Source organism: Lepisma saccharinum, chromosome 1 (assembly GCF_977018435.1).
Source record: "Lepisma saccharinum chromosome 1, izLepSacc3.1, whole genome shotgun sequence".
NCBI classification, from domain to species: Eukaryota; Metazoa; Arthropoda; class Insecta; order Zygentoma; family Lepismatidae; genus Lepisma; species Lepisma saccharinum.
Window position 1 is genome coordinate 105,673,593 of NC_139229.1, and position 144,179 is coordinate 105,817,771.

Consider the following 144,179-nt stretch of genomic DNA (forward strand, 5'->3'; position numbering starts at 1 on the left):
ATCGATATATCGGATCGGTAAAATAATTGTAATTTTACCAATACACCGATATGCCTATATCGGCAAATACCGATAGAATACCGATTAATCGGTCCCATCCCTAATATAAAATATATATTATTGTAAGTAAAATTCCATATTGATCAATCTGTTAAAATAGAAAGTGATAATCTTTCTCTCTTTTTTTGTCAACATGCCTGAGTTTTATGTACTGTTACATTTCCCTTCTTTATTAAAACAGAGAGAAGAGAACAAAGAGGCACCCAAGGACACCACCTAAGAATATAAAGTACAGTCGGCGGGCGTGGGATGGTTTGATTAAAATATGGAGACAGCAGCTGCATTTTTGGGACCCACCTCAGGACGATTCAGTTGAAAGGTAGGTGTTCTATAAGTGTTAGTAATTGACTTTTATTCAAACTTACGAATTGAATGAAACAAAGTGCAACCAAAAATCATTTGAGAAATGTCCACCACTAGTAGAGTACTGCATGGGACCACTTTCACTTGCTTGTAGTAGTCATTGGAGTCTCCATACTCGAGCATTTACAATGGAACATCATTTTAATGTGACAATAATCATAGACATGTACACGTAAAATATCCACAATCATCTATTTCATTTCTGTATATCACTGTATTGGTAAGATAGACTAAACATTGAGATAATTACTATGTTAACTTCAGTTTCAATTTCACTGCTTTTTCACCTCACGATCCAATTTATTGGCCCACTACCACAGACAAATTTCGGTTATACAGGTACTACTGCGCTTCGAGCGTATACCACTCGTTTTGCCTGTTGGAGGGTTATTCACTCAGGCAAAGAAGCTCTCAATTCCGTATGCTATCTAGCTTCATGCGTGTGAACTATTTTGCACTCAAGCAAAATGCTCTCCTGCAGCACTCTAACCAGTAGAATATGGTGGTGGATCATTTTAGTGCTTCATGTGTAAAAATAATTACTTTTACTGGATGGGTTTCATGCTTTTTTGTGTGTAGTTTCTTTTGCTTAAACAGTCAGATAAATATAAATCAGCCTTTCCCTGATTTAGATTGTGTATGCTATGCAGTTTTTAGATTTCAGTTGCTGTCAGGCGCTAGCACCAATATAGAATTTATAGAGTTCAAAACATTACCTGCATATTGACTAGTGTGTGTTCCACTCGCAATTGTTCACTTATTGCTGATATAAATTATTTTGTAAAAGCTGTTCTTTTTTTTAGGAGAAAATTCAAAATTCCTATATATATATATGTGTTTTTTAATAATTCAGAAATTATGAATTCTAGGTTTAAAAATTATATCTAGTTTTCCTCAGTACAGTGTAGCCTATAATGTAAGCCTATGGTTGAGAACCTAATTTTCATTTATCAAGTAGAAGAAGACTAAAGTTAAAAAATTTATAGATGAGATTCAATGGGCCATCCAATGGAAAAGCAGCATGTCTTGGCCCTCAGAGGGCTGAAGGACTGTTTCACCATTGTGCTCTTTCCTTTTTTAACAGGCAGACTGGCCTGTGTGTATTGACTTTAAAAGAAGTGCCCACAGAGGGTATGAGACATACATGGCTGTGTGTTTGTGTAGGCAGTTTTGTAAATATTGTGCGTACTGAAAGTCGTGATCAACATGTTACAAGAAGGAAGTAAACTGTACAAAAAAGAATCTAATATATGCCTGTTAAAGTACATACCTTTATTAGTCTTCAACATAATCACCATCTAAATCGGCACATTTTTGCCAACATTCTGGAAGTTTGAAAATTCCTCTGTTGTAGAACTCCGTTCGGGCACGTCTGAGTATTCTCCTAACGGCAAGTTCCACTTTCTTGTTGGTGTCATATCTGTTTTCCCGCATGTGTTCTTTCAGAAAAGAAAACAAGTGAAAGTCAGAAGGAGCCAGATCTGGACTGTAGGGAGGATGTCGAATGAGTTCCCACCCAAATCTGGCAACTTCATCCCTCGTTAGCTGTGCTGTGTGTGGCTTGGCATTGTCGTGTTGGAGGATAACACTATCCCTGCCAGGACGTTTTTCACGAATAGCACGACGAAGTTTTCTCAAAGTGCACACATAGTGAGCAGCATTGATTGTTTCCCCTGGAGTGAGAAAGTCCACGAGAAGAACACCCTCCGAATCCCAGAAGACGGTTCCCATTACTTTGCCAGCTGATGACATTGTCCTCGGTTTCTTCTTTCTTGGTGATGTTTGATGTCGCCACTCCAGGCTTTGACGTTTACTCTCAGGCTCGTAGAGGTGGAAAATGGTTTCGTCTCCAGTAACCAAACACTTCAAGAAACCCTCGCCTCCATCCTCTGCTCGGTACCGTGCCAAAAGTTCCGTGCAAACATCTTTTCTGTTTCGTTTTTGTGCCGCATTCAAATCCCTTGGCATCCATCTGCAACACACTTTCCAGTAACCCAGTACACCAATCATCTCCTGGATAGCACTGTGCCCTACTCCAACAATGTGTGAAAGTTCCCTAACCGAAACACGCCTGTTCCCCTGGATGATTTCCTGGATGCGAGCCACGTTCCTGTTGTTCGAGGCAGTTCTCGGGCGGCCTGTGCGAGGGAGATTACTGATGTCTGTGTTTCCACCTCTAAAATGTTTTATCCATCGCCTGATGCTACTGGCAGCCATACACTGATCACCATACACTTCCTGCAATCGGTGGTGGATATCTGATGCCGATGCACCTTCCTTCAACAGAAATTCAATTACTGCACGCTGGCGAAACGACGTGTCAAACGGAGCCATTACTCACTACTCGCTAATGCGCATACGTACTGCGCCGATCACCCCACTTTCAAGTGTATGTTGTCACAATAGATGGTTCTAACTGTCTTATACAGCGCATCGCTCTACGTGAACATTTACGTCTGAAATAAAAAGTTGTTCACGACTTTCAGTACGCACCAAGTACATATTGTTTTCCCTGTAATGCCTTAGTTCTTTGTTATATTTGATTACTATGGTATTTTTATTGCTCACATCTTTTTTCAGTGTGTGTGTTTCAGATGCTCCAGATTTAAGGATAGAAGTAAGCAGCACGAAGAGTGAATATAGTGGAGAATTATCTACTGGAGAAAGTTGTAGGAGAGTTTATGTTGGTGATGAGACTAATTCAAGTGAAGATATTTTATCTTCACAGAGTTCAGTTTTAAATGTTTAACTCAGTGAAGAAACGCCTGTATTTTCTAGATTTTTTTCTTATAAGAAACATGCAGATTCACATTTGTACATACAATCATCAAAGCATTGTACATTTTAATCAAACTGTGTTTCGTAAGATACCACAAAGAAAATATATTTTTTTAAGTGGTGAGACGTAATTAAGTATAGTAGAACTAAAAAAAAAGGATCTAAAAGTGTGCATATGTAGTTGATGTTTCACGAACTTTTACCTCAGTTAACTAGCACTACAGTTTCTTATATTCTGAGTCATGGAACATTGATTTTTGATTTACTGTGCGAGTTGCATCATTGTTTCAGAACTTAAAGGAAGCAAATTTGTCTTTCCTGCATTTTTTCACAATGCAATAATATTTGTGTTTGCAATTCAAAACACTACATTACTAATTTCTTCCAGTGAAAATCTTTTCCAACATCCTTCATGAAAACTTCTCTGTTTACCGGAAATTTGAGTGTGTATTTTTTTGCATTCTCCAGATGACAAGTGTAAGGTTCAAAAGTTCAAAGTAAACAATATGCAAGCTGAAAATGGTCCAACATACATTAAGAATGGACATGGTAGTGATATGCAGAACACACAGATCTGAAAAACGTTGATGCCCATTCATTCATTTATATACAGTATACCTATGTACCAAAGTTGTCGACATTATTTTGAAGGTACATGAAAACCTTGTACTGTACAGTTTCTACATACATATTTTTGTGCAATCTCTGACAAATGTTAAATGTACAGCTAAATAGTGCTTACTAATAAGACATAAATTGTGACAGTCACATTTTTACTTGTGACTTCGGTTTAACTGGAATGTGCAGAGACCATTGTGCTGGTTCATTGATTCATTGGATTTTGAACTTTTGTTGAAGATTGAAAATGAGAAGGAGAATTTGTAATGTGTTTCTCAATGAAAGAGGTAGATATGCACTTACAACCCATGAATGATCATATTTTTATCAGTCACATAGTAGGACATGCTTGTAAAAATCCAGGAGCATGATGCCATTCAGCTTTCTTGTGAATGATTTTATCAAATACTTTTTTTTTTTACCTTATTTCACTAGTAACATTTTTTTATGTAATAATATTCCCACATTTTCTTGTGTGGAAAGTGGGTGTTATTTTGAGTGCTTATTATTTTATTATATTCTAGTGAGTACGCTAAAGCATTTTTATGTGACCAAAAAAAGTTTATTGATAAGAGCATTTTCTAGTTTTTTATGTACTGTAAGTAAAGGAGTTCCTCTTACTCCCGAACAAATATATGTATTATTGTACATATGCATCTTCCATAAATGCCTCTTACTATATAAACAAACTTTAGAAATTATATATTCGTAGCAACAAATATATATAAACATATTTTATAGACTTGAAAAAATAAATATATGGGTTTTCTTTAAGTATTAATTAGTTAAATGTAATTAAGTTCAGTTACTGTTCAACAATAAACTACAATTAAGCTACAATGTTTTTCTCTTTTAATTGGAGCTGCTCTTCAGTCAAATGCTGGATTTATTTCTTATCAACTTCTTGGAGAACACATTGTGGTTCTGATTAAACTTGTTATAGATGAACCAAGATTGCAAGCCACTTCAGTCTGTATACAAGCATATGCCGTGAATGTGTGAACAGTAGGCCATGGCGACACGATCAACCATGTGGGTTTATCAGAAAAAAACAGTCAAAAAGGAGCACCAAATGGTTTGCCCGGACAAATTGAGAGGAGGTTCTTCGCTCGAGTGAATAATGCTCAAACAGGCAAAACGAGCAGTATATGCTCGAAGCCCAGTAGTACACGTATAACCATAATGTGTCTGTGGTAGTGGGCTTTCAAACATGGATTATGAGGTGAAAGATGCAGTGAAATTGAAACTTAAGTAAACATAGACATCATCTCCATGTTAAAATGTAGTTTAGACTCTTACAAATACAGTGATATATGAAAATGAAATACGTAGATGATTGTGGGCTGAAACTGCCAGGATGGATATTTTACGTACATGTGTGTACGATTATTGTTACATTAAAATTATATTCCATTGTAAACACTTGAGGGTGGAAGACTCGAACAAGTATGAGCGAGCAAAAGTGGTTCCATGCAGTACTCTACTGTATACTGGTGCATTCCATGACCCTGCCAAGTAGTATCAAGTATACATCATCCCTGCCAAAATTCTCTCAAAATCACCCGATGTCTACGAAGGTTAATCGGAATATATAATCCTCGAAATCAGTATCTGTCAACAAAAACTCCTCCTGGCGGTAGTCTATCGCCCACCTTGCACTCGCCTTGATAACTTCGAGAACGACGTTGCAAACTTTCTACCAAAATATTCAGACACGATCGTTCTGGGAGATATGAATACAGACTTATGTAGCAAAAAAGAAAAGGTTATAGAATTCCGTGATACGTTCTCTGCTTTAAATCTTTCCATATGCCATTAAATCCAACTACCACAAGTACCCACCACACAGCCACTTCCGACTCATGGCTTGATGTCATCTTGGTTTTTGAAGAAAATCGTGTAACGTGCCATGGCCAAATACCAGTACCTGGAATTTCCTACCACGATTTAATTTACATGTCCTATTATCTTCACATTCCTAAATATAAAGCAAAACAAGTTTCATATAGACACTTCAAAAACATTAAAGAAGACTGCCTAAATGAAGATGCTGCCCTTGTACCATGGCATTTAATTAGTACGTTACCTACAGTGGATGAGCAAGTTTTATTGTTAAATACCTTTATTCTCCAATTGTACGATAAACATGCTCCAGTTAGGAAGAAGCGAGTTTCGCGTCCCTCTGCCCCCTGGATGATGGACGAGTTGCACCGGCTTATGGCGATGCATGACAAATATAGGAAAGCGATCAAGGTCGGTGATCATAACACATCCATCTTTGAAAATTACAGAATCCTGAGGAACCGTCAGGGTGGTATTTGTAGGGGGGATGGGAGGGATTTCCACCCTCTGGGTACTTCCCCCCCTTTTTGCTTGATAAATTTTATCCATGAGGGGAAATGTTATATGCCATAAATTCATTATCCCATGCTGTCCGTAGACAGTCAGTAGAATTCCCCCACCCCCACTGGGAACCGTTGCACCCAGGAAGTACGAAAAGTAAAGTGCTGATTCACGTCTGAACTACTAACCTACGAAAGCAAACCTGATATCCTCTGGAAAAAAATGAAAATACTGGGAGTGGGGAAGCGGAGAAACCACGAATCGATTAATAAATTTCCACCGGAAGTATTGAACGATCACTTTTGTGATCTTCCGATCGTCGATGATAGTGTGAAACACGAAACTATTCGTAACATTGAAACACGCTCCACAACTGCTCCCAAAATTTTGTTTTTCTTATTTTTCGCCAGAACAAGTAAAAAAATCATTACAGAAGATAGTCATCGACCTAGGAGTAGATGAAATTTCTATCCTCATGATTAAAAAAAATCTCTACCACATATTTGCTCCTATCACTCTTATTTTTAATTTTTCTTTAATTACCGGCACATTTCCCTCGTCTTGGAAACTCGCCCTGGTACGCCCTATATCTAAAACAAACAACATAATAAACGTCAACGATTACCGACCAATCAGCATCCTCCCAGCCTTGTCTAAAGCCCTAGAGGATCTTGTTAGCAATCAAACCCATGACCTTCTAACACGAAATAACTTAATAGATCCTTTTCAGTCTGGCTTTAGAAGTAACCACAGCACTTGCACTGCACGAGTCTTGTCAACATAACGGATGACATGAGGCTAGCCATGCACCATAAACAACTTACGATTCTGGTACTTCTACACTTTACAAAAACTTTTCAAACCACTGATCATGAAATTCTACTCGCTAAATTATCATCGTTATTCAATTTTTCCGACTCCGTGGTTAATTGGTTCTGCTCCTATCTACAAGAATGTCAACAATGTGTCGTTGACCTATATGGAAAATCTTCGTGGAAAAACATTCCTTGTGGTGTCCCTCAAGGCACTGTACTCGGCCCCCTCCTATTTGCTCTGTATATAAACGACCTCCCGACGGTGCTTAACTGCTTTAAGTACCATATGTAAGCCGACGATTTTCAGTTATATTTCTCTCTCCCTCCGCACAAAATACTGCATGCACTAGAAATTGTGAACAGTGACCTTAAACAAATAAGCACTTGGTCTGCACACCATGGCTTACAACTAAACCCGACTAAAACCCAGTGTATTCGTGTAGGTTCCCCTAGAATTTTGAGCAAAATAGATAAATCTAGCCTCCCTAAACTCAACGTAAATGATACGCATCTGCTCTTCTCCACTACTGTTAAGAATCTGGGTGTGATACTCAACCACCATCTCACCTGGGCAGAGTATCTAGAAGAGCTTTCGGTGCATTGCATTCACTCTATCGGCTCAAAAACTTCCTCCCTGAACACACAAAAATTAAACTGGTCCAGTATCTTGCCTTTCCCATTGTTGACTATTGCAATATTTCTTTGTTGGGTGTCAATTACGAACAAGCTAAACGACTGCAGTGAATCCAAAATGCCTGCATTAGTTTCGTGTTCGATCTAAAATATTCAGAGCATTTGACACCGTACTTTGGGAAGGTCGAGTGGCTTAAATTAAACTAAAAAAGACCCGCAATATCTCTATAACAGATTTCAACATCTTTCAGACTTTCACAGCCGCAACACCAGATCGCGCGAAAGGTCTCTGTTCTCCATTCCACTCCACAAATCCAACTTTTATGCAAATTCTTTTACTGTTACCTCAGCAGGTCTTTGGAACAAGTTGCCACCTGAAATTCATATCTCTTCCTCAATTGTGACGTTCAAAAAATTGTTAAAGTTACACATATTATATAACGAAAATTAAATGTTTGACTTCCCTAATAAAGTGGCTGGTGCAGAGAATGATAGAAGGACGTAAGGCACAAAAATGATTTAACGTAATAGTTAAGATGAATTATTGTCAAAGTATACCGGTTTGGACTGTGTTTAAGTAAGTGTAATGTTATGTATCTGCTTCTATGTGTGTGTATGTGTAAGGGCAAAAATATGTATGTGCAAGTGTGAGTGCCCGTATCTATAGGTAATATTACCATTCTTCTATGTATTTTTTTTATTCCTCTGTAATTTTTATATTTTTTTCTTTTTTCAATATTTCAATATCGCACATTCAAAACTTTTTGTAAACATGGTCAAGTGGAAGAAATGGCCTTAACTTCGCCATGTAAAAGAAGACGAAATAAATAAATCTGCAAATTTTAGCTGGCAGCAAATCTTGTAAATTAATCGTATAAGTTGAAGTTCTGTCAACCATGTTCAATTTTCTACATTTTCTCTTTTGTATTCCAATTTCTGAAGTTTCTATTAATTGCTGCAAACATTTAAATGCTCAACAGTGCATTTTTCTAATATATTTTCCTAAAAAAACATCTTGAATAGCTCAAAACCACTTTTCATCATGATTTTTTTCTGTTTTCTGCATTACCACATAGTCATATATGTGGTTCAAATACTATATTTGAATTGTGTAAAATACGTATGCAGTCTGGCAAAAATATAATTAAAAAACTTATACGAGGGTCACTATTTATATTTTGAGCCTAACAATGAAAAAACAGGAATTTGGCATTGAAAACTGCTTTATTGTTTTTCGAAGTATTCTCCTTTATGGTCAATACACTTTTGCATTCGTTCGAACCATTTGTCAAAGCAGTTTTTCCAATCTTCTTGAGACACCTCCATAATATGGTTTTTGAACGCATCAACGTCTTCCACCGATGATAATTGTTGTCCATGCAATTTATTCTTGACATTCGGGAACAAGAAGTCATTAGGTGCCAAATCAGGACTGTACGGCGGATGACCCATCAATTCGATTTTTTGACTGTTCATAAAGTTGGTTGTTAGACGAGATGTGTGACAGCTGGCATTGTCTTGATGAAGAATGATCGACGGCGTTTGTTTGTTTTCCGTATTTGACCGAAGACCTCTGGCAAACAAATTATTGTGGGGCTTGAATGGATAAATCTTGCATGAAGCAACAAGTGCATTTCTGAAATTGAATATGGGAGAATCCGTAATGTTTAATGGTGTAGGATATGTAGGATGTTCTGAATTGATGATATTCAGCGAACAACTTCCCCCACAATTCATTGCACTAAATCACGCTCCGCCACCATATTTTGGGCAAACAGATCAGATCCTGCATTGATAACATGCTGTGTAAGCATTGTTCATATGATCTTTGCCGAAGGTAGGATTATCATGATCATGTGAGGAATGTGTAAGCATGAAATACCGCAAATTTCTCACTGTAAGAAGTCTTCTCATACACTTTCCTGAACAGGTGCAAATCTGTTTGCCTCTCATCATACCTGTTCTTCCCATCACCGCGTGATGACACTTTTTTAATGGTTAGTGTTAGTGGGGCTTGAATGGATAAAGGATATAATGTAACATACATATTAATCATGGGCGTATATTCTAGGCTATTTGTGAATCCTGAGGCTCCAAGACTAAATACAGAAGAAATATCAATTAGAAAATCTGCACAAATAAAATTAATCAATAAGATGATTTTGCTTTAGGAGTTGGCAACTTTTTTCATAGGAGTAGATAATATTGCATGCTTTCTTTGATGAACTTGTTAGGTGAGGTAATGCAGTTAAGGTGCATGCATTGCATGCAGCCAGCCATCAATCCCAATCAGTGTTGCAAACCCATTGTTCCCAGCATGGAATTTTTGGAGCCAAAAAATTACAAAAGGGGGCATATGACATTTTCCTCTGGGCCAAGAACACTTGTAGATGAGTAGAGAATGCAGATGCATTAACCATGGTGGCAAGAAATATTCGTTTTGAAGTTTGGGAGAGACTTTGGCTGATGTGGGATAGTTTGTAACATTGTTTTTAACAATTCTATTCAGTCCACATTTCTTGATGTCCAGTCTCTTCCAAATTTTTCTGATGGTCAATTGGGGATATTTTACTCTTCAGTTCTAGTCCGTCAGTGCCACTTTTCTGCAGTGAAAGTTCTTCCCACAGCTTCCTCTCATTGAAGTAACCTGGCGCTTCTGCGAACTCTACCAGAAGACCTGTAAAATAAAGGTATAACAATGACATAAAAATCAAATTATTGATATGTATTCTATACATACAGCAACAATAAGCTTTATTACATAGCTCTTTATGCAGGGTAAATAACGTATGTTACTTTCTGGCTATCATAGCTGTTACTAGTTGCTGCCCCAAAAACTGGCACTATGAAAAGTAAGGGAAGACTGCAGTTCATAAAAGAACATTAGGGGACAAATATATTATTTTCAAATTGTTATTTTTGCAGGTGATAATAACTAATAGTTCCAGATCAGATGATATGTGGGTGATAATGGTGCAAGTCAACACCATTACTAAAAAACAAAAATGAAGAGTCTAGTATGGTGGTAGTATTTTATTTATTTGGAGATGCACGACATCAGCTTGAGTTGGGAAAATTTATTTTGTAGTAAACACTATGAACAAGGAACAATATCTGGCAATTTTGAAGAGATACGCACAGCAGTGCTGAAAAACTACAGATAGGGGATAATTTCAAATTTTATCAATACAATGAGAAGCACAAATTGATTGATTTGCTTTATTTTACTTCACTTTTCTGCCACTTTGGCTAATTGCAAAGATGAGAATGGGTGACGCGATGAAATTAATGAAGGGACACTTACAAAGAACAACCATGTCCAGGACAGGATTTGAACCTGGGGCCACATTGTATTATATCTCAATAATATTGAAGATAATAAATATTTTGCTTACCATGTTTAATGTTTGTTCCATTTGAAATGTGTGTAACATGCTTGAAAATGAAAGTTTCATATTTGAATATTTACGAGGTCACTTTCATAACATGAAGCTTAAATGTTCATTGCCACTTTACAACAGAACTAGATATTGAAACAATCCATTTTTAGTTGCAAAGCTTGTACAAGTTTCCCAATTTCAAAAATTTAGGGATAGATTGAAATGGATTTTTTTGTACATAAACCTAAACAATAATGTACGAAGTCACTATCAATTATTGCCTAATACCAATTCTACAAATTTATTATCCATTTGCAAGTCCTACATCATGGCAAGTGCTAAGAAAGCATCAGGCTTTGGGCTCGGGCTACGGGACAATGCATTCTGTTTTGAAGCAAATCTCCTGGGGGAACTGTAACATATCTTTTCTCCTGAGATTTGGCCAGTATATAGGGCAGGTGGCCATCCACCATCATGAGGAAATTGGGGAGCTATGAATGAGTAGTGTAACCCAGTCATGGAAAATCTATGACGACGTCTGGGGGTTCACAGTGCTGACCACATGTCACCCCATAACATGTTGGATGATTGCCCACCTCTACTGACACTGAGGCATGTGGGAATGATATGTATGTAGGTAAGATGGTATGTAGGCCCTGGTCCTTATGGGCTGTTGCATCATGGGTTCTATCATTAAATCCGAATATGCAAATTGTCTTGAGTAGTTTTTGATAATCTCTAAATGTATGGTGTGGATTTTCAACTGTCCGAAATACCTTTTTATGGACCCTCTGCATATTCTATATATTCGTCATGCAAGTTGATAAAAAATAAACAGACACATTTGTTGAAAAATAAATAACTGGCTCGTTGGCCAAACATGTTAGTGGTCGACTAGTGGTGCATTCTCCATGTCTATGCGTTTACCGCCGGTAAATCAATTTTTTCATATATTGTTATACATTTAGATTAATATCAGGTGTTTCAGAAATAATTGAGGGGTTACAAAAATTTATTGCAAGTAAATTATTGAACCAGTCCAGAATGATCGAGGAATGCAGTTTGTGCGTATATGCTTTGTTAAGCTGAGTGTTCACATCCCTGCCGCTAGGCCTACATCACTCACAGTGTTTTGTTCAATGTTTTGGTCCGCAAGATTATTGTGACCTTACACCGTGCGACTTCTCTTTGTGGGGTTTCATCAAAGACAGGGTATTCGTCCCACGGATGCCACATGATATGGCAGACCTAAGGGAGCATATCATCGCAGCGATAGACAGTATCAACAGGCCCATGTTCATTCGAGTGTGACAAGAAGTAGACTGCCGTGTCGTGTCACCCATGGTGCACATATTAAACATTTGTTTGTCTAAAAAAAAACAAACAAACCTGCGTTCATTTTGTACTGGATTCATTAACGTAAGTTCAATACTTTATTTCTGAAACACACGGTATATGGGTAATTGCTCATTATATGCTATGCAAACTATTAACACAAGCTTCTAAACAAGAATTTAAGTAAACTATTTAAACAACTAAAAGACTGGCTTCTGTACACCACTGATCGTTCTCTATCGCACCTTTCTGAGGATGTATGATGGGAGGACGATGGAGCCGAACGCAGCAGCCTCGGGTGTCAGTTCCACTGCTGCAAACAGCGCTGACAGGAGAAATCTGCTTGTTCCTTCCTCTTTTCTGTGCCGCGCTTGACCGAGGCATGTTCCTACACGATGCAAGGAAATCTAGGTCCAATTTTAGGTAAAAAGGGATATTTATGAAAAATATAGAAATTGCCACAAAAGTTGAGGTTATGAGATTTTTGTTTTTGGTTTACTTGCATGACTGCATTGGTGTTTTATTTCTGTTATATCTAATTAATCTAGATGTTTGTATAATAAGTAAGAATTGTGGTAAACCAGGTCAAATTTTCAGTATACGTCTGCCACTCGTCGACTTTCGATCTCGCCAACAGAAGTTACCGGATTCTAATCCCGGCATTGGTGTTCGTGGCTGTACCTTCAAGAATTTCATCTAATTTATCGTTGTGATTAGCCACTAGTGGCAAAAAAGCGACACCATATAAGAAAAATATATACGGTACAAACACCCACACGACGGATAAAGAATTTGTGGATAATCCGAATGCCTGTCATCCTGTTTTTGTGGCCGCCCCTGGTTTATGGAGACTGAACTGTAACTAGGCCGAGTTGCTCGACTTCCTTCTCTTCTCCTGCGAGTGACTTTCAACACACATTTTCCTCGTTTGCAATTAAACGGGATGAACCACTTTTGTGGTCACTGACGTCGAGATCGTGTAGAAAAATATATTGAACGGCTATGAATTCTTTTCTGAATGAATTGAATGCAATTAAGTAACCTTTCATCTCCTACAATGTCCTTAAGTGTACACATTAACGTAAGTAGATGCATGAGCTGTATATTTTTTTAACCCTTTGCTTTATTTCAACCCTGATGCACCTTGTTTCACCTATTTATTTCTCTAACGTGGCTTCCATTCAGACTCGCGTCCTTTACGCAACAACAAACTTTATGATGCTGATTCTGAGGATGCTCCGATTCATATAACAGGCGTTTGTACAAGTGTACTCGCGAAGCCGTTGCTATTGGTCAAGTGGGCAGTAGAGTCCCCGAACGAGTGAGAAAAAAACAATGGGGGAGGGAGGTACTAAGACCGCCTCCCCCCTTCACCGAAATGCACAGAGTAATTTTTTTCGAAAAAATATGCGAAATACAAAAGGCACCTTGGGAAATACGAAATTTATAATTGCACTGATTTTCTAGAGCAGGAACCTTTTTTCAATTAACCATTCACTAAAACAATGCTTTGGTTTAAAGTCCATTATATGCTCGGGACTAGACCTACAGTTTAAAGTGGGATCTGAATCCCTGTACAGACATTCAGAGAACATTGTATTATATTTTGTGGCGCGTTACTGTTTCTTTTAAATCGCGACGATGAGGATGAATTATGAACTAACATAATGGCATATCCATACCTTACCAATTCGAACATAGGACTTCAGTAACATCCGCATTACTCTAACTCACCTGTAGTCTTTCCACACGTACCTAACATATTCATTTTGATTATGTATTTATTTATAACACTAACTGCCAATCAAATTGATACACAGGGTATCTCTTGTTACAGGCCATATGTATCAGATTGGTACACAACTTGCAAGCAGTGTGTACCCTTGTTATACACGAGCTCCCTTGAAAACAAATGTGTGTGTTTCCCTGGCTCCCTGGAAAGGCCGTGCAGTCTTGGCTTCTGAGTTTTCTCACAGCACTGTGGGCACTCTGCTATGGGGGTCAAGTTTTGAAAGCAACTAAAAAGTACATACAGGCAGTGTGGTATTTAAGAAATTTCCAGTGGGGGGGAGGGGATTCTACTGACTGTCTAGGGACATCATGAGATAATGACTTTATGCCATATAATATTTCCCACCCCAAGGATAAAATTTCTCAAGCACAAGTACCCAGAAAGGGGGGGGGGATCCCTTCATCTCCCCTACAAATACCACCTTGAATACAGGCCTTGTGATCCTACGAGGGGAAGTCAGTAAATAGGTCACAAACTGATGTGGGATAGCTGAAAATAGTAGTGAGTAGTTTCTTTGGCGGCAGCACAATCCAGCCTGACGATATTCAGTTACCAGTCGCGAGATAGCAGAAGCACGCATGGGCAGCTCAATTTTTAAATGGAGACCGTGCTCGAGAGTAGCGTACTGTTGTGTGTTTTGTGTGGGCAAAAGGATGCTTCCAAGGATATTCATGAGGAAACATTTCCTGTTTACCGTGAGAAGTGTTTGTTGCGTAAAGCGGTGCGCAACTGGGTCGATGAATTCTCGCAAAGACGGCCACAAGTTGCTGATGAAGACCGACCTGGTCGTCTTGTTCAGATTGCGACAGAACCCACAGTGCGGATGTAGGTGAAGATTTGTGCTGACGGGCGATAGCCCAGTCCATAAAGGACAAAAAAAGGCCATTGTCGGGGATAATTCCATAAAAGCTGAATTTTGGTCAGTTGTTAGAACACTACTAGTAGTGCAAAATTCCCCGCCCCTCCTCGCGGTGCTTCACCCCAGCGCTCCCCCCCCTAAACATCAATTTGGAAGACTCTCTGTTATTGCCCTATATCACCGTAACCAATCGTCGTAGGCAGAAAATATTTGTTTCAGTCTTAAGCCTCATTAGGTGGGCTACAGAAAAAAATATGTTTAATTTTTCGATAATGTCGGTGGTTTGACTTAATTTAAAAAATAATCTTCAAAAAGTGAAATTTTTCTAGTACTTCTTAAAGTTTATGCCTTTTAACTTTTGAACAAATTAAATAACAAGAAATTGTTTGGAATAAAAGTTGTAGCCTATTTTATAAGACTTAAAACTATATAAGTTTTAATGTATTTTAATGAAGGGTACACCATAAAATATGTGTCCAAATGGAGGATAGTACCAAAAAAGTCTCTCTTTTTCACAGTCCGGCGGTTAAGTCCGAAATTATTAACTTTTTAATAAAAGCAAGAGACTTGGTAGAATTAATTGTTGTACCACTTAAAGTGTTCTGACGGCCGCCATCTTGAAAATGGTCCACCATTTTGGATATTTTTGATTTGATATAAGTATCTCGGGAACGGTGGCACCTACCAACTTCCGTTTCTTTTTTCAGAAATGTTACAAATAGTGCAAAACTTCAATAATATATTAAAAAATGTATTTTTAAAAAATAAAAAAAAATAAAAGTTTTGTAACTATTTATAATACTTTATGTGAATAACAGCAAGTTGAAAGTCTTAATAATTCTCGAACTAAACAATAGTATTTTATATCTTGTATGAGATGTTTGTTAGAAGACTTTAGACGAACTGAACCCTTAATATACGATTTTTTTATTTTATAAATTTATATTTAACAACATTTTAAAGAGAAATACAATTTAAATACAATCCAATTTGATTTCTGAAAATGGATTGAAAGAAAAACACATATTCATTGTAATTAATGACACGAAGATAATGAAAATTATTTAGAAAATATTTTGTTTATGAATAAGATCACTTCCCTTCTTTAATCAGGTCTGAAAATCGTATCCCTCACATTCGCATAATGTAGTGGAGGCAAGGTCTTCTTCCATTCAGCACTTGAAACGTCCAGCGTACTGTTTACTTGCGCCGTATTTTATAATTTTTCTTTAGTTATGACCAGCAAGTACATAGTGTTGTCAGCTATTGATGTATCCAAGAACCACTGTTGCTCTGTACTTCTCCATTAGAAATCAGCAGATCTGGGTTGACGCCAAGGCCACTTACAACAAAGATAAGAACCCTATGACTATAAGTGCTGGAGGTTCCTTCATGAGACAGACATTTTGACAAAAAAGTGGATCAAAATAGCCCATTCTAACCACGTCAAAACAACTATACTAGAGTGGGATGTTTTCCAATAACTATACATTTCCGGAAAGCCTTAAGCTCAGAACACTATTTTCTTCATAAACTTTATTCTCTCGTATAATATCTAAGATAGTAAAAGTTCAAATATACAAAACAGTAATTTTGACTGTAGTGTTATATGGATGTGAAACTTGGTCCCTTACATTAAAATAGGAACATAAATTAAGAGTATTTGAAAATAAAATCCTTGGAAAAATATTTGGACCTAACAGGGATGAGGAGACAGGTGAGTGGAGAAGGTTACATAATTTAGAACGGCATAATATGCATTCATGTCCAGATATTATTAGAATAATTAAATCAAGAAAACTTAGATAGGCAGGCCATGTGGCACGAATGGGAGAGGAAAGAAGAGTTTACAGGATTCTGGTTGGGAAATCTGATGGTAAGAAGAGGCCTGTAGGAAGGCCAAGACGAAGATGGAGGGATAACGTTGAGATGGATCTAAAGGAAATCGGTAAGGATGGAAAAGGATTGATCTTGGCCAGGATAGGGACAGATGAAACGCTTGTGTTGCCGCAGCCATAAACTTTCTGGTTTAAGAATGCGTGAGTGAGTGACTTAAGCTCAGAACCTTTTAGCCTTCAAGATCGGATGAGTTCAGAAATTGCAAGTAAAGAAACCACCTGGTGTTGACATGTTATGTACTGCATTAGCTCAGATGAGTTGATAGCAATCACACTGTGCAACATAATAGTTTAGATAGCACTTCAAACTTCAACCCATCCAAGTAATGCAACATCACTGCTGCATTTGTTTCCTGATATCTAAATAAGTAGCAATGCTATGACATGGGTTTGAAGTCACTCAAAAAGCCGTAAATCTTCTGAAACCAGGACAGTTCCAATTATTGCATGCAAGCAACAAATATTCAAAACACCTAACTGGATTCAGTGGTTCTGGGCTGGCCACAACTATATGGAGACGATAACTGAGTCATCATGTTGGGAGGCTCCACGTTAAAATAACCGTCTTAAAATGCATGATGGTGTTTTTACTGGAAGAAGCTAGATATAAACTCTGGAGCAAACCAGAAGTACTTCTTACTTGGTACAAGGGATTCATTTCATAAAGTTTGACATGTGAGGAAAATAGCAAGTGCTCATCAGATTACAACGTGTGTACTCTACAAACTGCATAAGTATGTGTACCTTGTCAATTGTAATGCAGAAGCTGACTCAAGCTAGTGCAAGTAAGGAATTAAGAAGCCCAAAACTCAGTGTGACAACTTAAATGAGAGAGAACTTCATACTGTTCACCTGGGAAAGAGCCTTCATGAAATAATCTTCTCTTCGTACCTAAAATCTCTGCGCAATCTGCAGTGGGGTTTTCACGCTCAAGACCGAGGTACTATACTCTGTCGCTGGAATCTATAGAGCAAGCGAACGGAAATAAGTCTCTGCGCAAGTAGTAACTCGAGCGGGTTTGACCAATGAAAATGAAAATTTGCGAGAAAACGGGATTGCGTGGAGAGAGAAAAGGGACTGCAGTTACCAGCTGTTTGTATCAGCGTGTACTGCTTTGCTCCGCCCTTTCGCTTTCTCCACTTGTCTACCGTTATGCGTGGTCTTGCTCCAGAGATTACCGGCATAGAGTATAGGGTTTGGTGTTGAGTGTTGAATGGGAAATATTGCCTGTACTACTACATTATCAAAATGTAGGATTTGATTGAAGACCTGATCAAAAAGGGAACCGCTACAATGAAAAATTCATATCAAAATATTTTGCAAAATACATTTCTGTATTTTCGTATCATCAATTACAATGAATATGAGTTTTTCTTTCAAATATTAAAACAATTTAATACTGTATACATGTCAATAACTCTTACTTTCATAAATCAAATTAGGTGGTATATAAATTGTATTTCCTTTAAAAATATTATTTAAGGTAAATTTATAGGATATAAAAAATCGTATATTAAGGGTTCAGTTCGTCTAGTCTTCTAATAAACATCTCGTAACCTTACAAGATATAAAATACTATTGTTTAGTTCGAGAATTATTAAGACTTTCAACTTGCCGTTATTCACATAAAGTATTATAAATAGTTATAAAACTTCTATTTCTTATTTTTTTAAAATACACTTTTAATATATGATTAAAGTTTGCACTATTTGTAACATTTCCGAAAAAAGAAACGGAAGTTGATAGGTGAGATACTTATATCAAATCAAAAATATCCACAATGGTGGACCATTTTCAAGATGGCGGCCGTCAGAACGCAGATGGTGATTGGCTACTCGACTGAACATATTTTAAGTGGTACAACAATTAGTTCTACCAAGTCTCTTGCTTTTATTAAAAAGTTAATGATTTCCGACTTAACAGCCGGTATGTGATAAAGAGAGACTTTTTTGGTACTATCCTCCATTTGGAGACACATTTTATGGTGTACCCTTCATTAAAATACATTAAAACTTATATAGTTTTAAATCTTATAAAATAGGCTACAATTTTTATTCGAAATAAGTTTTGGTCATTTAATTTGTTCAAAAGTTTAGAGGCAAAAATTGAAAAAGAACGAGAAAATTTCACTTTTTGAAGATTATTTTTTAAATTACGGCAAAACCACCGACATTAACGAAAAATTAAACAATCTTGTTTGTAGCCCATCTAATGAGGATTAAGACAGAGAAAATATTTCCCACCTACGACGATTGGTTACCGAGTTAGAGGTCAATAACAGATAGTCTGCGAAATTGATGGGGGGGGGGGGGGGCGCTAGGTAGTGCAGTACCAGTAGTGTTCTAACAAGTGACCAAAATTCAGCTTTTACGAAATTATTCCCGACATGAAACCTATATTGACTGGGCTACGAGTAACGATAGACAGCATAAATACCGCAATAGAGTGTTCTCATGGTTTAACCTACAGCATAATGCACGATCGTTTAAATTTCTGAAAAGTGAGGTCACGGTGGGTGCTCAGTCAACTGACTGATTTTTGGTTTTGAGTTGGTGTTTTAAGTTCACTTTATGCACTGTAAGGCTAATTGGGACTGGACCTACAGTTTAAAGTGGAATCCCAACCACTATGTGCCTCCACCGGGTATCGAACCCGGGACCCCTTGATTACAAGGCGACTACGCTACCACTGCGCCATCGGAGAGGCCTCAACTGACTGATGAACGAGTGAGATGCGACTGTGGCTGGGACAGCAGCCCAAAGACTTATGCAGCAGATTTTGTGGCAATGAAGGCGATGGGATAAGTGTATGTCAATGTTGGTGGAGAAAAATGCAAATTAAAGAACGACGCGCAGAATTCTTAAAATTCCATTAGACTATCTCAGACGGTTACCACTTACCTTGAAGCATTGTCACGCAACGCCAGCTTGAATGCTTCCCGTCAGAAATCCTTCAGGAACGATTAGGTTCCTTAACGCGCCCTGGTGTTCCATGTTATCTTTCGGATGAGAACTGTTTCTTAAAGAAATCGTACGTGGTGTGCTTTGAGGCAGTGCAGTAATTGGAAACTTCTAGGTGAGAAAAAGGTTACCAGATCACTATAAGCAAAAGTTAGGACACATTGTCCCAAAGTGTGGAGCACGATAATTCATAACACACACGCAGGGTTATTCAAAAACATTTCCCTAGTTTTGTAATTTCATTCTTAGGAACATGTGGAACATATCGTCATTTTATGGGTGTACATCTGTGCCTGATATCCACAAGTTTTTATTCGAATAGTCCCGCACACTGCTGCTTCTTCTCTTCAGATGCCACCATGATGCATTTACGCTCCTAGCGACGAAATGTGGAATTATACCCCATATAGTGACAATATGTTTGACAAGTTTTCCACGATAAGGTCACGGAACCAGGGAGTTCTTTTTTATAACCCTGTATACACCCATGCTCGTGTGAAAATAAAGTTATGACACATGCCTTTTTTACTGACTGACCCAAGAACAGTTTTCTGTTGGTGGTCGAACGAACTTCAAATATCACAAAATACTGCTCTCTCTTACATGTTTTTTCTTGCAAACAGAAATTTCATGGCGCAGAACAGACTTTCATCCAACATCGGTTGCATAAGTTCCACGAAACCTTTTTATATCCAGATAATACAGATGGATATGGTAATATATATAAATCCGAAATGGCAGGCATATGGATAATTAGCGGTAGGTATATGTATAAACAATCTCTGATATCCACATTACTTATATCCGTAAACTGAATTTCCACCAATCAACTTATGAGATTACAAAATATTTATGTTGGGTATCCAACCAATTCAGATATCAGTTATTGACAATAGTTATTGATAGTCGTCGCCTTTCTGCCACTTTTGGATAATAGTGACAAGGGATAGAAAGATACAGGGCGCCCGGTCATCATGGCGCCTGAAAATTTTCACTTGGCACCATAGTTTTCAAATTGAATGCTACACACACAATATATGTATATATATATATATATATATATATATATATATATATATATATATATATATATATATATACGAGGGGCGTATCATAAAGAATTACACTTTATTGTTTTAATGCAAAATGAAATGGCGTAATTCCACGCACTGCGCAGGATGGGCGCATAGGTACTTTGTCTACCGCCAGGTGGCAGCACCGTGTGACAGTGCGTAGTCTGTGGCCTGTGCAGCAGTCGAAGCAGAACGTCACGAGTGCTGTTGCGGACAACATGGAACAAGATGAACGTGGTCAACGAAGGACGAGTTGGTTTTTGTGGAAGGAAGGGGAAACAACGGCACGTATCCATAGACGGTTAGTGGCTGTGTGTGGCGAGTATGCAGTGTCACGGAAAACGGTGTATAATTGGGTAACTGGCTGGAAAAACGGTCAAACGTCGACGGAGAAGGGAAAGAGTCCAGGGCGACATGTGAGTGTGAAAACAGACGCAAGCATCGCGCGTGTGGAAAATGTCATACTGGAGAACAGGCGTGTGACGTTTACGGAACTGGAGAGGATTACGGGATTAAGCAGACGAACCCTGCAACGCATTGTGCACAGTGACTTGAAAATGGGTAAAGTGTCAGCTCGGTGGGTACCGAAATGTCTTAACGCATGCCACAAACAACAACGCGTAGACATTTCCTGGGAGCTTTTGGAACTTTACGACCAGAATCCAGCTGGTTTCATGGGGAAGCTTGTGACAGGTGATGAAGTGTGGCTGCATTACCACGAACCGGAAACCAAATCCCAATCCATGCAGTGGAAACATAAGGGTAGCCCCCCACCCAAGAAATTCAAAACAGCGCCCACAGCTGGGAAACAAATGGCCACTGTGTTTTGGGATAGTGATGGCATCATCCTCATTGATTGGCTACCGAGGGGAACCACCGTTAACAGTGCAGTCTACATGGCAACACTGACGCGGTTGATTCGTGCAATTCAAAAGAAGAGGCAAGGCAAATGGGGCAAAGGTGTGCTTCTCCAACATGACAATGCCCGGCCGCATACCAGTCGTGAAACAACAGCTGCTATTGACCGACTGGGTTTCAAGGTGTTACCACATCCAGCATACTCTCCCGATTTGGCACCGTCCGATTTTCACTTGTTTGGCGCCATGAAGAAGCCCCTGCGTGGTCACCATTTCAACAATTGTGAGGAACTCCATGAGGCTGTCCAGCGATGGGTGCACACAACTCCAAAGAACTGGTTTCAAAATGGTCTCGAACGACTTCCACACCGCTGGCGTAAGTGTCTACAGCTCCAGGGGGACTATGTTGAGAAAGTGCATATAGCCGATTAAATGTATCTATGTCTGTATGTATCGAATACAATAAAGTGTAATTCTTTATGATACGCCCCTCGTATATATGGACATTTCTATTACCTTTTTTTAAATAGTGAGTACAGCATGTGTTTATGTGTTTTTTAATGTATGTGCTTTCTGTATCAGGTGTATCATTAAATCAGAATAATAAACGTGCCATCATTGGTAGCCAAATTTTAAAATCTGCGGCGATATGATAGGGTTGGCCATATATTAGAATGGATTGCATAGTTATTCATGTTGTTACCAGTTGAGCCTTCTCTAGGAAGGCCATACCGGTGCAATAATTAATTACCTTTAATCCAATCTTGCATTAATTAATAAATTAAATGTTTTGAGGCCACAGTTCAAAATGTACAGCTTTATCTTAGTTGGATTCACGGCTTTCTTAGACCATATTTGGCTCCTGAGGAAAGGGGCTGGCACATGATTTAGTTTTATTTTTTCTACCCCTGATCGCGACGATGAGGATGAGTGTTCATGTGATAAAATTGACGAAGGGACACTTACAAACTCCCATGCCCAAGCTGGAATTCGAACCCTGGACCACCGGCTTCTAAGTGCGCTGTGATACTACCTCCGCCAAGCAGCTTGGCTTCCTGATATTCGCAGCAGTAGGACATCTATCATGCGAACGATATATACGTACATTCCTCCAAGAAAATATCACGGAGAAAAGTCGTGTGACGACGAGTTTGAAATAACCTTGCCATTCGTCTACTAAGAAAAATAAAATAACAATTAGTACTTAGTACAGTATATAGACAAACAAATTTACCAGATTATGTATATTTGTAAACCCTTGTTTAGGTAATAACATATTGTAATTTTAAGGTATCAAATATTTACTGATAAGCTTCAAATAAAAGGGCATCTTCACATTTTGAAAAATTAGTAAAAATATTTCTGAGATGGCAACACTGCCAGCCAAAAATTACTAAGAGTGTACTTTTGATAATAAATATTTAGTAATTGCATTGTGTGCAAAAATAATTGGTAATAAGGCTCCCCTCCCCGACGGCGTAGTGGTAACGTCCTCGCCTTGTAATCAAGGCGTGTAGGTTCGATGGAGGCACATTGCGTAGTAGTTTGGATCTCATTTTAAACTGTAAGTCTAGTCCTGAATGACCTACCTATATGTGTTTAAAGTGGACTTAAAACAACAATTCAAACAAACATTGATAATACCGTATACTATATCACACACTCTCATAGAGAAAGTATGAAAATTCTGTGCAGTTAATTCTTGATGCAACTATTTATACCATATGCATGCACCCTGTCAGACTATCATGGGCTGTGAATCATAGCATAGTCTGTGATCACGGGGAGAAGAATAAAAATCAAACATCCCTGTCTTGAAGTTTGGGCAAACAATGGCGCCTGGATGTTATGCAACCCACAATACACTACTGTATTGGTGGTTGCTGGAACATTAGGATACTTAATTAAATAAATATCGTCTTCAGTTCTACAGTACTGGACTACCAAATCGATGTCGAGCGGTTCTACAGGGTGTCTCAATAAGTCACTTAACACCCTCAGTACAAGGCCACTGCGGCATGGAATGTGAAAATGGCGATGACCAATCATTGCCTGGCCAAGGGGGAACCACATCAAGATGGCCGCCGACCGTGTGGGTGGCGTCAATGTGGTTCCCCCTTGGCCTGATAACGATTGGTCATCACCATTTCCATGTTGCGCGCTGCAGTGGCCTTGTACTGGGGGTGTTAAGTGACTTATTGAGCCACCCTGTATTTAGTGTAAGTTATCTGTGTGCAGGAACTACACATTGAACTGAAACCTAACCTTGAACGTGTTACAATTTTGATCATAAATATTTTGTGTTTGGATTCTGGAAGATTCTTGCAGAACAGCTTTATGTGTCATTCGAGAAAGATTTCTAAGTTCGAGGGCCATGTAAAGGAACCAGGTAACGGAAGTAACAAATTTAGAGAAAAGGTTTTGTTTTCTTTGGACATATTTCATCTCAAAACTCGAGGAAACGAGGAAGATTTGTTTGTAGATAATTATTTTTTTCTGTTCTCCAGCTTGAAAACGTAACGAATACTGACATTTATTCAGTTCAGAGACAACACTACCCAACTTAAAAAGTAGTAAGGTCATTGTAGTGAATTTACCAACTCGACATGACTTAATACCGGAATCGTGTGTCAATAAAAGCATAGAAGTGACAAACAAGAAGATGAAACTCTTGTGCAAAATGTTTCATAACGTTCACAATTTAGATGTAAGCAACTTAGATAGAAATGCTTTCACTAGACATGGTTTGCACCTAAATGAGCTAGGCAAAGAAAAGGTATCAAACAAAATATGTGAGGTAGTTAAAGAATATTTGATGTGCATTAATACCAAAACAAATCCCATTATGTTGAAGTGGATAACTACACAGGAAAACCCATAACTCCACCTGACCACTTAAGAAAATTGAGGTGTGATTTAGGTCAGGTGGACCATTCTGTACCTGGTACAGAATCTGTACCCTACTTCACTGCATTTTAATAGAATGAATGATTTGGTAACTATCATGCACAATAATGTGCAAACAATCACAAATAAAATAGACCAAATTGAGATTTTATTAAATGAATGTAAACCAGATATTTTTAGTAACTGAATATGGACTCAATTCTGACAACTATACTCTATTGAATATTACTGGATATTTGCTAATTTCCTTGTATACAAGGCCTAACCACAAAAGTGGAGGTACTGGCATCTTTGTAAAAAATGACATACAAAACAATAAAAGGGTATTAAATATGGATAAATATTGCATAGAAAATGTTTTGGAGGTTAGCGGTCTGCAGTTAAAATTAGTAAGCAATACTGTGAACATAATAGTTGTCTACAGGTCCCCAAGCAGTAATCCAAAATTATTTTTAAATAAATTTGAAACTATGCTAGACAATTTAACCAAATCCATGAATGAACTAATTATACTAGGTGATATGAATATTGATCTTCTGAAAAGGGAATGCAACAGTCAAACATACCTAGAAATATATTCAAATCAAAGAAATTAGAACAGCTAGTAAACGAACCCACAAGAATTACAGAAACTACCGAGTCTTTAATTGATCATGTTATAACCAATATTCCCAGAAACTGTGTAACTGTCCATGTTGTTCACACCCTAATCTCCGATCATACTGCTCAGCTTGTACATTTAAATGGCAAAAACCTTACGTACATGCCAACACTATCAATGGAGTATAGACAAAAAAACATGGAAAATATAGAATATCTCAAACTACTATTGAGCAATGAAACGTGGGACGACATTTTCAATCTTACTGATACCAATGAAATATGGGACTATTTTATTAGTAACTTAATTTATTACTTAAATTTAACATGTCCCAAAAAAACTAAGAAAGTAACCCTTAGTTCTACTAAAATCTCACTCACTAATGATATAGTACTTCTCAAAGAAAAAATGAATGATGAATATACTAAGTTCGTAACCCACAAAGATATCAAGTATCAAAATAAATATAAAGAACTAAGGAAATTACACAGAAAATCCATTAAAAAAACTAAGAAAGTAACCCTTAGTTCTACTAAAATCCCACTTACTAATGATATAATACTTCTCAAAGAAAAAATGAATGATGAATATACTAAGTTCGTAACCCACAAAGATATCAAGTATCAAAATAAATATAAAGAACTAAGGAAATTATACAGAAAATCCATTAAGGAACATAATTCAAAGATAATATGTAATGAAATTGTGAATGCTACTAATAAACAAAAAACAATTTGGAGTATTATATTATAAACGGAGAAAATCAACCATAAAATATGAGGATAACATAAAAATTATAATTAATGATGAAGAAATAACCGAACCAGAACTAATATGCAACACATTCAACAAATATTTTGCCGATTTGCCTAATACAAATCACAATATTGTTAATGATAATGACACAACTCGGAATCCAACACATAAACATGTTATAAATAGTTTAATTATTTCTGAGTTAACAATAAGCGAACTTAATGAAGTCATAAGAGGAATAAAAAATAAGAGGACTTATGGTCCAGATGAATGGTCACATGATTTAGTAAAGACCTGTTCACAATTTTTTAAGAAACCATTGCTTCACGCAGTGAATTCCTCAATCAGAACTGGAATCTTTCCTAGAATATTGAAAACTAACAAAGTTGTACCTATTCATAAAAAGGGAAATAAAAATAATATTGAGAACTACAGACCTATTTCACTTACTTCTACATTCTCAAAGATTCTTGAAAAAATTATATCTAAAAATATACTCAATTTTTGCAACAAATTCAATGTATTAAATAAATGTCAGCATGCATTTCTCTCAGGTAAATCTATAAATACAGCTCTTGTTCAAATGATTAATTACATATCTGAATCGTTGGAAGATCATGAAATTGGTAATGCAGTATTCCTTGACCTCTCTAAGGCATTTGAAAGAGTAAACCATAAAATTATGAGGGACAAACTCTATAGCTATGGAATAAGAGGGATTCCACATTTATTAATACAAACATATCTACAGGAAAGAATGCAATATACAAATACGTTTTAATATACGTGGAACTCTCACTGATTTCACCTCTAACACGAGAAGTATTATTAGTGGTGTTCCTCAGGGATCAATTTTAGGACCATTGCTATTTATCGTATACATTAATGACATCCCTGAATATCAAGATACGAGAGTAATTACTTATGCAGATGATACAACAGTTTTTATTAATGACAAAGATATTGCCAATCTTGAAATTAATACTTTTGTAAATAAAAATTAACCAAATATTTCAATATCTAAAACTAAATAAACTAACTATTAACAATAATAAAACTAAATTTATGACCTTTAATCCAAGTAAAAACAACAAAAATGTCCCACAAACTACTTTCATTGACAACATAGAAATAGAAGGAGAATATTCTACCAAATTATTGGGTGTTATCATAGACAATGATTTAACATGGGACGAGCAGATTAACAATATATGTAGTAAACTAGCCACAAATCTTTATCTTTTGAAACAGCTAGCACATTATAACGTAACTGAAATCAATAAAACTATCTATTATGGACTTATTTACCCTCATATTGAATATTGTATTGTAGCATGAGGTAGAGCTTCTCATATTAAAATCTCCAGAATACTAAGACTTCAAAAAAGGGCATTGAGAATTATGTTTAAATTAGGTTAAAGAACTTCCTGTAAAGAAATTTTAAAGAGCAACGAATAATGACTGTTTTCTCTCTATACATATACAAAGTCATCTTATTTGTTTTAAATACTGGTCTAGTGACCAAAAATTACGAAATACATGACCACAACACTAGAAGCAAAAATGACTATCACCTAAAACAAAACAGACTGCAGTTATCAAAAACACACCATTGAATTCTGGAATATGGTTCTATAATAATCTCCCAAACAATATTAAAATACTCACACCCCAAATTAAACAGACATTAACTATAAAAGACTATTTACTAAACAAAGCACTGTATAGTCTAACTGAATTTTTGGAAAATCCAGGTCTAGAAATTAACTAATGATAGGCTACCTCTAATTTTTATCATATGTAATTACACCATATTTACTCATTTTATATATATATACTTTATTTTGTATTAGTTGTAAAATATATGCCCTCATGTATGAAATTCTGTCCAGTAATATCTCCTTTTGTGTATGATAATTTTTATGTAACTTTTTAAGGAAATACCATATTCTTAACAATCATGTATCTTAAACTATTTGTAGAAAAACGCAATAATACACATGTAATCCTTGACGTTTTCCATACCTATGTATTGCAGGTTTACGGAAATAAATTATTATTATTATTATTCTTTGTAATGTTATTCCTTAAATTTATATATTTTTATTATAGCTTCACTTGAAGAAGTAAGGTAGTAATTGTGTTCGTTTTGCTCACCTCCGTGGCGAAGTGGTTAGCAAAGCGCGCAATGACGCCATGGGTTCCGGGTTCGAATCTATGCCTGGGCATATATGTTATTTGTGAGTGCCCCTTTCCTTCATCATAGTATTTACTCATCCTCATCTTCGCGGAAAACTTAACAGAAAAGCGAAGTTAAAATCACCAAATGAATCAAGGAGTCGTTTTGTTCGTTTTCTGAACAGTGGACATAGTTTCTTTATAAATAAATAATTCATTTAGACTCTAATGAAGTCAAGTCTGACATTGACGTTTAGGAAAGAGGGAGGGGGAGAATCAGCCTTTGAATTCACTTCAAGCATGTGTAAAGTTACACTGAGAACATGCATTAAAGGGAACGAATGTTATACTTATGTGAACAATCAAATATGCTTATTGCATAACAAAGTAATGCGTTACTTTCTGAGCAAAGTAAAAGTAAAGTGCTACTTCCGGGAGCAGAATAACGACAAAGACTTTCTTTCTTTAGTAACTTACCCAATGCTGATAGGAACAAGGAAGCAATATGGTCACTACGTAGTAGGCAGAAAGAAGAAGAAAAATTTCATTAGATGAGTCAAACAAGATTACAGTTAAGTCAGAGAAGTCGAACTTGCCTTCACTTTCTGCTACAAGGTATCTACGCCTGTGGCATGGGTGCTTTGCTCCAATTGTATGGGTGTATTTCCTTCAGTTCCTACAAGAGCTTGTGTAGAGATTTGGGGTCCCTCGACAGTGCGCGAGGCAGGAGGTGAACAATGGAAATACTTTTGCTCTCTCTCAGTTTTCGCCGTTACCGTGGGTTGTTTTACAGCTCGAAATAACCTTCTACTCCCCCACTCGTGCTGAAAGCGCAGTCACGTATAAACGACATAATTATCTGGCAGGCTGCTGCGTCAACAGTTTCGCTTTCGTCGTAAGCAGGTCGCACATCCAAGCAATCTCGTTCTGGTACGGCTCAGTTAAGCTGCGAGTGTGTGAGAGAGGCAGCAATTAGGAAGACAAAGTGCCAGATAAGTAAACCAAGTTGCGTCTGACAACAGACGCCATGTCATTCTTTGTGCAAAGGTACAGAAGAATAACGGCGGACCAGAAAAATGGAGTACATTGTGTTATTCCGTGCGACCGAAAAAGTAAGAGAGGACGTGACGGCAAGGTTTGCTCTTGAACAAACACGAATACCTCATCTTAACCGCATGTTATATTCAAGGGTCAACCTGCCCTTTGTCCTTCGCCTGGGCGGCGCGGCATCCCGGCCCTTTGTGGCGGAGGCATTATTCACGCGCGCCGCTCTAATCCCCTTCGGCGTGCTAACATCGATCTGCCAGTGCGCAGGGACGAGCACGTGGGAGACCGGTGGTTCCCTCCAGCGGCAGATTCACGCAAGCACTTCGGTTTACCTCAGTGTTATCTTTCCGCGGGAAATTTCAGGCTTTGGCGGCGGAGGGAAATTGCAGCGACAACGAGTGAATTCAAAATGCGAATAATACAACAAAGCAGGAGAACGTAACGCAAATTAAATAATGAACGAGTGTTTTGTATGCTGGCCCGTAACCAGAATTTTATTTCGGTGGGTAGGGGCTCATCCCTTATCAGCTGTCGCCATCTAAAGGCGAAAAAGTGGGGGAGGGGATAGAAGACCTGAACATGAATTTCTCAGTATATTACAACTTATTATACAAAATATTTAATTCCGCTAAGGAAGTAAAATTAATTTCCACTATACACTATTTGAATTAAATATTTGTAGGATTTCGGAGGGGGGGGGGGGCGAGCACCCTCCTGGCTATGTGCCTGTTCTTGTGAGTATATAATCCAATCTTGAATATTAATCGCACCCTCTATTACAGATATAAACTGTTGTCAATCCGGCGATTGTGTAAATAAGAGTACTTTATGATCATGTATACCTCGCTTGGATATATAGTCGCAGGACGTCTGACTCTGCTTCGATTCCCCTGGGTGGATGAACTCAGGTGAGAATTGTAACGACAATGTCCTTTCTCAAAGCGGCTATGTGAATCCCTCCGTTTCTAATCAATGGATATCTGAGGGGGGGGAGTAAGGCTACTGGAGCACGGCGCTGTCCTCCACATTACCATCAGCCCACGTGGTTCAGTGGCACGGTGCAATGGACAGGGAGGGTCTCCCCGATAGCGTAATGGTAACGTCGTCGACTTATCCCGGGTTCGATACCTGGTGGAGGCATGTAGTGGTTCGTATCCCACATTAAACTGTAGGTCAAGACCCGATTAGCCTGTGTGTGCGTCAAGTGAAAACAAAAACTCAAACAATGGACAGGGATAAATAACTCTGTGGGACATCACGCATTACTTAAGAACTTTTAAGAACTTAATTTAACTCCAGCTGTGTGCTTGTTTCCGTGTAGCCCTGACGATAGATTAAGACAACAATTTTTACGTTATAGCGATTCTGTCATATTGCCAACAGATCAGAATCGATTGGTGATATAATGACAGAAACTCTTTGACAGCATGTCTCACTTGACATTGGAAACCAAGGTGTTTCGTTTCTCAGCTTGTTACCTTACGGTCATCAATAACTGTACTAAATATAATAGACTATGATTTTTGAAAATAGAAAATTAGAAACAAATCAAAGTGTAGCAAATAGTTTTGCGTCTTTTTTCAAATCTGTATATGCGAAAGGTATAAGCTCATTTGATATTCATGATGATGTTAAAATGAATGTATCATATTCTATATCAAATCATATAATTACTGATCAAGAATATTTTGATGCTGTAAAGAAATTGAAACCTAAGAGAGCTAGTGGTCCTGATAAAATTCCACCCTATTTATTAAAGGCATGTGCAGAGATACTAAAGAAGCCACTCTGTTTTATATACAATTTAGTTCTAAAATATCAAACTTTTCCGAATATCTGGAAAACAACTCGAGTTTGCCCAATTTTTAAGTCAGGAGACAACTGTAAAGTAGAAAATTATAGACCTGTAGTAATTCTCTGTGCGCCTGCCAAAATATTAGAGCAAGTATTGTACACAAGAATTTGGAATCACAGTAAATGTTACATAAATGAAAATCAACATGGTTTTATTCCTGGAAGGTCAACAACAACAAATTTAATTAATTTTGTTCAAGATGTTCATGCAGTATTTCAAAATCGATTACCTATACATACGACCTATCTTGATTTTGCAACGGCTTTTGATTCAATTAATCACATTATTTTATTACGCAAACTTTCAAGTTTCGGGTTGACTAGTGATTTTCTTGCTCTCATGGCCTCATATCTTAATGGTCGAAAACAATATGTAACCTATAGACAATCGAAGTCGTTTGAATATATTGTGAAGTCAGGTGTACCACAAGGATCGAATCTTGGACCACTACTTTTTGTATTGTTTATAAATGATCTACCATTACAAATTGAATATTCTAAATGTCTCATGTATGCTGATGATATAAAGATTTATAAACAAATTAATAATGATGGAGACATTAGGAAACTTCAAAGAGATTTAGATATGATGTATGAGTGGAGTATAAACAATGACCTTAATTTTAATATTAAAAAGTGTTCTTTTATGGAGTTATCAAGTAAAATAAATACCTCTAAAATATCCTATTTTATGTGTGGAGAAGAGCTTGAAAGAATACATTTTATTAAGGACCGTAATATGATGTTTAACAAACATGTATCATACATGGTAAACAATGCATTTAGATCATTAGGTTTTCTTATAAGAAATACGAGGAATCTAACTAATGTAGACAGTATTTCTCTCTTGTATAATTCATTAGTTAGAAGTAAGCTTGAATATGGTTCTAATGTTTGGTTTACATATTATAAATCCCAGGAGTTGGTAATTGAAAGAATTCAAAAACGATTTTTAAGATATTTGTATTACAAAAAGTATAATGTACCATCATACTATAATAACTTATCATACAATGACCTACTTAATGAGTTTAATTATGAAAGTCTTATTAATAGAAGGGAAATAACACAACAAATATTTCTGTACAAAACAATGACTGGCATCATAGATAACCCTACTTTTCTCCAAAATATATGTTTCAATGCAAAGAAATGTGGCTTAAGGCTGCGGCAATTGATGTCTTATGATATTCCTAAAACAGAAAGATTCAAGATTTCGCCATTATTTAGAATGTCCTTTGCGTGCAACAAAATATCTATATTGCAATCTAATCTTGATTTTAGTATCTCAATCAATGAGTACAAAAAATATTAAGACAAGTGTTTACAACATAAATTATAAGATTTAGTGTTATACTTAACAATATATCACTGCATATGAATAAAAATGAGTTTTTTTGTTTTTTTGGTCTTGTTCTGTATTGTTTTGGGTGAAGCGCTTCTAAATTGCTAATTGGGTGTTATATGATTCTATAGTATAGTTTAGTAATTTATATTACATTATATTTGTGTGTGTGTTCTACCTGTGTTATGTCTCACTGTATTATATTATGTGTTTCTCTTGTTTTTGTTTTCTTATTGGCTACCTTCTGTAAAAGGAAATAATTTCTCTGTTGAAGGAAATAAATAAATAAGCCATGGATATTACTACCCACCTCTATTAAGAGAGGTGTATGCGTATAAGCTTAAACAACGGTTGACTACATTCTGCGTGTAGATAATGATAACAACATGCCGACGATCGTGAGCTGAAGAAATGAAATAAAATTATCCTGCGTTTAAGTTGTTAGAGAAGTGCGAAAACTACCTTGTACTCTTCTGTACAATTACATACTACAAGGCCCGCCCATAAAGAAACCAAACTGCAAAAAAAAAGAAAAAAAAAAAGAACCAAACCAAATAAAAAGGTACCGTATTCTGGCAACACTGCAAAGAGCTATATCTAAACTTCCCGTCAGTTCATATTTCAACCTGTTACAGGCAGTCGGTATCGGAGCAAGCGTGCGTCAGATGCAGGTCATGTGCAGGCGGCGTACAAAATACGCGCACCAAGATGGAACAACGTTACAGCATAAAGTTTTGTTACAAATTGGGTAAATCTTTTACCGAAACGTTACAGATGATACGGGCAGTTTATGATGATGCAGCATTATCAAGAACCCAGGTGTATGACTGGTACAATCATTTCAAAGGTGGACGTGAAAGTGTCGAGGATGAACCAAGATCAGGACGTCCTTCAACGTCAAGGAATGACGACAATGTGGAGAAAGTTCGCAAGGACTGATCCACCATGAATTTGTCCCTGAAAAGCAAACAATCAATCAGTGGTATTACAAGGAAGTGCTTGGTCGACTCAGAAACAGGATGATGCAGGTTAGGAAGGACCTCTGTGATTCTGGCCAATGGTTTCTGTTACACGATAATGCTCGGCCTCATACCGCATTGTCTGTACAACAATACCTTGCTAAGCATTCAGTGACAGTGATCAATCACCCTCCACATTCTCCGGACTTATCGCCTGCTGATTTTTTTCCTTTTTCCGAAGCTTAAGATGGATATGAAAGGGCGAAGATTTAACGACGTCGCGGACATTAAATTAAATGTTACGCGTATTTTGCGAACACTTACTGTCAATGACTATCAACAGTGTTTCCAAGACCTGTACAAACGCTGGTCAAAGTATATTGCCTCCTCTGGTGATTATTTTGAAGGTGATAGTCATTTGAAAGTAATTAACTTACTTGTTTTCTACCTAAAATAAGGGGTCCCGGGTTCGATACCCGGAGGAGGCACATAGTGGTTCGGATTTCACTTTAAACTGTAGGTCCAGTCCAGATTAGCATTACTGTGCACAAAGTGGACTTAAAACATCAACTCAAACCAAACTCTTTCCTAAAAATAAAAAAGTTCGGTTTTTTTATGGGCGAACCTTGTATTTTTCTACTGAAAAGTGTAGGACTTCTTCTCACGATTTCCGCGTGTCTATTGTCTACATTTTACTTTTTACCAACAGTCGACGCTTTGAAGAGAACGCTAGAAGTCGTAAATAGGATTGTTTTCATACAGGTATGAACCAACCCGATTGAAAAGTGGCATTTTCTTTCAAAACAGTGTCATAAATTATTTTTAGTGTAGTGTAATAGTGTCTTACGAGTAGCTTTTAAGCGAAGTATCCTAGGCTTACACTACATGTAGTCAGCGCATGTACTGTAGATGTAGGGTATGGGAGAATTCACACCGAAGCGACAAGCGACAGGCGAAACATTTAGCTTGAGGATTTCACCAATCGAAAGCAGTCTTGTGCGGCTTGTCATGTTGCTACGGTGTGAAATGTTGCCGCTGATTGGCTCGTTCCCAAGCGACACGTGTCACCTGTCGCTTGTCATTTCGGTGTGAATTCTACCTTAAAGTCTACGGCATATCACAGATGAGAATACACATCTTTCATTAACTTTCCCACAACTGGTTGGTTAAATTTCGTAGTGCCATTTTAAAGTTATTTTTAAATACATTTCAAAACCTTCAATAATATTACACTAAATATATTTTCCTAAATAAACTGATGTGAGTCCCATTTGCAAAATTGGGTTTTGTAGGCTTTCGTGTAAAAATTTCGTTCTTAGAATTTTACACACTATTGAATCTGGAATGCCGAGCTCGAAGGCAAACAATTTTATCAATTTCCGCTCATGTTCATTAAAGGAAAAAAGGATAATGCATACGTTATATGGGTAAATTGTAAATGTGAATTTAAAGTAATTAACAAATGAATGGATTAATTAACAATTCTTAAACAATTTATCATGTGGTGGAGCTCGCAGTAGGACGGGAAACCAGACAACAGCGCACAGCGTAATGATGGGAAGCGGAGCAGAACCGTCGCTGTAGGAACAAACCAGTTTCAATTTCAGAAGCGAATAGAGCTGTGGGCAACATGGATAATGAGAAAATGCGGCTGAATTAAAAGTTCTGCATCACAAGCATCTCTAATTCTCTCTAGAATATAGTTAAACGTTTGTAGTTACATTCTGGTTTACTTAAAATTGATTGATTCTGTTTATTTCACCGCTTTTCTGCCACTCTTGACTAATCGCGAAGATGAGGATGAGTGATGATATGATGAAATTGATGAAGGGACAATTACAAAGAACACCCATGCCCAGGCAGAGATTCAAACCCGAGACTGGCCTACTTAAAATAACCTATCAGGAAGTCATTGCAGTACAGGATAGAGACAATGGTTTTCTCCATCCATACTTCTGTCTAGTCACAGATTTCAGAATCCATCCCCGTGTTTTTCCCACAAGAGTCCATACTTTAGAAATGCATACTCGTAGAGAGAGGAGAGAGAGAGAGAGAGAGAGAGAGAGAGAGAGAGAGAGAAAGAAAGAAAAGACACTGCGCTGAATAAAATAGGTTGCAGGGGGGAACGCTTCGCTCTTTATCAATCGATATGTATCGATTCAGATGAATTTTAGACTAAAATACAAAAACGAACAGATACGAGCGACACTTGGGACACCTAGATTTTTTTATATTTTATAAAATAAAATGGGACACCTAGATCCTGAAATACTCGCTTCCTTGCATGGTGTTATGTATGTTGCCTAACTGTACGGCGGTGGCAGAACCTGTTATTGAAGTTCACTCATAGCCGTAGAGCTAGGCAACACACATACCGGATCTAGGTGTCCCATTTTTTGCTGGCGACTATACACAACATAAGTTGATAACAAAATTCAAAATATTTCATACTTGAGCTTGAATTTATCGCAAGATCAATTATATTGAATTGCTGATTTCCGATTTGTTACTGTCATTTTCGACCATTTTACTACAATAGGGAAATGGAATAAATTTAAATCGCGTTAAATTTCGATTTCTGTTATTTTTCTTCGCTTTTCTACCTCTGGGTTAATCGGCACGATGAGTTTATGCTGGGCAAACACAATTATACATCCAAAACTTATCCAAGGTTCACAATGGAATGTCTGGTTTCGTAGTTATGCTACAATCCGCTAATATTTGGTAGGTTAATCAGCTCAGCACAAATATGGTGTTTAGAAATCTGATTCCGTCCGAGTGCTTCTTTCAGATTTTTTTAACTAAATAAGTAATATGCAGTGATAAGCGACTAGTGACAATGTGGAACAATTTTGCGATTCTCCATCAACATTCGAAAGATAGAAATATTTTGCGATATTAACCATTTATAATTTTTCTGACAAATTCCCTCCACAATATGCGACTTCATATTGACATACAACAAGAACACCTATGTACTGCAAAATTATTTTTTTCTTGTTAAGTCAGCGAATATTTCATTTATTACTATTCTTCCCCCATCAGAACACTCTCGACAGTCTACGATCTCATGTCGATATGTAAGCTTTGGCAGTCTATGCATTGGCATGGATATACAACAGTGTCGTTTACATGCTGACGTGGTTAACTTCCATGGAACAATGTGCAGTTTGTTCGAATTTCCATTACAAAATATCCCTCTTCTCCCAACAAGCTTCGCAACGAAAGAACAACTCCATGGGCACCTTTATTATATAGTGAGTCGTTAGCCAAGAAATCTCCACCCTGCGTTATATTCATCAAACTAATCCCACCGTTACTGTACCACTCTGGAAGGGAAATTTAAGGAACCTATTTTCGACCCGAGAGGGAATTTTGTGCGAGGCAAGCTGACAACACTGCGGCGACGAGTGGAAACCACCAGTAGAGAAATAGGAATCGTGGCAAGAGGATGAGCGAATAGGATCAGCAATAAATGTGGCACCAGTGTGGAAAATGACATGCAGGCGTAATGTGGAACTCACTTGCTGTGTGGTCTTCCTGTGCGTTGCGTACGTAGCAGACACTGGCGATTCGCAACTTCTGATCAACATCAAGAACCAGGTAGGGAAATTTCATTTTCTCCAAATTCCGAACTCCCTTGCTCGCGCAATCCAACGATTAATATCGTGGCATAGGGGAAAGATAATTGATCTGGAATACGTTGCGTGAGGAGTGAAGGTATGCGTGCGTGCGTGTAAGACAGTGGGCGTTCCTGTGATAAACATTACAAAGTGCAGTTGTATCAAGGGTCGGTACGGGATGTCCAGGTGGACGTATGGAATTAATACGACTTGAAATTTCCTCTTTGTCTCCACAATGTAGCAGCGTCTGTTGTTGATAGAGACCCTGTGGCTCGTAGGCGCATCACGCACGGCAAATGTGCAGGGAATTCCGAACCCCGCTCCCCAGGCGCTCACCCTTATGGATAGACGGGGGATGAATGCCAAGTGGACGCCGTGCCATGAGCTCCTAACTTCATCGCAAACGACTCGGGCAGCATGATACTTTCACACGCCGTACCTTTTTGTGTGTTTTTATCCCATCTTTTACCGAAACCATATAAATTTAGTTGACGTCACGAAGTTTTACGACGACAAAAACTGAAGTTTAATAACACTGTAATGTATGTACAAATATTTATCCTAGCCGATTCTCGAACCAGAAACCCTTTGCTTCAGAGTTCTGAACTGTCAATTCTGACGATGTTAATAGCTTTGACCATACTGACAACGCAAATAGTTTGTTTAGCGTGCACCGTGTTTACGTATGAAATAACCTGTTGAAGGAAAGAGGTAACGACACAGTAATAAGAGGAGAAACAGAATAAAAGGTAACATTGTTAAAAGGTGAAGCCCGATAAAAATAGAAAATATATCTACAATTGTAGTTTTTTTTTTTTAAAAAAGGTAGAGTAACTAATGAATCTACTTCATCGGTCTAAAGAGTCCCGTACAGTGCTTTGTTAAATCGTGAATCATTAACGGGAAGAAGTAATATAAGTGGAGACAATACATCGGAGAGTCGTTGACCTTACGTTAGTTGACTGCTACGAGAAGGTGAACGTTCTATTGCAAATGTCTTAGTCTTCTGTGTCTTGTTTCAATTTTTCCTTCATCTCTAACGCTTAACACCTTATTTACTGCTCTTCCTAATGGCTTGACAGAAAAGAGTAAATATGTGGTTATGCCAGTATAGTGTCTATAAAGCCGAAAACTGAATATCAGGAGATTTCCAAGGGATTTGTATATCAACTTTGATTATAGACCTTTTCTTTATTTTATGCAAAAAAAATAAAACGTTAATTACTTGGTACTCTAGGATCGTATATCCATATAAGCGACACTCGTAACTTAAATAAAACAAAACAAAACTACAGTTTTAGATATATTTGTAATTTTTGAAGACTTCTTCTTTTAGCAATGAGTGATGGAAATCTTTACACACATGCACACAGACACAAGCGCGCGTATGTAACCTAATCAACTCCCGTTTATCATCTGTTTTGAGAAATTTTCAAACTCTTAAATGAGACGTTTTCGTTGAATGTTATTAATCTTTCATCAAGAAGCCAATTAACGCATACTTGTTAGAAATGTAGACCAGTTCACGGATGTTGAATGTAGATTAATTGTGTAATCGCACCAACAACGAAGCGTATCGACTTTTCACGAGATTTTTTGTTATTATGAAAGCATAGACCGAATTGTCGTTGCCAACAATCTAAGGAAATCAATGTCAGGTTATGTGTATGATTAAATATTTACAAAATTGCATCTCCGCTTTTCCAAAGGGCCATTATTGATTTAATTATTCAACGAAATGTTTACATGTATCGAGTAGATATTTTACGATCATTTGCATTTGTTAACAAACAAAAAAAATAAAATTGGTGTGTCGATACGCCTCGTAAAGATCAATCAAAAGTTGTTTATATCACGTATTTAGACTGTCATTATCCCGACCTACAGCGGACATTCCATGTAATTTATATCTATCGGGAAACGTGGAGGGAACCGATGTCTGCCAACATTCCAAATAAATCAAAAGGCGACATAAACCAACGTTAATTTATGTGCGGGAATATTTATCTAAACTTGTCGATAATTTCGGATAAAAGAGGTGCCTCTCTCTTCAATAACGCCTATCAATTCCAGAATAAATCAGAAAAGACAAACTTGACAAATTTGACTTTTGATCATTAAAAGCACTTACGAAACTGACATAGTTTTATCATTTTTAGCAAGCTAAAGGTCTAGTGAATATTAATATTATCTATTCAAAGTTGATGTATTTGTAGGCCTTTGAAATTATTATTAATGTGCATAAATAAATAGTGCACCAATGCTAATTTTCCTCTTAAGTTTCATAATTCCTTTACTGATCCTAGAAAATTATGAAATTCAGTTTCATCAATGTCAGTATGCTGTTAAGAGTCAGGTGAATTCCTGGGTTATTTGTGAAGCAATACTGTTATCATTAGAGGATTCGAAATTTATATCTTAGATTAGATAACTACAAGAAGGAAAAGTAAGTTGGCTTGATCAATAGAAGAGCGTACTCTCTCAGTATAGAAAATATGAATGCTTTGTGTAAAATTACAATTCGCATAAGCCTTCGAAATTATTGAACTTTAATAGAGTCAGTACTACTTCTGATGTTACTTTCAGTATAGGAACGAGCTACCATTACTCATTCTGGACAACAATAAGTATTGAATCGTTCCAAGTATTAAAAGTGCGTTCTAGGAGCATGTGAAAATTAATGCAGCTGTCTCGAACTTCGAGGCAATCGCAATAAATCTTGGCTGTATTTAGTTGGGCACAATGCTATGAGTATGATTTCTTCCTAAGGTAGATAACTTCTATTCCATATCGTAGATAGTAGTGTAAATAAATATTAACGGTTTTACATTTAGATATCGGATTATAAAACAAAGTTTCACCGAAAAGTATCACTTTTGACATCATTTTTCTTATAACGGGCACACCAGCGAAAATTGTAACGTTCTTATAGATCAGTGGTTTCCAACTTCAAAAGGTCCGAGGGCCAAAATTATATCCAGCAGTTGATAGGCGGGCCGCATTTTTTTTTTTTTTGGGTGGGGATTAAAAATTACAAAAATTGTAACTACTGAACTGAAAATGTAGTACTTTCGCATGACCTAATTTCTAAAATGAGGCAATAAAACAATGGAATTACAAATCAAAATTGTATAATTACAATTTATTTCACAAAACCCAATACTTATTGATGAATTGAAAGAAATTAAAGACACACCATACAAATAAGAATCCTTCATAGTAAGTGTTCAATGTGAAAATTGAGCCCGATCTGCTTCTTTTATTAAAGTTGTATTTGAATTTCTGTATTTGAAAGTCTCAGAAGGTGAAGCAGTGAAGAATCTGCCAGTCGGCTTCTGTAGCGGTTCTTGATGAACTTCATTGAAGAAAAAACACTTTCACATGTGTATGTGCTGCCAAACATCGATGTCATTCTTTTCCCAAAACTATGAAGGTTTGGAAAACGTTCCTTTGACAGGTATTTGAAAAACTCTGGCCCCTTTTCTTGCCTAGTTTGAAGGAACACATCGCCTTGCAAATCACGCAATTCAAGTTGGAGAGAAGCTATTTTAATTTTCAATCTTACGTTTTTTGGAGATATCGCTCATTTCGATATTTGCACAAACTTTAACAATCAGTCACAGTACAATCCGAGTTGGAACACTGGAAATCTCTTCTTACTTCGTGCGTAGAAAAACAGATCTCTATAGCGCCTATCTGCAGTTTGTTTCTGAACACAAAGAGTGAAGCCTTCGCGGAAGCAGGCGAGTTCATTCCACATAGCGAAGGGATGGAATGCATGGTGTGAAGAGAAAGTTACGTCACTTTAGATTCTTCTGATTATCATTATTGACTGCAAAACCAATTCTACCTGTGATATTGTCTTTCTTCACAGAACATCCGTTCCTTCAGTAAAAAAAGAACGTATTTTAATAAAATTAAATAAAATTAATGAGTAGACCTAGTGGCCGGGTTCACAATCCTCTTTTGGGGCTCGAATCATCATGTGGGGCTCGATCGCCTTAATGGATTTCTCTCGTAAGGCGCAGTGTTGCCAACTTCTTACCCGAAAAAATCACCAAGGTTGTGGCGCTCGTCGTAGCCTTTTATGATGTATATTTTGAGGGGTAGAGTTGGCAACACTGTGGGGGCACTGTAGCCTTTTATGAGGGGGGGGTTTATTGCCCTCTGTTTACATCTGGCAACACTACCGTAGATTGACAGTGTTGTTAACCTACTGGGTTTTTTTTCACTGTAAATTTTTATCAAAGGACCTGAGGGGCCTATGTATTTTTTATGTCTGGCAATACTGTTGGGGGCCTAGTGTTGGCAACACTGTGGGTTTACTGTAGCCTTTTATGAGGGGGGTTTATTGTCTTCTGTTTACATCTGGCAACACTACCGTAGTTTGACAGTGTTGTTAACCTACTGGGTTTTTTTCACTGTAAATTTTTATCAAAGGACCTGAGGGTTCCATGTATTTTTTATGTCTGGCAATACTGTTGGGGGCCTAGTGTTGGCGACACTGCGGGTTTACTGTAGCCTTTTATGAGGGGGGTTTATTGCTCTTTTTTTACATCTGGCAACTCTATTGGATGTTTTGTTTGAGGCTTGGGTTTTGCCAACCCATCCGAAGAAAATTCCACTATATGATCTTTCACTGGCTAAGCTAACCTACAAATAGGAATTGGCAACACCGACGAGTCTTGAATTATTATTTGAGGCTCGTCGGTGTTGCCTACCCACTCTACAAAAATTCTACTATATGATATTTTGAAACTTTTGAATGCAACTTATCGTAATTTTCCAACTGTGGGACCAAATGTTTATATATCGTGACTTTTGTAAACCTCTTTCGGGAACAATGTGTCGCACACACACACGTGCGCGCGCGTGCCTGTATTGTGACGCAAGCAAACAAAAAAAAACTTTGCGTGTCATTACAAAAAAAACTTTGACCGTATTCTTAAATAACTAACAAAGACAATGAATCTTTTTGGCTTCCGCAAACAGATCAACATGGAGACTGCACCACCAAATTCCAATAACCTCTTACCTTCCGTATTATCTAAACTCAATGGTTTACTGATTGTTCATCTCAACAGCATTTGGACGAAACTGAATGACGATGTGGGCAAGATGTTTTATGTTTTTAATAACAATTTACATTTCTACGAAATTCCGATCGACGGGAAACTTCAAATCACCGTGAATCCGGAAAACGCAGGCGAAATCAAAATTTCTACCGGCAAGAATATTTTTCGAATCAAGCACGACAAGATGCTTTCTAACATTACGTACGATGTGTCTGCAGGAGATTATCTTTACATGGAACTTCTCGGAGATTACGACAAACTCATTCCTCTTTTTGTAGAATTACGAATCGTTTATCCTATTATAAATAACCGTTAACCAAAAATGCCTAACGACATTTTCGGCAACACCAAGCGTGTAGACCACGCAGAAGAGATTCTCATGTTGGACATTCGAGTTAAGAAGTTGAGGACCGATTTGATCGCTTTGCAGGAAACCTTAAACAAAAGTTTAGAGTCGGAAATCGCTACGCTCCAAACGCAATGTCTCGACCCCATTCTGAAAATCGATTCCGAACTGAAGACGCTGATAAAAAATTATGTCGACGTACCTTCTTACGACAGCGTTCAAAATATACAGTTGAGCGTGGATTCGCTTCAAAATGATTTGGCCAAATTACAGCAATTTCAATCGAAAAATGAAGATTTGGAAAAATTGAAACTCGAAATCGAAGAACGAACTTCCGCAATAGAAAAGAATTTCTCTGAACTTCAAACCGTCGTGAACGATATAGATGCAGAACGCTTACATGTCGTTGTTTCCAAATTACAAGAAGAATTCACCAGCACGTTGGAAGAAATTAAATCCAAGTTGCAGACTTTGGAAGATACAATGACGAACCTACCATCGTCGGACGAACTGCAGGTCATCGGTAAAAGCGTCGCGAACATAAAAATTCAATTGGAGGCCTATCAAGATTTCGAACACATTCAAACCACCATCGCTACGCTTCAGGCGTCCTTGGAATTGATCAACGAAGAAATTAAAAATATTCACGCTGAAGCAAGAGCGTTGACGAGCATTCAAGACACGTTAAGCACGGTTCAGCAGAAGATCGAATATTTAGAAAATTTGAACGTCGAAACGAATCTCGCTCATTTTCATCACGTACTGGACAACATACAGGGTGACTTGGAATCGTTACGGACGAGCGTACCTTCGAGCGAAGATTTGGAAAAATTAAAAACGGCGGTGACGGCACTATCCGATTCGAACGACATCAAAAGTTCATTAAGCGATCTCGAGAGTAGGGTGGCCAATCTCCCCACCTCCAAAGAATTGCACGCTTTGAAAAGAAACATATCTCGAATGCTGAAACGACTAGAAACGGAAACGGCGAACGTGGAACAGATTCGAGACGAAATTACTTCGCTGGTGTCGACGCTGCCCACTTCGCAGAGCGTCGCCGACCTTCACACGCAGTTTACAGAGATGCGAAGCATCGTGAACGATCTTACTGAGAAGAGCTCGAAATTGAATCAAGTCGAGAACCTTCAGAACATTGTCGTCAACATCAGAGATCAAGTTGGAGTGCTGGAATCCACGCAGGAATCGACGCTGGCTTCTTTCGGTGCCAAGTTGCAAGAACTCAACGAAAACTACAAGCAGTTGAACGTGGAAGTGAAAATCAAACCGTCGTTTTCTGCCGTAACAGATACCATAATCGAGCATTTGCTGCCCATCGAAAATAAACTCGGACAAGTTCACAGTAATCTGCTCGGCGTCGACACTAAATTCGCTAAACTGCATTCTCTGCAAGCCATCGAAATCAACAGCGTACCCAATCAACAGAGAATCTCCACGTTCGTCGAAGGTAACAAACTGTACATGTTGCATCCTTATCATCCGTACTACAAGTTTCTCCTCGATGGCACGATTCAGATAAACGAATTTTCGTACTGGTCTCACGGTAGAAAAGCTAGCGTTCCCACCATGACTTTGATATCGAATCGTGGTGTCCAGAAAGCAGGAAACATTCCTCTGGCACGTTGGAACGAAACGCGCAACATATATGAAATACACGAAGACGAAGATCTTACCGTTTTCGACGTGAGTGCCGGCGATAAGCTGATCATTCAAAACACGAGCGAAGTGCCACCCTCTTTGAATCCCATCACGCTTGTGCTTCTCTTGAAACGTAATCTCTAAAAAAAATGTCTAGGCAAGCCATCGTCGAAGAATTGCATAAACCTGCACGCCGTAACTACGAACGTTTGGCTGTGGTAACCAAGGGCATCGACGACCTCTGGCAAAGCGACCTCGTGGAGATGAGTAGCGGCAATTTGAAAAACGTACATAAATTGAACAAGGGCAACAAGTACCTCCTCACCGTCATAGACACGTTTTCGAAATTCGCATGGGCTCTACCTTTGAAAGCCAAAACGGGGACATGCGTCACGGAAGCATTCAAGACAATTTTTCTCGAAAGCGGTGGCAGACGACCACGGTTTCTGCAAACGGACAACGGTAAAGAATTTTACAACGCCGTATTCGAAAAATTTATTCTAAAACACAAGATTCGACATTATTCGAGCTTCAGTCACATCAAAGCCAGCATCGTGGAAAGATTCAATCGAACCTTGAAAACACACATGTGGAAACGATTCACGCTTCGGGGAAATTACAAATGGGTCGACATCCTGCCGGAACTCGTCGACACCTATAATGATACGGTACGCAGAACGATAGGCATGAAGCCAGCCGACGTTACCAAGTCCGACGAGCAGCGTTTAATTTCTACAGTTTACTGTCCAAAGTACACTCCCACGACAAAAAAAGCTAAATACAAAATTGGAGACCAGGTGAGGATCAGCAAATTCAAACGCACCTTCGAGAAGGGATTCACAAAAAATTGGAGCACAGAACTTTTTACCGTGGTTCGAGTTCTACCCGGAAACCGACACACGTATATAATAAAAGATAGTAGCGGCGAGATTTTGAAAGGAAGATTTTACGAAGAGGAACTCTCTAAAACGAAACACCCCGACACGTACCTCATCGAGAAAGTATTGCGTAGGAAAGGTGACAAACTGTTTGTCAAATGGCTGGGACTTCCGGAAAAAAGTTGGATCGACGCGAACGAAGTGATCTTGTGAGTACGTGGAACGTGGTGAAGCGTCTACCGGATCCGGAAAGTCAAACGAGAAAAAAAAAGAACGGCAAGTTGCTTCCCGACAGCATCCGCTGTCTGATCGTAGGTCCTTCGGGGTGTGGGAAAACGACACTGCTCGTGGACAATTTTCTCCTCGCACCGAATTGGTTAGATTGGAAGAACAGGCACCTGTACGTGTTCTCGAAAAGTTTGGAGCAATCCAAATACCAGCAACTGATGAAAGTGTACGATGGTCTGGACATTGCAACGTTCGCTTCGGAAATAAAACCACTCGACGATTGTCGTGAAAATTCAGTCGTCGTGTTCGACGACGCCATCCTGGAAAATCAAAATGAAATTCGCAACTTTTTCACGCAAGGTCGTCACAAAGGAATGGATTGCTTCTACCTAGCTCAAATGTTTTCCAAAATTCCAAAACAGTTAGTACGCGACAACGCTAATTTCATATGTTTGTTTCGTCAAGATCACACCAACCTCAAGCACGCGTACGATGACTACGTAGGCGGAGACATGAACTACAATCAATTTTCGGAACGCTGCTGCTCTACTTGCTGGAACGGTGACGATTTCGGATTCGCGACGATCGACATGACGAGGAAACCCAACGACGGAAAATACAGAAACAAAATCAACGACTTTCTAAACGTTGCAACGTTGTGAGAAACGACGTTTATAAATAACGTCATGACGAAACGAAAAATAGAAGACGAAAATCTCAAGCTTCGCGATTACCTCGCGAAACGCTTCAAAGGTTGGAAATCCGAGAATCGCGGATTCTACGAAGAGAAGAAACGTCAGGATCAACCCGTGATCGATGCCATCAGCAGTCTAGGTAAAGAAATTAAAAGTGTCACGGAACAAAATAAAAATTTGATCAACGAACTCGTACCGCTCGCAGCTAAAAGTTACGCCGTACCCACACCCATTTCGAGCATTCCTTCGACGCCGTTCGAACTGAAGGATGCACCGGCACGACGTCGAGCCATAGGCAGCACGTCTTCGGATAAGATCGAGTTGGGACCTTTGGCACGAGACTACCTGAGCACGGGGAAATTCGACAAGGATGAAGTGTTCGGATTGTATCCCAGCATGGAAACCAGCGAAGGCGGCGGTGTGGTGTGGAAGATTGGGAAATCGAAGGTGACCTTCGAAGGCAACGACATTAAAGTCAATTTAGGCGACAAGGATAGTTGGAACAGGTATCCGGGTACGGTGGGGCTGTGGGAACTCGTTGCCAAAAAGCAGCCGAAAGATTACACCGACGAAGATTACCAAAGTTACAAGGAAATTCTGATCATGACGGATGCCTTGTACCAGAACAACGACGCCTCGCAGAATAGGGTGAAATCGAGCAGCGGCGAGAAGTACAGGAATCTCATCAAACCGATTTGGAACCAGGTCAAAACAGGCAGCGGCGTCAAACGCTACAACACGTTACCCAAAGAATTCGTTTGGGTGGACGACGTTAGGAAACTCGTGGACCGATTGTTGGTGATAGCCGGCGAAGAGAATGCAGGCAATCGTAATTTCTACAACGAGAAGGTAGGCATCGTGGACATGATCAGCACGAAACTTTCCAACTTCATCGTGAACGACGACAAGGGCATAGGTTACCTGATCAAAATCATCAACACGCTGCCTCCGAAATTTTGGAACGTGGCCGAAGGAAAGGGACTCGTGAACGACATCATCAACAAGTTACCTTTCGAGATGCATCTACCTGGCTACCAGTACTGCGGACCGGGTACCAAACTCGAGAAAAGATTGGAGAGAGGAGACAAGGGTGTGAATCCGTTGGACGCGGCATGCAAAGATCACGACATCGCTTACAACACCACGCAGACGGATCTGGACGCACGTCACGAAGCAGACAAAAAATTGGAACATGCAGCTTTCGAAAGGTTCGTGAGCAGAGACGCATCGCTGGGTGAACGGGTCGCCGCACTGGGTACCATCATCGCCATGAACACGAAACAAAAATTGGGGTGGGGTATATAAATAACATACCGTAAAAAAACTACACAAGAAAAAATCTCAGAATATATATATAAATAACATACCGTGAAAATAACACATAGAGCATCAACATGAAGCCCAAGGGTGTCGTGTACCAGATACCATACTCCAATCTTAAAAATCTAGGTGCCCTCGATGGGTTACTTACCAAGAAACAACGCGAGAAGAAACGTTCTTGCTTGTCGAAAGGACACGGAATGAAATTGCTGCTCAGCACACCTCAATTGAAAAGATTGCAGCGTTCGCGGAAACAGCAAAAGATCGGAGGTTTCATATTCAGCATCCCGGCCATCCTAGCAGCATTGGGGGCCGTTGGAAGTTTGGCCGGCGGAAGTGCTGCCATCGCGAAAACCGTCATCGACTCGAAGAAGAACAAGGCGGAATTGGAAGAACAGAAACGTCACAACCTGGCCATGGAGAAGAAAGGAGGAAAGGGCGTGATGAAGAAGTTTAAAAAAAAGAAACAGAAGCACTCACCAACCGAGATATTGAATCTCTGATCGAAACGTTACAAATCAAACACTTCAGAGGAGTTTTCATGTCCGACTCGTTACCTTCAAGCGTTAAAAGAAGAGAATGCGGAGTAGTCAACTTGGACGGTCAAGAAAATCCAGGCACGCATTGGATATGTTACCACAAAAACGACAATGATAAAGCATTCGTTTTCGATTCTTTCGGAGGTGTTCCACCTACAAATTTAATTCATTATCTGAAAACGAACAAAACCTCTATATACTACAACGACGAACGCATTCAAAATTTCGGAGACGTGAACTGCGGTCATCTCTGCCTCTCCGTGCTCGCGTTTCTCTCTAAAATAAATAACCCTACGATCGAGGATTTCCAGAAAGCATTGTGGAACCTCAAACAGCATCACTAGGATGGGCGTGTTCCATCTCACGAGCGAATCTTCAATCTTGAAACTCACGCTGCACGACGACATCGTCTATCCTAAATCCGTGGCTCTGCGTGCATTCTACAGCATGTACCTCATACCTAACGTCACGCAGCACAACAACAAAATTAGCGTCGGAAGCGAACACATCGTCGTCACGCCAGGACAATACAATCTTTCCACTTTGCAAGCTCAATTACCCAAAGGCACATACCTTTCTCAAAATTCGGTCACGCACAGAGTGGAAATCCTATCCGCGACGGAGACCGTGGACCTGGGCACCATGGGAGAACTTTTAGGTTTCGAGAACGACACCAAACTCGAAGCTGGCATCAAGCACGTAGCAACCAACATTCCTAAATTCTTGGCCATAGAGACTCTGAACGTACACTGTAACGTGGCCGAAGGTATGATCACGAAATCTTCGGACGGATTGTTAGGAAGTCACAAGCAGACGGGAATCATAGCCACTTTCAAACCAAGTTCCGAGTTCATGGAACCGATCATCTACACACCCTCTTCGCCGATCTATTTTCCAGTATGTCGCAACCGCATAGACGACATAGAGTTGGTGGTGACGAACGAGAAAGGAGACGTGGTGGATTTCGCAGGTGCCACTACGACGGCCATCGTGGAGATCAACGTATAATAAATAACCATACATGTAAAATGGAGCAAATCGAAAGTTACGAATTGCAATCTTTCCCTCCCAACCGTCGCACGTTCGCCAATCTGAACGAAGCGAACAGGGAGATCGAATACGACGTGGACGTAGGCGACGGGTTCGTTCATCCTCACAGAGCGGACCTCTACCTTCAATTCGACGTGGTGAAGAAGGAAAGCGGAGACGCGTTTCCTGCAGCAGCAAACTTGATACTCGTGGACAACTTCGTGCCTCACCTGTTCTCGCAGGTGGAGGTGAGGAAACACAACACCGTCATCGACAGAATAGATTATCCAGGCATCACGTCGACGGCAGTGGGAACGTTGAAATTATCCAAAACGGACGCAGCGTACTACCAGGCCGGGGGATTCGAAGCCGGGACCAAAATATCGACGAGAAGTCACACGGTGCTCTTTCCCATGCGTCTGCTGCCTGGTTTCTTCTCGGACTACAAGGAGATCATGTGGAAGGGAGGACTGAGGATCACGTTTCGAAGAGCGGCCAACGACAACGACGCACTGATGCGATACGCTACTTTGGGTCCGGACGGCACCACGCCGATAGCCAATACTTTACCCGAAGCAGCCAAGTGCGTCATCCGGAGCATGGAATTGAGAATGCCGGTGGTGGAATACGAAACGAACTACGCCCTCAAGTACAAAGCGGAGATCTTGAAAAGTCCGCAGGTGCCGATTCACTTTCACGGTTACCAGTGCGTGCAGAAGATGGCGTCGGGAAGTCACATGGAATTCGACGTGACGACGCAGTTCAACAACATACAGTTCGACATGCCAGATTTCGTCGTTGTGCTCTTTCAGACCGGACGCGATAACGATCAGGAAAAAGATTCCAGCAAGTTCGACGACTGCAAGATCAAGAACGTTTATCTGAAGAACGGTAGAAACGAAGTGTTCCCGCGCGAGAATTACAACCTCGACATGACCAAAGACGATTACCTCAAACTTTACGAAGCTTACACGGCTTACAAACGCGTGACCGAGGGAAGCGTGGACGTGTACTACGCGCCCAGCGAATTCAAAGCACGGAGACCCATGACCGTCATCAACACATCTAAGAGGAAGCAAGTGGTGGTCAACGATCGTACCAACATCAAGATCGTATGCGAGTTCCACGATGCCTTGCCTGCAGATACTCTGTGCAGTGTCATTCTTATTGCAGAGAAAACATTTGTGTATGACGTCAAGAATGAAAGAGTAACTGAACAGTTTTAAATAAATAAAAAAAATAGCACACAATAATAAATGTGGAATTTTATATATATAAGTACAAATTGCAATTAGCAGTTTCCAGAAGTTTAATTTTGCTGTGCCATGCATGCATGTAATCGAGGAAGTGGAAGTAAATTAAAATTGTTTTTTTCGCATTGCCTATTACTTTTTGTTACACTCTGGGCAGGTCTTACTAGTTTGGAGGCGATAGTGGCCCCACGGAAGTGTATGGACCCCACATTCAAGAATACACCTCTTGTCGTCGTGTGCATCCAGAGTAACTTTCCTGACAATATTAGTTGTAAGCACATGATCGACGCTTTGGATACGATGCTCTTTTTGTAGAATGGGCGATTTTGTTCTGAGGCACTCGAGGTAATCCTCAAACTTGAGGTGCTCCCGAACCACTTGCCTGCTTACACCCTTTGCTTTTTTTGTTACAGAACCCTCAGCCCGGATCGCATAGGCTTTGGCACGAAGTCCAGCAAACTCCACAATCACATCCCCGTCTTTCTCGTCCTTGAGTTTGCCGGGTATTTTTTTGTTCCGGGGCAGAATTCCATACCGGTTTAGCTGGGGATAGCCCGATGTGTCGAAGAGCTTGACAAGAGCTGGAACTTTGGCTATATCACCATATGCATCGGCCGTGCGAACATGGTATACCAAGCTGTCTGTGTCTGTGTAGAGGAGCGAGATATTGTGGTTGTAGTGTGCACGTAGTATGCCGTAATATGTCTCGAACATGCACAACTTGCTCAGATCCAAAACTGCAGCTCCCACATAGATGGGCTTGTTGAGTAGCACCTTGCCCCGGTTCATGTGAATCAGAGACATCTGTTCGTTGTAAATTGTTCGAGACCTGAACAGCGGGCTTGCAACAAGTCGACGACACTGTGTTTTCTTCGTCACCAACCTCACATCAACGCGATTTCGCACATTCTCCATGGTCTTCCCAAATACCGCATTGTTCATTAATTTGAAAAAATCGCGATCAAGTTCCGAAGTGGCATCAGTGCGATGGTTGGTGTTCAGTTCGATGTACGGCTTCAACCATGGAGACTGCCTGAACAAGAGCACGTCGTAAACTGCTTTGACCGAGACCCCTTGCTGCATTAACCACTGGAGGTTCCGGTAGTGTAGCACATAACGCTTTTTGGGCTCCAAGTCCATGACGAGCTTCGGTTGATCCGAGCCAGGTGGGCACTTCAATTCCGGAGCAGGCGAGAGGTCACAGAATGTATCCTGCAGCTTCTCGGGGAAGTCAAGGTCCACCTCGGCAAAAAACCCAAACTCGTCGCACTCTTTTTCGATGTCGTGGTATAAAGGATCAACCCACTTAAACTGTCCTGTTGGGAGTGGCTGCATCATGGAGTGCCCGTAAAGATTATTCACGTCAGTGTACATGATGTAGCTTGATGGTTGGGAGGGGTCGTAACCAGTGGCCATGTGGTGATTGTTGGCGTGTGCGAAGCGTTGCGACACTTGGACCATGCCGCCCCGGATAGCTCTCTCGATGAAAAGCATGATATCATTATCGGAGATAAGTGAAAGTTTAACTTTAGTCAGCAGGAGCATGGCCGACCATGCCAGTCCAGGAAGGCTGTAAAAATATACAGGGTCCAGGTTGTAAATGTTTATCGCAGTTGCCCGAAACGCCTGGAACACATCGGCAAGAAGCGTCACATCAAGCTTCAGGTATGCATCGTGGTAATCACCGAAAGTTCGGCAACCCAACTCGACCCACATAGACTGAGCATGCTTGTACTCCTCGTCGGTAATACCAGAACCTCTCAGCTGGCTGTAGAACTTATCCTGGGGAGGCAGCAACTCTTCTTCGAACTTGGAAGGGTCTGTGACGTATTCGTAGGGGTAGACCCCTTTACGTCTGATGAGTGCGACATCTAAGTTCGGGAAACTTGATGTGGTAATGGCTAGTTGGTCGTCTCTGAGCTTCCCAGCAAGAGCATCGAGGCTTGCCTGGAGGAACCTCAGAGAGTCGAGGAACCGAAGCTCGATGCTGCTGCTTGAGTCGGGGATCGGCACCCACTTGCTGATGCTAATGTAACGCTCCTCGTTCTGTGCCAGGACATTGATTCTCGCATTGTCGTACCCTAGATGTGTGACCAAGTGATGGAAATCATATCCCGAGCCATTGTGAAAAAAGACCGGTATGAAGCGCGGGTCCCTGGCTCTCAAGTTACATCTGTTGCACCACGGGCCAATGTAGCTTCCGGTCCCATAATGGTCATGGTGGTGGACCTTTTTGTTATCGTCAGTGAAGACCGAGTTGCAAACAGGACAATTTAGAGCTATTTCGTGCTGATGCTTGTCTTCCGGAGACAGAGGCAGCATGGGCTTGGGGGCCAACAGCACCTTCCCTATCTTGATGGCTTCCTGTTGCATTCTCTCCAGGAAGTGTTTAACCGGGTCGGGACCGCGATACACATAGGGCTCGGAGGCAATATGTTGGTCTCGCCACACCACAATATAGGAGTAACTCGAGGCCTCGTGGATTTGGAAAGGAATGGTAGAGGATGTTTCGGGGTTGGGCTCGCAGTTAGACAGAGGTTGAAGAAAGGCCTCGAAGTCTGCTACAATATAGGCAGGATGCTTCACCATAGCACTGTGCATGCGAAAGCACTCTACTGCACCAGGTTCGGGCAGGATAATTCGTGCAGGCTTGTTGGTACCACAGTAGAACATGTGGCGAGCTAGCTTCTCAGCAGCAATGTTGGGACCTCTGATGCGCCGGTAATCCTGCTGTTCTCGATTATTAAATGTAGCCAAGCACCTGCGACACACCTCGACGTGGGTTTTGTTTTTGCTCCGTTGGCTCGAAACAAGCCGAGAGAGGGAACGGATAAGGGTGTAATGGTGATGGGTCTCGTCCTTGATGAGCAGGAGGTTGATTTCTCGTACCTCGTTGTTGTTGCTCACGTTGCTCACCCGGATGGGGTGGACCTCATTTTCGTTCTCGGTGAGACCGTAAACATTGATGGCTAATTGTAGGCCCAACAAGTCACGAGCACGAACCTCAAACTTGCAAATATGCGAGACTTCTACAGGGTAGGCAATCCCGGCCATTGCATCCTCCAGTTCCGACTCATACTGCGTGTAGTGGTTAACACGGCGTGGACTGTTTTTCCAGTGAACAGGGTGCAATGCTGCCAGCACCGACCAGAGGAAGCATTTGGTGTCTTTGTTCTGAATATTGAGAACAGCTTTCCTTGCTTCAACCTCGGGTGGCAGGGCAATATAGCTAGACCCTGCCAGTGGCAGGAACTTGCTAAGTTTCAGACAAAGTTCGTGGGGGTCGCCACACAGCGAACCGCCCGAGCCTTTAGCCTGATGCTCCTCGTGCTTTGCCACAAACTCCTCGACAAACTTGTCGTAGATGCTGTCGAGGTCAGTGACATCTGCCTGATGCAGTGTTTTTGCTTTTGTGGCATGGAAGAATTTATATATTTCATCAGACGGTTTCTTATACTTGCAGCATAGCACAGCATAGAATTTAGTGGAGTATGTAGCCAATGCATCGTTGAGGATGGATATTATCTTAGCTCGCTCGCTCTCCAGAAAACTACGCACATCGCAGAAGCTGTCTGATGTTATGTTAAAGTCTTCTAATAAATGCTCAAACGCAATTCGGTCTGCTTTCTTCGCCAGCTTGACGCGTTTGGCAGGTGGCGATGCATCGAGGGAGGTTACTTCTACCTTTCGCTTGGAAGGTTGCGGTAGATATATTCCAGTGCTCTTGCAAATAAGCTGGTGTCGCTTGAAGTTGGCAATAGAAATATTTTTTCCACACTTAGAGCACAGTTTGGTCGCACATATTCGCTTTCCCGGCACACAAGTACGACAGTGCCTTTGAAAATGTTTACTTGACACAGCAATTTGGCACGTAGGGCAATTTTTTTCAGAACGCATAATGCAGAGATTTTTTGGGAGTATGTTATTTAATACCTAATGCTGTGCAATGCAAAATATAATTGTTCACTTTTTTTTTAACTATTCTCTATGACCTTACTTGGGTTTTTTTTTTCGCCAAATTATATGCTTCTAGTCTCCTATACAATACAATATACGAACAATATTGTCAACAGTATCATATTTGAGCAGGTCGCTTGTCACCTAAACACTACAGCTCACAGGTTGGGAAAATCTGACATGAAAGCAGATAATACGCTTATGCCTTATTTATATATAATTTTCACGGGGCGTTCAATATTGTTAACAGTATCATATTTGAGCAGGTCGTTTGTAACCTAAACACTACAGCTCACAGGTTGGTAAAATCTGACATGAAAGCAGATAATACGCTTAAGTCTTATTTATATATAATTTTCACGGGGCGTTCAATATTGTCAACAGTATCATATTTGAGCAGGTCGCTTGTCACCTAAACACTACAGCTCACAGGTTGGTAAAATCTGACATGAAAGCAGATAATACGCTTAAGTCTTATTTATATATAATTTTCACGGGGCGTACAATATTGTCAGCAGTATCATATTTGAGCACGTCGCTTGTCACCTAAACACTACAGCTCACAGGTTGGGAAAATCTGACATGAAAGCAGATAATACGCTTATGCCTTATTTATATATAATTTTCACGGGGCGTACAATATTGTCAACAGTATCATATTTGAGCACGTCGCTTGTCACCTAAACACTACAGCTCACAGGTTGGCAAAATCTGACATGAAAGCAGATAATACGCTTATGCCTTATTTATATATAATTTTCACGGGGCGTTCAATATTGTCAACAGTATCATATTTGAGCAGGTCGCTTGTCACCTAAACACTACAGCTCACAGGTTGGTAAAATCTGACATGAAAGCAGATAATACGCTTATGCCTTATTTATATATAATTTTCACGGGGCGTACAATATTGTCAACAGTATCATATTTGAGCACGTCGCTTGTCACCTAAACACTACAGCTCACAGGTTGGTAAAATCTGACATGAAAGCAGATAATACGCTTATGCCTTATTTATATATAATTTTCACGGGGCGTTCAATATTGTCAACAGTATCATATTTGAGCAGGTCGCTTGTCACCTAAACACTACAGCTCACAGGTTGGTAAAATCTGACATGAAAGCAGACAATACGCTTAAGTCTTATTTATATATAATTTTCACGGGGCGTACAATATTGTCAACAGTATTATATTTGAGCAGGTCGCTTGTCACCTAAACACTACAGCTCACAGGTTGGCAAAATCTGACATGAAAGCAGATAATACGCTTATGCCTTATTTATATATAATTTTCACGGACGTACAATATTGTCAACAGTATCATATTTGAGCAGGTCGCTTGTCACCTAAACACTACAGTTTATAGGTTGGCAAAATCTGACATGAAAGTAGATAATACGCTTATGCCTTATTTATATGTAATTTTCACGGGCGTACAATATTGTCAACAGTATCATATTTGAGCAGGCCGCTTGTCACCTAAACACTACAGTTTATAGGTTGGCAAAATTTGACATGAAAGCAGATAATACGCTTATGCCTTATTTATATGTAATTTTCACGGGCGTACAATATTGTCAACAGTATCATATTTGAGCAGGCCGCTTGTCACCTAAACACTACAGTTTATAGGTTGGCAAAATTTGACATGAAAGCAGATAATACGCTTATGCCTTATTTATATATAATTGTCACGGGCGTACAATATTGTCAACAGTATCATATTTGAGCAGGTCGTTTGTCACCTAAACACTACAGCTCAGAGGTTGGCAAAATCTGACATGAAAGCAGATAATACGCTTAAGTCTTATTTATATATAATTTTCACGGGGCGTACAATATTGTCAACAGTATCATATTTGAGCAGGTTGCTTGTCACCTAAACACTACAGCTTACAGGTTGGCAAAATCTGACATGAAAGCAGATAATACGCTTATGCCTTATTTATATATAATTTTCACGGGCGTACAATATTGTTAAGAGCGTCAGTTTCCGTAGAGCTCTCTTTTTCCATCTTCCCTCTATACAGTGAAGCTGTAGAAGACACAATTAGCTAACCTAGCATACAACATACTTTCCTAATTAATATGGATATTGTCACACATTCCTCTTATTTTATACTGTTGTAAATAGAAAAGATTATGTACGGTAAATGTTTTGTACATTATAGGAAAAAAATGCAAAATATCCCCCAACTTTAATTCGATCCACCTCTGAATCGAATTTTTTACATATTTCCACGCCGCTACACATTGTTCTATTTTGCTTCTTTTACTTGCCTTGCTTAATTAACTCTCGCTAATTAGCATTTTTTTGGAAGAAGTCAAATAGAACAACATATGGCGGTATGAGAAATATGCAAATCAAGGAACATTTTAGCAATATATGGGCCCTAGCAACTAGCTTCGTCGACTAAGAGTACTCTGTTAAACATCTTCAGCTAATCGTATTACTACGCAAGAACGTTTAAAATTTTTGGGTGTTGAAAAAGTTTGACCCTACTTTTTATTTCTATTGTTTGCTAATAGATGGCGCTAATAGTACCCCCTCCCCTCCCTCTCCCCTCTTCTCCTCTGCTGTATGACAAATAGCACAAACATAAAAATCAAGATTTTGGAGAGCAAAACATAAAATTTGCATGCATCTGATGTCGAACCGGGAACTTTTATCTTTCGGGGAGTCAACATTATTTTTTTACTCAGTCGTCATATAACATAAACACACGCAAAAATTCACATGTGCTTTTTATTATTTTGTGTTCGGTAAGTACAAGTATATTCTTACATAAATTATTGTTTAATTTAATAAATTGTAAACTCAAAACCTGCTATACTAACACTCCTTCTGTCTATTGAAAGCGAATGTTGCGTGCATGCGGAAATAACACAGAAAAAAAAAGCGGATGGAAGCAATTTAAAATCAGTAGAGCAAGGTTAGTATTACGAGAGCGTAAAAACATGTGTTTTCATTCAACTTCGAAAAATAAAAATAAATATGTGCATACAGAACACATATCCTTTCTTTTCACAGTTGTAAAATCATATAAATTGTACATGAAGTAAGTTACGGGAAGGCTCTCTCTTTTATGTCTGTGTATATGTTGTACAATTAGGTACAAGTAGTTGTACAATTAGGTATAAATTGTTGTACAATTATTTTCCCCAGTTGTCCAGTTGGAGTTAGGGGCACAACACTGGTACTATTTGTAATCACAGTGCTTACTCATGTATTTTGTTTAATATTTTATTTCAAATTCACTGTCAGAAACTAGTGTTGCCAGTTCCTGGATGTAGGTTTACCTACTCTGTTGGTTGTCACTGTCAAGCTTCCAGTATTCGTACAGCATAAAAAGCTATAACCCCCCTCTCAAAATATATACATTGTATACGCCAAGATGCTCAATAGTCTAGCAACACATCATGAAAAAACATGTCAAGAGAACCCAGTGGGTTTATAAGTCAGTGCTGCCAACTCCTATTTGTAGGTTAGCTTAGCTAGTGAAAGATCATATAGTAGAATTTTTGTAGAGTGGGTACGCAACACCGACGAGCATCAAATAATAATTCAAGCCTCAAATAATAATTTCGAGCCTCAAAAAAGGAACATCCAATAGAGTTGCCAGATGTAAAAAAAGAGCAATAAACCCCCCTCATAAAAAGCTACAGTAAACCCGCAGTGTCGCCAACACTAGGCCCCAACAGTATTGCCAGACATAAAAAATACATGGACCCCTCAGGTCCTTTAATAAAAATTTACAGTGAAAAAAACCCAGTAGGTTAACAACACTGTCAAACTACGGTAGTGTTGCCAGATGTAAACAGAAGACAATAAACCCCCCTCATAAAAGGCTACAGTAAACCCACAGTGTTGCCAACACTAGGCCCCCAACAGTATTGCCAGACATAAAAAATACATAGGCCCCTCAGGTCCTTTGATAAAAATTTACAGTGAAAAAAAACCCAGTAGGTTAACAACACTGTCAATCTACGGTAGTGTTGCCAGATGTAAACAGAGGGCAATAAACCCCCCCCCTCATAAAAGGCTACAGTGCCCCCACAGTGTTGCCAACTCTACCCCTCAAAATATACATCATAAAAGGCTACGACGAGCGCCACAACCTTGGTGATTTTTTCGGGTAAGAAGTTGGCAACACTGCGCCTTACGAGAGAAATCCATTAAGGCGATCGAGCCCCACATGATGATTCGAGCCCCAAAAGAGGATTGTGAACCCGGCCACTAGGTCTACTTTAATGTATTTTGCAAACTGGCTTCGCGGGCCGCAGAAAAAGGCAACAGGGGCCGCATGCGGCCCGCGGGCCGCCAGTTGGAAACCCCTGTTATAGATTGATGGAGGACGACAGGCGTACGGTCAACATTATAACATTTGGAATTAAAACTTTGTGAAAAATTCCATGTTATGGATAGTAAAATAGGTTTTGTGTTTGGTATGGCTTAACTTAGCTTCTATTTCAAATCGAAGATAAAGGTCTCTAAATCGTTTCTTTTAGAGAATAGCAAATATTAAATAATTTACAAAAACGTGCTGCACTGCTATTGAGAGCAGCTGCATTATTGAATTCGTCAGTCTTAAAGTAATTGTGCAATAAGAGGGCGTTCGCCCCATGCTCCTCCTCTGGTGCCGTTTGCGTTCATTTCTGGCAAATTCTCCTCCCTAAGGAGACAATTTGAGGTTAGAACTTTTACCCGAAAGTTCTCACCACTTAGAACTTCCGCTTTGTTCTAAACATATTTTTGGGTTCAGCCTAGCCTTCTCCAAGAACAAGTTCGGTGAAGTCCATTGTAATTGAAGCTTTCGTTTATAGATATTGAGTTTAGCGTTAGAATACAAGTTCTATTTGGGAACATAATAATCAACGACGATCTGCAAAAAATATAATTCGGAAGGCGAAAAGTTTAAATCTCATGGCTAACCATAAGCAGCGTCACAATCTGGAATTTAGAGACCTCATCGATGGCGTAGTGTTAACGCTGTCACATTCTAATAAAAGAATTCCGACTTATATCTCCGGTGAAAGCACATTACACGTATAGTGGCTCGTATATATAGTCTGAGGTACTGATCAGTGGCTCTGATCATAAGGTGGTCTTAAGATAAATTTTAATTTTAACACGTAATTTTCATTTATCAAAAATAATTTATTTCGACTAAGAATGAATAAAATATAAAACAAACTATTAAATATAGTAAAACTGCTATTAATTGTGGCAAAAATCTCAACTTCCGTTTCCATGGTCACTGTTGAAACAATACTTATTTTTATTTCCGTTACTCGTTTTCATGGAAACGTATATTTAAAGTCCGACGAATTTTCTTAATGTGAAACTTCGCATTTACCGAAAGTTATGTGCACAAATATACCTTTGCTGAAACAGAAAGCATGAGTCAGCAAAGGAATATTTGCTCGCTTCAGAGAAAAAAAGAAAAATTGCAGTGATACAAGTTTGGGAAGAGTGATGATTTTTCTTACTGTAATTGAGTAAGTACGTATTAGTTAGTTATGTAAAAATGTGTCGCTTCCTTTCAAATTAAATACAAGTTCTAATTTACTCGAGAAATGCATTAATATGTAATATAACAATACGGCGAAATTAGTGAAGTCCTTTTCCTACGCAGGTAAGTTAATCGAGAACAGAACCGAATTTGGAAGACATAAAAAAATGTGCGTCTCGAATGTCTACATATAAGTGACAGAACTCGAATACAGATGTATATGACCTATGTAAATGAATACACGAATGATTTTTCGTCTCCTTCTTAAACAGAGCGAATGTTTTGAGTTAGGGCGAGTTTACCGTCAAGGGAGCGATGTGTATTTCGTACAAAAAACACATTTATATATTTATTTAGTCTTACACCACTAGCAACAATGAGCTTCTTCATTGATGATGGCACTATGTGTCTTCTGGGCCTGCCAGGGAAAAATTCGGTTTTGACATTGTCGTACCCTTATGTATAATATGTATGCATGTATATAGGGTGTCGCAAAACAACTTAAACAACGCTTGGGTGTTGGTAGATAGTGTATCTTAAAAACAAGTAACTTTTCCGTATAAACTTTACCTCGAAAGCGCTTAGTTTCTGCGCTACAAGCGCTTAAAATCTATCTTGTATGTATGCAACACAACACAGCAAACGTTCGTTCTTACATAACTTCAGGAACGCGTGGCAGTGTTGCCACTAGCATTCCTCGTTAAGAGAGACGACTTGAAAACAACAATTGGGAGTCTTGCCTAAGCAAAATCCAAAACATTAATGTTATTTGCAATGTTGTAAGAAGCATTTACAGTATTTATAAACTGACCAAGACATAGAGAAATTCAAGAGTAGTCACAATAAGGAAATAATGGTAAGGGCTATGGTAATTTAATGAAAACCTTCAATTAGACATTAATTAATTCACACATTAAAAATAATGCAAGGATCAGTTGCTCATTAAAAACCAAAGCCAAGAAATACATCCCTATATCAAGCGCTGAGCTGTATAGGGCACTCGGAATGCAAAATGACAAAAACAAGATAGCAGGAAGCTCCACAGAAGATTTTTTTTTTATGTCTTGTGTTGCCATTACCATTATTTTCTTTTGAGTAGAGGTTTGTCCGCTTTTTGTAACGAACTCGATTAGCAATAACGCTGGCAAACATAGGTATAATTTTCAAATAAATTGTTACAACATTACAGTCTGCGTATTCGAAACGAGGCCGCCAAAACATTAGGTTTGCATATGTTCGTTCGTCGATTTCCTCTGTTGCTCGTGTCCTTGCGATTGTTGATATTGCATGACACGCGAAACACTCCGTGGTGATGCTCGAACAGCGCGCTACGATGCCAGGTGTCTCGGGTTTAAATCCTGGCCTAGACATCGGTGTTATTTGTTATTTCATCATATCATCACATTCATCCCCATCTTCGCGATTAGCCAAAAGTGACAGAAAAGTGAAATAAAATAAACCAAATCATTCAATCAACTATGGATACCTTTAGAATGAATACTCTTGAATTTCTCTATGTCTTGGTCAGTTTATAAATACTGTAAATGCTTCTTACAACATTGCAAATAACATTAATGTTTTGGATTTTGCTCAGGCAAGACTCCCAATTGTTTTCAAGTCGTCTATCTTAACGAGGAATGCTAGTGGCAACCCTGCCACGTGTCCCTGGAAGTTATGTAAGAGCGAACGTTTGCTGTGTTGTGTTGCATACATGCAAGATAGATTTTTAAGCGCTTGTAGCGCAGAAACTAAGCGCTTTTGAGGTAAAGTTTATATGGAAAAGTTACTTGTTTTTAAGATACACTATCTACCAGCACCCAAGCGTTGTTTAAGTTGTTTTGCGACACCCTGTATACACGGCGTATACGGGTGTAAGGGGTGACCCTTCCACGTAGTACACCCAAATGTCAACCTCACTTCCACGTAGTACACCCTGGACTGCATTTTGCAGACTAACGAGGCTCTGGCGTATAACAAGTCTACGACCCGTATAATCCTCTGTAAGTTTGTGTGTGTGTGTGTTTTTTTTTGTCCTGTTTTTGTCCTTATGTGTGCTGAGTGCCCCTTTATAGCTTTAACTTTTAACCCAGGTGAATATATTTTAGTCCTCCATTATACATCGTAGTTATAGTAGTTAAATTTTAGTTAAGCTAAGGGACTGGACCCTGTATAAAGTGACGGGTGCAAAGTAGCATAATTGCTGACGCACCCACAACATCAAAGTCAATCAATCAATCAACACGCGGCAGATATGGATATAGGCTTATAATAATTACTATTAGTTCAGTAATATTCGGCACAATTGCTAATATAAGAAACCGTATCAAAGAAATGCTGACATAATAACTTACTTGTGTTCTTGAAACACACCACGTAGTCGTATTGCAACGTGTCGGATGAGGGGAGAAAAACATTTCTTTTATAGTACGTTTTAGTCATGTCCTCATTATAATGCTATTTCTCACGAAAATTCTCTTAAAGTTTCGATGTCCAATTTGGCTTCCATATAGTGATTTCAAAAATCTTCCCGCTATGTTCTATTTATTTAAATAAGCTTATGATTTCAAGTACAGCACAATTCAGTCAGTTGCTTAGATAGCAAATATGTGACATATAAAATAAGTAGTGGAAAAACAATGCTAATTTTTCATGCTTTCATTAATACTACAATTTCAAATATATTTTGGGAGGAGTTTGAAGACCACCTTTAATCGATTCCAGCTTGTTATCTTTTATAAATTTTCAGAGTATATACTTAGTTGTTACGTAGTACAACATACACTGCTTTGTTAGTTGGAAGTAGCTTATGTGCCAATATTTCTTAGGAACGAATATTCTATCATAATGAATTGTAAGTAGACTTCTAGAGCAGGTTTGAAACATGAAAACGTTAAAGAACACCAAACACCAATTTTCATCAGAAACTGTGTTGCATATTATTTTTTATAAATTACATGACTGTGACTTGTTACTCTGTGCGAGGTTCCGTGATAGTTAAACTGCTGTGGATGTTTAGTTTACTAAGTCGACCTCCGTGGCGAAGTGGTTAGCATAGTGTGATACGACGTCAGAGGTTCCGGGTTCGAATCCCGGCATAGGCATTCTTTGTTCTTTGTGAGTGTCCCTTCGTCAATTTCAGAACTCATCCTCCTCGTCACGATTAGGAAAAATGGCACAAAAGTGACGCTAAATAAAAATACAAATGTTTACAGTACGTGTAGTATCAATCGGATAGATCAATCAGTACTCTATCGGTATTGGTCAATATAACATATCAGTGCCGCAGAGAATTTTGAATACAAATATATTTTTCATATAAACAATACCGCACGCAGCTTTATTAGAATCCGTTATGATTCATGTCATCCACAAATAGATTCTTTTCTCTATGATATTCTATGATTTCAAGATGAATGTACTGTTAATGTTTCCTATTCAAAATAGAAGAAAACGTGCTACAAGCCTAGGTACTCACGGAGATGTCACGTGATTCCATCCAGATGCGAGATATACGTGTAACTCAGGGCTGCTCATTGCAGACCTGTCAAGACGGAAGCTATTGATTGATGACGTAATCAAAGCTTTCCACTTTGGAATCTGAAGAAGCCCACGACCAAACCGTGGAAATCACACGACACGAGAAAGATGATCGGAAGGAAGGAGACGACTGAGCGCAGGAGTTTTCGATCTCCAGCCGTCTAGTTTATCCCAAGCAGTAGCTAATGTAGACGCTGGGTCTCACAATCTGAGTAAACAGAACGTGGATTCCGCCGTTACCAAAATGGATTATAAAATCACAAAGAGAATATATGAACATAGGTCTTGAGATTATATATATATATATATATATATATATATATATATATATATAAGTCTCTTTCCCCGATTTCAAACATTTTTACACAAAAAGTACACTAGGTACAGACATGGTGCTGTTATGTAAATTACTCTCGCTTATAAAACTATGTATATTCAACTCTTACCCAGACCAAAATGTCACCTCACCTCACCTTGTAGAACTTCCGCAATAAAAGATACGTTACACAGGAGACTGGAGTTGCGAACAAACATGTTATTTTCCTGATTCGGCAGAAAATCATGCTACTCTGGATGATTTCATACTATCCAAAAAGAGAAATACGAAGTCAGATATATATATATATATATACAGGGTGTCGCAAAACTCTTTCAACAACGCTTGGGAGCTGGTAGATATCATAAAAACAAGTAACTTTTCCCTATAAAGTTTACCTCGAAAGCGCTTAGTTTCTGCGCTATAAGCGCTTAAAATCTATCCTGTACGTATACAACCCAACACAGCATACGCTTGTTCTGACATAACTAGCAGGGGCGCGTAGCAGGGTTGCCACTAGCGTTCCTCGTTAAGAGAGACGACTTAAAAACAACAACTTGAGAGTCTTGCCTGAGCAAAATCCAAAACATTAATGGTACTTGCGATGTTGTAAGAAGCATTCACAGTATTTATAAACTGACCAAAACAAATAATGGGCAAACTGAAATTCAAGATTACTCATTCTAAAATATCTCCATAATTGATTGATTGATTTGGTTTATTTTAATTTACTTTTCTGCCACCTTTGGTTAATCGCGAAGATGAGGATGATATGATGAAATAACAAATGACACCAATGTCTAGACCCGAGACACCTGGCGCCGTAGCGAGCTGTGCTAACCACATCACCACAGAGTGTTTCGTGTATCATGCAATATCAACAATTGCAAGGGACACGTGAGATATGGGAAATCCACGAACGAACAAATGTAAGCATGATGTGTTTGCTGCCTCGTTTCGAACACGCAGACTGTAATGTTATTACAATTTATTTATTAGAAAATTGTGACCTAGCGCTATTGTAAATAGAGTTCGTTATAAAAAGCAGGCTGAAAAGAAACAAAAATCTCCGGCAGATGAATATTCTTGAGCCACTTCGGTGACTGAGTACGTTTAGTGATCAAGACATGATCCCTCTCTACCGAATGTTCCGGACACGAGTTCCGATCTGGACAAAAATGTCACCGGATCTTTTGTCCTCGTATTTACTATTTGCCCGTAAGTGCAGGAAAATTACGTACAATGAGAATAATATAAATTCGCAAGAATTATTCTAGATGTCAGAATATCGCTCGTTTTCTACAAGACGTTGTTTCCATTGTGAACTAAAAGTTGACATTTTGGTGCTTTCCGAAAATATTACTCTTATATTTCAATGTTGATATCAAGTTGCAACAATGAATGATAAATATGTACAATTTGTGACGTGTACTCAATGGTTTCCTTTTGATTATTTTTTTCACGTTCCATGATAAGAATGCGAAGCAAAGACACAAAATGAGAAAACTAATTCGTACACATGCAAAGAGTGTAAATTACGAGGATTTCTCTTGATGTACCAATATCAAACGATATCGTGATGTGCATAACACACTAGTACAGGCAGTAAGTATGCACCGAACTCAATGTAATTCCTTTCAACGAAATATTAATTTCTTCCTACAACTTCTTTAATAGAGCATTCAAGATTAACCAGTTTGAGTGGAGAGAAAGAGAGAGAGAGAGAGAAAGGGGGGGGGGAGAGTTTTTAATTCGCATGTTCCTAGTATTGCAAATAATCGTTGGAATTTTCTTGATACCAATTTTTAAAACACATAATTTTTCTTACATGCATATCAGTTGTCGGTAAAATTTATAGGTTGCCACTGTTTTCTAAAATAAGCTAGGGGTCTTGGGTTCGAATCCCGGCTTGGGCATGTATGTTTGTGAGTGTCCATTCATCAATTTAATCATATCATCACTCATCACAATCTTCGTAAATTAGCCAAAAGTGGCACAAACAGCTAAGTAAAATAAAGCAAATCAATCAAGCAATGAATCAATTAATCATTAAATTAAAAGAGCCTCGCAATTATTTCCTTATGAGACAAACACGATTAGCAATAACGCTAGTACATATAGGAATAATTTTCAAATAGATTGTAATAACCCGGGTTCGAGTCCTAGTCGAGCCTGCATTTTACGCTGAAAATTTCTACATTACAGTCTGCGTGTTCGAAACGAGGCAGCAAACACATCATGCTTACATTTGTTCGTTCGTGGATTTCCTCTATCTCACGTGTCCCTTGCAATTGTTGATATTGCATGATACACGAAACACTCTGTGGTGATCTGGTTAGCACAGCTCGCTACGGCGCCAGGTGTCTCGGGTCTAGCCATTGGTGTCATTTGTTATTTTATCATATCATCCTCATCTCCGCGATTAGCCAAAGGTGGCAGAAAAGTAAATTAAAATAAACCAAATCAATCAATCAATTATGGAGATATTTTAGAATGAGTAATCTTGAATTTCAGTTTGCCCATTATTTGTTTTGGTCAGTTTATAAATACTGTGAATGCTTCTTACAACATCGCAAGTACCATTAATGTTTTGGATTTTGCTCAGGCAAGACTCTCAAGTTGTTGTTTTCAAGTCTTCTCCCTTAACGAGGAACGCTAGTGGCAACCTTGCCACGCACGCCTGGTAAATATGTCAGAGCAAGCGTTTGCTGTGTTGGGTTGCATACGTACAGGATAGACTTTAAGCGCTTATAGCGCAGAAACTAAGCGCTTTCGAGGTAAACTTTATAGGGAAAAGTTACTTGTTTTTATGATATCTACCAGCACCCAAGCGTTGTTGAAAGAGTTTTGCGACACCCTGTATATATATATATATATATATATATATATATATATATATATATATATATATATATATATATTGGAAATGGCATCCCAACTCAAAATGATTTGTTGTGTTAGGTAGACATGTTGTTTTCGAAATGTCCCCCAAAATCACAAGTTTGTTGTTTTATTCATAAACTTCAACATATCCGCGATTTGTTGCACGGCAGGGAGAATGTCTAAACGATACTCAATTTCTCTCCATGTGTTAGACCAGGGTTTTCCAACTGGCGGCCCGCGATGCCTTTTTTTGCGACCCGCAAAGCCAGTTTGCAAAATACATGAATTTTATGTATTTTTATTAAAATACGTTCTATTTCTACTGAAGGAACGCAAGCTCTGTGAAGAAAGACATTATCACAGGTAGAATTGATTTTGCAGTCAATAATCATCATCGGAAGAATCTAAAGTGACGTAACTTTCTCTTCACACCATGCATTCCACCCCTTCTCTATGTGGAATGAACTCGTACGCTTCCCACCTCTGCGTTATGCGGAATGAACTCGTCCGCTGTGTGATTTGCAAGACGATGTGTTCCTTCAAACTAGGCAAGAAAAGGGGCCAGAGTTTTTCAAATACCTTTCAAAGGAACGCTTACCATACCTTCGTAGTTTTGGGCGAAGAACGACATCGATGTTCGGTAGCACATACACGTGTGAAAGTGTTTTTTATGCAATGAAGATAGTCAAGAACTACTACAGAAGCCGACTGGCAGATTCTTGACTGCTTCACCTTCTGAGACTTTCAAATACAGAAATTGAAGTGGACATTCCAACTTTGATAAAAGAAGCAGATCGGCCTCAATTCTCACATTGAACACTTACTATTAAGGATTCTTATTTGTATGGTGTGTTTTTCATTTCTTTCAATTCATACATAAGTATTGGGTTTTTGTGAAAAAAATTGTAATTATACAATTTTGATTTCTGAATCCGTTGTATTTATTGCCTCATTTAAGAAATTTAGGTCATGCGAAAGTACTACATTTTCAGTTCAGTACTTACAATTTTTGTAATTTTTAATCCCCCCCCCAAATGCGGCCCGGCCCGCCAATCAAATGCTGGATATAATTTTGGCCCTCGGACCTTTTGAAGTTGGAAACCACTGTGTTAGACGACCATCTCGTTTTGAAACTTTCGTACTGGCAAGAAACAAGTGGGTTGATTTTTAAGAAAATAAATAAAAACTCTCTTGTGAAAACATAAAAAGCAAGATGATGTTTTTAAATTTGTTTAAAATGCACTACAATGCCATGAAACCTCTAGAAATGGGATATCCTGCAAAATCGACCAAAAATGCAAACACATGTCCCATCAAAGATATTCCTTTTGTTATGAAACGCATGATCATCTAACTGAGCAATGTATTGGTCTTCCCGAAAAAAATATGCAAATGCCTTACCTATTACATTTTGACAGGGTGGGCCAGCCTGGCTTTGGATGAAGCCTAAGGTGACTGGAGTTTTAGAACAAAACAGGACATTTTTCACATTTTCCTGAAATGAAAACAAGACAAAACGTGACGGTAAAATGTACATTTTTACTATAATGTCATAAATACATATGTTTGAAAAATAAATAAATACTGTGTAAATAACTTACATAATATAGTGATATGCACTGCATTCCAACAAGCAGTCCTTTAGAATAAGAAGTCATTCATTGATATTTTCCCGATGAAAGGATCTTCAATACATCCTTCTTTTCAAATAACATTTTGTAAAAGTTTAGACACGTGTGATTATACTTCACCTTATTAATCCACATAGCTTTCAAAGTTTGTACAGAAAGAGCGTTCTTGTCACTTATCCACAAACCATTCATGTACGAAAACACTCGTTCAGTGGGAACATTAGTTTCAGGCAAACAGAGAAGAAATTTTATAAGAAAATTGGAGTATGGTACATTGTTGACATTGAAATGTGAAATAATTTCTACTCAACAATCGCTAGGTGTTGCAGTAATTCTTTGCCGATAAGACATTGTCACAAAAAAGGGGCATTCTGGCGTTCCTCTTTTACATTAAAAAATCGGGACGGAGACTCAAAAAAGGGACTGTCCCCGTTAATACGGGACGTCTGGTCACCTGAAGCCGCCCCTGGAACACTAACACTGTTCCATCGAACTTTTTTGGCAAGGAAGACACGAGAAATTTTCATTTCCTGGACACGACCAGGAAGTTCTGTACATCAGCAACTGCTTTGCTATCCAGTCCCATTTCCAAGCGGCCGTCTGATGACGTAATGCAGGATTCCAGGTATAAAACTTCTCCCCCCTCCTCCCGCTGCAAGTATTGGGAATAAAGGTTCCTGTTTGAACAGACGAGATCGTTATTGTTAGACCAAATTGAGTACATCCGCTAACGACGATTTTGTGTACTCTGCGATTTCATTGGTTCGCAGAGAACAAACGAATATCTTGCTCTGTTGCCGTGCTTTTTTCGGTCGGCGCAAACAAAGGGATTTTTTAAACACACACACGCCTGCACGGAAACCGACTGCACATTCGCGTTTTCATGCTTTGCTGCTCTGAACGCATGCACATGAAACAAAATAACCCCATTTTTTGCATTGAAAAAGCCTGCTCGGAGACGTGATGGCGCAGAAAATTTCCACATGGAGGGTGAAATTATAACCTACTCCGAGTTTTCGTAAGCAAAAAAGAGAAAATTGGCCAACGCAAGCATTGGCAAATTCAACGTTACACCATCCGCACTGCTTGTGAACAAACGAAACAAAAGTCAATCCATTGAATATAATTCATCTGCGTTCATCGGCAGTTATTTTCCCTAAAACAACCATAACGCGCGTCCACGAGTTTCGGAAGGGATAATTGCTTTTAAAGGGGGATGAATACAACTGCCTGATATAGCACCTGAATCTCTAGTTAGGCCATGTGACTGGCCCAAAAGATGTTAATTTGTTTAATTTGTTATTTACTATTTAATTTTAGCTTAACACGCATGCAGTACCCCAATTTTTGTGTATTTTATACGGATGGTTTCAAATCAGTGGAATCGATTGTGCCTTTATTGTGGACTCACAAAGTTAATCTTGCTTTGCATCTTGCCTGTTCCATCTACACGGCACAACTCTATGCAAACTCAAAGGCACTGGACTTTCGTTCTCGATTTGGAAAAGGTCCTCCAGAGTCTTGAATCGCTGCCTTCCAGGCGTCCACTAGTGCAGCGTATCCTTATCTGTCAGAGCTGAAGTTTGCTTCTGTTATATGAGCACCAAGAAGAATGAAGCAGCAGATGCTGCCGCCAAGTCTGCTGATGCAGACGACGATATTCTCGTCCACCTCCTGCCAGCCATGGCCCTGCAGAATGTGTTTGTTTGCTCCCTTCTTGACACCTGGAAGGAAAACTGGGACGAGATAACAGGAAACAAGCTTCGCGCTATCAAGCCCACCCTTGGTGCATGGCATTCCTCGTACCGTCCCTCTTGTTAAGAAGAGGTTATTTTAACTCGACTTCGTATCGGACACAGCCATCTCACCCATAGTCATTTTCTGCAAGGGCTGGACCCTGTGCTATGCCGTGCCTAGGCACATCCTTCTCGAATGTGCCGATTTTCATTTCCTCAAACAGATTCAGCTTTCCCAATGATTTATCTTGCACGTTGAGAGATGATGACAGAGTTTAACTAATGTTTTTTGACTTTTTAAGAAGAGCGGGCGTGTTCTACTGTCTCTGAGGAAGTTTTTTAGTGTAATGTGTTACTTTTGTTTTGTTCCGTGAAGGTCCATTTACAACCTGCACTTTTAACTCTTCTCAAAGGGCTTTTTACACCCCTTTCTTTAACTCCCAGGTAAGGATTTTATATAAGTGGATATTTCCCCGCATACATTGAAAGGTGCAAAAGATAAAAAAAAATAATCAATTCATCCATTCATAATACATTTGTTGTCATTAATTTCAATTATATTTCGCGAAAATATTGTTGAAATAATATGATGTATAATTATGATCACATTACTGTTAATATAAAATTACGCTGTATAAATTGTGAATATGACAAATTGAAAAACTGAATATAAAGAAGTATGTAAATATACGGAGATTTAAAATATTGGCGGCCGAGTTTTCCTTGAAATTTATCAAACTGTAAGCCGCTATTTGAGATAAGGAAACAATAGGATGATGCGTTGAGCCTGACCAAAAGAGCTTACTTTAACCAAATATTTTCTTATTATCTTTCTTGCGAGCTATAGTAATTTTTGTTTCGTGGATTCTTTTAAAACCAATGTCTCACATGCATTAAGTAACAAGTTTTATTATTGGCCAATAAAGTTTAAGTTTGGAATTTTTAGATACTAACAAACCGTGAACTAGACACTTATTGAGAATAAAATGTACAAAATCATGTAATATCTAAAATGTTAGTGTGGTTTGGACACGTGCATTTTGTGAAAGGAAACCGTCTGGATGAAAACATAGCAATAAGACCTATTTGGGAAAACCGAAAAATAGACGAGATAATTATACGAGAAAGTATTTGAAATGTGGGAAAATATAAAAGTGGTCAATAAGTGTTGAGAGACAATAATCAATTGTATGTGATCTGTTCACACATATATGTTTATCTGTGATTAACACATGCAAACATGAACAATTTTCTGCCTAGCAGATCCTATTTCAACATAATATAAATTATTTTGAATTGTTTTTTGTCTGTTGATGCAAACAAAACAACCGAAATGAACAATCCATTAATTTCATGGAGTGACGTTTTGACATTTATTCGCCATAAGTATGAAATTTGTTGAGTTGAAAGAACTGTGAATTACCAATACATATTCTCACATGCCATTTGTCTCTACGTCTTGTGCAGCTTCCTTTACAGCTTTGCACATTTAATCTTGCTCATGGACTGCAATCAAAGAAAGCTCTTTGGTAAGGCATACAACCTTGTATTTTAGTGACCTTCGTCTTCCAAGAAACAAATTAATATCATTAATCAACACGGGCAGGGACTCTCAAAGTATGAGATCCTGTGAGGTGGCAGGCGTCATACATTCTACTCTAGAACCCCCCCCCCTCAAACATGTGTTATCACATAATGCTCTCACTTCACGTTCTAGCAAATAGTGGAAGTCAATCTTTAAAAAAGGCACAGGAAAAGATCAAAGAACTGGTAGAAGTAGCGCCTGCGTTTGTGAAGCGGGCAAAGGAACGAGACCGAGAAGGAAGACAACTCAGGCGAACTTCTTTAGAGAAGCGAATACGGTGCACTGCAGAAAAAAAATTGTTTCCATAAACTACGTATATCACGCGATAACAACAAATGCCGTATTTCACCACATAATCGTCACAGATTGTATGCCATTTTATTTTGCAAAAATGTTGAGTGCGACCATTATGCAAAACTTTTTTTAAAAAAAATTCGTTCCCATATTAACGGCACTAAAAAATAATTTATTATTAAACTGGGATGAAAGATTAGGATCCACGAGTACTTGTGAATATACGTTAAAATTGAATAGTCCAAATTGACGCTTATCATTTCTTCCTGACAGTTTAGCAAACATTCTTCCGATCTGAAAAAATTTAACACATTAGTTGTTATTGATATGTGCACTCGTATAGTCGAAATATTAGACTTGAGGAAATTTATTACAGTGTTGCGAAGTACGGACTTAGAAAATGTAATATTCTGCATCCGAAGATTCTGCGCAGCTATCATTGGTTTCGTTATCTGTTACGCGGATGCGACGATTAGGAGATGAAAGGTTGTAAACCAATCTTTGGACTGGAAAACACGATGCGACGATTATGTTTAAGTAATACAAACAAATAATATTAACTTTTACTTGAATTTAATATTAATAGTTTTGCTGATATTTTCTTGTCCTCTATTTTAAAGGGCAAAAGATCGGTCTCAAGTGAACGAGGATAATAACGGATAGACCATATTGCTTGCTCGAAGGAAATTTTTAATCGTATAATTATTTGGTGCTGGCAAGTGAAATAATCTGCTTATCTCTCTCAGATAGTCATCCATTTCTCGACGAGTAAAGTTATTATACAAATTCTCATGAAAGTGGTCTCTTTGTCGTATCTTTGTATACTGAGAATTGTCATACACTTCATTTTCCTTCTTAGACACATCGTGATCAGACTGTATATAAACCTTCCCGCAAATTGTAGCTATTTTAAGCTAGAACTTTCTACAATTAATTTAATCCTTCTGTAGATAAAGTTTAGGTCCCAGATCTGCTAGGTACAAAAGATATTTGAAATGAAATAGACATAGGCATTCCACTATGTGGAAAAGACTACTCGAACCAACGAAATGTTTAGTCCAATTAAACTTTGTAATTTCAACTAGTTTCCTTTTTAAAATTACAAACGATTTACGTGAAATTATTCTGTCCATAAATAAAACATATGTGACGATACGCGTAGGCAGATAGAGTTAATATCATTCCCCAAATTAGCTATTACAAAACTGGTCGCTCTTTTGTTGGAAAGAATCGGAGGAAATTTTTGGAACGAATTTAATATTAGTGTACGTAAAGGAAGTTAAAGCTTGAAATAGACTGAGTCATTCGGCGAAAAATGAACCCGTAAGTGGCCGACACTATTAGTATCTTCTGGTGATTTATTGTCATATCTTGGTACTCTCATAATAATTAAGGCTGTAGACATGAAAGGTCGAGAGACATGGGACAAATGACGGATGAAGTAATGAAGAGATGATCAATAATGATGCATAGAGACAGTTGTTTCGTGACAATGTTGGTCAGAAATTTCTATTAAATACCATTAACTTGTTGGGTGTTAAATTAGGTGCAATTTCCTTGCAGTTTATGGAAATTTGATTTCAAATTATGTGCAACATGAAACTAATTTGGATTCACAATAAAGAAAAATGTTAACTTCTCTGACTTTACTGTGTGTGTGTGTGTTTGTGTGTGTTGGCGCGCGCGCGTGTGTCGCATCGTTCCTTCTTCAATATACAGCAGAACTGTATAACAACACACACTCATGCAAGAATGCATGGAACTCTTATATTTAATTACCAGAGTTTAATAATTTGAATTAATTATACAATTATGAACACTCTGAGCAAAGTATTGATGTTGACTCTTCCTAAAATTCGATTCATATTGTTATACCCTAGGCGTATACTTGACGTAAATCGTCGCAATAGCTTTTGAACCCTCGCGTGACTTGTCTTGCAGGAACGCCGTGCGCATATGCAACCCAAACAACACAGTTGCGTTACGGGATGACCCGCTTCCCATGCAGAGCTAAAAATCGAAGCCTTGCCTTCTGACAACCAAGGACGGCTGGCAGACTTTGATGCAGCCAGCCGTGGAATTGAAACAAGAATATATTTACGTTGAAAAATAAGCAAAATATCATCGCATAACTTCGGATAGAGAAGTCAGAAAACTCACGTGTTGATCGACCGCGAACATCTGCGCTGTAGGCAAAGTTTGGGAAATTCCATTAGTTCCAGCAAATAACATTTTAATGGAAGTGAGGGTTGATTTACTCTATGAAGGGATAAAGTTATTTTCAGGGAGTCCATGGGAGGATTTATAATTTCCTACCCTCTGAGGCCATAACCAACTTCGGTACCCTTTGATCAAGGGGATTCGTGATTTTTTTTATTTTATTCACCCATGTTCATTGATTTTATCGCATTCTGACTAGGAATCAAAAGCATTTTAAAATCTTTATTTTACTTAGATTTTCTACCTCTTTAGGCAATCGCGACAACGAGTATGATTAATAGTAGACACCATTAACTTATTGCGTGTTAAGTTAGGTGCATAGATGTATACTGTCCAATACATTATGTGTGTGGAAATTGATGAAGGTACGCACACAAATACCCATTCCCATGACAGGGCTCGAACCCCAACCGACTGTGTCGAGATCGTAAATCCAGCATTCAACGCACTCGGTCAGCGACGAGACAAAGGATTGATTTATGATGGCTATCCACTTTTTTGTTGTGTTATAAATACTGTCTTTGCATAATCTGCATTTGCATTTTTATTTTGGTCGTAGCATTATTACATACAGAGATAAATATGTATAACTGTTTTCAATGAGCAACTGAGGTGAAAAGACTTCCATGTGATTGTGTAAGTAAAACTACAGCGATTTGGTGTGACGTTGAGTTAATTATCATTCAACCTCATCGTCGTGATCCTTTTACGGAGATAGAAAAAAGGAAATTGAATAGCCAAATGCAAATAAATTTTCGTTATTCTTAAAATTGAACCGGTGAGACCAAGAAGGGAAAGATTCCACTTTTTGAACAAAATGGGCTGAATACTTTGAATACATATCAGAGCTAAAATAAAGGTTTTAAAAACAAACCACTTATGAAATATTGTTACTATGGTTATGATGAATAAGTTTGTAATTATAAGTTTCTTCATCCGGCTTTTAGTTTTGGTTGCTATGATTTTTTTTTATTTCCGAAAGTAAGGTCGAGTGGAATCTTTTCCTTCTTGGTCTCACCGGTTCAATTACATCCATTCGGTTACTCATTACTCGTAAATCTATCTTATTTAAGCTAGCATTGTTACTTCTTAATTTATTTCGTACTGTAACATAGTGCCAGACGACATGACATGCAAAATTTAATATACAAGGAGATCGCGGAACGAGAACAAGGAAATTGGTTTTTCAAATTGCCTTAGAGAAAATATTCTATGGGAACACGGAACAAGTTGTGCTCAGTTTAGTTTGCTTTTGACCTTTGTTATGAATAAATTATGGAGTAGGATATAGCCTAGGAAATGAGAACGATGACTCTATTTTTACCCTCTATTGAAATTTGATCGGGATTTTCAGACACGCACACACACACACAAAGGTGGAATAAAGAGCTTGTGTAAGAAACTTGCCACTTACTTGTCTAGCTACGTAACAGAAAGGGAACTGTTATTTTGCAATGGAGAAGTAACATTTGAAATACATAAATATACTTTATATCTTTACATATATTATTTATTGATAATGTAATTTAATTATATGAAGAGCATATACACGGTAGTCCAGTCTGATTGTCAAGCGGGAGACCCGAGTTCGATACACAGGATGGGTAATTTCAGGTGGAAATTTTCTCTACACTATTCCTTCATGAAACGACTCTCAGGCTAACTCAGTCTTTAATCAATGGGTATCTACGGTAAAATCGGCTGATCACATCATTTCCACTGTGGCCGAGATCGAGAATATGAGGATTGATTTGCTTTATTTACTTCGCTTTTGTGCCACTTCTTGGCTAATTTGCGAAAATGGGGATGAGTGACGATATGATGAAATTGATGAATGGACACTCACAAACATCCATGCCCAGCTCGGGATTCAAACCCGGGACCCCTGGCGTCGCAGCCCGATGTACTAACCACTCTGCCACGGGAGCCGGCGAGAAAAGAATATGAGGATCCATACCTCCACATTCCCATATGTCTCATTACAATACCACCATGACAGAGGATATTTACTTGTTCATATATTACAATACCACTGTGACATAGGGCATTTACTTCTTCACACATTACTATATCAGTATGAGAAAAAGCGACAAAACAATATTTTAATAAAATGTACAAGAGAAAGTTCTTAACTCTTTGGAAACAACATATGATTATGAGCACTAGAAAATTAAAATACATGTTACGAATGTCTCAATTAAAAGACTTGTGAATGTTGCTGCTATGCGTAATAATTTTGTAGATTGTAAAGTGGTACGTGTAACGTGGACCAGACATTTACGCCGTTATCTAGCTGGTAGATCACAATATCCATTATTTCTGCACGCAAGTTGCCACTAAACATTCACGTGAGCAAATGGGAGTAGTGTTTAGCGGGTAACTTTGTACTTTATTTTCCAGGGCGGGGACATCCTGCAAGAAACCATCACTGCCAACGTAACAGATGACGTAGTCACCTTGGAATTCCAGCGCTCTGACGGGACGCTTATCACTCAGGTGGTCGACTTCCGGAATGTAAGTACTCGCCCTCTGCTTTTATCTAGACTGTGTAAGAAGTAAAATTCTTCTTTCAGTTGTTAAATGGTACGTGAAAGCCAGAGTGAGGTTAAAAAGGCAATGCTTGAGGCTAGGAGAGACAGTTTCCCACTAGGTAGACATTTATTTCACATCAAAATGTGAAATTCCACTGGCAAAAGAGAGGATGAATTCTCCCCATGTTGGAAGTGGAAGCTTTTTTATAAGTTGATTATTAAGCCAGATACGATATGTGAAAAATATGATGAATAAGTATTTACAGGATGTCATATATTCCTTATGGAGGGACAACTTCAACTGCAAATTACGTCTAATCAAATGAACATTTCGACTTTTCCAACAGGAAATGAAATCTTGAGCCCGTTCTCTCTCCGTTCCTATGTTTTTCTACGCCATCGGAAGTTTGATATTCTTAAAAGAACAAATAGAATAATACTTCCATAAGCGTAATGCTAAGTTTTCTCCTCCTCCTACGACCATCCAGCGCACAGAATCTCTTTCACTAGCTTGCCGCGGGGAAAGCTCGGTGGGGGAAGAGCAGTTTAGGGTCCTCCCTTCTGGCTGGACGCTCCGCCCTTAAGTGTTAAGAATAGGGACCTCGATCTTTCGGGTGTAATTTTTTAAAAAAAAATTGGTATTATTTGTGCCGTTAACGTCGATGATTAATTATGCGTGTATTGTTATTACGGCACTGAAGAATATTTTTTTAAGATTTGCGAAGGTGATGCTAAACTTCTGTGGGCTGATTAAAGAACTAAGTTTACAGTTACCTGGATTGTTTTAGAAAAGAAAACGCAGCAAATCACGTTTTGAGAACAACATTTTATCACCATCTTCCACAACTGTTATTTCACGTTACTATGGCAACGTCAATGTTGCCAAGTACATAAAGGTTATACAATTTTACATGGATAGGAAACGAACGTCAATGTGTAAAGTTTCTATTTCTCTCTCCTTATATTACTTAAACAATGATTCATCTTCTAACAATATTGTGAAATATCTTCGTGCGGTAAATGCACACAAAAAGAAATAAAAATATAATAATACAAAATCTCACCATTCCGGGAGAAAACAAAGTTAGTCCGCAGACGGAGTTTCATTCCGGAAGACTCCTGAAGGGTTGGCAAAATGGAAACAATACATAACAAAAATGTGTTATTATTTATTGCATATTTAATTGGCCTTTTTCCATGATTTACGACAGTGGAAGATTCATACACCGAAAACTTCCAATACCGCACACGCCAAAAATACCGTCGTTAGATAATTGGTTTTACGGTCTGTAATTAATATTTTTTCCCTCGCAATTTTAGGTTCAAATTAAATTTGTTATTTGCTGCACGCATTTAAATCGTTTCAAGTTTCCATACAGGCTAACCAGGAGAACGGCGAATATTCTTTTGGTCCGAAAGGGAAATTGAGGGCGAGGCATTTTCAGCGTTCCAATCGAACCTCTTGGCGAAGATGAAGCTACTTGCTTTCTCTTACGTTACCCCTAAAATCCATAAATTTGTAAGAAATTTGCTTTCCGGGCACTTGGTTGCCCTCGTTCTCACTAAGCCCGAGAAGATTTGCACGTTAAACGGAGGAAGCCGAAATCGACTCTCCACATATTTCATTGGAAGGCTATTATGGAGACAGTAGCAGAGATGGGAAGACTGAAGAAGACCCTTTGAGGTGAAGGCTAGGTTGTGTTGGCATTCATATGCTTATGCCAAACAACTATGTGTTGTCTCCCTTTGAGAAGATCAGCAGATTCTATCTTTTATTTCAAAATTCTGTTGTCGAGAAAATCCCTCCAAAATTATTTATTCGGAGAAATTACTGTTTAAACATGTTTTATCTCAGGCACTTTACCCATATGATTGTAAGTGATGATTATGTTTTTGGATATAATCGATGTGAATGAAGTCAGTGTTATTCAAACTAGCAAGAATTCACAGTCCAACTCTAAATAGTTTATTTCTTTTTTTCATTTTATAAAAATTGCATTTATTCATTTATGCATACCATTTACTTACTCATTATTTGCGTAATTGCCAGGAATAAAAAGACGGTTTATGGTGACTGTGTGAAATTGCAGAAGGTCTCGAATATTTACAGGACTTGTTATCCATTTTTTTGTAGTTTAGATATTACTTACATACTCCCTAATCATGTCGCAGATAAAAGGAGAAATATTCGTTAACTTCGCCTCACTTCCCTAAACCTGCGTCATGTTTATATAAGATATATAAGAGTGCAGCTCGATTAGAGGTAACAAAAGACTGATGCAGACCTGTCAGCTTCAACTTAAATTGCGTATTTCTTGCTAACTGCACATCATTGTCAAAATCCCTGTTGAATTACTATAACCACATGGCATAGAGACTATAGATCTTGTAACAAATTCTTTGATGCATCATACTATAACTGCATTAGTGTACGTTTTAGCATAACATTAATTTGGTTCAAATATAAGTGACAACTTACCGGAATACTTAAAAATTAAGTGATCCTACTTATATAAAAAACAAAATGACAAAATAACTTTTACCATTTTTTAGATAAGTTTTGGATTGCATAGCATAGTTACAATCTCAGAAATTCCATATAAAAATAAACTGTATATGCAATTTGCATTTTTCTCCGAAATTCATTTCCGTAAGTTATTTTTTGTGCAACCTACTCTGTCTCGTTATCACATTAAGAGTAAATCTCGCGATTAGCCAAAAGTGACAGAAATGGGAAGTAAAATAAAATAAACCAAACATTAAAAGTATATATTTCCGAAGCAAAAGTTGCAAAATTTGCACGTTTCTCTCTTTTTCCATTAAAAAATATCTCCCTCAACTTATACGTAGCTATTCTTTAAAAAAGTACAGATGCCGTTGGAGGCCCTGGTTTGGTTACATAAGTTCTACAAGAAACAGCATATTAGGATTCACTTTGGAGGTACGTACTATCGTACTTTTGGCCATTGCTATATATGCTTACAATGAATCCTGGCTAAAGGTTGCAATTAATCAATCTACAGTTTGTCTGGCAACGTTCTTTCAGTTCCTTAGAGGCAAGCGAGAAACACTTTTTTCTGCTCCCGACGGTGTGTTGTTTGCTCCTTAAATGTCATAACAGTTTTCCATTTGATTGATGTGGGAGATAGGAACAGTAATATGGCAAAATTTCAACAGATGAAACGCGTCTTCTCATCTCGTTATCAATCAAAATGCCTCATTTTTGTTGGTCTTCTCTAGTATACAGAGATTTCAGAAGTGCAAACAGGAAACTGAATTCACGGAACATTTTTTCGACTTCAAAAGAAAATTTGCAAATCTGAGGCTGGTTGAGCTTCAATGAGCTAAAATAATCAAGGGCAGAATCATGGGTGGGAGAGTTACGTTGCCTGGAGGGATGTGCAGTCAGAAACCGAGTGGTTTTATGTAAATGTTCTATGTGAAGGAAGAAGAAGACTATAATACACATTCAGAGGAAATCCGGTTTATTATTTCTATACAGACCATTTCCAAAATTTATTTCCAAGTCATAATTCTCTGTATTTTAGTTCAGTCTCATACGCAGTAATAATTTTCCCTGTTGCAGGAATGATCTTCATGACTACTTTGTACTGTTGTGTAATACCTTCATTATTGAAATTTCTTTGTTAACGACGACCAGATTCCTTGACGATATCGACGTGACTTATAACTTTCAACTCTTTTTTTTTATTACGCGATGTAACCTCATTAGAATATTTCCATGAAATTAAGGCCAAAATAAAATAAGATGTTCGAGAATGAATGACAAGCAACTGCTTTCTCGCGAGTTTAAAGGAATAAATACTTCGTCGCTGATTCTTCAGTTGAATTTCCCATCCTGCTGGTATTACACGCATCAACTTCCCCATCGTTATCATCATAGTCGCACAGGCATAGTCTCGTAAAATGATATAAAGAAAATGACAGAGCTATTAGATTTGGTTCTTCCACAAAATAAAAAGAAAACGATTACATACCTGTCTCCAAGTTGGCGTGGATTTCTCCAAGTGGGTTTAGCTCTGTTATACACGCTGCTTTTGCATTGGCATATCCACGTGGAGATGCACATGGGGAAGTCGTTACGTGCAATCAGGCTGACCTTTTGGGGCTTTGGGGCTACAGTCCGTGTTCTCCATCTGCAAAGGTGAAATAAAATGCTTTTTGAAGAGGAACAAAATTAAATAGTAAACGAGATATTTGAAATGTGGTAAACATATTTTTTAGAAAATTGACCATCTGACACAATTTAACTTAAAAGTCATAACTGAAGTTGTATATAGGGAGACCAGACGAAATCCTGGTGTAATGTCTCCTTCAGAAATTTAGTTTCATATGATCAGATTTGAAACTGCGAATTATACTTTGCGATTCACATGAGAGGCGTAAGTGCACACGTTTTCAAGAATTCACATCATAAATGTCGTGACGCAGGCGGGAGATAGTTAAATAACAGTGAACACTTCCCAGTTTAAGGAAGCGGGGACTTACTTGACCAGGAATGTGCGTTACGATTTCTTTTCTTTTTTTTGCGAGAGTTTCTTCATCACAACCTGGTAACTGCTTCTTGTATATTGAGACTAACAAGGCTCTGCCGCCTGTACTCACAGCCAGGATAATCTTCTGTGGGACTCGTGTTGTGTGTTGTTCACATGCGTTTGTGACTGTCACTTCTTCCACATCATCTTCATCTTCCCGAGTAGCCAAAAGTGGTAGAAAATGGAAGTAAAATAAATTAAATCAATCAATCAATCAAGTTCCTTCATCAATTTTATCCAATCATCATTCACCACCATCAGCGCGATTAGCCAAAAGTGACAGAAAAGCGACGTAAAGTAAATAAAACATAAACGAAACATAAGGAACAGTACCAGATAACGGAAAGCTTCGCACAAATTTTCATTTGTTATCTTCTGTTGCCATGCAAGTTTTGCGCATGCGCAGTGTGTGAGGTGGAGAACGAACGTGCAACGGAGATTGAACGGCTAGTGTTTACTTGTGAATTTAGTGGGTTCATTGTATCCGAAAAATTGATATTATGCATACATCGAGTCATTGAAGTATAAAATAGCACATAGGTGTTTGTTTCATTGTACAGTCAACGGTAAAGATAATGGTAGACGAATTACCCACCGCTATTTTCATAACTTTTTTATTCTACATTCTGTGTTGTTTTAAGGAATGAAACTACGTTAGTTCGAAGCGGGCATTACCCTCCGCTTATTGATGTCATAATTTCAATTCATTTTAATCACACTGTGTAATGCAGATCGAATAAGAATGGCGATGGACAATTCGTCTACTGTTTCTTTTGCTGTGGGGTGTACCAGAGAAGCCAAGTTGCATACACGAAACTACTCACCCAGAATCTTGGAGCAGCAGGAAGAGAGCCTCGTCGTACTTAACTCTGTCATACTGTACTTCCTTCCAGAAGGTTTACATAGTTTCGGATGTGTATTCTTACACTGATTTAAATCATATTTACCTCTTGACTTAAACCGGACTTGAGATTTTTATGTAAAAGTGAATCACCTTTTATATTTTTTAAGCTTGGACTTAAACAATCACCTTTCTTTGTAGAAACTTCAGCAAAAATGCAGGATTGACCAAGACTCGAACCGGGGTCTCTGGAATACCATGCCATTGATTGACTGATTTAGTTTATAGAACGTCATTTCTGTTATTTTAGGCTAATCGTGACGATGGGAATGAACTGTGATAAGATGAAATGGATTGCAGTTGCTACGTGGAAGTTAGGTTGACCTGTTGGTGCCGTCAGCGAAGGTCACCCCTTGCACCTCACACCATGCAATTGCTCTACCAACTGAGCTACCGAGCCAGTCCCGATTTCGGCGGAATTTTCCACTGTTTTACTTTTGTGAATCACTTATTAGAATCAAACAATCGCCTTTCTCTGTACACTCTCAACGAAAAATGCAGGCTCGATCGAGAGTGGAACCCGCGTCTCTAGCATACCGTGCGATTGATTGATTTAGTTTAGTTAACGTCGTATTTCTGTTACTTTTGACTACTTGTGACGATGGGGATGAAAGTTGATCTGATACGTCTGAAGCATTGATGACATCGACGATGCTTAATTTCTCCAAGGGTAGAGTTGGAAATTACCTTACGATTCGGCACTCTATGTCAGAGATCCGGGTTAGAGATCTGGTCGAGCAAGCATGTTTTACTGAAATTTCTACAAAATATCTCCCGTTTCTTACCTTTCCTGTATGTAAGTGTTGGCAGTTAACAGTGAAGATCAGACGTAGCTCTTGTATAGTACTTAAAGTTTCGATTTCATAAATTTAATAGGGGACGAACTCTCCGCTAGTTGTACTTTGTTCTGCATCTACTGTATTCCGGCCCATTTTTAAACAGAATATGGACAGCTCTTTCAGTAAACGAGTTTCTGTTAGAAAGTATTGACGTACCGATACAAGTCCCTCCTTTCAATCGGAATCATGGAACTTTTCCAATCCATTTAGCGATCCTGTAAACACGATGGTTTCCAACGAACTCCGCCTTCCATCGCTACCCAACCAGCACGGCCGAGGCAAGGAGCCCGTGTATGTTTCCCATAGAACAGCGGTAGACTACTTGTTTTTATGACCACGTTTTATGGACTAATAAAAGGTTTCTGAATTCGCGAACGTTATATCTTTCCTCGTAAAACTTGGTTGCACGCAGCCGTTACGTAGATTTCGTGCCGGGGCCGATTCACGTGTTTTATTTCCGGGAGAATGTTATTCACGAAATTTAATTTCGCCACAGCGGCGTTCGACAATGGGGGCCCAGAAATCGATAGGAATGGATGGGTGCGACGTGCAGTACTCGCCGCCTCGCGCCCAGTTGTTTCTTGTCGCTCACTTTTGGGTGTGCGCTCCCAATTAGCAAAGCTGGAACTCCTATTTTTGGTTACCGAGAAAAGGATACACATTTAGATGCACACAAGATCTTTTCAATAGCCCTGAAAGAGAATAATCAAACAGCGGTACAAACATGGATGTCGAATTGGATTGACAGGTAAACTTCATTTATTATTACTATTATTGGCAACTAAATTGAATTAAGTTCACCTTCATAACATCGCTGGGGTGTAAGGCGACTCTTTCCGAAGACACCTAAGGCCTCCCCGATGGCGCAGTGGTAGCGTCGTCGCCTTGTAATCAAGGGGTCCCGGGTTCGATACCCGGTGGAGGCACAAGTGGTTCGGATCCCACTTTAAACTGTAGGTCCAGTCCCAATTAGCCTTACTGTGCATAAAGTGGACTTAAAACAACAAATCAATCAATCAATCAAACCGAAGACACCTAAATGTCAACCTCACTTCCACGTAGTAAGTCTTGGACTATATTCAGCAGACTAACGAGGCTCTGGCGCCTGGACGTGCAGCCAGAATAATCCTCTGTGGGGCTTTTATTTAGTGCTGTTAGTGCTGTGATTGTTTCTTCATCTTCTTCATCTTATCAGCATTTATCCTCATCTTCGAAATTAGACAAAAGTGGCAGAAACGCGAAGTAAAATAAATCAAATCATTCATTCGTAACATCGGCAGACGGAGTTACTTGAATGAAAGAAACAAACCGATGGATTCTATTTAATGGTGGAAACGTGCTGAGAAAAGTTACGGGGGCGTCTTGCCGAAATCTGAGGCGACATGAGAACATGCACAGGATGCCACTAAGAGACAGTGAGCGCTCTACTAAACAGCACAAATAAAAAAAAAATGCATATACAGTGTTGAAAGGGAAAGGATGTAAGTAACCTCATTCCTTGTTCGCGGGTATGCGTGGCTTAGATTTTTAGAAATAATGTGGAAGAGGAACTTGAGTAACTTGGTATTATATTTCATTAATTCTAACTTAATTAACTGAATGGCAATGGCGAGGGACCCAAGTAAGGTTCCACAAATTTTCTAAAATGCCAGAGAAAGTTATGAAAAAGAGAAACAAGCGAAATCTTAAAGGTCAGAAACTTGGAGGAAAGGAGTGAGCATTGAAGTTAAAAGCTGCGACACTGTTTACACGAGATGGTTTCTTGGCAGACAACCAAAAGTGAAACTCGGGGGAAGAACCATGCAACGTTCAGCGCGGACAGCGTTCTCGGCCGTCTTAGACTTCCAACGCGGTAAAATACATTGAAAATTATATTTGTATGCATTAGCCATGCACATACAAATAACATTCGTTGTTCTCTTGCTAATTAGCAGACACCCATTAACGTGTTTGGCTCAACAGAGGCTACCACTTTTTCAGTTTTTCATAATTACTTCTTACTAGCCGACATATTAGACCTCCTCGATGACGCAGTGGCAATGTCGTCATCTTGTAATTAAGGGGTTCCGGGTTCAATACCCGGTGGAAGCACACAGTGGTTCGGATCCCATTTTTAAGTGTAGGTACAGTCCCGATTAGCGAATCTGTACATAAAGTGGACTCAAAAACAAATTCACAACGACACTGATCTTCTCCGAAGTCTATTTTCTCCACACTCTGAGCTGCACAGTGGTCGAAGATAGCGGCAGGCAGAGGCAACTATTACTTCGTTAGGGTGCGGCGGTTGGCGACCAACGCGGAGGAGTGTTTGCTGAGCAAACGGAGCTCAGCTGGGAGAGGGAGCCACGATGGCCCAATGGAAGTCCCCGAGCACTTTTTCGTTTGTTCTTCAAATGGAACATGTGCTGCAATTGATTAGGACGCCAGGGTCTACGTCCCGATGCTTCACACGAACTCACGTAAAGGCCAGATTTCAACCCACTGGAATTGCTTCCTATTACATGCAATGGCACGTTGTATTTTTCTGTTATTCTACATCGTTCATCTATCTCTGCACGCTAATCGCGACGATAAGGATTAATGATGATTTAATATAACAGACGAAGGGGCAAACGCATCTATGTCGTATCTAAGATTCGAAGTTAGGGCCCCTGGCTACGTAATGTGCCACGAAAGCTGTCTCTATATCATACAACATAAGGGTCACTGAAACGAAAGTGAGACTTTTGCTTTTTTCCCCTCGGCATGTTTATTTGTTGGAATATGTGAATTAGAGTATCTCAGGGAGAGGATTTTGCTCGAGCGCCAAATAGTTCGCACGGACGACGCTACACGGCGTACGGAATTGAGAGCCTCATCGCTCGAGCGAATAACGCTCGAACAAGCTAAACTAGCGGTATACACTCGAAGCCCAGTAGTACGGTTAAACCGGAATTTGTCAATGGTAGTGGGGCCTCAAATATGGATCGTGAAGTAAAAGACGCAGTAAAATTGAAACTTAAGTGAACATAGTTATCATCCCCATGTTACAATGTTGTTTACTCTATTTAAACAGGGTGAGTCATAAGTAGGGACGTGAAGTTTTCGTTTTAACAATAACACCGAAAAATCGAGGAAAGCAAAATAAAGTGTTTAAAATGTATTTGGGTACGTAAAGGAGGCAATTTTTCGGTATTTCGAAATCGGAAATAATCCGAATTGTGCCATTTTTCAGAATAACACAGAAGTTTACACTTTGACGCAAAAAACTCCGCGAAATATGCAATATATAAACTGAAGATAACACTTCTTCTGTTAAAAAAAATACCTGAACCACTATTCCGACATTTGTAGAGTAGTTGGTGATAGTTCGATTCAAAAGATATTATCACGCTTCATTTATTGTAGTTTGGCGCAGACATGACTAACAGTGTTTAACCTCGTCCTGAAATAGAATTCGCTCAGGGAAGGGATCTTCCCAGAATGGAAATTTCATAGGAACGGGAAAAGTTTCAGAGAAAAGCACCTATTGTGTTTCGGGGGGGAGGGGGGCGTGTATGAGTGTGTACACAAAACGGTTGCAGAGGGAATTTTTGGCATTGTCAGGGAAATGTGATGTGTATGATTGTGTTCAAAGATTTGGGTGTTATCATTCATTAAACATTTCATATTTAGTGGCTGATAAGATGAAATAGTTTTCCAAATGGCCCGGCCCCGTGGCGGAGTGGTTATCACATTGCGCTACGACGCCAGAGGTCCCGGGTTCGAAGCCCGGACTGGGCATGGATGTTTGGGAGTGTCCGTTCATGAATTTCATCATGTTATTCTCATCCTCATCTTCGCAAATTAGCCACATGTGGCACAAAAAGCTAAGTAAAATAAAGCAAATTAATCAATCAATATTCCAAATGGAAGAAATATGGTCATTTCTCACAAAGGTAAGTCATATTTCTTTTCTCATTAAAACTAAAATTTGTCTCAATTTTCCAGAACTAAAACAATGTGAAAATTTTAAGCATAAAAGGAACAGTAAAAACGCATGTAACAATAACAGATTTTAAAATTAATAACACCGAATTTTGCCCTAAAACGCGAAACAAAACACCAAATGCAGTAAAAAATAACATCGAAATTAAGGGGAAAATAAAACGAAAACTTCACGTCCCTAGCCATAAGTCTTGGTATACAACATACCTTTGTTCATTCCAGTACAATGAAAGCAGGTTAACATTGAAAGTATATCCCGTCGTGTTGGACTGTCTGCAGCCACCTTCCTGCCAGTTCCTCGATTCTCCGAATCTCTTACCCAGGGGCGGCCGGACCGTGGCTGATCTTCGACATTTGTGCAACCTGCACGAAATTTCTGGAACCAACGTGTTGCTGTGCTGTGGTTCGCTGCACCTACCCCTTTCGCATGACAAATGTTGCGGGTTGCTGCCGCAGCGTTATGCCCCAGTTCGAATTCATACAGTAAGAGTTCACGGATCAGACGTTGTTGAACACTCATCGTCACTGCCACTCACAACTGACTGACGATGCTGACGGAGTGGCGCTCTCCGTGTAATTAGTCCGCGTGCCACACCACCTCTTGGGCCAGTTTGCCCTTGTCCTTACAGTCGCTCACGGCGTATACACGCACCCGCTGTTTGGGTTGTGGAAATATTGGATAAGGGTTGTGGAAATATTGCAAGACTTATGACTCACTCTTGTACCAATAAACTGTGACGTATGAAAATGAAATAGATGATTGTGGGCTGAAACTACCAAGACGGATATTTTACATATAGAGGAAAAGGTCTAAATATGGGCCCCCCTTTTTATTTTGTCATTTTCGGAGGGAAAAAATTAATATATCAAGCACCTGCCTTTAAAATGCATATCTATGATATATATTCTTAAATGTAGTAGCATGCTGAAGTATAGAAGGTCTCCATTCTTTTTTTTTTTTTTAAAAAAAAGCAATTTCCAGAAAATGGTAAAATGATTTATTTCAAAATTGTGGTCTAAATATGGGCTACTAGTGGCAATATCACAAAAAGCAATTAAAATTTAAAAAACAGTCATTTATCGCTAAAACATTATAAAATTCATATTTATGAATAATACGTTGTTTTGAAAATCACGCGGAATGGGAAAAATCGAAATTAAGAAAAACATTCAAATATTTGTTGAAAATGTGATCTCATCATTAGACCTCATGTCATAGCCCATATTTAGACCATGACGCTATTTTCTTCTTCAATTTATTTTCGCTCTCTGTGGTACGTATTTTACAAACAAATCATGGCATTATAAAAGCCCACATTTGTTTTATGTACCGCTAATATCATAACCTATACAAAGCAGATGAGAATTCAGAAAACGCCGAGTTAAAACATACCTGCAAAAAGTTTTCGGAGGTCGCAACTATATAATAGCGTCCAAGGCCGAAACTAACCACCACTTTCTCTTGCGAATTGGCGCCGCAACTTTTGACCTTGACAGATAACCAGTTCCCATAGCCTCTGCCAGGCTGCAGCACCCGGGAGCGCTGATAACTCCAAAACCTATATTTAAACCTTCGCCCATATTTAGACCTTCTCCTCTATGTATCTGTGATTATTGTCACATTAAAATGATATTCGATTGCATACGCTCGAGGGTGGGAGAATCGAACGAGTACGAGCGAGCGAAAGTGGTCTCATGCAGGACTCTAATGTGAACGTGCAGAAAGTAATAGCGATTCGCCTGTCGTCTTGGCGGTTCAAGCACGTGTCACAGCGCGTGACTAGACTGCGTATGCAGTAAGCGGAGAACGTCCGTGGCTGGCCGCGGAACCAGCTTTCAATGGCATCCCGGACCTCAGCAACGTTAGTGGCATGAAGATAAGATGATCTCAGATAGACAGGTCGAGACTATAGGGAGGACCTCCCAGCAGAAGCGCCGCAGCAAATCTTGTCACTCTCTTGCCATCTGAACACTGTGCACCGTGACAGACACCCATTCCCGTACACATCATTCATACGACGATACATTTCGGCCGTGGAACATTGAATAACTGCTTGCTGGGTCTGTTAGATGAATCCATGTCACGACCGTAAGAAGCCAACTTGCTTCACCACGTGCACACACCACACTAACAATTTCTGACGGTAACAGCGTTTAAGTAAATATCCATTAAGGTATGGCAAAGGCGTATATAACCCTTATTTCTTTCCTCTAGGAAAGAAATTTCGGATCATTGTGGCACAGTTTCAGAATATGACAAATATTCGAGTTTATAGTGATTCGTTAAGGGCGGCTCGAAGGCAGAGCGTGTTGAATGGTCGACTCACGATCTCGGCACTGAGAGTTCCTAGTTCGATTTCCGGCCTCGCCACGAGTGATTCTTTGTGAGTGTCCTTCATGAGTTTCTAATCACCAATCATCCTTATAAATGTAGAAAAGCGACGCAAATTAAGAAAACTAAAAACAAGAATCCGCTCAAAATCCCCAAAGATCTTTCAAATCGTAAGCAGGGTGGATAGAAACCATGATTTTCAATAAAAAATCATTTTGATGACTTCCTTTTATTTAAATCGGATTTTTAAAATTTCAATCGATTTTTTAATTTTTTTTTAAAAAAAATGCTTGTATGGTTTTTGGCACCATGCATTAGATATGTTTTCTATACAAAGGCTTTTTCTGGTAAACGACCTGTAAAATATTTGAACAGTTTGATTAAAGGAAAAATAAATATATGTAAATATATTTTTTTCTGATACTGTATATATATGAACCTTCTATGGAAATGTTTGTTGAGTGTGTTAATGAAACTGATAATTTCAGTACCTTTGTTGTAGTGAAAATAAAACTTTCTGGATGTATTATATAATTATAACTTAACATAATTTTTATAGTCTTTGTAGCTGAATTTTGGCATATTTTAAATAATAGTTTCCAAATTTCAACTGCCATGTTTATTTACAGTTCAATAATAATTACACTATTTACTGTTTAAAATGATTAGTATTTTGTACATTATTCTACACAAAATATTTGCTATTTTTGCCTATAAAATTACTGAATTTTTAATCAACAAAAATTTAAGTGTGTTTACAGTTTACATATTACATTACATTTCGTATGAGCTTCACCCCGTCAGTATATTTCTCCTATTTATATCAATAATTCTAAAATTTTGCACGAAGATCAAATTTCTGAATATATTGGTGCTAATGGCACGCGTGGCGCGTGCGCGCACACACTCGGTTTTTTGTGTAGATATTCAGTTGTTAAAATTTTCGAATAACCACGTACCATTGTATCTCGACACCAAGGGTATATACACAGAAATATTTTGAGGGAGGTTTTTCACCACAGGAAGTAGATGGTTCTTTTAGGTCCGAAATTTTTGTACGAGGAACAACGTTGTTCATAAAAAATGATGTAGTAGTAGTATTCATAATAAAATCAATATTACTATGTACAATATAAAATAATAATAAGAATATTATTATTGTATCATTTTTCATTTATTGGTCATTTTCGGCATAGTTGCAGTTTTTTTTTTGGCATTTTAAGAATTTTTATGTTTCTTAAGTGCATATAGTCGTTGAATTATGTCCGTATTTATTTCTCCCAAAATTGTACAACAGAAATTTCCATATTGTTCTTCACCTCACGTATAAAGAGAGCACAAAACCTTAAGTTGCACTGTATGTAACTAAGCAAAAAAAAATAAAAAAAAAAAAATACAATAGCACTTCCATGTTTTCCCATTAACTTCTTTAGTCTAAAACGCCAAACATGTGGTTGTGTAGAATTGTTCAAGGACTCTTGCGAGTACACCATGACTTTTTTTCATTAATGAATAATTTTAATATTTAAAGTAACTTTACAGGTCTTCTTAAAGACATATGAGTCACTTTTAAATAGTCATAAGGTTATTTTCGACATTGTCACATTACAACCTTATTTGTTTGTGTCATTGTGTTTGCTTAATATGTGTTCTTTCCGGTCTAATAAGTGCTCAAATAGTTTTTACGATTGTTCCTATATTTCAGGATGTCCAAATCCTAAAGGCACTGGTTTTGGGGGAAGAGGAGAGAGGTCAGAGTCAGTACCAGGTGATGTGCTTCCTGTGTCATTTCCAAAAGGGAGAATTCATTTCCTCTGACGCCATGGCCAAGCTCAGACAGGTGAGAGAGAGGGAGAGAGCTAGTATTTCGCGCTCTCTAAAATTATACCCTCTCCTTCGCAATTACCTAATAATTAGTAGATGCCACTTCTCTATTAGTAGGTTGCTGATTAATTGAAAAATGACAGAGCTGTTTGTTTTTTGCTTGGAAGCTACAGATTGTGCCTAAACCTTGTCCAACGACGAAACTAATTCTGGCGAGTTTAAGACCTTAACGCGTTAATGAGGTGTTCAAAAGAAAGTGCATACATTACGAAAATGGGGCATTCTAGCGTTACGTGCGTGACATTTCGCACACAAAATGTAAGGTTATAGACATGAGATCGGATTAAAATATTCATAATGACTTGATTTCATAGATTTATGAAGTAGTTTGTGGTGTCTGCTAACAAATGAAAAAAAAAGAGTGTTATGATAGTCTGAATACTTGAAAAACATTAAGAAAAATGTGCTACGTGTGTGATGCTTCAAAAATGTAGCAAAATTTGACTTCTTTTGTTAGTGAAATATGCAAATTATATGCATTCACAAACATTCAAACCTTATTGCAGTTAAAAATACTAATATACTTTTCAGATTAATTCATTTTGTTATTCCCATGGATTACGACCACTTTTCTTAGAATGCTCCAACTGTGTTCTGGGCCATCTTCGGAAACCTAGAACATTAAGCTTGTTAACTGAAATTGTATTTCTTACTGGATATCCTACATGCTCACTGTTTTCTTGCACTTGGGACAACTAGGATAGTGAAATTCACTATGGCATAATATTTATCACCCCTGTCCGGAAGTAGGGAAGTTGCTTCGCAGTCCACTTTTAAACTGTAGATAAAGTTCGAACTAACGTTTCAGGAAAGAACACTTTGAGTAAACTTTGACAAATTTTTGCCATACCCTGACCAGTTATAGGAGTACCCTATTCCCATGTATACTTGTACAAGGAAAGGCGTTTACCAGAGTAAAGGTACTTCTGAGGAGATTTTGACTGCTGATGGAAATCAAAAGTAATTTAATTTATTGTGCGGTTTGGACCAGTGAAATAACCTGAATTCAGAATACCTTAAATAATGGTAAAGGTAAAGGTAAAGTGTTCCCCTGTGCATAGCACCACGCCATGAAGGCGTATAGGGGGTGTGGGGGTAACGCCCCACACTTTCTTGATCCGGTCGTGAGTGGGGTGATGTGATCAGCATCACGCCCCTGACCGCCTTTACCCCCCAGGGTTTCCCCCAGGTACCCATGTTATTCGACGCTGGGTAGGCGCCGGGGCCGCTTCCAACGTTAGAAAAGTTCCCGGATTTGAACCGGCCGGGGATCGAACCCGGGACCTTTAGCATGGTAGTCAGACGCGTTACCGACTGAGCCACCGCGGCCAAATGGTTTATTTGGTAATTTGTGGGCGTATTAATTCATCTCATTACAACCACCTTTCTGTGCTTCAGAGGAAAACGCACAGTTTTTATAAGTTCAAGAAAAATGAGCCGAAGTGCTCTAGCCGTTAGGGGGTCTGCTGCCACGCGGGAGACAAGAGTTTGATTCTCGGGGTGGGTGATCTAAGAAGGACGGACTTTTTCCAGCCTTTTCTCTGCATAAAACAGCACTGGGGTTCAGCCACCCTGCACGACGCAATCTGCGCTGGGAACTTTACCTTTTGCGAGTAAAATTGCGTACAAGGTAAAAACTTCTCAGTTAGATCAATCATTGCAAACAAACAAAAAATGTGGAGGCTTGCATTTCATAAAAGAAACAGAAATGGGTCTTAATTTTAGTTGCCGTTATATCACATTTTCTGATTTGTTTATATTGGAAACATCCAAGAAAGCGTAATGATTACATGTTCCTGTACCATCTTGAATGCATATCACTCCACTGAATTAAACTGTGGGACTACGTGAAAAACCGTGTGTAAGTGTCCAAAATGGCTGACTCAGTACTCTCAGGGGTCCGTATCTATGAACTGATTGCCGTGGTAACATGGATCGGAGAGAACACGTGAGGCATTGGTGTTGCCCATGTCGCTAATAGCCGACACTCATATACACGGACACATGCCAAGAACTGCCGAAAAAAGTAATCAAAAACACGATTTTAATTTTTCCCCTCGCTGCAATCAAATCAATTTAACCAAAATTAAAATTTAAATGAATATCAACTCGATTTTCCTCATCAAGGATTCCTACATTTGACGTTATTACGAAGTTTTTTTAAAAATCAAAGATAGCAAAATTGGTAATTGAGTCGGTCAACACGAATTCACTTCACTCCATATTTTCAATAATTATGATTTTGGAGAATCTGGCGTAAATATTTATTTCCAGAAAAAGCGTAAAATGCTAAGCCTTTTGCTGGATATAACGGGCTAGATTGTGGACTGCTAGATTGCTTAATTGTCCAATCCAATCTTTTAAAGCAATTGGATTGCAATTAAATCTCTCTGTAGTAAAATTTGCATATGGGATAATTACGCGGATTACTGATTTATGACTGCATCACATGAGCGTAAATTAAGCACGAAGTTATTAAGTTCAATGTTACGAGTGATCACCCCTAAAACGAACAACCAGTGAATGTTAATCACTACCAGACTGAGATTTACAATTTCCAGATAACTCTCTTGTTTCCTGTGGGCTCCTCTCGCACCGCCTTCTGCCATTTATCATTTCTACTGCTTTCATGTGAAGTGAAGCATTAAATCAACCGTAGTGAGAGGCATCCAGGAAACCCCGGTTTACTGTCGAATTCCTGTGAAATTAATCAAGAAAATATGTAATTAATAAATCTGTTTTCCTGGATTGGAGACACACTCGGTACTATTGTGAAGTATGTGACGAATCTCTAAAGAAAGATTAGAAGTGCAACAAAGTTAATTATGTATTGAGTAAAGAATGCGAGTTGAAAATATACAGTCATCTCACTTCTTTTCAGGCCTATAGCTTTATTATCATGAGCTACAGAAAAAAAAATCAGCTTATAATAGGTCTCCCAATACTATATTTCATATATCTTTTCCGAAGAAGCCGGTCCCTGTAACGGAGTGGTTAGTACATCGCGCTACGACGCCAGGGGTCCTGGGTTCGAATCCCGGCCTGGGCATGGATGTTTGTGAGCGTCCATTCATCAATTTCATCATATCATCACTCATCACCATCTTCGCAAATTAGCCAAAAGTGGTACAAAAGTCGAAGTAAAATAAATCAAATCTTCCGAAGAAAATCGGTGATGGTCTGAGATAGAATGGCATAATTATAAGTAACAACTACTCGTAGTTTTTCGAGTAACGGTAACTGTGAGCACTTACTTCCTTTTTGAAACGTGTAACTGTAACTTCTGTACTCCTTTCAGGGAAAAAGTAACGAAATTGAGTTACTTTTGTGTACGTTTCAACAGCATAATGAACAAACTTACGATTTCTTAAAGAGAACAGAAATAAAATATTAATTGATTGTTTCATTTTACTTCTCTTTTCTGCCACTTTTGGATAAATGCCAAGATGAGATGAGTGATAAGTTAATATGGATGCAGGAACAAACATAAGAATTACGTATATAGATGACACAACATGAGACCCATAAAGGATTTTACTGGCTGTGAGTCCAAAGTAGACCTCGAAAGTGTTCAAAATTTAGTTCAGGGTGTTGTACTACATGAAAGGATAAGATAACTGACATTTGGGTGTTGTCAGAAAAGATCATCCGTACACACCAGAAATATAATATACCAATATATTGGATATATGCAAAAATGCAAATACATAAAAATACTAAAATATAGAGGTAATAGAATTGAAACACTTACACACACACTTGTGTTACGAGGAAACGTATTTCATGACGTAATTTTTCAAGCACGAAGCTTACTTTCAATTTCTTTAACTCTACTTTTTCATTTTTAAACATTGTATGTTTTATTTGTATTTGTATTTTTATTTTCATTTTCTTGGACTGACGAAAACTATTCGCCAATTTCCGCACCCTGACATACAACATATATATACATACATAATGAATAGGTAATATTCAGAGCTTTTGTTTCACATCATTCTTATACAATAAAAAATAGATAGGTTAAAATAAATAGTAATCAAATTTAATATAATTGTCAAAATTATTGGGGGTCTCTGATCACTGAAATATATGAATGAATGACTCACTCCCTCCCTTTTTTAAAAACAAAAATTACGTCTTAGTACAGCACTTTTTAAGCAGCTATTATATTATATTCCTCATGCAAATGAAATGTAACATGAAAAACGTTTAGAAAATGTTTCAAAGTCTACTTATGCCTTTCGTGTCTGCTCATTTGTTTTTTTAGATAACAATTAACATTTTTATTTAAAAGTAGGCTATGTATTTACATTAATAGGCTAACATAACAGTTTTATGCCAGCCTCGATAGCCGAGCGTGTTGGGTGGTCGACTCAACTCTCTTTGATCCGGAGGTCTCGGGTTCGAGTCCTGTCGAGGGCATGGGTGTGCTTTAATGTTCGCAACATAGGTGTAGAGAAAGGACATGTGACGGGTGCAAATAACCTTAGTGTTGACGTACCCATAAAATAACGAATATTTACAATATTTAACAGTTTTATTTAATTATTTACATAAATGCTAACACAAATCGCAGTAAAATTAGTTTTACTTTTTTGTTTTTGCTACAATATTTTACTTTTTAAATTTAATTTTGCAATAATAAAAAAAACACAGCACGCCGTGCTTTAGGAATAATGCCTTTGATCATAGCCGTTTCCGCTTTCGCAATACAGACATTTCATAAGCTTTCCTTGCGTACTTTACTGCAAGCCAGTGTTAAATAAACTCAGACTTTAGAATTATTATCCCCTTATTCTTTGGACTAGAGGAAGAGATTTCGAGGATAACTAAATATCGTACATATCAATATTGCCTGAAAGTCGTGTTTACGACCTTAAATTGTTCAGAATTCACTAAACAACATACTGGTATAATTGTCATATCACTTCGTTATTTTGAAACTCTTTTTAGTAAAAATGTTAACAATACTCATAATTATATACTTAGTATATAGTAATAAGTCATGTGTTTTGCTGTCTCCGGTCATAGCCCCCCCCCCCCAAAGTTGATGGTCTAGAACATTTTAAATGTGTATTTAAAGTTACGTTCATGTTGCACAATTCAGAGTAAACTTAACAAGAGAAACAAAATAATACATTAGATCCTCTTAAGCAACATTATTTGAGGGGCTCTGCCCACACATCATTAACATTGTGGGGGGGACTCGAGCCCTCCCAAGCCCCATGGAGTCGGCGCCTATGCCTTGAAGACTAACGAGAAATAAAAAAGTACTGATTTTAAATTTGAATATTATTTATCTATTTTTACATATTTAACTTAATTTGTATTAATAACACTGGTCAACATGAAATTTGTTACAAGGAATGTGAATGGTGTTCTAAGGTAAGTCGATGGTGCTGAATTCGAAAATGAAATCAATTTTTTCCTATCGGGCTCAGTTTTCTTGTTACACACTAACCTGTACCTAATGCAATTCATGAAAATTCTGCCTATTGGGCTGTGGCTTAACCTATATTTACTCTACAGATATTGTTGAATAACAGTCATTATATGACCATACAATGACCAGCATGTTCCTAAGGCCACAGGGACCTTCCTCCAATTGCAACAAACCAAATTGTGAATAAGAGAGAGGCATGGCAACACTGTTGATGAGTCATGCCCGAACACGTAGAATCGCAGTGCTGTTTGTTGTCACGTGAGTCTCAGCATTGTGAGTTCTGACAGAGTGGGAAGTGACTGCCTTTGATTGGGTTGTGATTCGAAGTTTCAGAAATAGTGTGTAGTGTTAGTGCATAAGAAAATGCCTCGTACCTGCGTAAATAACCCCAATTCGTTTTGTTATATATGTGGAGAGTTGACATTTAAGTCACAAAAGCGACGAATTACCCCTCTTATAAAGAAGTTCTATGAACTTTATCTTGGGTGTAAAGTTGGGGACCAGGACAAAACATGGGCCCCCCACATATGCTGTTTGACCTGTGTTACACTTCTGACAAGCTGGTTAAAAGGATCACGTCACATGTCGTTTGCTGTTCCCATGGTTTGGAGGGAACCATCAGATTACACAACAGACTGTTATTTCTGCCTGACCAAAATAGCTGGAATCACCCAAATTTACTATCAGCCATGAGACCCGTATGTCACAATGAGGAATTGCCGGTACCAAAACCGCCTGAGAATGTGACTGTGGGTGAATATGATTGATGTGGCCAACACGGGGAAGAAAGTGCAAGAGGTGAAGAAACTGCCGACCCAACATTTAAAGTGTCCGGTTCATCAATGGAGCCACACTTATTGTCACAAGGGGATCTGAAGGATCTTACGCGGGATTTAAATTTGTCTAAGCAAGAGTCTGAACTTTTAGCTTCGTGACTGAAAGGTTGGAATCTCCTTGGTTGCGATATGAAAGTGTGTGTTTTTCGTGACCGCCATACTACTTTCTCAGAATATTTCTCCCACGAAGGAGACATGTTTTTTTGTAATGACATCTCATCCGTTATGGATTGTCTTGGCCATGAATACAGTTCACACGATTGGCGTCTTTTCATCGATTCCAGCAAAGTTAGTATGAAAGCTGTACTTCTCCATAATGGAAACAAATTTCGAACAGTACCAATTCATCATGCTGTTAACACGAAGGAGACGTATGAGAACTTGAAACAGCTTCTGACAAATATCCAATATGAGAAATACAAATAGAATATGTGTGAAGATCTCAAGGTAATTGCAATTCTGCTTGGCATGCAGCTTGGGTACACAAAGCATTGCTGCTTCTTATGCGAGTGGAACAGCAGAGACAGAAAAAATCACTATTGTGGGGAAAAATTGCCTCTTCCTAGTGAATTAGTGCCTGGACAGAAGAATGTGGCAACACTCCTCTTGTTGACCCCAAAAATGTGAATCTCCCTCCTCTGCACATAAAATTGGGACTAATTAAAAACTTTGTGAAATCCATGGACAGAACTTCACGTGGATTCATGTACTTGCAAAAGAAATTCCCAAGAATCAGCGATGCCAAAATTAAAGAAGGAATATTTGTAGGACCTCAAATAAGGGAATTGATGAATGACGAGAATTTCATTCAACAATTAACAGATGTTGAAAAAATGGCATGGTAGTCTTTTACAAGTGTACGTAAAAACTTTTTAGGCATCATAAAGCAGAGAAGTATCGCGATATTGTACATGGACTAATTAGATCATACCAACGTATGGGATGCAACATGTCTCTAAAATTACATTTCTTGAATGATCACCTGGACTTCTTCCCAACTAACCTTGGTGCTGTTAGTGACGAACATGGTGAACCGTTTCACCAAGACATTGCTCTAATGGAAAAGCGGTATCAAGGCAAATGAGCGGTATCAAGGCAAATGGAGTGCCGCAATGCTGTCCGACTACTGCTGGATCTTACGAAGAGATGTTCCTGAGGCAAAGTTTCGTAGGAAATCGGGAAGGAAACATTTTTAGGTATGTTTATATACTTTTATGTTACTCATTTACTTCATTCCTTTGTATACTGAAACAGATTTATTACCTTTTACGTTTGTAGCACTTTTGTGAAAGCGTGTCCTTTCGACCAATACATATAAAACATAGGCTGAGGTACGAAAATACAAAAAACATTTTTACAGGATATCTGAGCCCGATGGAGAAATTCTGAAATGAGATCTGCATTCAGGGGCTCAGCAACTTCTAGAAACAGCTTGTTTTGTTCTTGTAAGATTCACAAATATTTTTTTGTTAACTTTCAATGATCACGAGTGTGAAACACATACAGTATGCGCCAAAATATACAGTACTGAAATTAAAAGACGAACATTACATTGTTGCCATCTGTGAGTTTATTTATCCTGAAAGAAACACTAACATACACACTATTAGCGAGTTTACAACTTTCTTTTCACTACTGAGAACACGAGCGGCTGGAGCTATGCCCCATCGACAAACGGACATGCGCGTTCGAAGTGCGCGAGTTTCAGTACTGTATATTTTGGCGCATACCGTACTTATATTATAAGAGTTACATCTAATCTACCAAAAAGTAATTGTACAAGTTACTTCTTAAAGTAAACGTAACTCTGAGTCATTTTTCTAAATAAGTAACTGTGGTTGTAAATAAATTACATGTGGAACAAAGCAAGTGTCCGAAGTTTGAATATTGACGAAGTGAATCTGGTTCCTTTCCATTCTGACCCTTGCTTTCTCTATCTCTCTCTCTCTCTTTGCAGAAAAACCCAGGAACCATACGAATAGCGGAGGAGGACAAAGGCCGGGAGAACTTCACAATGGACCTCTTTGTTGAATTCAACAAGTCTTCCGTGATCTCCCGCCACGTCGCCAACACATGCAGCGAGGCGGGGGAGGCCACCTACGCCAGAGAGACTGACCTCAAATTCTGGGCCTCGCAGCGAGGTAAAGCGAAGGTTATGCATGCAGTTAATTATTAGCTTCTGCTTCGGCACGTTGGCTGAAGTGGTTTGTGGTTCCCGGAGTGGATCCGCTCAATAATCAAACCTTGGATTCCCACCGGTGGCGAAACGTCATGATGGGGGGGGGGGGGGACTTGAATCCTATACGAATACTTGTTTCCAGTAAACGTGGATTTTATGTCCCTAACGAGAAGCAAAGAATAAATCCGTTACAAATTACCGCCAGAGAAGACGGCGATTCTAGGTTTTTAGTGCAGGCGAGAACTTGTTAGAAGTTGCTGCGTTTGATCTTAACACACTAGAAAAAAAATCCTTGGAGGTACGTCATTTTATTACGAAAATATAATAAAAACAAAACGATCTTTTATAATTTAATGATTTTTAATATTTGTTATTGTTTTCTATAATAAATTTTTACACTGCACGCCACGTGAGTTGTTCAGTCACGGACACTTCTGGGTTGTAATGATCCCATTCATCAATGGGGTTATTTCAACCGAGAACTGCCTGTAACTGTATGTGACTCACGACATTTATTTGTTTATTTATTTACTTATTTCGAACACACACGCACATGCCCCAATTACAGTGTTCACAAAGCATTGTGTAAACAAAAAGTTAATACATAAACAATATAAAATTATGTGAAAAATATGACATTTCAAACTACAAAGTATTTATGGACGTGAATGATTTCATACATTGCTTGAATTAATACAGTTTAAAGTATATTTGAGTCTAAATATTTCAGAGATAATCAGCTTATATACATGTAAACAGTAGTAATGTAATAGAGACATACATATATTTTTAATTTGTTTGTTGTTGAGTGTCTTGTCATTCCACAAGTAGTTAGTTGTATCTGGAGTGAACCTTGAGTGGTTCTGTTAAAAATAAATAGAAGAACGAAATTTTTATTGTCTTCTATTAATTTGATCCACGTTTTTAGAATTAAATTGTCAATATTAATTGTAACAATAAGGACATCAACATGTAAGATTTCCACGAACCTACTGCAGTGTTTTGCCTAGGACGCTGCCCATCACGTAACATGATTGATTGATTGATTTAGTTTATTTTACTTCGCGTTTTGTGCCTCTTGGCTAATTTGCGAAGATGGGGATGAGTAATGAAATGATGAAATTGATGAATGGACATTCACAAACAACCAAGCCCGACCGGGATTCGAACCCGGGACCCTTGGCGTCGCAGCGCGATGTGCTAACCACTCGGGTTAGGGTGGTCGGGCCATTACGTAACATGTATGTTACAGCATGGTAACGTGAGTTACCTGCGCACCACGCGACTCCCAAGGTAAACGTGTGAGTTATATATGCTTCACAAGGGCCCGGACTCAAAAATAGCGTGAGTTAAATGCAACTCATAAAGCAGTTAATGTATTAATGCTAACATGCATGTGTAGTTAATATCTCTCATCACATTAACAAAATTATCCGGTGTAACCACACATATAATATACGTAGATATGTATATCACCAAACAATCTGAAATCAATCTTAACATGATTCCGTGTGGGCATTGGACCGGCTTGCAACTCTTTACAGTCTGTATAAGACACCACGACCTTGTAAACCCTATTGCAATAGTTTGTTCCTATTGCTTTAGTCGGTACCACTGGAGCAGGTATTTTCAAGAGAAATCTGATTCTATTCGTTGCGTCACTATAATTCCGCCGCTGTACTAACCGGTGTGCAATTACACCGCAGAACGGATGTTTTGACAAAATCCTGCCGGCCCCGTGGCGGAGTGGTTAGCACATCGCGCTACGACGCTACGGGTCCCGGGTTCTGATCCCAGCCTGGGCGTGGATGTTTGTGAGTGTCCATTCATCAATTTCATCATATCATCACTCATCTCCACTTTCGCAAATTAGCCAAAAGTGGCACAAAAAGCGAAGTAAAAAAAAGAAAAGAAAAATAATTGACAAAATCCTGTTTCCCTTCTGGCTGCTTTGTGGAGGGGAATTTAAATGTTGTCGGATCTTGCAAAAGCGGTGGGCCTAATTGGCTGTTTTACTGCGAGTTCCTTCCTGCGAGGTAAACGCGGCAACAGAGGGTCACTGTCATAAAGGCGGTCTCCGCGCCGGTTCCTGGCCCGGCGGAACTGTAATTGTGCCTCAGCTTCAGGTTGGTTGGCTCTACGTAACCAAACAGAAGTTATAAAAGCACAGAACTTCGTTCATTGCCTTCTTTTCACACCAATTTTTAACGTTCTGTGAAATGTTTGGGATTAGATAGGCCATGTGACATTGGTAAGTACCACACACTAATAAAACAAAGAAAATTGTGTTTTACGTTGTATTGATTGGAGCTACATGCTTTTGTTTTTTTCTGCCTTCCAGCCGCCGGGGAGATATCCCTGCTCATCGGCGCCGTGAAGAGGTTCCCGCCGCTACCGATCGCCCGGTGCCCGAACGCCTCCGACCTGTGGAAGCCCTGCCTCTGCCACTTCGAGATCTGCATAGGTTGGTATCCCTGCGGACTGAAGTACTGCAAGGGAAAGGACAACTCTGGGAAAGTGGTGAGCTACCGGTGCGGGATCAAAACGTGCAAGAAGTGTCGCCTGTTCGAGTACTACGTGAAGCAGAAACAGCTGTGTCTGTGGGATGAATGACCCAGGGCCGGGGCCTTCGAGGTGGTCGACAAGAAGAGCTGAAGGCGCCAAGTGTTGTCCGATCATAGTCTTCCAAGAATGAATGGTGCTGCCTCTCAGTCAATGTCGAGTCCTCGAAGGACTCTAAGGCTTCTATTCTCCTATCTGGGTCTTTCAAAGGTTGGGTATAGTTTTTTTCCTTACAAGCATGGTTCAAGAATTGTTACTCGTTACATAAAGGTTGTGTCTGAAAGGCTTGAAGCAGGCTTGAAGTATGGTCGTGTCGGAAGTGACGTCACCTGGTGCAGTTCAAAAGCGCGCAATGCGCATGCGCCCGCAGCATGCAGTAAGCTTCCGTGCACACTTGTTGTTCATTTGTTTGAAATCGAGAAAGTTGACAGTCAGCCAGATGTTGGTTGTAGTTCTTCTATTGTGTGGAAAGTATAAGAACTTTTTTAAAACATGTTGTGTGATTTCTATGGTGAAAAATAAGTTGTTTATCACGCGGGAAAAACAATGTGGTCTTAGTTTTATCTACCGATCGTATTAGGCGCTGCAGTCGAAGTGCAATTCGAAAGATTTTCGCTTCCAGTCCAAGGCTTCAAGACTGAACTAGGAGACCATTCTTGAAGGATGTTCGCTTCAAGTACGGTCTTGTACCTTTTGGACACGGCCAAAAAATTACAATTTCCACCAACAACAGTGACGTAAATACATTTATCAACAGTTTTCATTCGATATTCTCGTTTGGAGCACACCACCTTGTTCCAGCCTTTGAGTGCGGAAAAAATACATTTCATCTGTCGGTTGCAAAATAACATGCTACCACATGAAGCTTGTACCAAATGAAGTAGGCGCTCTTCTCAAATACTGATATACCTATTCATTTCATTTAATTTAGTATGTACAAACCGTCGTTTGATTCATAATTTCGGCTTGTGAACACATATAAGTGATTGCACAACTTACAATATTTAAGAAATGCACGTTTTGTGACATGAGATAGTGTTTGCTTGAATCAGGGGACACAAAACAATTGTTTAGTGCAAAGGTGGCTTTGTATCTGAATGTTAAATATGTGCAAACGGATTGCTTTACTGAAAAAAGCCTGAACATGTTCAGAATAAATTGACAAGTTACAAATAAGGTAGAAAATATTATAACGCATTTAAAAATACTATTTGTTACCAAAATTACCAACAAAATGATTTCTTAAATATATATAATCACAATTTCGTATCAAAGATTGTCGTTATTACTTTGACGATTATCAGAACGATGCCCATCCATTCTTATGTACACGTATCTGAAATAACAGTTGAATTTATAATTATGCTTACGAATAATGTATCGTAATTGTGTAAAGTTTCCCTCTTTTATGAAGAACTATAATAGCTGTAATTGGACAACAAGGTTTGAACTTATTTCGAAAGACCAACAAGGTTCTACAATAATTTCTACCTCTGCCAAATATGGGATTCAAGTGGTTTCCGAAAGCAAGTTATTAAATAAGATTTTGATTGATCCGTGCACATATTCACAATCTAAGTTTTACGTAGCTCAAAATGTCAGAACTAATTTTATTTTGTGCTTCTACGTTTGACTTCGTTCGAGGCAAAATTTAACACCCTACTGACATTGTAAAAATTAAACTTTTTGCTATGTTGGGGTACAACCACGGTTGGCTTCAGGCACAAAAATAAATGCATATATTTACAAGGAAACTCATTCTCTCCTAGGAAAGGGAGATAAATATACATTATTATTATTTGAGCTGACTTGAGTTTGTTTTTAAGTACACTTTATACACAGAAAGACTAATCGAGACTAGACTTACAGTTTAAAGTGGGATTGATTGATTGATTGTTTGATTGAATTGCTTTATTTTTGCTTCGCTTTTTGTGCCACTTTTTGGTTAATTTGCGAAGATTGAGATGAGTGATGATACGATGAAATTGATGAATGGACACACACAAACATCCATGCCCAGGCTAGGATTCGAACCCTAGACCCCTGGCGTTAAAGTGGGATCCCAACCACTGTAACCACGATATAAGTCCACGAGGTATTGAGCCCGGGAGCCCTTGATTACAAGGCGACGAAGTTACCAATACGTTATGAAGAAGGTCGGTATTATTATTATTAACAACAACTATATCACAACTAAACACACAGAAATTATTGAATTCCTTACACAAATATCATTCCCAAAGATTAACTGTTCTACTGTTGGAGCTACACACATATATTAATATCTTTCCACAACAAATTTAGCTGTTTTTATAGAATTGATATTTAAACCAAATTAAAATTTCTGAACTTTCAAAAAAGTTCATCAACAAGGGAGAGTGACGAAACAAGAACTATTGCAATAACGTAGATCTTCTCGTTATATTAATAACGTATAATATATTTTTAGTTTTAATTGTCCTTTTAGCCAACAATAACAATTACTTATTTATTGATAATAAGCTACGTATAATGATGCCAATGATTGCATTGTAGACGTTTGAAACCATGAAACTGATACATGCTTCATGAAAAGTTTTACACTTAACTATATAACCGAAATATACGTCTTACAAATGAGACTATTATATTGTTATGGAGGGGGATTAAAATCTTACAAGAATAAAAATTGACCTATATTTCCAGGCTTAGTGTGTGTGAGAGGAAGGGATATATGCCTCACCCCCGTTAATTTACACCCGTTAAATATTCATTGATATGACTGTCAACTATATTTGGGATGAATTGTGAATTATGTGAGAAAATGAGCATAAAATTTAACTCGGAGTCTTGTCTTGATTTAAATCTGACAATTTTTGTTCAGGTGCACAAATAGTACTTTTACCCCCTGTTTTAAAAATATGCAATTGTTATTTCAGATTTTTCATGCATGGTTTACTAAATATTTCAGCATCCAACTTCTGACATACCGACAGCTCTATTTCTTATCATTCTATTTCGACAACTTCGGCATTGGCATATTTTTACTTCCAATTTTCAAGGAGGGAACAACGTTTCCTTTAAACTAAGATTCCTTATGGGAAACAAAATCTTACCGAGACATTGTTTGCAATGTTTTATTAAATAATCGTATGCTAAACTGAAGGTATAATATTGAACTATAAGTGTAAATGTAAAAATTGTAATGTGCCATCAGCTAGGAATTTATATATGTACCAGAATGACGAAGAAGTGTAGTATAACTTTTGTTACAATTTTTCTGCTTTCGACATTTTCTTTATCTTCTATCCTCCTATTTGAATTCAAATAATTAATTTCAAATTCGAAACATTATTTCTAGGTATTTCCATTTTTGCTTATGTAGATATATTGATGGATATTTTTACATTTTCATGGAAATTAATTCATAACAATTACGTTAAAACAGTATCGTTTTGGTTTTTTCTGTATCGCACTATATTATTATTAATCACTGAATGAAGTCAAATAACTCTTGTCGTGTAAATGACATCAGTTTATATTTTTCTTGTTTGCACATTTGCTTGTGAAAGTGTTCAGGATAGAAACAAAGCTTAAGCGACAAATCTTGAGAAGCGTCTAAAGTATTCTTCTCAACCTATACGTAATTATGTACTTCATTAGGGAAATGTTGAGTGTCCACAATTACGAACGCTCATTTCATTAACTTCGTTAACCTCCTGAATTCTATACAACTTAATACCATATACTGTAAACTTTTCATGTTTGTGAAATATAAACGTCTATTTTATTATTTTTATGGTACCTGTGATGGATTTTAGCGAAAATCACTTTATGTAATCTATAATTGTAACTGTGTATATACATATACATAAGAAACGAAAACTATTTTGAGGAACAGTTGAAATAAATTTATACGTTTATATTATATAGTGTTTTATTTCTTTACCAAATAGTTATTATCACGAGTATCGATGTATTTAAATTACGGGAATACATTTATACACACATTTTTAATGCGTCTCTCCTGTGTGTGTGTGGGAGGGGGAGGTAACAAATGCTTTTATTCTCTGTTTTCCAACGCATATCTTTCAGATAGAAAACAACACTTTCAATTTTTTACACAGAAATTATACTTTCAATGATTTAGATATACTCCACATTTCACACAAATAAATAGGTTTACACGTACTATATGATTAGATCAGATATTTCTGGTTCTGCCGCAGATTTCTACAAGAAACAAAAACAGAGGGAAGGAACGAAGAGAAAGAATTTTGCTTGCTAGCTGATAGCGTGAACGGTATATGTGGGAAATTTAGTAGTTACAGCAGTGTCGTGTAATGCATAACGCTTAATGTTCATAGAGATCTTTAAAAAAAACTTTCCAGCTCTTCTAGTGCGTACTATTTGAGCCTAAGCTCCCTACTATGACATAAATTAGCATTACTCACATTATAATAATCCTAATTGGACTAGTGGCACCAACTTCACAAAGTTAAGGTATGCGCCAACACAAATAGTACCGGAACTAACGTGCGGCTCTTAAGAATGAGCGCTACGCAACTAAGCCTCGCGTCAGGTTAACTTTGCAGCAGGTTTTTGCATATGTAGATCCAAACGTGCGCGCAGAATATAGTTCCACTGAGACGGGTTCCATTCCGACACACCTGCACACTTGCAACAAAACAGTTATTTAACTTGTAATAAACAGATAAAATGATACATCCATTAGCAGATATGGACTTCATCGGTTGCAATCATTGTGCAAACGAACTTGGATCCGCAGATTGGCCAACTGGAATGTCTTTTGCGCGGAAGAGTCACTCAATCTGAAGAGCGAGTCGAGCGAGACTGAATACGTTGCAGAGCACGTGGAATCAGTGATACCAGTGTTGCACATCCCACTATTTTTAATCGTGCTATACAGCTGCGAGAATGGCTGAATCGAGGTCTCCTGTTCAGTGCCCGGCTTTGCCCGAGTGTCATTTTGAGCATCATCCGAAGGAAATAAAGGTAAATAGGTAAAGTGTTCCCCTGTGCTTAGCACCACGCCATGAAGGCGTATAGGGGGTGTGGGGGTAACGCCCCACACTTTCTTGATCCGGTCGTGAGTGGGGGTGATGTGATCAGCATCACGCCCCTGACCGCCTTTACCCCCCCAGGGTTTCCCCCAGGTACCCATGTTATTCGACGCTGGGTGGACGCCGGTGTCGCTTCCATCGTTAGAAAAGTTCCCGGATTTGAACCGGCCGGGGATCGAACCCGGGACCTTTAGCATGGTAGTCAGACGTGTTACCGACTGAGCCACGCCCTTCAAAGTCAAACACGTTGTTTTAAATACATATTCCTCCTTAAGGGCAACAAGACCAAAATAAAACAGGGCGTGAGGTGATTTGCCGTCAATGTGCGCACGAACTGTGTCTCGGGTGTTGAATGATTTGCGGTTGAGTTTAGGAGTAGGAAACGATTGTTTGTTGTTTGACGACAAAAGAATCTCTGCGGTATTAAAAAATATCGCCGTGAAAAGAAACATGTTAATTATTCAAGCGTGGGAGCGTGCAAAACCACCGCCAGGGCTGAAGCAACCGACGAGGGAGAGGAAGCTTATTGTTTCACGCACTGGCGGCAATGAAGGTTTTGTTGTAGACGCATATTTACTGTTCCGTACAAAGAAAGGGAAGGGTGATTATTACCAAGAAATAGACAGACCAACATTTGGCTCCTGGTTTAGTGAAGTGATTCATAAATTGAAACTACATTGTATATCACCAATAAGAAATCATGCTTTTTTGGTAGTATAAACTTGAAGGGTGTGTATCTTATAGTAACGTATGTATGTAAGCAACCAAAATATTCATAAATTTATTTCTTTCTAAACGAGAAACAATAACTCTTCAAAAAATTCAAGAGGGGCCTGTGGTTTTTTTTCTTTTGTGCGTGCTCGACATATACACACATGCCCTTATGTTTCGAAGAAATTTCACGATTTATATTAAGTAAGGACACATTTATTAAATAATCTATGCGCATAAAGTACTTTAAAAATTGTATGGTTTACTAGACAAAAAGAAGCAAAAATGCATTCCGCTTGACATGCATGTACAGGTTTTGATGTGTTAAGGGGCTGGCAATACTGACGATTCTCTCATTGTCTGCGATACGAAGAACTCGGAGGTTCAGGCAAGTCTGTCACGGATGATTCTGAGTTCCGTTCTCGAGCGGATGAATACATAAAACCTGCTGCAGACTTAACCTGACGCGAGGCTTAGTTTTTCGTATTCTTGCTATTGATGTTAAACATATGTTGACGCAGACATGTCGACTGGCAGGGTTGTTGCATGAGTCTTACGAAAGGGTAAGCAGATAATATATCAATGAGTTATTCTAGCCCTTAGATGACATATCTTTTCACATCGCCATCTGAAATATCTGATCGTCCCTATTCCGACTTTGGAAAATGATTTCCTGATTTTTCGGAATCCCTAACAGTCGGGAAATTCCAAATTGTCATTTCGAAAAGTGGATAATTCTCGATGTTTACTGCATTGGAAGTGTCTTACACTTCTCGGAAATTTTTAGTTTTTATTCCAAAAATGCATAAGCCGCTGTAGCTCAGTCGTTAGGACGTCTGACTACCCACCCAGCGTCGTATAAAGTGGGTATCTGGAGGAAACTCTGGGGGGTAAAGGCGGCCAGGGGCGTGGTGCTGATCACATCATCCCCACCTTCAGCCGTGATCTAGAAAGTGTGAGGCCCTAACTCCACACCCCCTATACGCCTTCATGGCGTGGTGCATAGCACAGGGGACCACTTTACCTTTCATTCCAAAAATGCAAAAAACAATCACTTGAGGGAAAATGACGTGTATAATTCGAGATTTCCACAGTGTCGCGATATTTTCAGTACGGAAATGTTAAAAATTTTCCCACACTATGGAAATCTCGAATTCTATACGTTTTATTCTGGAAATGCGAACAGTATAGACCTCCTACTAGGAAGTTCCTAGCCTATGGATGCAGTGGGTAAGTGCGTAAAGCGTAGTGTTCCAGCAGTGATTCTCAAAAGAGAGCAAATTGTGCACAGGCCGACCTGTGGCAGAGAATGAGAATCACAGAGGGCTCCTGAAGCAGGTGTTACGGAGAAAATTCTCCGGCGAATAGATCATTGAAAATGTGCATCAGCCAGACTAGGTGGATTCACGAATGGAATACAGATTGGACAGTGCCTGAGCGATATATTCTATTTTTAGAGTCGCTCTTTGCCACTTTTGGCTAATCGCAGCGACGAGAGTGAGTGCTTATTTGATGATGGATACGAATACTGCTTATGCCTCAGCTTGGACACGAACCCGAGAATTCCGGGGACGAGTTCGGCACGGAGCTGGCGAGCGATATTAACTTGTGTATCAGAATTTGATGCTTGGTTGAGTTGTTCGAAAAATAATGGCAAACATTATCAACATTTTTTCCTTACAAAGAACGTCTTGGGTGAAATGTCATTTCATTACAGCACGGTATTTTTATATTTATGGTATGTTCATGAAAGCTAATTATTGTTATTGGCGCATCCAATCCTGATGAATTTTGGAGAAGCAGAAAGTGACTTTTGATATATAATATAAAAGTATTACTGTATATGGTAAACTAGCAGTTATGGCCAATATACATAGTCTGTGCATAGCAACGATTATGCATCTTGTTTACGTGTCTTATGGATGATTTCAAGTTTTAAAAATGTAATACACCTTGTTACAAGTTTGAATATATTTAATTATGAAGTTCCAATCTTGAGATGTTTAATTCTGAATATGTCATAAATATTAGGACATAACAACTTTACCCCCCCCCAAATCATTTCCCTCTCTCTCTCTCTCTCTCTTTTGTGTGTGTATAAACACACACACACATGGGAGTCGCCAGACATTTTTGTAGGGGAGTCAGTCTATTGATAACATTTGATTAGTAGAAGTAATAACAATAATAATTATCAAGCTTGTGATGTTATTATACAATAATTACTACATTAAACTAATAAAAATAAACCACATTTATTCCTAATTTATTATTATTATATCCTTGGGAAGATTCTTCTGCTCGATCCACCATATGAGTGAATATCCAGCACAACTGTTTTCATTTTTTTTACGCTTCATACAGTTAGTGTTCTGAAATGCATATATATTATATTTTATTATTAACTTTTACGCACCTCACTTAAGAAAAAGCTTGAAAAGTTAGGAGAAAATTGTAGCCAGTCTTTCTATTGTGTGACGTCTCCCATAAAACTTTTATTTTTGGAATTCTGACAACAAACTGTACTCAATTTTTTTTACATTAAACGCATTTTTAAATTTCGTTATTTGTTCGAATTTTAACTAACAACTTTATTTACGTTATTCAAAATAAAATAACAAGATTTCTGTAACTTGAAAATGAACTATGGAAATTTTCAGGTGGAGTCGACGGACCGGTTCGATCCTCCCCTTCCGATGGCCATGGACGGGCGAACACACACATACAAAGAACTTATTGAATTCCCATATTGAAATTTGGTGCTCGTTTCACTTAATTCATGCAGCGATGTCAATTCATAACATCCATTAGAGTCCCAACATTGCAGTTCCTTTCCCCACACAAAAACCAAAATAAATAGTGGCGTGAGGCAGTGACGTGGCCGAGCGAATTTGGTATGGGTAAGTCCTATGTTTAACAATATTTTAATGCATCCAACATTCGTTATTATTATTATTTTAGAAAATATTCGGGAGGGTTGCAACCCCCATCAACTCCATCCTGTGTATTGGCGAGTAATATTGTTGCGACTCTAAATGCTTTCGGAAGGGAAAAATGCCGTATTAATCTTGTTTACATAGTGAGTACGTAAAACTCGACCGACACGAGAGAACTGTGTCAATATTTCATGAGCACAGTGCGTCATCATGAAAGGCGAAATCCTGCTTTGATCACCAAGCCCTGTTTGTCTATGAACTAGAGCTTCCATGCGGGGCTGTCCACCTAATGCTTCATTTTCAACAACATCCACTCTCATGATTTGGCGTTCTGAACGTTTAAGCCATCACTTAATCGGCTAGCTATTATTGGATCGTGTGTATACCGAATTAATCTGCCCCCTCCCCCCCTCCACCTTTCCAGAATAAACAAAAACATTTCCACTGCCGCTATCGGGACGAGCATCCAACCTTCCATGTCTACTTTTCGGGCTGCAAGCAGAATAAAAATTACCCGAGTTATCATGCAACGCACGTCATCGAAAATTTGAAGGGGGGGCAGAACATGTGTCATGCACAGAATGTGTTAATTGACAAAAATGTTTGACCTCATCAATACATTAAAATTCATTAACTGCTAATAATGCATCTTGATGCATCGGAACACACAGATAAATGCATAAAGGGGTACTTTTATCATTCGCTGTTCCGTGGGATGCGCTAGAAATGCAGTTGAACAGAGCAGACACGATCACTTCAATGAAACCAAAATTTCACGTCTATGTCAATTTATGCACCAAAAGTACATCAAGTTTGATTTGATGCATTACGAGTTCGAGAAAACTAAATGCATGAAATCTGCTTGAGGTACCAGAATCACACCGATTAATGCACTAAAGTTTGGCCTTTACCAAGAATCAAGTTTACAGTTTGATGCAATTTTGTATATTGTTTGAGTTTTGAGTTTATTGAGCAATTTTCGCAACAAAAGTACCCCTGAGGGCCATTGGTGCATGCATGTACATTACAAAATACAACATGTTGACATCGCACATAATATATATTTATACATCAATTTGGCAGAATTTCTTTTATAATAATATAACATAATATAATAGTAAAAACATACAATGACAAATTATTTATTTAAGTGAACTAGTGCTGTAAAAGTATACAATATTATATAGTGTATACAATATAAATTTATTTTATAAAGTTATTTAATTCCTTAAATTCTTTAACTGAATATAATGTATATTCCAATAGCAATTTTTTCATTTTACTTTTAAAGATCGTGGTTCTTTCAAAATTTTTGTAACTTTTTGGTAACATATTGTATAACTGGATGCCTGTGTAAAAAGGTCCTGTTTGGTATGCAGTTAGCCACACTTTGGGAATGTGGAAGTTAATTTTTGTCTGGTATTGTAATTGTGAGTGTCTATGTTCTTTGGATAGTTCGATTTTGTTTGGTGTATGAAAGTAAGTTTGTAAAGGTAACGTCAAAGCCCAGGTCATTTCTTTCCAAATGAAGCTGTACTTTTAATGAATCAATTGATGCATTTTATGCACCTCCTTCATCTTTCTCGATGATGAACTTAAACCATTGGTCTGAGCTACAGACTTTTTGCATTTTTGTTTCAGCTGATGCATTCTTCTTATGTGTGTGTGGAGACAGATTTCTCCTAAGAAATGACACATTTCCTTTTCTTGTATCTCATTGAAGCACATTTCCGGACTTTGTTTACAGAAACGTTTATGCTTCTACTAGTGGGTACTTTTTACCCTCAGAGTTAGAATCATCGCGCATGAGTCACCCCTGTATATGAGAGTGTGTGTGTGAGCTTAATCTTCAAATATACTTCTCCTTCTAGACACAACACACAGAGGTAACGGCATGAATGTGCCTGCGCGCAGAAAAAAAAACATGCGTCCCGTTTTGCAAATTAACAGAGAGAGAAAAAAATTATCGGCACAATATTGTAAATTTTACGATATCGTCTAACAGAATAAACGAAAATAGTCTTAATTCGGATTATGGTTACAAGGATAATAAATTTGAATCACATCTATATAGACTGTAGAAATGTATAACATAATTTCCTGTCGAGTAAATGACCTGAAAACGTGTAAAAGTTTCACCTCGGAGCAGCGTTACGCTAATGTCAGCAACGTCAGTTATTTTTTTCGTTCTTTCGCCCAGAAACAATTTATCACTAGTTATATGCAGATACCAGGAAGCGTCCCCCAGGTATTTACAGCTTTAAATTCGGATAACGGCAGCCATATTAGTGACTCCGCAAGAAGAATGGATTGTTTTGCCGTGTCATTCCGTGTAAATCGATCCTGGCCTAATTATCGAGTCGCCGTAAATTTGAGATATTCGGACGACGGGCGACGTTTCCAAAATCCCCGCGGGCCATTAATTCGTCCCCGGTCCCCTGGTCGAGAGAGAGTGATTAATGGGGAGCGTTTCAATCCGCGGGGCCGCGGGTGTTACTCGAACCATGTGTGGCTTAGCACCGGCCAGTTGATCTCGCATTAGCAATTAGTTCGCGTTTAACATTCGGTCCGAAACGACTACAGCGCTCATAAACGTCATTCGCTTTTGTCAGAGGAAATCCGCCTCTGGACTTCCGAGTTTATGTCCGCGTCTATCTGGGGTGGTTTAGTCACGGCGAGGGCGAAAAATTGACACGAGGTGGGTGTTTGATGCGAATATATGAACAGATAGGATTATGGGGAATTTTTTTAGGTTGTGATGCAGGGAGACGGATTTCTCCAATTTCAAGAAAATCACAGACAACGTTCACTGAATGCTGTCCGTAACCATTTATTGATAGATTTAGTTTATTTAACTTCGCTTTTCTGCGACATTTGGCTATTTGCGAAGATAAGGATGGTGATGATATGACGAAATTGATGAAGGGACACTTGTAAAGAACACCCATGCCCTTGCCGGGATTGGAACCCGGGACCCCTAACGTCGTAGCGCGCCGTGCTCTCTGTTTGAAATCATGTTTGGAAAATCAGTTAACTACGACTTTTTTGCATTTTATGATAAAGTCGAATGGTTTGTCCAGAATTTTTGGAGGGGTGTTGTAGGTTCATATTTAGGAGGCGTAAGGGTAAATGTAGCCATAAATTGGACCTTTCATGAAAAATTTAGAGAGGGGTGTCGGTTATGTATGTGGATAAAACACTTACAAAGTCTATTATGGAAATAATATCAGATATCGGGGACTTCCAAATTTATTTTGGTATTTATTGTTTTTTTACACTAGTCTGTATTTGATTCGATTTTATTTCTATTTAATTTAGCGTCAATTTTCTGCCACTTTCGGCTAATCGCGACGATGAGGATGAGTGATGATATGATGAACTTGATAAACAAATATTCACAACGAACACCCATGCGCAGGCCAGGATTTGAACCCGGGACCGACTGTGCTGTAGGCAGCTGTGCTAATCACTCTTCCACGGAAGTAGGCAATTTTATATTACGAATGATACAACAAAAAATACAGTACATAGCCAATATACGAGCATAAGACAGAAACATACAAAAAAAAAAATCTGCTAGGCTAATGATTTTTCATGAAAATTGAATATCAGCATAAAGTTTATCTATTTTGGTAACCCATATTGTGTATGTACTATAGAAACTTTAAGATTATTTTCCCAACTATGCTAGCATTTCAAACCCTTTTCGCTCTAGAATCTACTTCAAAACAATGAATAGTCTGCTAAAGTACGGAAGATGCCACTCAACCCTTTGTTGTAGGAAAAACAGTTAAAAGGTGAAGCAGAACATGAAGCGTGTTAATATTTTATTGAAAGCGGAAACTAAAAGTGCCGGAGCACATAGCTGTTCATAACATGCTCATGAAATGGTAAAAAGGGTCTAAATGCGCTGTGATCACTCACGAGTCTCTCGAGAACCCACAGTGCAGATGCGGAAGGTGGAGATCTCGAGGTCCCCGAGTGTCCGTGGGCAAAGCCGGACCACTCTTCCTCAGGGCGAAATAAATTTAGAGCTGCGGTCCTCTCGGTTGCGAGTTGTGGCGTGTGGATTTGCTCCCTTCTGCAAGAATATCTTTGGTTGGGCTGAAGGGACGCGACAATGGCAAAGGAACGGATGAAATAATTTTTTTACATAATTGTGACTATACGAGACGAGAATTAAGCTTCACTTCTTGGGAATGAACGCTAATCTGATCTTGACCTTATCGCAGTTCCTTAACCACGAAACGCGGCTGGGCCTCCCCCATGGCGCAGTGGTAGCGTCATTGCCTTGTAATCAAGGGGTCCCGGGTTCGATCCCCGGTGGAGGCACAAGTGGTTCGGATCCCACTTTAAACTGTAGGTTGAGTCCCGATTAGCCTTACTGTGTATAAAGTGGACTTAAAACAGCAACTCAAACCAACTGAAATCAAAACGAAACGCGGCTGCGAATCGAGACGGTTAAAAGTACGTAAGTGTCAACTTAGGTGACTTCGTATTTTTTGCCCATCCCCACCAATATTCTTGTTTCAAGCCAACCTCCGTGGCGGAATGGTTACGACGCCAGGGATCCCGCGTTCAAATCCCGGCCGAAGCATGGGTGTGATTTGTGAGGTCCCTTCATCACTTTCATCATATCACATCACTCATCCTCATCTTTGCGATTAGCCAAAAGTGGCAGAAAAGTGTAAAATAAACCAAATCAAAATCAAATAAAAAAGTTGTTTTAAATAGTATAACTCAACTTAAGTGTTTTTTCTGAGTGTTATCCAGTTATGAATTTATTTTCCCTATGTGGGATAACACCACAAGAGGTTACGTTTTTCAATTGTATGCTGCGTGGGAGAACCTACGATTGATTGATCTGGCTTATTTTACTTCGCCTTTCTGTCACTTTAAGCAAATCGCGAAGATGGGATGAGTGATGATCAGATGAATGTACACTCACAAAGAATACCAGGTCGGTATTCGAACCGAGATTTCTGGCGTCGTAGCGCTGTACTAACCCCTCCGTCACAGAGGTAGGCTATGTGGGAGAACTTTTCGGCACGTTCACAATATAATTATCTTTATTTATCTTTCTTGGTCTTTTTGTCAGATCCTTAAACTCTGCACTACCTTCTAAAGGATTTACTCAAAACCTTGGATTGAAGCAAATGAGATAAAGTTCATTCACCCAAGATGAGAAAATTTCATCCGAAGACAATTCAACAGAGTATTTCTATTCAGTGGAGCAGGGTCATACATGGGATTGTTCTTTGCTTGCTTTTTGAATTCAAACAGAGTTTGAACAGTTTCTACTTGGAATTTATGGCGAGCTATCTCACAAGGATTTCAAATAGGCGTTAAGACGAAAAATTTTAGCGTTACCCACTGCGCAGTTAAATAAACTGCTCGCCATTAAAAATGCAACACCCAGAAGGAGTAATCGGAATCGGACGAAATGTGCACAATGTGTAGAGGAGAGGTGCAGAAGGAAATGATTAGGTGTTCAAGGCCGTCATGCGTCATGTGCGCCTGCCACGCCATCTGGTAAGTGGTACCTGTAGCAGGTCAGATAGGTGCAGACGAACAGTGAAAGTGCATGGTCGTGAGTGTAGTGTGTTAAAATCGGTCAGCAATGCCTAGTCGTCGAATACGGCAGCGATTCCAGCAGGTTTCCCAGTTCGATCGCGGCCGAATTGTTGCATACCGTGAATGCGGATTATCCTACCGTGAGATCGGTGCCCGTGTAGGAAGGAATGCATCCACAGTGATCCGTGTATGGAACCAGTGGGTCCAGGAAGGCACTGTAGAGCGACGTAGAGGTTCACAACGTCCGCGTCGGACGACGGAACGAGAGGACAAACGTCTGATACGCATGGCCCTTACAGACAGAACGGCCACGTCAACGAGGATTCCGCATGAAGTACGGGATGTTTTACAACGTCCAGTGTCCCCACGAACCGTGCTTCGTCGTTTGGCGAACCGGGGAATTTTTTCCCGGCGCCCACTGTTGCGGATTCCTCTGACGCTAGAGCATAGGCGTTTGCGTCTGAGATGGTGCCAAGACCGTCGTGCATGGATGGCGGAGTGGAATGCTGTAGTGTTCTCTGATGAATCCCGCTTCTGTATACAACATCATGATGGACGTAAACGCGTGTGGCGGCACCGTGGCACTAGACTTCATGACGCCTGCATCATGCATCATCACACAGGGCCTTCATTGGGTATCATGGTATGGGGTGCCATCGCCATAGCTGGTCGTTCGCGTCTCGTACGCATTCAAGGGACATTGAACAGCCAACGGTACATCACACAGGTTCTCACCCCTGTTGCTGTCCCATTAATCCATGCACTGCATAATGCCACTTTTCAACAGGATAACGCGCGCCCCCATGTTGCAAGGAATGTCCTCGCATTTATGGAAGCTAACCACGTGCCCCTGCTTCCTTGGCCAGCACGTTTGCCGGATATGTCGCCAATTGAACATGTTTGGTCCATGGTGGGTTGCCGGCTGGCCCAACTCAGGTTTCCGGCACGTAATGTTGAAGACCTCTGGCACCGTGTGGAAGCCGCTTGGGACGCCATACCGCAAGCAGACATCGATAGACTCATTCTGTCCATGGCTCGCCGTGTTGCAGCAGTTATTGCCGCCCGTGGAGGCTGTACACGCTACTAGCTCCTTGGGGTTATGCAACCATGTTCTACGTGTCACATGTCACACCACCGAGCTCTAACTGTAATCATTTTCTTATCTTATTATGAACTACATATTTGCCAAGTTTCGTGTTTCTATCTCATTTCCTTCTTGGTGTTGCAATTTTAATGGCGAGCAGTGTAGTTAAAAAAACTCGTTAAGGCGACTGCAGCAAGATATTTAATAACAGCAACATAAAACACGAAATATAAAAGTAACTTAAGCCTAAAAATGGCCAAACTCCACATAAATTTGCAGAGAAGGCTGCGTTAACGATCCTTCAATATAAATTCCTTCCCCCGAACCAGAATTCCACGCCCACAAGCGCCGCTGCCCCTTTTTACCTAGACTTCCCAACGGTACTGAAGATAATTTAGAATAATTTAGACACAGGTTATTTTTAGAGCAAGCGGAGAGTGAGTTAAAGTCATAAAACAAGGAGCGAGCGTGCTCGATGAAAGCCGCGCCGATTACTGGAAGAACGCCAGGGAAACTATTTTGCCGTCGAAAGCCTAAAAAGCTTATATCGTAAGCCGGAAGAAGTAACTGCTGCTCTGGGAATTTGCTGAAGGCTCCCGCCGGAAATAAAAGGAGGGAGACCGGAGGCCAAGAATGTGAATTGATTGCCCGATCACGGCCAGACAATCAGCGAGCCAACTCTCCAATCTCCAGGAACCGTAATTGGGGGCAACGGATTTGCGGTGACGTCATAAATATCACTTTCCAATGGAGGAGGGTTCTTTTTTCCTTTCGGGTCCAGCGGCCAGGAGAGCGGCGATCGAACCGGGGCTGCGCTGCGGAGGTATTTTCATCATCGCCTGCGAGGGGCCTCAACCAACTCTAAGAAGATTAAAGTTTCCCGCGGAGGCATGGAACGGGAGGGAATTTATCATCTCGGTACGCAGAGAGAGTTTTCGCACAGGGGATTGCTTCGTTCGCATCAAGTTGAGTATTAGCAACATCTGATTTCGACGTTGCCGAACCAAGTATACAGAACACTGTTGCCTCAATAACCTGCATCAACAATTCTTTCTACTGACTTCCCGAAAGATACACATCTTCTTTACTTTGTTGTTGAAAGTTTTAAAACAAAAATTAAAATCGTATAAGTGTAATTATACTCTAGGAAAGCATGGAAATGAAGGGCAAAATTGGATTCATTCTTTCTTCTGCTACACTTAGCTTGAAAATTGCTATATGTTGTAATTTTGTTATAATATATTTGTTTTGATGATTTCAACAACAAAGCAACCTACTACTAATTACAGAAATAACATTCATAATTTTAACAATAATTCAATGAAGACGAGATTTCACGAGAAGGAACATACCCAGGATTATCACAAATAAATCGAAAAATACAAAGACCAAACCTGAAAATGATAACAAGTCTATTTTCATCATTGGACCCAATATCATCAATTGTAAATTTAGCATCCAAGAACATCCACGCCCAGGGCTGCATTCAAACCTGGGATCCCTGGCGTCATAGCGCGCTGTGCTAACCACTCTGTCATGAATCCGGCGATGAAGAGATGATGAAATTGATGAAGGGACACTCACAAAGAACACTCATACCCAAGTTGTTTTGACCACTCGGCGCGGAATTGTAATACATAGTATTGAAGAACAACAAAAGTACAGTCAAATCTCTGATCACTGTTTGTTGATCTTAAAAAAAACGTTTGATAGAGCCTCCAGGAAGAGAAAACAAATATTTGACATGTGAGAGAAATTAAACAGTTTACACAAATTAGTCATCAATATACGTCAATGCGTGAGCTCCAATCAGAAAAAAATTAAGTGAAAAGTATGTGCAGAAATATAAGCGAAAAATAAAGGCTCAACTAGGACTCGAAGCTGTGTTTTTTGATAAACCGTACCATTAACATTATTCATCCTTGTCGCGATGGAAGAAAAGCGACATAGAAAATAGACGCACATACAAATGAATACAACATAATAACCTGTTCACGATTTGTGTGCACAGAAGATTCACTATTTATTGCCCTTTAAGATTATTTCAAACGTTTCTATAACAAAAGAATATATTCAACATCCTTAACGAATATCAGATGACCGTCACTAACGATATTTTCATTGCAACCGTGACGAGGTACCTTATTGGAGAAACAGTAAACATGTCGGCCAGTGTGACCCGTGCCTTAGCTCGTTCTTTTCGCGCAAAAGCCCAACCCATCTGTTACCAATGGTCCATACATGACATATTGTCGATTTTTACATTAGCTGCCCAGAGTAGAAGTGAAAATCGGCAGCTGAAAAAAGGGGGGCCGCGGACGGTGAAGGGCGGGGGGGGGGAGCGCAGGGTCCAGGGGGTTGGCATGAAATATGACTGGATTTGACAGCGTAGGCTGCTTTCAGCGCCAACCATTCGACGAATGACGTAAAAATGGCCGAATTTCTGTTGTGGACAAAAAGTGGGAATAATCCAAGGTCGCTTTCCGATGGAAAGAAGCAGGAGAGAGATAAATCACCGCGTGTTGAGAGCAGAGAAAGCCACTATGCTCATATCATGTTCTTTATGGACCCTTACGGTGTCATAAATTTCAATCTTGTATATTTCTCCACTGCAAAGTGTAAGAAGTCCCCGCGCTAAACAGGTTTCCTTGTGGCTAACGCAGTTGAAATTTGCAATTCAGATGAAATATTTCAGACCTTCTTTGACTTCTTCTCTATTTTCGACAGACGTTTTCCTGGCAAAACGCAAAAAAAGAAAAAAAAACTACACTTGTTAGCAGGTTATCTTAAAGGGCTAACGAGGCTGGGTTGACGCGTGGGCATCACACCGCTTTTCTCTCTCCTTTCCCTGAGGGAAATGTTCAACGTTTTTATATTGGGTTTACTTACTCTTGTTTTTTTAAGCTTCGAGAGAAAAAAATGTTGTTATCCCTAAAGCAGTGTTTCTCAATCGCCGAGACAAATTTAACCGGCCAGCGAGGGATTCTCCACCATTTTAATTAAAAAAAAATATTGGAGTGTTTTACAACTGCATAAGTATCTCTAACTTGATTCCTTCTTTCCAAGCAGCTCCCTTAACTTTAACACTCTTATGATGAGACAACCTCCATATACCATCACTTACTTCTTTGTTTTAATAAACCCTGTTATTGTTATCTGTGTGTCTATTTCAGTGGCGAAGCGTGACATTTTTACATAGTCATCGCAAGACTTGCCAAACGTCATTTTAATCTTTCAACCAGGGGAAGGGGGGCAACATTTCTCCACGGTAAACACCAAGGTCATGCGATATGTTATGCGATTTATATTATATTACCCGAGTGATAATAATATCTCACGGTGCTGTAAGCGTCTGTCCACACTATCTCAAAAAAACGAAAAATTCTGAGATTCCGTCCGATGAGAAGTTCCAGAGATTGGAAAAGAAAATCCTATCGAAAATTCAAAATTTCAGGTTCCTAACATTTTTTACTAACCGGTGATTCACAGAAAACTAACACATTTCTTTCTATTAATTTATTTCAACAAGAATGTTGCTAAACACAATTTGTTATGCCACAAATGTAGAGTAACTTTGGGAGATTACTACCCTCTACAGCAAATGCTGAAAATGTCCTCCCTGTTGCTCCAAGCACGACGCAACACGTCGTTCCATGTTACTGGCCGCTCGTTGGAGAACGCTGCTGTCAATACCATTGATCTCGTGTACAATGTTCTGCTTCAAATCGTACAAAGTCTGGGGGCGTGTGGCGTAAACCTTGTCTTTTAAGTAACCGCATAGGAAGAAGTCCGGGTTTGTCAAATCCGGAGATCTCGGTGGCCACAGGTTCTTGGAAATTATCCGGTCGTCAAAAAAAACTTTCAATGAGCTCCATGGATTTGTTCGTTGTATGGCATGTGGCGTCGTCTTGTTGAAAATACCCTTGACTCAGCTCTAGCCTTTACGCAGCTCTGTGTCATTCAGTTGCTCAACAAACACCATGGAAATATGGAGCACGTACTGTATCCTTGCAATGTCTGAGCCAGTTTCAGCGACGAAAGCTACCAAATTCTGCACAGCTGCGTACTCTCTTGAGAATTTATGAATCTCCCAGATGTCCTGCGTCATGGGAAACTAACCTGGAGAATTACGAGGTATTCTTGTTTCAATAAAACGGCAAAGAAATGTGTTAGTTTTATATGAATCACCCTTTATAATATTACAAACGTGAAAGGCGCCATTCCCACATTTAGCCTATAATGAATAATGACATATGAAGTAGGAATGGCCAAATTTGGATTTTTTTTCTATGGAGTAAATGATCGTAAAATAAGGAAGACGAGACTTTGATAATAAATTCTACTTGAAAAATAGAAAAAAATGTTAAAACTCTGTCTCCGAAATTCGGATTGCCTCCGAAATCCGGGTAGTAAAATTTCCGAATCGAGATTTTCAATTTTCCAGAATCCTGATATTTTTGGTCATCTCTCATGTGAAAGTAAGATGTGCTAGGAAAAAGGTTCTCTCTGAGTATGTCTGTCACCTCGAGATAAAAAAATCTTGATCAGTCTTGTCATTTGTAAACATAGGAAACAAGCCGGCCTCCGTGGCGGAGTGGTTAGCACAGCACGCTACGACGTCAGGCGTCCGGGGTTCGAAACCCAACCTGGGCATGGGTGTTTGTGAGTGTCCCTTCATCAATCTCATTGAATCATCACTCCTTCTTACCTTCGCGATTAGCAAAGAGTGGCAGCAAAAGCGAAGTAAAATAAACCAAATCACTAAATCGCATAGTAAACACAAAACAACATGATGCACTTCGTGTTTTGTAAAGCAACAACATTTTTTTCCGAAATCGATATTTGAACCACAAGATCCAAGAAAATTAAAAGGTGAAATACTATGAAGGAAATACAATGGATCCAGAACTACTCTCTTTCCAGTTCTTTCCATTACTAACCGTGGGAATTTATGCTTTTGCTTACTTATATTTTTTTCTGTGCACCTTTACTTTCATATATTGCTGTGAATAGCAGACACTCAGAGAAGTTTCATCTTGATGACGTCACAGAACTCCTGCCGTGATTGTAAAGATAGTGGCAGAAAAAATGTCTCTTATGACCAGACCAAGAGCGGGTGAAACTAGCAGTCAACGAACCTTGGATTCGCATAATTTCTGCGATGACCTTGGCCGCCTGACACCACTGCACTCAATAGGAAACGTAGCTGTACGTTTGGGCGCGGAGGGTAGAACTGGGTTCTCCTTTCGATGCGCTAAACTTAGCAAATCTCTTGTGTATTTCTAGCTGTTGCATGGTGTCACGTGACTAATTTCGCGCAAATATGCGAATATTCTGACTTATTTTTTCACTTCTTCTCTAAAATATTTAAAATGCAATATCTATATTGTTTATCTTTGTCATCGCCGCATCTTCCGATAACTGGTCCAGTTGTATCTATACCCTACAGGTTATTTCAACTTAGTATTAAGGATATACCTAAATAATCAGTGTATTCAGTGTATTCCGTGCATAAAGTGTACTTAAAAACAACAACTCAACTCGAACCCAGTACCGTTACAAGTGGAAATATTCTGAACTTTTCGGAGTTTAAAATGCAACATGTCGATGAAAATCAACACTTACTAAATTAATTCAATGATGTTGGCCTAAGCAAACTACAAGACTTATTTACAATACAGTGAGTGAAACCGAATTTAAACCTTATTTTATGTTTCTCAACATACATTGCAAAACCACATGTTTCTCTCTTCCGTCATCACATTGCTTACTATGAAACAATGCTGTCGCAAATTGTGGCACTACATTCTACGTAAACTGAATTGTACTTTCCTATGGTGATTATGTTTCACTCCTCGAAAATGAAACTAATATTTCCCAAGAGAATAACAATTTTCCTCCGAAACAGAGGAAGTTACTGTTTCATTATAATTAAATTGTTAATCAAATTTGTGTTTGTCCGAGAGTACCTAGCTACGGTTGGTGAATAAAGGTTAACGAGATAGATATTTGTTTAGTACCTAGTATTCCCAGGGTATCATTTATTTAGTCCGGCAGAATCTGGGATATACGTTGCAACGAAGTCTATAATTTCTCTGTTTGCATTTTATGAAAGAGTGAAGTAAATTCTTTCATATTTTACCGGTCACCCACGAGCAATTTTACACGTATTTATGATGCCACCTTTACTCCATACAGCACAAAGTACCCAAGCAAATCTAATGGATGTCTTTTGGATATTCATGCCGAGATTGTGGATATCCAATGGATATCAAGGAATGTACAGTAGACATGCTTGGATGTACGCAGCATCTGTGCCCGAGAGCGTTAAATATTCGACTTTCGATCTCAAATATTCGATTTCGAATATTCCGAGTTGATTAATTGATTGATTGATTTAGTTCATTTTACTTCGCGTTTTGTGCCTCTTGGCTAATTTGCGAATATGGGGATGAGTGATGAAATGATGAAATTGATGAATGGACATTCACAAACAACCAAACCCGGGCGGGATTCGAACCCGGGACCCTTGGCGTCGCAGAGCGATGTGCTAAGCACTTGACCACAGGATCCGGCGAATATTCAAGTTCCGGCATGGGCATTGATGTTCTTTGTACGTGTCCCTTCACCAATTCCAAATAATCATCACTCATCCTCATCGCCTCGATTAGCCAAAACTTGGAAGGAAAATAATGTAAAATACATGAGACATCAATAGGATATGAAGGAAGAAGGTTTCATAGATATTCTCTGGATCTTTTTGGGATATGTTTTAGACATCAGTGCTATGATGTAAATCTAAGGTGACGCCATCTGGACGTCTTATCTGATTCGTATATGTTGTCGTTAGGAAAAGAATACTTTCTGGACTAGAACTGGACCTAATCTGGACATTATTTGGTATATTTCATTCATGTTTTGGATACGAAAAGAACATTTCGGGACTAGATTTAGACACACAAGCATATACATCTATCTCTCAAACACACACTGCAACAGCAGGCAGATCCTTGATAAGCTGATAAGCAGAGTATGTACCGATCTGGAGCTTATTCTGTCAATTGAAGGGGTCGGGAGTGAACATGGTAAGTGACATTTTGGTCATAATTGAATTACAAAATAAAAAAAGTCATCCTTTAATCTTCATGTATAATAGACATGTCATGCAATAATATGGATTGGACTCATTGAACCCTTCTGAAATTGATAAACAAAAAACAATTTATCTAATCTTTCTACTTAAGGAAATCAATAATTCTCAATAATGACAAAAGTGTCACCATGTTTTACTCCCGAGCCCCTCAATTGTAAAGTTGTCTGTACTTATCTCAATTTTATCATTGGATTTGCCAAGAATTCTTCCAATACGTCCTACCAACAGATCAGAGCACGTGGTACTCGAAGAAAACTATCGAGGCACGGAATGCTATTTATCTATTCTGTGAAAAATAGAAAGGAACGCCAAAAGTGCAAACACGTGGTTGTGCACCTGCATCCTGCGCTAAAGCCGCCATGCTTCTAGGGCTAGAATTTGCAGAGTTTCTAGAAGGGAAACTGAATTGGAACTCGTATAAAAAAAACATTCTTGAGTGCTTATATCGGTAGATTTGAGGGACACTAAAGACACACAAGTTACTAAACACAAACAATACTTGGGGTGTAAAAAAATGACCCTTTCCGAAAACGCCAAAGTGTCAACCTCCTTTCCTGGAATGCATTTTGCAGACTAGCCAGGTTCTGGCGTCTGGACTCACAGTCAGTGAGGCTCGTGTTGTCGTCCATATATGTTTGTGATTGTTCCTTTACTCATCTCATCTCATCACCATTCATCCTCATCTTCGCGTTTAGCCAAGAGTGGTATTAAAGCGAAGTAAATAAAATCAAAACCAACAGTACTTAGAAGCAGGTTGTTAAAGGACCAGGAATTTTAAATACATTCAATTCCGGTTCAGGAGAGAAAAGCAGCAAGCGTAAATGGGTTCCGTACCGTAAAGAACCTTTTTTATCTGTAAAGAATTTCAATTTGGTCCAGGAACCTTTTTTCCCAGATCAATTTAAATACGGTCCAGGAACCTTTTTTTCCAGATGAATTTAAATACGGCCCAGGAACCTTTATTCCGGACGAATTTAAATACGGTCCAGGAACCTTTTTCTGAATGAATTTGAATACGGTCCAGGAACCTTTATTCCGGATGAATTTGAATACGGTCCAGGAACCTTTATTCCGGATGAATTTGAATACGGTCCAGGAACCATTCTCCTGCATCAATTTAAATACGGTCCAGGAACCTTTTTTTTTAGATGAATTTGAATACGGTCCAGGAACCTTTTTCCGGATGAATTTAAATATGGTCCAGGAACCATTCTCCTGCGTCAATTTAAATACGGTCCAGGAACCTTTTTTCAATGAAACAATACGCAGCTTGGACCAAATTTAAATTGTGTGAGAAAAAAAAGGTTCCGGTCCTGCAGCGGAACTCAATAGAACCCATTAGAAATTATCGGTTCCTGGACCTTTAACAACCCTGCTTAGTTAGAAGTTTTGTTTTCAGTCCACTCAATACAAGATAGGAGCTACAGTTCAAATAGGAATCCAAACCTTTAAATACCTCCACCTGGTATCGAACCTAGGGCCCCTTGATTACAAGGCGAAGATATTCTCACTACGCTACGGGGGAGGCCCTAACAATACTTAGAAAGTCACATTTTAAACAAACAAAAAAAAAATGTTAATACTTTCTTCTACCCTCCTTAACGTGATGAAAAAGACCTCAGCGTGCGTCTTTGCTCTTAATAAAGCATATCACACTTGAGATAATCTGAGTTTTCTCTAGAAATTATGCGTGGAAAGATAAATGTAGGTTTTCCCTTGTTGTGTAGCCGCGTTGGCACTGAACTTCCGCTACACTTGAAATCGTGAGGCATTACAGAGGGAGGAAGCAATTAACAATGTCACGCACCTGGGCGATAAATTTCAACTTTTATTTCCCACGTGGAAGCTGCATTTGCGTGCCCAAGGGAAAGATTTGCAAACAGTTTTAATGGGAAAAAATGACCCTCGCATATTTCATCAGTGTCTAAATCTCCGCAGGGAAATATTGCACGCATTATTCGTAAAAAAAACTCTTTCATTGAGTCCACAAAAGAGAGAAGCCAAAAATAAATAAATAAATAAAAATAAAAAATAAAAAAAATCGCTACTGTTATTATATTTGCAGAGGGAAAGTATTATACTAATGCATTTACATCTATTTACAAAGTTTATAAAATAATTTGTGTATTCCAATGCACCTCACAAGTCACGAATGTTATTATTTTCTTAGGTGTTTTAATATTGATGTGAATCCATTTGAATGTCTCCTGAAGATGAAAACAATCCAATATGGCTCACATGAACGATGAAACCATTACAAATGGTGTTTACATTAGGAGCATTTATATTAGATTGATTTTTTAACAACTTTCATTGTTTCTTTTCAGTTGAAACTACTAAGCTAATGGCAGTAAGAATTAAGCTTCAGGTGAATTTCAATCACAACATTTGTTCATGTTACACACACACACACACACACACACACACACATATATATATAGATATACATACATACGGTCCTTCATTTCTGAAATCACCATACCAGGACTCAGTTTAGCGACCAAACTACATCTGTACACACTGCAATGGCGAGACAACCTGTAAGTGTATGAGAATGGGTCATTAAAAATCATGAGTTGACATGAATGCACTGTTCCCATAGTGTATTGCGACTTCAATTGTTTAGGAGAACTCCTCGTTCAGTCCTCGACTGGACCTTTGGCTGTATATTTCTGAATAAAATAAATTCAGCGCAACGTTGCGTTGGTTGCATAATTACCACAAAGCGCCTTTTTTTAAAAATGAAAGTCACTAAAAATGTATTTTGTTAACTCAATTTCTCTGGTATGAAGGAATCCTCTGGATGACCGTTGCGCAATGTAAGAAACGCGCTTCTATTGTCTGTTACCAATATGGATATTATCATGGGTGTAACGTGCGACAAACTTTGGGAGCGGGGGGAATCAAAGTTTTTCATTCCATAAAAATAGTGTCTAGGACTAACTTGTTAAATAACTGTTGCATTTGCGAAATCATAGAAATTACTCTTATTGCTTGACTCCTCAGGTCCCGAGAAGTTACGGAAAATACCCGAAGTTGAAAATTTTAACAAACCTGAAAACTTTTGGTGGAAAGTGCCCCTTTACCCTCACCAAGTAACGCCTATGGGTTTACGAGCCAGGGAGATGTCTTTTTAACGACGGTAATATCATTGACACGTTGATAAAAATTGGGTTATATTATTTATTCCTGTTTGAGAATGTCACTATAGAGGGGCCATAAACAAAATAAACTTCGGCCAAAATCCTTCGCGCACCTTTCTCTCTATCCGTTCAACTCGGGCCATAAGGAAGGCTGTTTTACCCTCATCCCCACTCGGGAGTACGATGCACAGTAGTCGCCGGTCTACGCAGGTTCTTTTGCGTGTGGTTCCACTATAAGAGAGTAGAACTAACGCATGTTTTTCATGAGCTGGTAATCTAGACCAAATCTTGTATTACAGGGTAAGAATTCTACAGATTTCTTACAGAAAATTATGTTAATAATGAAATATGCACCCAACAACCACCACAGTGAAACATGTCACACGATATATTAGGTTAGGTAAATGTTCAAAATGTCGTCCATCTCGTGCGAGACACTCACGTACCCTACCAACGATACTCAAGCAAGTCCTACGGCATATTTCGACGGTAATGACAGCGATTTTTTTTTCCTAATGCTGTCTTTCAATCCATCAACATTGCGGGGTTTGCATCCCAAAATACTTTGGGCGTAGTTTGATCCGGAGATCGAGCCGGCCACTCCAGGACCATTTTATTTCAGGAAACCTGGAACACAAAGGTTACTAAGACAACACGCACGTTACAATTACAGCAATGAATCAATGTACACCACTTGTAAACGGGCGTTACTTCTATCGGTCCCTATATTAATTTGTGCATTATTAACACATTTAAGTTTTAATGTTTCCCGGCAGCTCTCAGTTCTTTCTCTGCAAGATCCTGGGAAATGAGAATATCTCACCTGTTTGAAAACGTACAAATATGAAACATACGATAAAAATAGCCTTATAGTTTGAGAAAGGAAAAAAAATAGATTGCGGTCAGTAATAATGCGTGGCTGTAACAGTGAGTAGCATTATAGAGTTGTAATAATCACGTGCCTCATTATTGATATTTACGTTTACTATGGAGTACGGGTGGAGAGCACGGTTACTCGCAAACAGGTATCTTTTCCAATCTTGCTTAATGAGGTTAACGTAGACGAATTGATTTGGTTACAAAGTAGCAGAGTGTGTGTTCGTTGCAAATATCAGGAGTCGAGTTTGACTCTGCCTGGACAGCGGTGGTGGGCATTTTGAACGTCTTCTGTAACATAGACATATCACACAGCAAGCCATGTATTCATGTGTGTATGTTCTAAATAAAATGCATAGCCCTTGAGATATTTGCATTATCCAGGGTCTTGTAGCCAAAGAATCACCTTGTATAAATATGGAGGTCAATTTCTGAACAATTTAGTTTCTGCCACAATTAACATTTCATTAGTCGCTTTGCTGCATTTGTAACCCTGCTTCTTTCCCAACGGCGGCATTTTGAGGGAGATATTTCAAAAGATTCCGGAATCCTTGTTAGGGAAAGCAGGAAGGGGAGAAGGAAGGCCACCTCATTTCCTTTCGTGGAAAACCGAGAGAATATGGATCTGATGTGGCGTCATTTGAAACTGGGAAGATGTATCGATAATCGATTGTGCATTTCTTCCCGCCTAAAAAGGAGGAAAGGAATGATCTGTAGGTGTGGGAAGGAAGCCGAGGGAGTAAAAAAAAAAAAAACGCCGCTCGTAGCTTCGGAGGCTCCAGGGGACACAAACTTTCGAAGACGCCGAACTTCACACCTAAATTGCTGCTGACGATGATGAATGCGACTTCCTCAAAGTGAATTCCGTAATAAATTCAGAAACAAAGTTCTAGGAATCTCAAATTGACTGTTATGAGAAACAAATACGTCAATCTTAGGTTACAGGGGAGGAGAGAAGTAAAAAAACAAAAACACTTTAATGGAACTGTACTACAGATTCATTAGCCTACAAATCGATCCTGCACCCAATCAATTTTACAGCACGTACAACCGGCAATGAAAATGGAACACCTAGATCCTGAAATGCTCGCTTCCCTTGCCTAATCCTATGGCGATAAGTGGATTTTAATAGCAAATTTTTCAATGGCTACTTCTATCAACGCCGTTGAATTAGGCAACTCACATAACGCCTTGCAGTGAAGCGTTCACATGCCTCGTCGCTATAAGTGTTAACATAATTATGACTCACTCTGTGCATTGATTGATTGATTTAGTTTATTTTACTTCGCGTTTTGTGCCTCTTGGCTAATTTGCGAAGATGGGGATGAGTGATGAAATTATGAAATTTATGAATGGACATTCACAAACAACCAAGCCCGAGCGGGAATCCAACCCGGGACTCTTGGCGTCGCAGCGCGATGTGCTAACCACTCGGCCACAGGATCCGGCGTCACATTTTTATTCCCGGCAACTATACAATCCGAAGTAAACGTGGAAATGCGATTCAAGGTATATGAACACCCTACATTAAAATGCGTTTGGTTGCTCTGCATGAAGTTAGATTTGATTGATTAATTGATTTGGTTTATTTTACTTCGCATTTCTGCCATTTTCGGCCAATCGCGACGATGGGGATGAGTGATGATATGATAAAATTGATGAGACATTCATGAATATAGATTGCTTAATATAAATGTTATTATTTACAGTGTGCAATACTTATGAATTACTTATAAACCACTTGCCTAAATGTATGCAGATAAGTGTATTATATCTCATGTGTTACGTGTGTTATATGTGTTGTGCGTGAATGAATATGTGTTTGTATACTTCTATGTAATTTCTATTGTATTAACTAAACGCAGTCTACGCCTTCTGTAATTGGAGGTTCAATCCTATGTAGAAGTGCAAAGCATAAATAAATAAATAAATGAAAAATACCCATGCCCAGGCCGTAACTCGAACCCCTGGCGTCGTAGCGCGCTGTACAGGGTCAACGAAGTTAGTAATAAGGTATGTTTTATAGAGTGTATATTGATACACGTTTAAGTTGAATTGTATCATCTGCAAATATTGTGTACAAAGAAACAAACTACCGGAGCACTAATTGAGGTGAGTGTACTAACCACTCTGTCACGGAGGCCCGCCTAAGATTCAATAGGAACTAATGATGTTGCATACATGATACTGAAAATTCGAAATAATTATTACTATATAATTTGAAGAACAGATAAATTAGTAGCACTGCATGTACTGTCCGCCTGCGTTAGTATGGACCATCAACTCAAGTGCGCATGCGCTAACTGGACGAGTCCAGTGGCAAAATAGGGGGGTGACAGCTGCAAGTGGAACAAAAATGGGAAGCAGATTCCGTAAATATCGTCAGCTCCTTACTGATAATTTAAATTTCAAATGTAGTAACGTCGCCTAAGTGTAAAAGCGAGCTATAATAAACAACCGAAAGCATAGAGACGAAATATTGATCTGAACCCTAGTTCCCCTTTCGCGATTAGATCCGTCCTCTTGCGCTAGTCTCGTCTTCCGTGGTTGGACTTTTTTTTTCTAGGGTGCTTCACTTCCAAAACAATTTATGAGATGCTAAATTGAAATTGGAATACTCATAACAGCATGTTGGAACTAAATATCACAAGATGACAAGTAGTTTGTTGTTAAAGTGGCTGCACTACACGCATCAGCTTGCAGCGCTGAAAGCATACATCAGATTGCCACGACGCAATATGAACGTGTGTCAAAGTTTACTGATTTGATCCCAGTAAATACGTAGGGGTTTTACTCTCTGGTTCCCCTCTGAAAACTGGTGCTGTATATCTCTAGTAGGGACTTTAAAATGGAGAGTTTTGAGTTGCATACACTGTATAAATCCATGACATCCTTCAAATGTACCATAGTCACAGGCGTATTCACTATTAAAATATTCAATATTTATAAAAATCGGTCTAATGATTAAGAAGAAAATATTTTCGAATAAATCGTCTCAGAACATTACAGCTTTCATCATAATTCAAAATGGAGTCAAACCAAGTCAGGTGCACATGCCGCAGTACAGATTCAGTGAGCAAACTTTCGGCTTAATTCTGCTTCAGATTAATGATTCTTTTTTTTTTTTAACTGTTCATACTACTAATTCTTTCGTGACATTACCATTATTAGATTACATTTAAAACTCGAATCGGTGCAATTACATCTTTCATTTCGGGAAAAAAAGGTTCATTGTTATCTACAATTAATTTAAAAGTTATGAATTGTTGATTGTCATCAACCATTAATTTAAAAGTTATGAATATGTACAGGTATTGCGAGGAAAGTGACGGGAAAATAAACATTGATGCAAATTGGTGAGCCGGGCAAAACAAGCCCAAACCATGAGAATGGACGGCTTGGGTTTCTCACCCATGACTAAGTGAACACGCGTCCATAGTTCAACGGCGATTCTGTTTCATGATAACAGATGACGCGATCTCCCGATGGGGAACGAAGCAATATATTTCAACAGGAAAAAAATATTGTGTGAATTCCATATCCCACAGACTGGAGGCAGAGGGAATTTGTTTTACGCTCAGCGTGTTTCATAAGTTTAATCTTGCGTCATGAAGCATCAACCGCTCTCGTAAGTTAGCCTTCGGTACCACGTGAATTATGTGATGAAATATGTTAGCCCATTTCTGATTTATTCTGGTGGCTTTCTCATCAGATTCAACTGCGTCAAAACTAATAAAAACACACGTGTGTACGACAAATCTCTCACACAAATACATGGCTGATTTCAGGTGTATATATAGAGTGAGTCATAATGATGTTAACACTTAAATGGGTAATTTGTTGTTGTTGTTATCTGTGTTGTGTAAGGTGCTGCCACCTAGGCAAACAAAGCTGCACTATGCCAGTGCCTGGGGCAGTACGTCCTCCGACCCACAGCGGAATACCTCGCTTATCTCTTGCTCCGGCTAGCACGACAAACACTACATGGTGGCAGCGGTGGGATCCGAACTCGGTCGAACGGAAGAATGGAATAGCTAACATGGGATCCAGATATCGTGGCTCTACAAGACGTTTTTGAGAACAGAAATCAAGGTACGTGAGTTTTAAACATGCCTAACAATAGTGATTCGTCGGTAACCGGCAACGTTTTGCATTCGCTAGTGAATGTGAATCCTCCTGAACAATTTGACTTTGTTCGACCAGAACTGTGGCCATTATGGAGAAAAAGGTTCGAACGTTATCTAAGTGTTTCGGGCTTGGTTAACAAAACTGAGGACGAAAAAATCAACCTACTTCTATACGTAATGGGTTCACAAAGTGAGGAATATTTGTTGCGTTTCCCGGAACCACGTTCAGTGAGCGACTTGATGAACAAGTTCGATTCCGTGTTTCTGCCACATCGTAACATAAGTTTTGAACGATATAAGTTTAATACCAGAGTGCAAAATGTGGGGGAACCAGCTGACGTGTTTATCACGGATCTGCATAGACTGGCTGAACATTGCGAGTTTGGTAATCTCAAGGACGACATGATTCGAGACAGGATCGTCGTCGGTGTAGCGGATAAACGTGTGTCCGACAAACTACAGATGCAGCGAGAATTGACGCTTGCCGAGGCAGTTAACTGGGTTAAGCAGTACGAACAACAACAGAAGAATTCACATGAAATTGCCGACCAAGGACATGTACAACAAGTGACCAGACGACGCGAACAGACGACTGGGAAGGACTACGCTAGTAGAACCGGGACCGGAAGTGCAACGTACAGGGGAGGTAATTCTCGACCACCAGCTCGGAGTAAGTACAACACAGACTTAGAGAAACCGAAGTATTGTCCCTTCTGTGGAGGACCATTTCACCCGAAATTAAAGGATTGCCCAGCTAGAACAGTGGCGTGCAGGTACTGTAAAAAAATGGGACATTTTTTTCGAGTTTGTAGGAAGAGAAACACGAAAACAATCAATCATTTTGAATTTGGTAATGTGAATGAACAAAACACTAACGAAAAATCGAGGGTGGAAGATAATTTTGTAGGAAATATTAAAGGATCTACTTCTAATTCAGAATTCGGTTGGTATCGTTCAATTTTCATTAAGGAACTTGGCGATAATGTTAATTTTTTGATCGATACAGGTGCTGATTGTGTATGTGTACCTGATAAAGTGTTATTTCCAAACATGTTGAGTAATTTAAATGCAAAGCAATCGTGCCTTAAAGGGCCCGATGGTACACAATTAAAGGTGTTAGGTACTACGAATTTTACATTATGCTTTAAAGGCAAGGAATTTTGTACAAGGGTATATGTAGTAGAAGGGTTGCAAAAACCATTGCTTGGTCGAAATGCAGTCACTGCTTTGGAAATGCTGAACGTAAATAATCTGCAAAAAGACTTACGATCTTTCACAAACGTTGATATTAATTCACCAGAATATTGTAAATTGTTTCAAAACATTGGAGAATTTAAGAAAACAGTTTCTATTACTATGAAACCTAATGCAAAACCATATGTACAGGTTGTACCAAGAGTAGTACCCATACCAATGTTGAAAAAACCAGAAGTAGAGATTAACCGTTTGAAAAATCTGAAAATAATTGAACCGGTAGAAGAAGTAACAGACTGGGTTAGTCCTATTGTGTGTGTGCCTAAAGGTAATGAGGTTAGGCTATGTTGTGATTATACAAAGTTAAATGAGTGGGTGTTAAGGCCACATTTCCCTATGCCAAAAGTAGAATCGACTCTTGCACAACTAAAGGGAGCAAGGTATTTCAGTAAAATTGATCTAAATACCTCGTTTTATCAAGTAAAATTAGATGAAAACAGTCAACTGTTAACTACCTTCATTTGTCCATTTGGAAGATTTAAATTTTTGCGTATGCCATTTGGGATTTCTTGTGCTCCGGAGTGTTTCACAACACAAATTTCCATGTTATTGCAAGGTGAAAAAAATGTAATTTTTTATGTAGATGACATATTGTGCTTTGGGAGTACTATAGAAGAACATGATGAAGCTCTTAAAAGAGTCTTAAATAAACTGAAAGCAGAAGGTATTACTATTAACAAAAGCAAAGTATTTTTGGTGTAACTAAAGTTAAGTATTTGGGTCATATCCTGTCTGAGAAAGGTATTTCAATAGACCCGGAGAGGGTCAAATCTATTGTAAACATGGAAAGACCTACTTGTAAATCAGAGCTTCAAACATACTTGGGTATGGTTAACTATGCAGGAAAATTTATTCCAAATAAATCAGATATTTTAGCACCTTTAACTGGTTTGCTTAAAGATGGTGTAGAATTTAATTGGGGTGCAGAACAAGAATGTAGTTACAAAATGCTACAGCAAGCTCTAACTACAACCCCAACCTTAGCATATTTTGATCCTAGTAAACAGTGCATTGTTAGTGCAGATTCATCTTCATATGGCATAGGTGCTGTGTTATTTCAAATGAAAGGTGCAAAAAGAGAAATCGTTGCTTATGTTTCTAGAAAATTAACACCTACAGAACAAAGGTATGCACAGATTGAAAAGGAAGCTTTAGCTTTAACGTGGGCCATGGAAAAATTTTCAGAATATGTTTCAGGTCTAAAAGTGAATTTGGAAACTGATCATAAACCATTAATTCAGATTTTGGGTTCTAAGAACATTGATGAGTTAACTCCAAGATTGCAAAGATTTAGAATAAGGTTAATGAGGTATGACTATACAGTTAATTATGTACCAGGCCGTGAACTTATATTAGCAGATTTTCTGTCCAGAAATCCTATTGATGGCTGGGAGAGAGAGGAATTAGGTGAAGAAGTTCATGCTTTTGTAAATTTTGTTATTAAACATTGTCCTGTGAAAGATTATTACTTAGACAAAATTAAACAGTGTCAAGTAAATGATAACATATGCAAGAAACTTAAGTACTATACTTTGAATGGTTGGCCTGAGAAAAGTAAAATTGCAGTTGAACTGTTACCTTACTATCAATATAAATTAGATTTCTCAATAATACATGATATATTGTTAAAAGGTTCTCGTATTGTAATACCAGGTTTGCTACAAGAGGAGGTTTTAAAATTCATACACCAAGGTCATCAGGGTATAACGAAATGTAGACGTCGAGCACAGATGTCAGTATGGTGGTTAGGACTTAGTTCACAACTTGATGCTTTAGTGAAAAACTGCTCTCAATGTATTGAAATGAGAGGTAACTGTAAAGAGCCATTTTTAATGGAAAGTTTACCTGATGGACCGTGGCAACAGGTGGGAGTAGATTTGTTTAAATGTAAAGGTGTATGGTACCTTATTGCCACAGATTACTACTCTAAGTTTTTTGAGATATTTCCGTTGAAACAAATGACTGAAGATGTGATAATCACAAAAATGAAGCAAATGTTTGCTAGCTATGGTGTTTGTAATGTAATTAGATCTGATAATGGACCGCAGTTTCAGTAAAAATTTCGCTGTTTTGCTAAGGAGTATAACTTTATTCATCAGACAGGTTCGCCATATCATAGTCAGTCTCAAGGACAAGTAGAAGCTACTGTTAAAATTGCTAAACATTTGTTAATGAAGAATGATGACATATATAAAGGTTTGCTTGCCTATAGAAATACTCCATTAGCGAATGGTTATTCTCCTGCAGAATTATTTCTGAACAGGAAATTAAGATCAGATTTACCGATGTTACCTGTAAAATTACTACCTAAAGTGTTGAATCGTAGCCAAATTTTGTACAGGAATAAGAATTTAAAGAACAAACAAGCTGACAATTACAATAAAAGGCACAGAGTTAGACATTTAAGAGACCTAAAGGTAGGTGAGAGGATCTGGGTCAAGGATTTAAAACAATATGGTACAGTTAAAACTAGATTGAAATGTCCTAGATCATACTTAATACAAACGAATACAGGTACTTATCGTCGAAACAGATGGCTCCTTATCCCTGCTCCTCAGGTAATGAACAGGGATGATATTACATTTCCTGAAAGGGCTCAGCCCAGAGTAAATCCAACTACACCAAGACGAGATAATAATAATAAAGAAAATAAGTTAGAAGCTGAAAGTTTGGTGTATATGCATCCTCGAAGGGAAAGAAACCCTCCAGGATGGATGAAGGATTACGTAGGTTAAGATATTATTTGTGTTTTTGTTAATAGGTATGGTGGTTATGGATAAAGTTGTTAAATGTGTCATTTTTATGTTTTGGTTAAAACATTACTGTTCGTCAATTTGAGTTAAGAGACAGAAACTTTGTTTAAAATGTTTTGTAATAAGATGTAAAATTTATGTGGCATATGTAAACAAACGTAGCTTCAATAAAGAAGGGGGATGTTGTGTAAGGTGCTGCCACCTAGGCAAACAAAGCTGCACTATGCCAGTGCCTGGGGCAGTACGTCCTCCGACCCACAGCGGAATACCTCGCTTATCTCTTGCTCCGGCTAGCACGACAAACACTACAATCTGTAGCGGTGCTTGAGCTTAAGTGTGATACATCCTGTACGACAGAATGGAATGTGAACAAGTGTATAACACATATGTAACCGTACTTCTGTTCTTTTCTGTTCTTTGCAGATATTGAACTCGCCTCTATAAGTGTTAACATAATTATGACTCACTCTGTGCATATGTTGATGAAGGAATTGAGAGCACAAAATTCAAGATCTCTATTTTCTAAAATATCGTCCTGAAGCTCGCCGGTCGAAAGCTCGTTCACTCCAACTTCCATCGGTTGGAGAGTCGAGTGATAAGAAATGTTCAATCGGTCCTGTCTAGCCAATGGGCCTTGCCGGCGGTGAGTGCACCTCCACTGTAACTTTCCACCGAGGATTATCCCAGGCGAAAAGCTAGAGGTGCGAAGTCCACCAAATCGGGAGGAAAATCTGAACGATAAAAATCCCTGGAGATGAAAAATCGACACACAACACCTTTGAAAACGTGCGGAGAACATCGACGCGACTTCACGAGAAAGCACCGAGACATCGCGACTATACGAGGCGGCATCCAGTCTGCAATTCCACCCCAGGGGTTCCGGACTGACAAGAGAGCAAGGAGCCAGCCCGAGTCCGAAGAATAACGAAGCCGCCGATTCTCCTGCCCCCTCCCGTCGCAGCCTACATCCAGGCCAACGATCTCTCTGGTGCCTCCCGCCATCTCCAGGGTGCCAGCTTTCCTGCCGACCACCGCAACTGAGGGCCGAGAACACCGAGCAACGAGGAGTGACGTTCAGCTTACTGTAGCTCCCAATTCCTTCATCCATACAACTCAGGGTAGAGGTGGTCACCGAGTCCCAAATTTGAATCCCCCCACCTCTCTCTCTCTCTCTCTCTCTGTTTATGTATGAAAGAGGGACTTTAGAACCTTTGATTTTTCAGAATGGAATACATTTCGAAAACACTTTTATTTCTCGAAGTCATTCCACTCTACACAATTGCAGTAACTCCCAGCTGAGCTCTCTGCAGTGTTCAAATCGTGTGGTGGGTAGTATCACTGACGTCCGCAAGGCGGAGCTGATGGGGCTGCAGACCCCTCTAAAATTTTGAAAAAAATCAAAAAAATTCAAATGAAAACAGTAAAGAACTCGAAAAAAGTTGTAAATGCAAACTTCCTTAAAATGACCTCCGATATTCTTTTCCGCCTTTGAACAACTTCTAAAACTAAGGTGAAAGTGGTAATTATGAAAAGTTTTACTGTGTATCCTGCCCATCCAGAAAAAAAACCTAAGTACGCTAGTGGGTAGTGTAGTATTAAGAAGTACAGTGATCAAACCAAGTAATTTTTATTCTTGAGAGCGTTATGCTCATCCTTCTCACACTTGAGAAGCTTACTAAACACTGTTGTTGGTTACACCACTGGGCAGAAAATCCACATGAATAATGCCACAAATTACTGATCATGACTCTTGACTGGTGAACGTAAGTGTTTGAAACTTTTTGGGACCTGGTGAGTCCACATGCTTCCACTGTTTTGATGCGCGTTTCGATTCCGTGGTGCCAGTTTCGTCACAAGCTACGGGCGTCCAAACCCCTATCATGTATAGAGCGAGTTTCACGGGCCATAGTTTCGGTGTGTGTTGCTTTAACTCGTTGCAGATTTTCGATCTTTTGTGCCGGTTGAAGGCAGAGAGCTGTTTCGGTACCCAACGTGCGTTAAATTTCCGGAATGATTGTGTTCAAAATTCTCACAGAAGAATGCCTATATTCTGCACGCTGTTTTCCGTCGAGGATCATGTGTTCCACTCCCTGGATGTTCACGGAAACGACTTCAGTTGACTCTGAACCACCTCAGTCGGGATCATCTTGCACTAATGTACGGCCGTCTTTATACAGTTTGCACCATTCAAATGCTTTACTGCGGTTGAGAGTCCCACGTCGTACTGTGCTTGAAGTCTTCTGTTAATTTCACCCGGTTTCACGCCATCATTCGCAAGAAATGTAATCACAACACTATGTCCCACAATGGCTTGTCCGCCATCTTCTTTAACAAGAGATTCGCGTTCCCAGCTACGATAGCGCTCCATGCGGTAATACAACACTTGTCTCTTGTAATTAAAATCTTTTGCATACATTTTCGTGTGTTAAATTATTTTTAAAAGTCGAAAGCTCCGGTTTGACTTCAACGATTCTCTCTCTCTCTCTCTCTCTCTCTCTCTTGCGCGCGTGTATATTGGCAGTAATTTGAGTTAAAACCAGACTGAGGTTCCGTTTATTGTTCGCAACCACAGACAGCGATATTCGTCATGAGTACCAAGATAATTTGGTAATTTATCCATATACGTAGATTGTGGATTCACATGCGAACGTAGCCATTCCATGGACAGACACACCTTTCAATATTCGAGGCAAAGTTGAAATCACAATTAATTGCAAACACAAAAGAAACATGCATAAATCTCTATTTCGTACATAACTGCGCCAAATGTATTTTAAAAAGTGTTGTTGCGGTAGGTTATACACTATCTACCAAAAAGTAATTGGGCACGTGTACAAAATGGTTGTCTGGTGGTGCGAACCCAGTTAGAACCTCGTGGAGCCACCTCTTGCTGCTATGACAGCAGCCACTCTGTCAGGCATGCTCTCGACTAGTTTGTGGAGGACGTCCATTGGAATGTGTCGCCATTCCTCTTCAAAGATCTCACTCAGTTGGACAATGCAATTTGGACGCATCTCCCGAGACCTCACCAGCCAGTCCAATGCCTCCCAAAGGTGTTCTATGGGATTGAGATGAGGACTCTGTGCAAGCCAGACCAATCGGTGAACATTGTTGTCGGCATACCACTGCATAGTAGCCTCCGAAACATAGCACCTAACATTGTCATCCTGGAAGTAACAGGGGTCCATTCCGTAAAAACGCCACAAGGTTGGGAGCATTTCATTGTCTAGTATTGTACAGTATGCCTGCGAGTTCATTGTGCCACGAACAACCACCAGTGGTCCCACTAAATGATACTAAATGATTCAAATTAGATACTAAATTAACCACCATCATGAGTGCCCAATTACTTTTTGGTAAATAGTGTATAAGTGCACCACACTGACACATCTTGTTTGTTTCGTTCAAATGCAATATCAGACCATTACTTAGAAGTATATAACTGCCTTAAACATTTCAGATAAACAATGTAATTTACGGTAGTTGGCGTGAACAAAATACTGGTGATTTGCCCCTTCTCTTTGCAACCTCCCATTCTCTCGACAATTTATGTTTCAAAGTTTTTATTCCCAATCTATAGCGCAAGCAATTCCATTCCTTAACATTGCTGTGCGTTTAGATTCTTAATCTGCGAAAATGTAGTCTAGACATAGATTTATGAATATCAGCAGAATTAGACAGCCAGCAACATAAATGGATATTTTGTACGATATCATGAAACCCATTCACAGATTAAACTGAAATGCATCGCGTGATCCATCACTCGATGTATCTAGTTGCTCCACGAATTCCATCTTTAAACCTCCATACTTGTTGCAGTTGTCGCGGCAACAAAATCTGTGACGTATTCCCATTTCAATTCTCGCTCCATCCTAAACCGTTCACTATATTACATTTTTTTAACTAAAACATTATAGATCTAGTCATGGTAAGCGGTGTCCCGAAAATCAAGGAACACTCTCGACAAAATTAAAAGAAAAATTAATATCCCTGAAACGGTGTATTTAATAGGAATAAATATTCATAAACAAAACAAATAAAAGTGGACATTTACTACAATTCGGTTATGTAACGGGTGTTTCAACAGAAACGCCGTGATTTCAAATGACCCTAAAAAATATTTAGTGTATTCACAGTAATAATTTGTATATGTTATGATTGACAAAAGTCTAAAATGTAATTTAATTTTTTTTTCTATCTGTGTTTGTCAGGTGTTTGTAGTACAGTAGTACAGTAATGGAGGACAGGAGACTTTCACTCCAGCAGAAGATTCATTTGGTGACCTGGTCTATTGAGTCACGCTCTCTTGTTTCTGTCCAACGACGGTTCCGGCTGGAGAATACGTGTCCTGTTCTTCGTCGGAAACGTTGTCCAATTCGTCAGAAATGCTTCCAGCAAGACGGAGCTAGGATGCATACAACTGAACCTGTCCTGACCTTCCTTCACTCAAAATTCAATTTTCGTGTGATTTCAAATCGCTACACACATTTCTTTCAAAATGGTTTAGAGTGGCCTCCAACTAGCCCTGATTTAAACCCATGTGACTATTGCTTGTGGGGTTACCTAAAGCAGGAAGTTTTCAAACGAGGACCGCGATCACTAGATGATTTAAAAGCAAACATCGAACAGTGTACTGCACAAGTTAGTCGTGCAACCCTTTCTCAGGTATTTGACAACATGTGCAACCGGGTGAGAAAAGTGATAAATCGTCAAGGTGGACTTTTCGAACATGTTTTCCACTAAACTTTTGGGTTTTCTCTATCAGATTATGTATTTTTTTCTTTTGTGTAATTCTAATAAATATTTTAAAATGCCATTTGAAATCACGGCGTTTCTGTTGAAACACCCGGTATTTGGTATTATATTAAATCTGAAGCATGTTTCCATTACTTTGCTTATGTATTTCTACAAGGGCGAGATCTATGCAGAATTAAGCCGTAAAATAAACATACACATAGCATTTCTCCATAAGACGGAAGGCAAGAACAGTGATCCACAATGAAGTACTCTCGTTCGATGGAAGTTTGAATTTCCTCAAGAACCACATCGGACAGACGACATTAGAAAAACAGCGGCAGATATTCTATTCCGAGAAGGTTGAACATATCCAAAGATTTGCAAACCAAACACCGCGTCCAATAGTGGGGAGAAGACTGAACAAGGTGCACAGCTCATGTTACGCTTTATCGAATGCGACTGGCTGCAAGGAAACACGTAGTTTCGGCTGCGTGGGAAGATCAACAGGTTCTCCTCTCCCTCCGTGGTCGATACGTAAGAAGGAGCGACGTCCACTCCCCGACGAGTTAACAGGGAGGCTTCACGCCAGAATTTAAACCCAAGTGGAAGCGAACGATATTGATCTCGTTTCACAGTCGATGCTGGTGAAATATGCTCCAGAGAAGCAGGCGCTTATCTTCTGCCTGGGGGATAAGTACATCAGCCACGTTTATTAGAAACTTTCAGACTTTGGTAAGAAAAAAAAGGAAAGGCGAAGAAGAAAAAACAGATCGAAAGAAATGGAGCATGGAAAACGAAATCTATTTTTTAAAAATTACACCAGAATGAGTGTTTTTTTCAAGTTTTTGTTTTAATTCCACTTGATGCACAGATAGGCTAATCGAGACTGGACTTACAGTTAAAAGTGGGATTCGCACAGTGGTGCGCCTCCACCGAGTATCAAACCCGGGACCCCTTGATTACAAGGCGATAACGTGTATAACGAAAATTGCTACTAAAAAAATGGTGAGAGTTGTCCGAGATGCGAGCATTTGGACGTGCTGTGGTCACATTTCGGGGCTAAATATTTTGTGCTTTCCGGTACTTGAAATAAGTTTTACGCGTCGCAAAACAACGAAATCTATAGATTGAAAAAAGTCGAAATTTTAGAGGGTGTAGGGTAAGTCACCGGCCTCCTTAATTCTTTACTCTAATACGCTTTGTGCAGTTTATTAAGTAACATGTCTCTAGGATACTCAAAAAATGTAATACTACCATAAGAGCCCATTGAAAATTCTAACTTCCTACCAGTCGTGCGGATCTTCCCTTTTTCTGGCCCCTAGTGCCCCTTAACCTTGAGCTAGACAATATAAAATCCTAACAAACGTGAAAGTCTGGACGTAAAAATCAATAATGCCTTTCCCTGTTGAAGAGAATGACTCTTCCATATTAACTGTATTGGTATGTCCATTGGCGGACTCCTGACATTGTAAATGACTACGTGGTATGCTAAAAATTGTAAGAAAAATGTATACCTCATGCAGACTCTTGTTTGACGTAATCTCCGTATCTATCTGGTCTAATTTTTTAATAAATTAGTATATATAAATTACAATTCAAATAAATAATGTGGCGAAATTCAATATATTTTTCTTAGAAACTATTATTATTGTAATCCACGGAGGAGCAGGGATGCCCCTCCCCCCGAAATCCCAGAGATGCCAGATGTTTCGTTGGTTTATAAACCTACCACTTTTTATAATTGTGACGTAGCTGCAGCGCGGCTGCTGATATGGAATAAGCCCCCGAAGCTAAATTCTAGCTACGGGCTTCGGAGAAAGTACATTTTACTACAAATTTTACACAACTTTAGGAGTAGTGGAATTACACCTGCTTTATAGAAACTCTGTATGTAAGGAAAATGGCAAAGTGAAGTATAAATAGCTTGTAATAATTTCAAAGTTCGTATTTATTGGAGAAAGCATAAACAAGTTGAGAGTTCCAAGGAGTGTTTTTTCTCCATAAGGCTATGTTTTAATAATAATGTAGCTAAGTGCGTTAAGTTATCGACTTAAGGAGTCACCACGAAAGGTTTTTGATTCGAGTCCTGGTCTGGACATACTAGGTGTTCCCTCCATAAATTAAAAACAAATCATCGTTTGTCCTTCCAGAGGAGAGTGAATATCCTTATAAACTATAACAGACGCATTTTCTATTAACACCTGAATGATTGACACCTTCCTCGGCAAGAGTAAAACGTACACACTGAATGCAATGAAATAGTATAGATAATAAGTGCAACTATGGTAAAAATCAACATTTAAATTAGGAAGTAATTCCACTTACACTGGTATTCGATAATGCGCTTAGTTATGCTTTGAAGATGATTAAATTACGGAACATCGTAAGCCGATATTGAACAATTTTGTTTTTGCTCAACACTATCTTTTATGTCTTCACAGATAGTTCGTTTTTAAGTAACATCAAGTTTGAAGGGATGTCACGTTAGAATTGCACAAATTGTGGTGTCTGCTAGGTTGCCACCATTTTTGGTGACACACACACAAAAGAACCCCCTTCCCTCCAGCAAATTTTTGTCCTTTCGAACACTGTGGTATGGTGAGGTATCTAAGGTTTCGAACCCAGAATACGCCGCTGATACACACACACACAATGTAACGGTACTAGTAAATATGAGAACTAGACATCTCTAGTAGATCCACGTACATGATTACATGATTTCATTCCCTTGTAACATTCTTAATAAAAAATAAGATTTCTATTAACAATGCAGAATATGAACGACAAGCACCCTCCGACGTGACATCGTTCTTGTTTTATTTAATTCTAATTTGAAATACTTTCTCCCAAATCCTAGCAATGTGATAAATAATTTGATCGGCCTTAATGTAGAAATGCCTAACGTTATGGAACTTTCTGTCTTCGGGTGAGTTTGGTTCAGTAAAGTAAATGACGCGAAACTGGAAACAGCAAACAGGATACTTTTACGTCACCGTGAATCTCCGCTTGCG

At 38.9% G+C, this 144,179-nt stretch overlaps 2 protein-coding genes across 2 annotated transcripts in view; both read left to right on the top strand.

Annotated features, from left to right (window-relative positions):
- Nucleotides 1–4,648, top strand: part of Slbp (Stem-loop binding protein) — a 22,525-nt gene extending 17,877 nt beyond the window's left edge. The window contains exons 4-5 of the mRNA XM_083135978.1: nucleotides 242–379; nucleotides 3,004–4,648. Of these exons, the coding sequence (XP_082992104.1) occupies nucleotides 242–379; nucleotides 3,004–3,172 (307 nt within the window). The 3' untranslated portion in view covers nucleotides 3,173–4,648. The remainder of the gene's footprint in view (nucleotides 1–241; nucleotides 380–3,003) is intronic.
- A 32,218-nt stretch (nucleotides 4,649–36,866) lies between these two features.
- LOC145985978 (out at first protein-like) lies at nucleotides 36,867–102,655 on the top strand. The gene is made up of 5 exons (XM_083120137.1): nucleotides 36,867–37,014; nucleotides 76,129–76,242; nucleotides 90,559–90,693; nucleotides 98,974–99,157; nucleotides 101,537–102,655. Exons 1-5 carry the CDS (start codon nucleotides 36,907–36,909, stop codon nucleotides 101,806–101,808), a joined length of 813 nt encoding a protein of 270 aa, XP_082976263.1. The 5' UTR covers nucleotides 36,867–36,906; the 3' UTR covers nucleotides 101,809–102,655.
- Nucleotides 102,656–144,179: the final 41,524 nt, after the last annotated feature.

Excerpts from the sequence above, each read along its gene's own strand:
- LOC145985978 (XM_083120137.1), top strand. The coding sequence starts at position 36,907 with ATGACATGCAGGCGTAATGTGGAACTCACTTGCTGTGTGGTCTTCCTG. Across the intron at positions 76,243-90,558 it reads AGGTGGTCGACTTCCGGAAT|GATGTCCAAATCCTAAAGGC; the intron begins GTAAGTACTCGC and ends CCTATATTTCAG. Across the intron at positions 90,694-98,973 it reads CCATGGCCAAGCTCAGACAG|AAAAACCCAGGAACCATACG; the intron begins GTGAGAGAGAGG and ends CTCTCTTTGCAG.